This window comes from Arachis hypogaea, chromosome 15, assembly GCF_003086295.3.
Source record: "Arachis hypogaea cultivar Tifrunner chromosome 15, arahy.Tifrunner.gnm2.J5K5, whole genome shotgun sequence".
In the NCBI taxonomy this organism is placed as follows: Eukaryota; Viridiplantae; Streptophyta; class Magnoliopsida; order Fabales; family Fabaceae; genus Arachis; species Arachis hypogaea.
Window position 1 is genome coordinate 3,901,378 of NC_092050.1, and position 143,052 is coordinate 4,044,429.

A 143,052-nucleotide genomic window follows, 5' to 3' on the forward strand; every position below is an offset into this window, starting at 1 on the left:
TTTTGAGTATGTATGGTGATATATGTGAAATTAGGTGTATATATGTATATGTTGGAGCTTGAATTGTGAGCTTTAGAACTTGGTGGAGGTTGGGTATTCAAGCTTTGATAATTTTGGGGCTAGAGGGGTGTGTTGGTTGGAGTTTCACCTTAGACAATACGCGGAAATCGGCCAAAGTTTGGTTTAGATTTTGCGTATTTAATATGTAATGTTCTGTGAAAACTTAGACTAGGTGACCATATATAGGATAAGAATGAATATATGTGTATGCTGTATGGTTTAGTGCCTTGATGATAATTGTGAATTAGGTTGAGGGTTGACTATGATTGGATATTGGGCATGAAAAATGGAGTGCTAAATGATGCTATGAGGATAATTGCCATGTTGATAATAATGAATTTGTATGGGCATTGATTTACTGATGTTTTTATTGATATAAGTGTGAAGTTCATGTACTAGAGTTGTTTAAATTGGAGTATAATTGAGTGGAGGAAGGATGGGAAGTGATATGCTATGATGTTGCTTGAGTTGGTGCTGAATTTAGGCATGATAGATTGATTTTTGAAGGTTGGCTTGATAAAAATTTGAGGTTTTAGATTTTTGTAAAAATTGGATTTTTTGACAAACTTCAGCGAGTCATAACTTGGCTTTCGAACCCCCAAATAGTTTCAAACTTGTTTTATGTAAAAATTTGGTCCGTAAAATTTACGCTGTTCGAAGAACGGATGAAAAATATTTTGAAACGAAAAAGTTGTACAAATCGGAAGTTTGAGGTTTTAAATTAAATTCTGCAGCTTTTTAACTTAGCCAAAATTTTACCCAAAATCCCACCTATGCATACGCATACCCTCTCATACGCATGTGGTAGCTACTGCCTCACGTACATACGTACGCGAAATGGGCCAATATGCACGCTCACGCGTACGCGTTACCTGGGCAAAATTGCTCTTATGCGTACGCATACATATGACATGCGTACGCATACCCCTGTTTTTCAGCAAATGGATATTTTGTGTTTTCAAGCCAGTTTAACCTCCTAAACCTCTGTTTTTTACATTGTTAGTTCTAAATTTAGATAGAAAGCTTAGTAATAAAAAGAGAGTTGGGGAATAAAGGTAACTTGAAAATGAAGTAAAGGTTAGAAGTGATGAGATTAGACTATGGAAATCAAGGTTACTTGGAAGAGAAGAAAGGTTTGGAAGGATAAGTTGGTGTTGGAAAAGTGTAGAATTTGTGATGATGTATGATTAATGAATTGAGAATGACGAATATGTATAATGATTTCGAAATCGAAATTGTTTAAGCTTGACCTGGCAAGGTTCGTGGTGGTTTACCGCTTGCCTAGTGTCGAGAAGTATGTGAGGTTCGTGGTGGTGTACCGCCGACATGTTTTTGAAAGGGACTGGTGTGGGGTTCGTGATAATTTACCGCCCACATATTTTTTTTTAAAAAGTGAATGCTTTGTGGGGTTCGTGGTGGTTTACTACCCACATGTGTGTGTTGTTTTTCCAATTGAAGATCTTGTGAGGTACACCTCGCAATGGTGGGGTTCGTGGTGGTATACCGCCCGCCAGGTGGGGTTCGTGGTGGTGTACCGCCGATCGATTTTCGAGAGGACGATATCCGGGTTAGCTGTCGGATATGTCGGGTTCTGGAAAAGTAACCAACATGTGAGCTCACGGCCAGTAGGACAGACATTCATCATATGTATTTTTGTTTGTTTGTTTGCTATGCCTTATTTGGGATTGCCTAACTGAATATATTATGATAATTGTGATAATTGCTACTTGTATTACTTGTCTCCTACCTGTGCTTGCAATTTCTTGTTTGGCTGTCTTTGCAAACTCATTGGAGATAGAGGAACAGAGGAAAGGTGGACAGGTTGAGTGTTAAGATAAAGTTTAAGTTGAGTTTTGAATTCCCTAGACACCTACCCCTTTTATGATTTCTGTTTAGTAATTTTAAGCTTTATAATCTGAGTGTCAGCGTTCTAGGATTGCCTCTAACATTCCCAGGATCTTATATATTATGTGCGTGGCACCTTAACTATGCTGAGAACCTCTAGTTCTCACCGCATACTGTGTTGTTGTTTTTAGATGCAGGTCGAGAGGCTCCTCGCTAGACGTCTGGACTTCTGAAGTGGAGTAGTCTCTGGGTTTTATTTTGATGTACAGTTTTATATATATGTACTTAACTTTCTCTCCGAATAACTTGTTTATTTTGTTCCTCTTAGAGGTTTAAGGAGAGTTGGGGTTTTAGCTATGTATTTTGGGGTTTTTGGGATGTGTATTTATGCATAAAAATATTCTCCGGCCAGCCTTCGCTTCGCATGCTGAGTTAGGAGCTTGTTATTTTGTATCTTTGATCCTCTATTCCTAATTTTGTTATCTTTCACTTGTTAACTACAGCTTTCTTGGCACACAAGTTATCTCGTTCCTGAGCGTTGTGCTTTTATTTTCGCAATTTTTGTTTTACCTATTTTTCAAGACTTCTAGTTTATTATATTCTTTTCACTATTATTATTTAAATATTTTATTTTAGAGATTGTAATACCACACCACCTCTGTTTTATGACTTAAACGTAAAGCTCTGTGTGGTGGGGTGTTACAATTTATTTAAAATATAAATATAATTTTAATACTAATAAAATTATTTAAAATATAAATATAATTCATAATTCATTGTAATAAATAATGATTTCTTTATATTATAATAAAATGCATAATATCGTAATCAACATTATCTTCATATATCTAATCCTAAAAATTAAACATGTTAAAATTCAATAAATTCACAGCTACCACTAATAAATTCACTACTTGAATACGTTTGTTTAGTAAATAAAATACAACATAATACCCAAACAAAATGTGAAAGAATTAACAATTAATTAGTCTTTAAAGCAACACTAAACAATGCGTTTACGATTTTTATTGCTTTCGCCTGATAATGTTCTTTCTATTGTTGGTGTAATAGGATCATTTTCACCATCATTAGTCTAAAATAAATTAAAAACAAAAAATGTCAACATAACAACGGCCAACATCTATAGCACTATAAAAATAATTCAAAGAAAAAAAATTTAAAAAAAAAAGCATTAACTTATTCAAGTGTCAAAAATTTGAACAATGAATTAATAAGATGTGTGAGTGAGGTTAGAGTATACGAGACTATCAATGCTAGAATAGTAGCTTAATATAATAGTTATCATTTAAGATAAAATTCAAAATAAGGATTGCAACATAAATTCAGGAAGAGGAAGCAATTTATCGAACTCCATGGTCAAAGATACTAGTAAGTTTATCATGAATTCTTCCTTCTTTAGAAAGAAAATATGTTTTTAGTGCGGTCAATGTCCCATCAAATTTAGACTCAAAACGTTTAAAATCAACTTGGGAGTAATTGATAGAAGACATTGAAGTCGAAGAAATGGCTAGCTGATTAGGACGATTGGCATTTCTAAAAGTATTAATAGGTGTTATTCCGGTATCCATGCATCGCACCTTACCAGAATGCTCTTTTCCAAACACTTTGCCAATAACATCATTTGGGATGGATCATATCCATCTTTCTCATCTTGAGTGACTAGTTTAATTTGTTCCTACAATTGAGATTTACACAACAAAAAACAACAAAGTAATATTAATGTTTGTCGGAATTTCAAGTTTCACTTTGTACTAAAATTGGCCAATAAATTCAACTTACCGCTATATTTCTTGCTTCATCGGTTACAAAACGCCACATCTTTCTTTTTAATTATGATTTTCTATGTACATTTCTTCACGGCTATTTTTTTGTTCCGTTTCTAAAAATTATATAAAAAAATATCAAATAAAGTTAAAAAGCATATGATAAATAAGAGTAAATACAAAAAATTTAAATTATGCTTCATACTATTTTATGTCTTTTTTTAGATGGGTTTTGAGCCACGATAAATTATTTGCTTATTAAAAACTTTTTTGTTTCTCCTACACATCTCTTATTAAGAAAGAAAATTGAAGATTAGAAAAGTGATTATGTATTAATATTAATGTTAAAAAATTTAGCATGTTATCATTGTAGAAGGTAGAAAATGATACCGAACAAAGAATGTCCATTAATTTCTGTTTATGCCTATCTACTCATGCATGGATTATAGAACTCCTTCTACAACTTAATTCTATGTTGCATTGTGACCACTTTTTCGTAAGGCTCATTTTGCAATATCGCTTTGTAATGCCCTCATAAATTTTGAAATAAAATTTGGGCTTTAAAAAAGAATCATACATAAATAACAAAATGTCGTTAAGAATATATGATTTTAATAGTAATTTAATACACGTAAATATTTTAAATATGTACTTTCAACAAGTTGCTAAAACACTCCTCAAATCTAGATCGAGATACTCACAAAGGTCTTGACCACTTTTAGAAATTGATTGGAAATAACTTACAATCAACTACCAATATTTTTAAATATTCAGTGAGTAAACTTTGGACTTTTTCAATAGCTTGTTGATCTTCAAAATTTACAACAATTTATTCATCTCTAGATAAATTATTAGTTTTTTTGAATTTTAGCTTTCCAATTTTAATAGTTCTGTCTATGCATTTAAATAAAAAATTTTAGACTAAATTAAAAATTAAAAAATAAATTATTTGATAAAAAAAATTCATTCTAGATAAGTAATAGTGGTTTATGTTTCCTACTTTGACATTTAGCTTACTCTTTATTTTTCTAAGAATACTTATTACTTAACAGTAAATCATATTAAATAATTCAGATTAGGTATTATAAAATTCAAAATCAAATACAATAATATTGTATAAACCAAACCTGTTACATAATGCAAAATAACATTTTTAAAAAAATAAAAAATTCAATTATAAACATCAACTCATCGGGTATTAACGGTAAAGAGTAAATATTTACAATAGTTATTATTAGAAAAATTATCTCAAAATTCATAGAACAATAATAAAAAAAAATTACACTATATTTGATTATAATATTATTATTCATTCATCTTCTTTTTACGTACTCTTTTTTAGGTTTTTTTTAACTATTCCATTGTGTATATAAAATTTTCTCATTAAATTACGGAGTGCTCTCAAATTTAATTATTATATTAAATAATAATATTAAAAAGTTAGCACAATTTATTATTTTAATTATTATTTTTAATTATTAATCTAATTTTTTAATTTAATAATTTAATAATATATTTTTAATTTATATTATTTAAATATTATGATTAATTACTTATAAAAAAATAAATTTTATTACTCTCCTAATATTTTTCTTTAACTGAAATGGTATAGTACGATGTTTCGTATTAATTGATAACAAAAAGTTATCTGTATTATACTCAAATTATTAACACATTAGTACTAATTAAACTACTATTTCTATGGTTCTGAAAATCGAACCGAATCGACTGGTTCAATCTGATTAACCGAAAATTGGTCATTTAATCGGTTTGAATAAAGTTAGAAATCGTTTAACAAAAAATCGATAAAAAAATCGGTTGAACCGGCAGTTAACCGATAAATCGACAAAACCGTCCGATTTTTTAGCGAGTTTTTGGTTTGAAAGTAGAACTTTTAAACAACGTCATTTTATTACTCCTCCTCTTTCGTCGCCGAGCTCGCCTTTTCTTTCGTCACCGAGCTCGCCTTCTCTTTCGTCGCCATTACTCGGCGCCGGCTGTTATTCACTTATTCCTCCTCGCTGCCTTCTGATTTTCTGTGCATGATTTTTTGATTTATTTGTTTGCTAGATTCATGATTTTGATTTTTTATTTTCTGAGGTTATTTGTTCATGATTTATTTGTATGCTGCTTCATGATTCTGGTTGCTGAATTTATAGTTTTCTGATGTTATTTTGGATTCATGATTTTTTATTTTTTGAGGTTATTTTTGTTTTTGTTTTTTATTTTTTGGATTACCTGTTTATGATGGAGATATTGAAACACTTAATGATGATTATGATTTTTGATGAGTTGCACCTTTGATTAGTTGAAAACTTGCTAGTAATTGTTTCTTTTGAACATAGAACATTATGGGTTTGTCATTATGTGCGTTTCTTTTATTTGATTATAAACTTTGATGTTTGAAGTTGTTTGTGAAGCTCTAATATTAAGTTATAGATAATTTATTATGTGAAATTTTAAATTTTATTAAGTTAAAAATTATTAAATTTATATATTTAAAATTATTTTTAGATTTTTTAATAATTTTTTAATATTTAATTAAACCGATTGAACTTCGATCGAACTAATAAATTATTGAACCAGTAACTTTATCGGTTCATTGATCGGTCCGGTTCTCGCAACCTTGACTACTACTTTGGAGCTTCTTCATGAGGACATTTCATGAGTAGTATCTGTGATTTAGCGTTTATTTTTTACATTAAATTTTAAATATTAAATTTTAATATTTTGACAACTTAGACCCATATTTTAAGCACTATTAAGTATTAATAATTACATTTTTTGTATTACAACAAAAAAAAGTAAATATCTATTTTCGATATATATTTATTTTTCTAATAACAATGTGACCAAGAAAAAGACACTTTCAATATAAGTGATTTACTAATTCAATCTTGAGTAATCATAATAAGTAACAAATTCAACATAATTTACAGATTTACAAAAATAAAAAATTTAACTAAGTGATTATTCAGTAAAACAACTTTAAATTCAGGGTTTAATAAATTCGGTAATAATTTTTAGCAACGAACAAATTTAAGTTGAGTGATGAATTTGTTGGACTAAAATTTAAACTACATTGATAAACAATAGTAGAAGATCACACTTTACTTTTTAAAGTAAAATTCAACCTTTAGAGGATCCAAATTTTTTTTTTTTATCAACAATGTCCTTTGTTATTTATATGATGAATTTTTTTATTTTTGATAATATTAGTCGAATAAATCGGACGGGTCGCCAGTTTTGCTGAAAACCGGCCGAATCAACTCAAATTTCGACGGATTTGATGCATGACTGGTCCAATGATTGGCTCGGTCCAGTTAGATGACTGGGCGACAGAGTTTTCGGTCGAACCGGTTACGTCGAACTGGGTTTGATAACCATGCTTTGACCCGTTACCTGGTCAACGTGCAACAACACAACTCCTCCGAAGGCACTCTCCGTCTTCATCAACAACATTCACCACCCGCTACTGCTCCCCAGTCCACCACCCTCTCATTCCAAATCCCACAATAGCTACCACCCCAAACAAAAAATAAAAGGACGAGAGGGTTTTGACTTTTGTGTAGAGGTCCAAGTTGGTGGCAGTGGAATCATAAAAAAGTTAAAAACTAATAAAAGGACAAATCAATCTTAACCAGTCCTATCACTTCCAGCATGATACTTAACCACCAGGTCATCACCCTAATGTGCTAATTAGGTATTTCCACTATGAGTTTTAAATAGAGATGACAAAGGATTTGCGTTATCCCATGTTTCATAGGGTCAAGGTCCAAGCTGTCCGTTTTATTAGGAAATCGAATTAGTGTTTACTCTTAAAGAAAGTCCTAATTAGGTAAGATAAAAGAAACCTAGGTAAGAAAGTTAAAATTCTCATAAAGAGTTGACATATTCAAAATGGGTTTAAAGTCGAGTTAATATTCAAAATGATTATGAAATTTGACTTTCCGCTCAATTTAGCTTTCCAATTTTTAATTGACACAAATTATACCTGAAAATTTAAGGTGTGATTCAAATTGATCCTTCCGTTCATTTCCATCACCAAAAAAATAACGTGGCACGATTAAATGACGTTGATTTACTAATTACGTCTAAACAACGTCGTTTTACTCCTTCCCCTCTACTTCCTCCCCCCACCCCATTATCACAACCCTCAATCATATCTTCCCAACTCCACCACCCTCAATAAAAAAAAACGGTCAAACAATCAACTCAATTGAAAAAACTTAAAAGCCAAACGTAGCAACCTCAATTCAAGGAGCTTGAAATCAGAGATATAGCAAAATCAAACAACAAATTTCTTTATCAATATAAAATTTTTTACTTTATTTATTTTCATTAAAACTCTACCAGTGTGTTTGTGGCAATGGAGCGTCAAATCAGTGCAATTAGCTTGCTGCAAGTTGAGCCATGGCCTAGTTCTTCTTTGTGTTGATGAAACTTCGTCTGGTTCGGTCGTATTTCATTGAGGAACAACTCTAAAAGTCAATGCTGCATGTCTTCAAAGAAATCTTACCGAATCTTTCAATTGTGAAAGATGAAGGGAATGAAAAATTCGATGCGAAGTGGAAAGAGAGAGGGAGCAGAATGTCCACGATTTGTGGTGGTATAGGAAGAGATCTCTCATTTTTATCATGTGCTGAAGCATCCATGAATTGATTTGAATGAGAAATATTGCTATTCATTTAGGATCGTTTCATGTATAGATGGAAGAGAACTTACCTCTGTTACTAGTTTCTTTGCATATACAGTTAAATCTATTATGACTAACTTGAACAACTTGCAAATAACAACTAATTAGTGATTGCAATGTGATAATATGAATTGACTGAATGTCTGTCACATAGATTTTTGAGGAGGCGGAGGAAGAAGAGCTGAGGAGTAAAACGACCTCATTTAGGTGCAAACAGCAAAATAACATGTCACATCATCTTTTCAGTGTGACGGAAATGGATGGACTTAAATTGAGTCATGTCTTAAAATTTTATTGTACAATTTGAATCAATTAGAGATTGGAAGACTAAACTAAACCAAGAGTCAAATTTCAGGAACCATTTTAAATATTAGCTCATTTAAAGTCCATGTTGCCCTTTAATTTTTTTTTTTTGGTGACTATTGCCCATTAAACTTTAAAATATACTTATCCTCACCTTTGAAATAATTAATGTTTGAGATAATTATTTCACTATCTATGGGTTATCACTACAGATCAAAGATTTACATTCAAGTAAAGTCTATAACAAAGAAATATACTCTCTCTTAAACACGGTTTTTGCTCTTATATACTATATTTTTTTTATAAGCCTAGCTATTTATTTTTCTTATTATTGTTTGATCAACAATTCACTTTATTGTTGGCAAGGGGAAAATCATATTTGATAATCCCCCTCTTTTTAGTCTTCGATTATGCAGTATGACTTGGCATAACATGTATACACATGCAGAGACCCATATCCCATAAATATAACGGGGACAAAGCAGACAAACCCTAACAGGATCGCACTGCACTAAAGCCAAGCTTCATTTGTCTTTCTTGTATACAAGAAATTAAATCTGGCAGGTAATTCCAACTTTCTCTTTTACCTTCCTCTTTATACATTGCAAAATGAATAATTAGAAATTACATTTTCTTTTGGATGAAGCCTGTTTTGAAATAAGTTTTCATGTTTGAATAAATAGAACAAATAGAAAGCAAATGTATAAAATTATCATCCACTGGCCTTTCGTTTTTCCTTTCCTTATGCAAAAATTACAACATATCAGAAGCATTAACAATTATAACTTATTTGGTGTAAAAATATTTAAACAGCTGTAAATATAATATTTTCCGGATTAAGTACTTGAAAATAACCCAAGTTGGAATTATACGTATATGGTACAAAAGGCCGGTACTTTCTTGCATGTGAATGTATAATTAAAAAAATGTAAGTCTTGGAAATCCTACTACATTCTATAAATCATGTATAAGGGGAAAAAATCAACAGATTTGTTTAAAACAATTCCCATGACGAAAATAGAAGCGAAATTGATTAATATCTCACACCAATTTTTAGCATTTGGGATTTAATTGCTAGTCTCGTGTCCGTTCCCACCTGCCAAATCAGTAATTATGAAGTTATTGAAGCATTTACACAAATAATATCAATACAAATAGTGTCTAGAGGAAAACGCATGTCTATACTTATTTCAATATTTTAGTATATATACAAGAAAACGCATGACATCACAAGTTAAAATGGGATCACAGATCAATTTAAATCTATAACGTACACCAAGTCAGTTCTGGCCATGATGATTTGGATAGAATCCTGATTCTATTTATAATTCCAAAGGACCTTGAACCCCAACTGATAACTTCAAAACGACAAAACTAGGAGTTCACTGAAGGACCTTCACAAAAATGAAATCAGCCAACATTACCTGCTACTGTCCAGAGTTCCCCAAAAGGCGCTCAACAGCTGCATGAACATTCCCCGACGTGGCAATAAGAGCCCTTATGTTTTCTTGCGTGTCGAAGAATCCCATCTCTTGCAGCTGCGAAAGTTGGGTAGCATACAGCTGCTCAGGTGGTTCTGAGAATACAACAGTCAATTAGAGCAGTGTAATATGATTGGAGAATTGGAGGATAACAATAACACTAACCATTTGATCTGTTTGGAACAGCTAGGCTGCCAGCTCCAAGTCCGCCAAACATGCTCGATAGCATTTCCAAACTCAAGTTGTTCATCGATCCTACCAACAAGAACAACCGATGGCAATTACTGAAAATGCTTATCAATTTTTGCATGCAATCAATTGGAAAAACCATTCCTGAAGAGTGATATTTTTCAACACCCAAACCCAATTTCATGATTTATGAAATAAGTAATAAGTAAAAAACCATTCTCCAAACAATTATTTTCTTCTCTAGTTTAACAAAAAGAAATAAGTAAAAGAAAAAACCAATTATCCCTACTTCTTCACTTATATAGCACATATGCAGAAATATAGAAGGGGAAACCCATTCACAGTATTAAATGATAAACAATTAAACAGGTCCAAAACTTGTAATTCAAATAATTATCTATTGGAAATCTGAAGATATATCAAACATTATGAATTGACAATGCATGACTACAACAACAAAATACTCCAATAAATCACATAATTCTATGGACACTGGACAGTAACCAACAATGTCATTTGTCTGCCTTACCAGGGCCTCCACCTGTTTGACCTGGTTCCCTGTAATAAATGCACAGCAGATTAGATTACTGGAGCATCAAGCCAGCAACAATAAGAAACAAAATAAAATTCAACAAATTCATCAGAATTCATAAGTTCTTATTTTATAACAAGGAAAATTCACATTCAAAGGGCATTCTATTGTGTACAATTCTTTCCCCAGAGAAAAAAAAGTTTAAGGTGAAAGGAAAATCCTCCATTATTGGCATGTTTCAGCAAAAAGTTAGCAACAATTAATGAGAGTTCCTTTTTTTTCATGGGGTAAAACAAATTTGGCATATGAGAATGGAAATGCCACGTTTTCTCCATTACTTACTGTGTTGATTGTTGCTGACCAAGCTGGGACAAGAGAGCTTGCTGGAAAGACATAAGTTGCTGCAATAGAACACACATTAATGAGAAAATTATTTTGTATATATTACTTTAGCAAACAAAATACTACAACCTCATTATCATATTAGATCGTAGTTTAAAGAACCCGGTCTTAATACCTAAAGAAAAGCATCAAATTTAACCCCAGAATGTAAGTCAATTTTTCTTGAATGCTTAGCAAGGAGGGCCATTATCCAACAATTTGAACTAAGCAGCCCATATCCCACTATGACTGGCACTCATCATTTCTTCAATACTAATTACTAAATACAAGTCTATAACCCATTACAGAATAAACTAAATGCAAACGGCTGCACCAACATTCAAAATTAACATTCTTAATAAAGGCATAAAGCACATAAGCATGACTATGTTTCAGTTTGAGATCACATAGTTATTAATGGACGTAATGACATGCAATCAACCCTGTGTTTGAGGGAGAAAACTAAGTCATATTCATCAACAAATTTGAAACAATAAATCTCTCAACCTGCAGGGTCTCTGGTGAGGAAAATAGACGAAGAAATTCTGGGTTTTGCATCACTTCTCTGAGAGAATTTAAATCAGGCATGCCACGCTGCTCAGCATTGACTCCAAGAATCTAAAGTAAAAAAGGATGTTAGATATGTTCAACATATGCACAACTCAGATGGCACATATGTAAATACCTGATTCATAGTCTGCGGATTGGAGAGGATACTTTGCATCATCTGTGAAATAGCTGGATTTTGCATTAACTGTGTGAGTAAAGCAGAATCTGGCATGCCACCCAACATACCATCAAGATCGGGCAGACCAGCCCCTCCTAAGCCAGTGGGTGGTGTCTGCTGCCGAGCATCCGCACCAGTAGTTGATCTTCTAGTGGTATTTTGGGCACCTCCAGCTGCAATATTTAAAATGAATTAGCATAATAGTACTTGTCCCAACCCCTCGAAAATGTAGCCAGTAGCTTTAGAAAAGGAAGAAATTAAGTATGAAAACTTACTCCCAGCAGATGACCAAGGATTGGGAAGTGGGTTAGTATTGGGCACGGGGGAAGTTGCATCAGAACTAGTAGTTGAGGGATTTGTCGCTTGGTTCCTAACTTGTTCATTTCCTGTATTACCAGTCATTGTAGTGGCATTTAGAAAGGGCTCTTGAACATTTTCGTACATACGCCTCAGCATGTTGAATCCCTCAGGAGAGGATTCAATGTTGCTCATTGCTCTGTCCGTATTCCTCATCATTTCGCGCATGATCTCAGGATTCCTTGTAGCTTCAAGTGTTTGGCGAAGTGTGCTGGGATCATTAAGGATGTGTGCTAGCTCAGGGTTTCGATCCATGAGCTCTTGCATCTGTGGGTTATTCATTATAAGATTCCGCACTATCTCGGGATTATTTATTAAATTCTGCATGGCAGGTGTGTTCATTATTTCCCTCACAATATTGGGATTTGACAAGAATGGTTGCTGCATCTGTTCAAGATCAGGAAAGCCCGCTCCAAATAAGCCACCAAGGCCATTGCCCCCCATCCCATTGAGTCCTAACCCAGGGAATGGTGAAGCACCTAAGCCCCCACCCTCAGTAGCACCGGCACCTCTCGTATTAGCTGTGCTGTTAGCACCAGTACTATTGGTCCCACTACCAGCACCTGAAGGCGCAAAGCCACGAACCAAATGGACAGTGTGGTCTGCCTCCAAACCTATAAATATGAATACAAATACAAAGATTAATTGTATAAAGTATTCAAAAATTATTTCCACGTTACATTCAACTCGAGGAACACAAAACATAAAACATTCCATCCGGTGCCTAACCAAACATGTGCAAATAGAATATCAACGATGTCGACATTCAACAAATTAATACTACACTATTAGTCTATTACGAATTGCAAAGAGGCTGATTCCATAATCAGAACTTCTAATTAAAGAATTTGAACCTAAAAACACAACAACCGTGGTAATAAAAAAATTAAAAAATTCAAAAAATACAGAATATAAATCTTTCTATATGATTTGAAAAGGCAGGAAATTAGAACTGTTGAGCAAAACCTATAAATCAGAATAAAGTAAATAAAATAACAGTGACAATTAAAATTAAGAACACCAACAAAAAAAAAAAAACAGAAAGATCGGGAGGAAATACCGTAGCTCTGGAGAGTTTGATCATCCTTGAGGATGCGACCTTTGTAAATCAGGCGCTGTTGGTTAGCAGGTATGTCACAACTGCGAGCCACAACCTCCTTGAAGGAGACGACGGTGGAATCTAGACCAATTGAAACGGAGAACTTTGAACCGTTCGAGCACCGAATGTTGATGTTGACTCCTCCTCCACCGCCTCCTCCCTCGGTGGTGTTGGCCTTGGAGTCCTCCACAGCGCCTTCACCTCCCATGGCGTTCCTCCGTTTGCAAGCAAGAATGGGAGGCTGCTCAGAAACGGTGACTCAAAAAGACAAATTGAATCCAATGAACGGAACAAAGAAAAGGAAAATCAAAGCGGTAACCCTAAATTAATTAATTTATCGAAGGGGAGGTGAAATCAGAAGCGTACGAATTGGGGGAGAAGGAGAAAGTGGGAGCTGGGAAATTCGAGGGATAACAGAGAAATGAAAAATTAGACGCGAAAATAATAATGACGATGACAAAATTGGGTGTGCGTTAATTATTAATTAAATCCATTAACAATGTAACGAAAAATTTGATTTGAAAACACCCCCATTATTTATTCGGATAAGCGTTTTAGGATTGGTTGGATTGTCTTAAAAAAAAAAAGTATTTATTTGTTATTTTAAAAAAAAAATTAACAGACAAAATTTATTTCATATTTAAATACATTTTTTAAAAGAATGTTTATGTATTAAAAAACATATTTTGTTTTTATTTTTTTGAAAATAAAGTATTATTAACTTTTAAAAAAATAAATAATTTATTTTTTAATAAAAACATTTTTTTAAGATGTATTTAAATCGGTTTTAAATTGAATAAGAATATTTTTTTTAAATATTTTTTCACATAAAAAATCAATTCAAACTAGTACTTAGACTTTTAGTAATTAAAAAAGCATAAATCGGGCAAAACAAATACATGAGTGGCAAACGGATCAAAATTTGCCGTACCAGTCCACGTTACCTGCAAAAAAAAGTAGGCTGAGCTAGATTGAAAATTTAAAACCGCCAAATTTAAAAAGTCTGTCTAACTCACGCCGTTTAATCTGTGGGCTTCGAAGGGTTTCGATAGGGCGGGGTGGATTTTTCTGGCGAGCCAGACTTTTTTTTTCAGGACCATTTTTTTATAAATTTCTATTATATTATTGATATACAAAAAGATGAAGATGATAATTGAAGATATTTTAAATTATATTTTAAATTATATTTTATGTTTAATTTATATAAACTTGAAAATGTTTAATTCTATGTTTTTGACAATGTTTATTTTGCTTTGGAGTTTGGACAATGTGAGTTTTATTATTTTGTTTTAAAAAACTTGGTTTATGATTATATTTATTACATATTTATAATTATAAAGATTTTAATGTTTGTGAATTTAGAAATTATAATTTTTTATACCTTTAAAAATTATAAATTTATTGAAATGGTTGTGAAATTATATATATTATTTAATATTTAATAATTTATAAAAAAATATCGGGTTTGGCCCGCCAATCCACCGTCCGCCATTTGGTGAGGCGGAGGAAAAATTCAGGACCACCTCATTAGGCTGAGCGGGGCGGATTTCTCCGTTTACGATCCCTATGCATACCTCCTCACTTTTTTATTTAGAATTTTTTGTTTTAAATATATTTTGTTGATTGGATATGCTACACAAAAAATTTATATTGTACACCAAAATTTATATATTGTGCATATATCTAAAATATTGACAACAAAAAATTTAAAAAATCACATATCTAAAATATTGACAACAACGACAATAATAAAGAATGAAGAGGAAGAAGAATAAACTTAGTTAAAAAAAGAAAAAAGAAAAAGCGTGCAATAACTTGGTTAGAAATTTTGTTTACAAAATGTTAAGTTGAATATTTAAGTAAATTACACTTAATTACATTACTTTCATTTTAAATAAATTTATTTTTTTATAATTTTACTCTTAAAGAATTTTACTTATCATGAAATATTTGTAAAATTATTAGTACATAAATTTGCGAAAAAAAATATACATATACAATAAAATATAAATTGTACCTTTTGTCTCTAATGTATTAAAATTCTTTAATATTTAATTTAGTAAAACTTTATCTCTAATTTTATTCTTCAATAATATCAGATTTTTACGGTAGCTAATTATTCAAAAAAAATTAATTTTATTTTTAATCGTATTATTTTTTCTAAGTGAATTTATTTTTTATTAAGAACAAAATTAAAAAATAAATTAAATAATTATTTGTCGTAAAAAAAATTGATGTTATTAAAGAAAATATTAAAATTTATTAAAAATTAAAATTATTGAAAAAATAATTGAATAACTATGTATCTAAAAATTTGATATTATTGAAGGATAAAATTTAAATTTATTTCTATGTATCATTTTTGTCTCCAATATTTTCGTCCTATTTAAGTCCCTAACGTTTCAAAATCGTTTCAATTTTGTCAAGCCATCAATTCTGTTAACAGATCCCTAACAGCAGGACAACATTGAGCTAATTTTAAAACGTTGGAGACTTAAATAGGACGATTTAAACTTTAGGAACAACCTTAGAACTTGTCACGAACGTTGGGAACGAAAACGATACTTTACTCTATATAATAAATCATGATTTAATAATCTAAAATTATATGTAAGTAAATTAATATTATATATTTATAAAAAATTGTTTAAAAAGACATTGAAAATTATTTTTTTTCCAAAGTTAGATAATTTTATTCATGAAACGAAAAAAAATATATAAATGTTCATATATGGGACAAGTAAAAGAAATAGGGGACTCTCAACGCTCTACTAGGGCAGCGTTTGGTTTGAGAGACATAGATACTGAGACATAGACACAGTGATACACGGTGACACATGTCTGCTATTTGGTTTGGTGAGACACAGATTTTCGAAGGACACAGGAGGACACGAATGGACACGGAGACATTAAATTTGTGTACTTCCAATTTGGTGAGACACTAAGACACAACTTGTGAGACACTAATTTTTTACTCTTTTACCCTTATTGAAATTTTAAAATTTGTCCTCTTATCTCCCCAAACCTTTCTTTTTTCTCTTCCTCTTTTAGATTCTATAACTAAATTTATCTTTCTATTTTCTTAAAACAATTGTACATTTTAATTTTTTATTTATTTAAATTTTGATTAATCTTTGATAAATTCTAAGTTTTAGTTTTTTATTTTTTCAAAAAAATTATATATTTAATATTTGAATGATAATTTACGATGATATTAGAAGAAATAAAAAATATTAAAAGAAATAAAAATTTAATGGTGATGACATGTAGTGTTTGGGATAATGGATGTACAGTAATAATAGTAAAACTTGTGGTAGAATGAAGGGTAATTCAGTCTTTTTAAAATATGTGTGTCTTGTTCTTTATTTTTACCAAACACAATATATAGACACAAATATTTTATGTCCATGTCTTTAATGTCTATGTTTTTGTGTCTATGTCTCATCATATACATCAACCAAACGGAGCCCTATAGAACAAGAGAAATAAAAGAGAGTGAAGTGCTCATCAATTCGGAATTAGGGATTTGTTGAAACTCCTTCTGCAACTTCAAAGTCGACGCCATTATCTCTTCCACACTAGTTGATACATTATCAAAGATGAACCTGCTCCTATCCTTCCATAAGGACCAGCTCAAAATCACCATCTTCATCCTTTGAGAGGAGCTATTGGGTTGGGTACGCAAGACCCTCATTCTCAAGTTCCACTCAACATATAAATCAGAGCCTTCGGCGCCCCTTCTAGTAGCTGGTAAGCCTATTTTTGACAAATTTTTTTTAATTTCTCACAATAAAAGATGCAATGATTGATTATTTCTGGAAATTTTAGGCATCTTCGGCAGGTGGGTTGAATCAATAAGATGCGATGATAAAATTTTTGCAGCATTGGAAGCTTTTCATGGAAGCTCCTCCAAAGAAAAATCTTAATTTTCGTTGGGATTTTCATCTTCCACAATTCTTGCCACAAATTTTGTTGTCTCATAATCTCTGGGCAAAATTCAATGGGAGGATGCGAGAACCCACAAGTCACACGGTACCCAATACTTACTTCGTACAAACCACTTTTATTAAGGGCCCAATAAATTTTATCTTTTTCCACCCCCAACTGTTGTTGCTAGCACACGATGACTAGTGCCCTCAGAAAAATACTTCTAATTAAAGTCTGATTCCACTGATCATTAGAAAGTATTAAGTTTTTGACCATCAATAGTGGTTAATTTTACATATTGAAAGCTTTAGATGAAGGAACAACACAAGAATGTGGAGGAGCAAGTCAAGGATCGCTGAAAATTCGGATACTGGACCCATCACCAACTCACCAAACTAGCTCCCTTTTCAACAACCTTACGCTCTTCCAATTTACTACGCCACCCCCACGAAGGTACTGTTCCAATTTCTGCATTCATTATAGAATTGTATAAAAAATATTTACCTTTGAGGAGTCTAGATAGGAGTAATTGTGGCTGAGAGACAATTTTCCAACATTGTTTTGCTACTAGCACCAAATTCTGAGCCCTTGGGTCCTTAAAACCTAGTCCACATTCCAATTTCGGTCTTGTCGTAGTATCTCAACTAACCCATGCCATTTTTCGCTCTGTACCTTTTTTACCCCACTAAAATTAGGAGAGTATATTGTGAATCTCCCTAATTAATGTGTCAGAAAGGCGGACGATAATGAATAAATTGGGATAGCCTCCCCAACAGCTTTGATTAGAACATGCTTGCTTGCAGAGGAGAGAAGTTTTCTTTTCCACCCTTGAAGTCGCTTCCTCACCTTGTCCTTGATTTCTTCGAAGGTGGCCTTTTTTTTATTTTTGGACTGTTGATGGAAGGCCCAAATATTTATCCTGTGCACCAATATGAACAATTTTCAATTTCCGAGCCAGTAGTAATCGAGCAGCGGGAGGAGTATTATTACTAAAGAATAGAGCTGGTTTATACAAATTAACTTTTTGGCCAATGAACCCCTCGTATGACTGAAGAATACTGAGAATATTTTCACAACTGTTTTCTGATGCTTTGCAAAAAAGGATTGAGTCATCTGCAAATAATAAATAATTAAAAGTAGGACATCTTCGGTTGATCTGAATACCTTCAATGAGACCATTTTACTCTACCTTATTTAGCAAAAAAGATAATCCTTCTGCACAGAAAATAAAAAGGTAGGGAGATAGAGGGTCTCCTTGACAAATACCTCTATTTGGTTTAAAAATTTCAAAAGGTTAACCTTCAAAAACAACAAAATAAGAAATTGTAGTCACCACCTCCTGTATCCAACCAATCCACCTAGATTCAAATCCCAGTTTCTCCAAAATGAACCAAAGAAAATGTCACTCAACACAATCATAGGCTTTACTCATATCCAATTTAACAGCCATTTCACTTGATAGGTCCCTCTTCTTTGTCTTTAGATGGTGCATACATTCATGAGCGACTAGGACATTATCTGAAATCAATCTATCCTTAATGAAGGCACTCTGATTAGGGCTGATAAGCGAAGTCATAAATTTTTGTAGCCGATGGACCAGTACTTTAGAAATAATCTTATACACAACTAAGGAAAGGCTGATGGACCTAACCCATGTCATATCCGTTGCATCAAGAATCTTAGGAATGAGACAGATTTGTGTATGGTTGAAGCTCTTTAGTAGTCTACCACTAACAAAGAAACTACGAACAGCCTTAAGAACATCCTCCCCTACTAAACTCCAGTAGAATTGAAAGAATTTAGCCGTAAATCCATCATTACTAGGGATGCTTTGGGGGTGAACACTAAAGACCGCCCGTTTTACCTTATCAAAACTGAACGGTCTAGTTAATTTTCTGTTCATGGTTGCTGAAACTTTGGTTTTAAAATCTTCAAATGCATGTGCCGGATTAGCTTGGTTAATCGATGTGAAGATATCCTTGAAGTATGTTTCAGCTACTTGTGCAAATTCCTCACGAGTGATAGCATACATACCATCATTCTTTTCCAATTTCTAAGTTTTATTTCTCTGGATTCTTGATTGAAATGATTGGTGAAAAAAACTTATATTTATGTCCCCTTCTTTAAGCCACTTTACACGAGATTTCTCCCTACAATAGTTTTCCTCCCTAAAGTAAACATCCTCAAGTTTATTTTCCAAGGCTTCAACCTGTTCCCCCCAGTAATACCATCCACTATGAGAATTTCAAGTTGAGATGTGAGTTCACCAATATCTTTCTTCGAATTAGATTTGTTCTGTTGTTGCCATTAAACAATATGGTGCCTACAATGCTTCAATTTTTGAGCCAAAACAAACATTGTTGAGCCATCCACCCATTCTTTCCAAGTTTCAGTGATAATTACCCGAATTTCTTCTAAATCACATTACCTCTTCTGAAATTTAAACCTCCGTTTAGATTTTTTCATGACTGAATTTGTATTAAGGAGGATAGGCGCATGATCTGAATCGTTTTCTGCAAATCGAGAGCGAGGCTGATGGAAACAATCCATCAACTTACCGCAAGTGCACGGTCAAGCCGCTCCCCGATCCGGTCCTGCACTCGTTGCCTATTAGTCCAGGTGAACTTTCTCCCAATCATACTCAAGTCCTTCAGTCCACCACCATCAATAAAATTCACAAATCCATAAATAGATGAAGCTGATTTTAACCCCCTCATTCTTTCTCATCGAGGCTCACTATAGCATTAAAATCACCCATAATTACAACTTTTTCAAAAAAATGTTGTACAAAAGAGGAAAGTTCTGTGTATTGGGTAGACTGAATCCCATCCAGACTATTTAAATGTACCCCAATCAGCCTCCAAAAATAGTTCAAAGCAGTATCAGTTACCTTGACAACTATAAAAAACTCTTTATCAGCGATAATCTCAACTATTGTGCCCTCCTTCCATGCTAAAGTCAATCCACCCGCTGTAGCTGTCGGACTAACAATCCTCTAATTCGTAAAATGACAAGATCTCAACTTATTTTTCACCAGACGAGATTGATTTTTTGTTTCACATAGAAACACAATTTCGGAGGAGTGGGATTTCATAAAAGAACTCTCATGGCGAACTAAAGGAAAGGAATAAAGAAGGGAATAAAGAGAATAATAAAGAAAAGAATTGACAAAAATCAAACATCGACATAAATCATACAAAAATTTTGTTTTGAAAAAATTTCTAACAGAACAAGTTGAAAGAGCAAGTATTCCTTAGCTAAAAAGCATGCTGAATACTCATTCCATTAAGTGCATGACATTGAAAATTATTTATTGATAAAGAATTAAAATAACATATACAATATGTTAAATTTTGGTTATATTGTTGTTACAATAATAAAAAATTTAAATATTTTATGGAATAAATAACTATTTTTGACTATCAAAGATTTAGATAATGATAAAATTAACCACAAATAAATAAAATTATTGTTATAATTATAAAAGATTAATTTTTTTATAGTAATAACCAATTGTTAAATTTAGAGTTGGTTCTATTAAAATTCTTTTAAAATTCTTAAATTACTCTTTATATTATTTTTTTCATTTCAACCATTAATCTCTTCAATAATCAAAACTAAAATCAACCTTAAACCATAGAAATCTTTCCAAAATCAAAATGAAAATCAATCCTAAATTTTAAAAATTCTTTTAAAATTAGAATCAGAATTAACTCTACAAAAACATTCCAAAATCAGAACAAAAATCGACCTTAAAGCATAAAAATTCTTTTAGATCCAAAGCCAAACTCAATTCAAAATCATAAAATCCTTCTAGAATTAGGACCAAAATCAAACCAACCTTTTTTTTAAGAATCAAATTCATGTTCTAGTGTGAAAAATGTTATTGTGGTTAATTAGGGTTACAATGAAGTTCGAAAGAAGAAAATTCGAATAGAGAAGAAAGTGAAGGGATCGATATGGATGTCTTTGGTAGACATTATTGATGAACGAAAAGATTGGCAGTAAAAAAATCTTCGAGTCAGTATTGATTCTAAACACACCAAACGTTTATGGGTTGGAATCTGAGAGTCGTGGTGGTTGGTGCAGAGGATGGAAGCATAGTTGATATTGATGCAAGAAACAATGATGGGGAGACAACAATTAAAAATGTAAACAATGGAAGAAAGATTTTTTGCTTTGAGTTTGTTGTGAGAGGAAATTGGGAGAGTGACAATGTGTAGCAAAAAAGAGAGAATAGTAGAAAATTTGGGAAAGAGAACACTAAAGATCAAAAAATAAGAGTTAGTCATTGGAAAAAGAAAAAAAATAAAAAAGAATAAATTACTATTTGATTTTTGTGGCAATAGATTGGGTAATAATTATGGAACAAGTAGAAGAATTACAACCGATATGATATAAAGAATAATTAAGAATTTTAAAAGAAATTTTATGCAGTAAACTCTAAATTTAATAATTAGATAATATTATTAAAAAATTAATCTTTTAGAATTACAATATTAATTTATTTTGTAGTTAATTTGATCAGTACTTAAATTTTTAATGGTTAAAAATAAATTATTTATTCATATTTTATTGTATCATTAGTTAACCAAGAGTTTGCATTTCATCATTTATGTAAATAGTTTTTAAAATTTTAAAATAAAATTAAGTTTAGAACAGATTGTAGTATACTTTTCAATTGGTGATAATGTTAAAGTTTTACACAATGCTTAGTATAAAATTATAAAAATATTATAATAGTATTTAATTATATTTCTATATTACAAATATATTTTTTATCCTATCATTCACATATTGAAAATCATAAACGTCTAAATAAATAATACTATGAAAAATTTTATTTTGTATGCTATTTGTTAAAAAAAAGAAAAAAAAAGTTGTAAAGAGAGGCACCTCACCAAGAGGTACTTAACCCACCTCAGGAAAGAATTGATGTTGGCTGTTATTGGTAAATTAGATCCACTTGCTTCCCCTGCCCGTGTCAGCCACACATGTCATTAGGGGTGCACAGACCTGGTCCGGCCCGAAGGTCTGGTCCGGTCCCGAATATTTTAGGAACTAATTTGGAGTGATTTCATCGGATTTAGAGTTGGGTACGGGTCTCAAAAATAGAGCCGGTCATTATTTCGGGTCGGGTCCGAGCCATGTTTCGGGTCATCCAAAGTCGGCCCGGTGGCCCGATCATCATACACAATTAATATTTTTTGTTATTAGTGATGGATCATGACTATTCTTACGTGGAATTTAAGTATTGTAAACCTTAATATTTTGTGTTATTAGTCATTATAAGACTATAAGTTAATGTTTTATGTTTAGAATGCATAAGATTGTGTTATTTGTATTGATTTAAATATTTGGTATTATTAGACAATATTAGTATTGATTGTGGTTATGCTTTAATATTGATTGTGGTTATGCTTTAATTTTGAAGAATGGTTAGTTCTTGTTATATTTTTCTAAGTGAATTTTACTATGTTAACTAATGGTTGGAGCCTTGGAAATTTTGATATTTTTACATGCTAGTTTACAAGAAGGTATCAACGTAATGTAATGTTAACGGCCCGGTTTTCATCCGGTATAATTGTGGCCCGAAAGTGTATTAGTTTCATCGGGTCTAGGGCCGGGTTCGGGTCTAATAAATAGACCCGGTGTATATTTCGGACCGGATCTAGGTCACATCAAACCCGACTTTACCCGGCCCATGTGCACCCCTACATGTCATGCGAACGTAAAAGGGATTAACACCGAATTCGGTCAATTGCTAGCAGGATTTAGGATTTTTTAAAAATAAAATTTTATTTATAAATAATTTGGATATAGTTTATATTTTTATATCCTATTATTTATCTCGTTTATTGTGTAAACAAATTAATTAAAAATATATCATGTTTACATTATTATTTATCGTGTAAACGAGATAAGCCACAAATTTTTTAAACACATATCACGTGTAAAACATGACGTGATAAATAAAAGTTGACATATTCTACATATCTCGTTTATCTTATAGGATAAACGAGATATGAATATTTATAAATATAAAAATATAATTTTTATAAGTATAAAAATATAATTTTTTAAAATAATAAAAATATTAATAATTAGATTTGAACCAATTTAAGAAATAAAAATTAATATATTTTGTTTTTATTTAGATCGAATGGAATATTAACAAATATTTTAGTTGGATATAACAACAATAACGAAACCTTGTCCCACTAGATGAGGTCGGCTACACGAATCAAATGACACCATTGAGCTCTATCATGTATTATGTCTATAGAGAGACCGTTTATATGTAGATTTCGTTTGACCATCTCATGGTGGTATTCCTAGGTCTTCCTCTGTCTTTCACCTCTTATCCATCTTCTATCTCATCCACCCACCTGGGTGCTCTGTCGATCTTCTTCTCACATATCCAAATCACATAAGACGCGATGCTACCATCTTTTTCACAATAGGTGCTACTCCAACTCTCTCTTTTATATCTTCGTTTCTTATTCTATCCAATCGCGTATGACCACTCATCCATCTCAACATCTTCATCTCTGCCACACTTAACTTATATCCGTGCTTCCTTTGGCCGTCCAACACTCTATACAATAAAGCATAGTCGATCTAATAGCAATGCGATAGAATTTACCTTTAAGTTTTAAAGGTAATTTTTTGTCACATATAAAACAAGACGCACTCCGTCATTTTGACCAATCTGCTTGGATCCTATGATTTACTTCACCTTTATATTAGGGATTTCCCTTCGGCGATCGAACTTACATTCCATATATTTCGTCTTGCTACGACTTATGCGCAAACTATACATTTCTAGAGCTTCTCTCCATAAATCCAACTTCTTATTTAAGTCTTCCATCGATTCTCCCATAAGGATGATATCATCGGCAAAAAGCATGCACCATGGCACAGGCTTTTGGATATGCTCTGTGAGTACTTCTAAACCTAATGTGAAAAGGTATGAACTTAAGGATGATTCCTGATATAATTCTATACTAATAGAAAATTTCTCTGTTACACTACATTGAGTCTTCACACTAGTTGTAGTCCATCATAGATGTTTTTGATTGCACGAATATATGCGATCCTTACTCTCTTCCTTTCCAAAACCTTCCATAAGACCTCCATTGACACCTTATCATACGCTTTTTTCAAATTAATAAATATCATACGTAGATCCCTTTTATTATTTCGATACCTTTCCATCGTCCTTCTTAACAGGTATGTAACTTCAGTGGTGGATCAGCTTGGCATAAAATTAAATTGGTTCTCTATTACTTATGTCTCTTGTCTTGACCTCCGTTCTATCACTCTTTCCCATAACTTCATGGTATGGCTTATGAGTTTGATCCCTCTATAGTTTTTACAACTCTATATATTCCCCTTATTCTTGTAGATAGGTACCAAGGTACTCTTTCTCCACTCATATATCATCTTTTTTTACCTTAAAATCTCGTTAAAAAACTTGGTTAACCAACTGATGTCTTTCTTTCCAAGGTCCTTCCAAACTTCAATCGGAATATTATCGGGTCTTACTGTCATGCCATTTTTCATTTGCTTTAAAGCATCTTTTACCTCGAAGTTTCGAATCCTTTAATAATAGTCAAAGTTTTAATCTTCTTCCCTCGTGCATAACTGACTAAAACTTAGAAAAGTTTTTTGTCCTTCACTAAATAATTCGTAAAAGTAATTTTTTCATCTTTCGTTAATCTTCTCATCTTGAGCCAAAGCATCTCCGTCTTTATCCTTTATACACTTAACCTGATCTAAGTCTCTCATTCTTCTTTTACGGCTCTTTGTGATTCTATATATACCTTTTTTTCTTTCCTTCGTGTCTAAAGACTAGTAGAGACCCTGATATGCTCTTGTTTTTCCTTCATTTACAACCACTTTTGTATCTTTCTTCCCAATTATTTGCATTGTGGCACAAAAACCACCCTTTAAAGCACTTCCCTTTTTTTCCTTTATCTTTTCTTGTACACTCACATTCCATCACGAGGACTCTTTATCCCTTAGTCCTATCCTTCTAAATTCACCAAAACTTTCTTTTGCTATTCTTCTAATAACTTCTGTCATCTCCCTTCACATCTCCTCCGTGCTTCCATCTCCTTTCCACTTTGTCTCTTCTCGTACTCGTATTAATAAGCTTCTTGTTACTTACATTTTATCCACCTCCACCTTGTTTTTGAATTCTTCCTATGATATCTTTTCCTCAATTTTTTCTCAATGCAAAAATTCATGACCAACATCCTATGTTGTATTGTTAAACTCTCTCTCATAATAATTTTACAATTAATACAAAATTTTCGGTCGACTCTCCTCAATAAGAAGAAGTTGATTTGAGAGCTTGTCATGCCACTTTTACAGGTTATATGATATCCGTCTCTCTTTTTAAAATATGTATTTGCAATGAGAAGGTCAAAGATTGAGGAAAAGTCCAAAATAGTTTTACCATTGGTATTGACCACCCTAAAACCATGGCCTCCATAAATACTTTCATATCTAGTTATTTCTATTTCAATACGACCATTTAAATCTCATCCTAAGAAAATATTATCTCTCAAAGGTATGTCTTGGACTAAACTCTCTAAATCCTTCAAAACCCTTATCTTGTGTTGTTTGTTCAAATTCACTTGCGATGCATAGGTGCTAATCACATGAAAAGTACCTCTTTCTATTACAACTTTAATAGAGATGATCCGATCACCCACCCTCTTGACATCCACTACGTCTTTCTTCTATTGCTTATTCACAATGAGACAATAACATGTATGTGTATAGAGAATAATAGTAAGAGAAAGAATAGTGTTTGATACAATAAGAAAATATAATAAAAATAGAAATTAAGAATTAAAAAAAATAAAATTAAAGATAATTTAAACATTTAAATATAAATTAAAAGAAAAATAAAATATTTTTTATCAATTGAAATTATGCACGAAGATAAAGAGTACTTTGAATATAAATTTTTATCTCTACTTTAAATAAATAAATTCAATAACGTTTATAAATAGTTCATTTGTAAATAAGAAAAGTATAGAGAAATAACTCTCTTACAAGCCAACATAAGCTAACTCTATTATAATTTAAATTTTATAAATAAATAAAAATTTAAAAATTAAAATTCAAAATTTACAAAGGATTCTTTCTATATTTATCCTAATCACATTTATAATACACAATAAAAATAATCCATAAAAAACATAATCCCTTTTCATTCATTTGAAAACAATCAAATTTCTCTCTCCTCAAATCCGCCGTCTCCATGCAATTTCGATGTCGTCGCCTACTGACCACCGACCACCGTCGCGCTACACGGCCTCTTCCACGCGTCCCTCGCCGTCCTTCTTTCGTCGACGCCGTCGCCCACCGTCCCGATGCATCTACACCGCCGCGGTCCCATCCATTGCGACGCAGCCACGTTCGGTCCCCATTCCGATCCATAGTGATTCATCCACTCGCGATGCGCGGCCTCCGTGGCTTCCTCCTCGCAATGCGCCACCACGAGTCTCCCATCGCACACGCAATATCGTCCAAGATGTCGTCGCCGGTCACCCTACGACTCTTCTTCTCCTCTCCTATTTGGTTTTGAATGATTCTTTTAACTAGTTTTTTATGTTTCTTTTTATTAGTTTTGGATAATTCTTTTTCCTATATTTTGTATGTTTTTATTCTTAGAATTTGGATGATTCTTTTTCCTATGTTTTGTATATCTTTTTTCTCATAATTTGGATGATTCTTTATCTTATGTTTTAATATTTTTTTTTTGAATTTGAACTTTAAAAAAAATTAGAGTTTGCGTAATAAATGGTAAAAGATAAACTAGAGTAAAAAGAGGTCATTAATAATCATTATTAATTAATGACAAATAATTAGTATAGAGTGTAGTTTAAATATACTTATTGGCTTGTTGTTGGTTATACCACTCTTGATTCTTAGCAGAATTTTTGTAAATAATGTTTCTAAATCATTATTTTAATTTTGTTATACATAATAACAAAGTAATAAATTTATTTAGTATTTTATTTATTTTAAATTTATAAATTTTATACCTTCTAAAAATTAAATAACTTATAAAATGTTTATTTTTGTTTTTAAATTTTTTTATTTTTAATGTTTAAATTATTTTATTAAATTTATAATTTTAAAAATAAAATTATAAAAATTAATTTTTTAAAAATAATAAAAAATAAGTGACCAGACATTATTATGTCTGTTGAGCCGCTAATAATTTTAAAAACAAAAGAGTGATATGAGAGAGGATTTTTATAACCGCTCTTTGTATTTAAATTTTTTTTTTAATTTAATCATCTAACTAAAATATTTATTAATATTTTATTCGATTTAAATAATAATAAAATATATCAATTTTTATTTTTTAAATTGATCTAAATTATATTATTAATATTTTTTATTATTTTTAAAAATTATATTTTTATACATATAAATATCCCTATTTCGTTTTAAATAAAACAAAAAAAGAATAGAAAGAGACATTTTTAAAATATATATATACATCTAATTTATCGTATAAACAAAATAATTATAAATATATTTTGCTTACACAATAAATAAAATATCTTTTATTTTTATTGCTATAAGTCTAAGAAAATGAATGTAAGATGAGCAATTCTCTTCTATAAATCAATTTTGTCTAGTGAGTCTTTTTATCTAATATTTTATTTTTTTTTTCATGAAATATGTTGATTAGATTTTTTTCTTTTGTGTTAATAACTATAATGGTCCACTTTATAATTCTCTTCTCATCGAATAAAATTTTGTCTTTTTTTTTTAAAAAAAATTCTAATTGGTTATATCCATCTTTTGAAGAATAATTTATTTCAATTTAAAATGATTATTTTGTGAGTTCCTTAACTATAAAAGTTTATAAAACTGTAGTTTAGGTTCTATCATTCAACCTTAGTTAAAAGATATGCTAGAAGGCAAAACATTTAGTGAAAACATGAGAAGTCACTTAAATATAAGGCAAATGCAAAACAATAAAAGAAAATAAAAAGATAAAAGTCATAAAACAGTAGTGGATTAACATTTCTCATTAATATGTAGATGTATTAATTTGAATTCTCTCTTAATTATCTAACAAATAACTCTCGTGAATTCTTATTTTAGTTTTTTTATGTCTCAATTCTTTTGCCTAAAAACATTTCTAATCTAAATTTTTGAAGACAAATTATATCAACACAATTGTAGAAATATCAACACAATTTTTTAAGATAATTATTTTTAATTTATTCGTTAAAAATATCCTTGTTGTTTTATTTTATTTTATTTTAGTTTAGAGGAACATGTTTTGTGATATTTATCACTTAAACTATAAATACAACTGAGCAAAAATCAAATACAGTTTTTTTAAACGTACATTTTCTGTAGAAGATAACATTTTAACATCAGTATTTTGTTAATAAATAACAGTCAACACATTTTTTATTTTGCTAATTAAAAATATATAAATACATAGTTAATTAATAATAATTATATTTTTTAATTAACTATGTTAGATATATTAAAATTAACTATTAAAATTAATTAATATAAAATATATATTAAAAATAAATTAAATTATATATATTATTGATTACTGATTTTAGTATATAAATAATATTTTTATATTTTTATATTAAAATATATTTTTACGAGAAACTCTTATTTTCAACTCACATAAAAATATGAAAATACATCCTTTTAAGGATAATACCCTAGTTCAGTAATTATTTTCTTTAAAGTTTAAATCCATCCAAATAAACAAAAATGGTTTTTTCCCCTTCAATTAAGAAAGTAATATTTCCATAAATAAATAAGTTGAAATAAAGAAGGAGGAAGTAACTCCCACTACTGGCGAGCTTTGTGCGGAAACGTTTTCGGAGCTCTAATGGCGGTTCCACTCAGAATGAGCAACAACAATAAGCGGGCTGTGCTTGCTCGTTTGAAATCCCTCATCAACACACAGCAGGTAACACTAAAACACTACCCTTCTTCTCTCGTCTTTCAGTCTGCTCTTTTCTTTTTTGGTTCAGGCAATTTATCGAACACTTCGTGAGTGTTAACATCTCTTTTGTCCTTTGGTTCAATTTCTCAGTTGCAGAGGTTCTGCACTTCTATGCAGCCCAAAGGGAAACTGGATGATCGCTTGTCTCCAAAAGGGGACTTAGATTACTCGGCTCTGAAAGGTAGCTATGATTATGCATTTTCTTTTGCTCATTATTGATGGGTTGTAGTTTCCATTTCTTATGTTAACATCATTGCAACTAATTTTAGGTAGAATTCTTGCAGAGACATATGTAAATTTCCATGTAATCATGTGTGTGTATTTCTTTTTAAACCATGTTAATGGGTTTGACTAAAGCCTGAGCTGGTTTTAATTGTGACCTATTGTTCAGAACGCAATGACTTCTTGAAATGGAAGACTCTGGACGCTAGTAAGCTTGGTATAACTACTTCTAAGCTTTCGAATCCATCTCGGATTGTCTTGGAGCATCTTGACCTCATAGGTTAGGATTTTCTTAAACCTCACTCTGCATTATTTAAGAGAGACCGTTGACAAGCTTGCAAAAAACATTGCAATGTTCCTCTTCCTATTGAAATGATAAAAGATGAGCATTGCCATCTTTGCTTGTTCTTCCCCACCCTTGAAAAGGGTTCTTGCTTGATTTTAGACAAACTTTGGCGTTTTATAAAACTGGATCTCTACACACACACATACACACAAGGATTTTGGTGCTAGATACATCTTACACTTTTTTCAATACCCATATTTTGTTCTTCAATAATTATATTCTTTTTACCTTCAAATTACAGGAGTTAAGTCCTATTTGGTAGGTGGGTGTGTGAGAGATCTACTATTGAATAGAACTCCAAAAGATTTTGATGTCATCACCACAGGGGAGCTTCATAAGGTTTTATGACAGTGATTCAATTTATTGACTAAATAAGCGCGGCATACCTTTTTGATGAGTTTTGACGAACATTTAGTGTCCTCAATATCTGACAGGTGAAAAAGCATTGTCGTAAAATAGGCCATGCTATAATTGTAGGGCGACGTTTTCCAGTATGCCTTGTTAATGTAGAAGGTTCTCAAATAGAGGTTTGTCCGTTGAGTAGTTATACTTGATTAGCTTTTCTCTTTCTTTAGTCTACTACTTACATGTAGGTTTTAGTGTGCTCTTCATTGGAGATTCTTCTTTGTAACGTATTTCAACAAAATTTACAAATACTGAATCAGGTAACCAGTTTTGCGACAGAGGCACAGACATTTGAAGGGAGTGACCAAGTTCGACGCACTCTATTGCCCAAATCCAAATGCAATAATAAAGACGACTTAATTCGCTGCAAAAACTCCTTGTACAGAGACTTCACAATTAATAGGTGTTAATGGATTTTTTGTTTCCAGTTTTCTTAAAAGAATTTGGAGAGGGTCTATTGGTTTGTGTGTTTAATTTCAGTTTTTGAAAAAATTGTTTCTCTTTAAAACCGAGTGCTGCTTTAGGTTACAAATAATATAGGAAAGAGCAGTAACAGCTTGTTTTTATCTAAGATAGTTAACTTTATACATACACTGCCTTATTAATCCATTTCTGATTGTGGAAGCAGTTTATTTTATGACCCCTCTGCTAATAAGATATATGATTATGCCAATGGAATCGCTGATTTGAGATCCTTGAAGGTAACTTTTTATTGAACTTGTTAATAAATGTTTACACCCAAGCATGACTAACTTGTGAGTATGTTGATATATATTTGTGCTTTGTAATGTGGATTCAGCTTGAAACTGTGATCCCTGCTCAACTGTCCTTCAAAGAGGACCCTGGTAGGTATTATCCTGCTCTCATTAGCATGTTAGATGAGATGCCTTTGACCATATTGATTATCATGCACAATGAAAATGAAGTTGCATCTGAAATTTCTTTGTAGGGAGAATTTTGCGTGGCTTCAGAATGGCAGCTCGACTAGGTTTATCGTTATCAAGGGAGATTGAGGCTGCTATTTTGGCTTATTCTTCACAAGTTAAGAACATGAACAAGGTATATCAATTGAAATTTTATGATGGTATGCTTCCTGAATGGGTGACCACCAAGCGAGAATATACTTTGCTGTTGCATACTGCATGAATTTGTAATAAGAAGAATTATTTCATCTTTTTAATTTTACTAGTATGCTTCCACTTACATATGTTGTAACTATACATGGGCAAGTGTAAAAATGCTGTCCTTTTTCTTTCTTTTCTCTCTCTTTTTTTATTTGATATAGCATTGTTATTGACACACCTGGCAAAGGTATACGTACCTATTATAAAAAGTGCTCAAGGTTTTCTTTTTTGGATGTGAAAGTAATTATGGTTTTTGTTTTGTCATTCCTCCTGCTTCTGGTCTTTATGTTTCTCAGACTAAATTACTGACTGAGGTGAACTATATGCTGTCTTATGGAGCTGCTGAACCATCTTTGCGCTTGCTCTGGAAATTCAAGTTGCTTGAGTTTTTATTTCCTGTGCATGTAAGTGGATCTGAGTTGCTGACTAATTGAACATTATGCCTTATACAAAACAATTGTTAACTCATTAGCCGGTTATAGGCAGCATATCTTGATGAACAGGTGGATAAAGAAGGTGTTCTTGCTTCCAATATGTTGATGGTAAGTTACACTGGAAAAATAATTGTAGACTGAGCCTTTTAAGATATTTTTTTCTTCTGCGAATGCAACTGCTAAAATGAAATTTATTTTTTTTCTCATGATAATTGGTGAAGATTCTGCTTTCTAAAAGTCAACTAAATTGGAGATATTGGATTTGTCATGTTGCTTACAGTACATCAATCTCTGATTAGTTTGTCTGAAGAAAGATTAGAAGACAAAAAATGGATGTATCAGAACTTTTTGTATCCCTATATCATGCATGCCTGTGCCTGGTACCACTTTTCTGCTTTCACCTCTTGCAGTTCTGTTACTTTTGCAGAAATTATTCCTCCATCTGGATAATTTGGTGGCATGTGATCGGCCTTCTGATTGCACTCTATGGTAAGTGGTTGCTTGTTGCAAGAAACTGTTTTTCATAAAAAATAAATATTTGACCTTAAGTTTAGAACTAGTTTTTCTTCAACCAGGGTTAGATGGTATTAGGAACCTGATCATTTGAGAGATAGGAGAAGTAGAAACTGATTACTAGTAAAACTAGTCCAAGGCCTAATGAATCCCCAATTGAGATCAAACAATTCTGATGTGCGACTTAAGTCCTATACCTTGCAATTGGGTTCTAGCTTGCCACCATGCTCTGCAGTCCTTACTATGGTCAAAGAGCCCAAAACTCTATAACCTCCATCAGAATTCCATATTTTTAATGTGGGACTCAAGTCCCATGCCTTCATATTGAAACTACAAATATGAAAGTAAAAGATATGCTAGGTATCCATCTATAGTGGTGCATGTCTGAGACATGATTGTATGTTTGTGTGATACAGGATTGGGTTGCTAGCATTTCACCTGGCATTAGTAAATAACCCGCAAGAAGCCCTTGTGGTGTGGGCTCTTGCTTCTATTCTATATCATGGGAATTGGAAAGACGGTGTTAAATTCGCTAAAGAACATGCAGAAGTGACTGTTAATTTTGCACCTGAAATAAGGATGTCCTGTTTGAACAAATCGGAAGAAGAAATTGCAAAAGCAGTCACTGAATTGGCATCTCATGTGATACACTCTGTATGTGTGCTGGTTAATAATGATAGTCTTCGTCAATCCATGGCTAGATATCCATCTTCTCCATGCTCTGGCACTGTAAGTAAATATTTATTTTTATGTATATATTTTACTAGCATTTGACATTTTGCATGGTGGATACTGGATTGATTGCATAATAGTTGCTCAGGATCAAGTTCTGTTCTAATCAACTGTGCTATTTAAACATGCCATAGTTAGCCATTCTTTGTGATACTTCACTGTTTCTGGTTGGACCTTGTTAACTTTTAGTAGTTTTTGGCTTGAAAATAAAATATCTATGTAGATCATTCATTTATGTCCATGTGAAAACATGTTACTTTGTGGTACTTCATATGGTCTCAGTCTAACTGAAAACACAAAATGGTGTGGCATTCAGGTATTTGTACCAGGGAAAAAAGGGCAGATTGTTGGTGATATTTTCAGAGTGCTAGTCAATGATGTCCAACTGTATAGGAGTGAAAGAAAAGGTTCAAAGATAAAATATGGCATGCTTAGCCGGGGCAGTATTGAAGAGACTAGATATGTTTTCGGCAAAATTGTTCTCAACACTATGATTAGTTGCATTGTTGGGAACAAGGATGATTTTGAGGCTGAAAAATGTCATCTTAAGACTGAGGACACTGAGGAAAGTGGCCAGTCACAAATTTCAAATTCAGTAATCCATAAATCGGTTGCAAGGAAACATGAAAGACAAGCTTTATCACCAAGTCCAGAAAGTAAGCAAGGAAAAATCAAGAAACAGAAACTGGTTGACAATGACCGTGTTCCAGAGCAGAAAGTGGACATGGCGAGCCATGAATTGGTTTTCAAGGAAACCAGTCAAGAGTGGCAGAAGCAAGCAAAATTAACTCAGAAGGTTGATCCATCTATGATGAAGGGCTTTGTGCCGAAAATGAAAAAACATCCAATAAAGCATCCAGCGAGGCCTATGAAGACAGTCAAACAGAACTCACACACACCATCACAATTTAAAGTGTCTAAGAATCATCATGAAGTAGCTGACAGCTGCAACATAAATGTGGATGCAAAAGCAACAAATAAGTCACACTTAAAGAAGAAAAGGTCCCAATCATCATCTGATGAAAAAGTTTTGAAGCATTCCCTTTCCAGTCTCTTCAGAAAATGAATACTGGTTGGAACTTGGAACCGGCATAGTTTAGAAACTAAACATATAGAGGAGTTGTATTAGATCTCTTTCCTCTTTTTTAGTCCCAAAATTTTTTACTGATTTAAAAGTAGGCTTTCAGTTCTTTAGAGTTTACTTGCCATCATTAGGGGATACCCCCTCCCTTGTTTGATTGTGATGGGAGAAAAAAAAAAGGAAAGGAAAGAACATATATATACTTTTCAATATGAACAAGATTCATAGGAATTAGTCTCAAGCTGGATGAAAATCACATATTGTGTGTGGAATGGATTTCATTGATGGCTTTTTGTGAGCTTTAAAAACTAGGGCATGCAATCAGGTATTCAAATATGCAACTTTTTTATGAATAGACATCTGTGTGGAACATTATTAGAAAACATATAAAGGTAGGTTGTACTCCTTGTTTTCGCTTCGTTAGCTTCACAATGAACTAGCTTTTCAATTCAAATGTGAGACCAAATTCTTGAAGAGCTTTAAGAATTTTTTTTTATTTGGAAGTAAATACGTACGTAATCGTATGATGGATGAATCAGATATGTGAGCACGTGTATCACACTCACAATTTGAAATATGACAACTCAAATGAGTTTGTTGCATAGCATTTATTTTATATTTTATATATATAGCTAGACATGTCAACGAAGTGGGGTAGATTTGCCAAATTCAATTTTCTTTATTTTTGTTTAATAAAAATTTAAAACGTAATCTAGTAATCATAAGGGGAAAAAAAATTCTCTAGTTTCATCTTTGCGTCATGAGCAATTGATAGATAATCATAATAAAAGGGATTTTGTGAGGAGACAAAAATGTCCTTTTGCTTTTTTGATGTGATACAATGTCTAAGTTTAAGAGTTTTTTTTAAATAAATAAAATAAATATCAGGATTAAATACAAATACGAGTTAAAAAATTTAGATTTTTATATTTTATTATTTAAATTGGACGATTTTTTTATAAATAATTTTTAACATTTAGTCATAACTTGCCAGATGAAATGAATTTTAAGAAATTTTCAATAAAAATGTTAAAATTGGATATTTTATTATATATCTCGTTTTTATATAAAAATGAGATAATTTTACATATATCTCTCCTTCTCATAGATGAGATATGTTTAAAAATATTATCTATATCTATTATTTTTATATTTATTTTTAGAAAAAAAAAACACCTTAAGTTTAAGTGCCGTTGATATTAGATTTTTCTCTGATAAGAAAGAAGCCAGGGAGATAAGGAAATTGCCATCAATGTGGATACAATATTGTTGAAGGTACAAAGTTTTTTCTTTTTCCGAATATGAAACATTACATGCAATTTTTTTTTTATTTATTGATGGAAGATTCAAGATAAACTCACTAAGTGAATCTAATTTGTTTTTCATAGATTTGGCTCAGTGCTCTTAAATCGGCATTCATCATGATGAGTTGATGACTCAACAAACCCACTCCAAATATTTGATGATTGTCATTTCCTTATCTATTCTATTACTCTTATTGGATTTCCCCCCTAATTAATGCATGAATGTTAATAAAGATTATATTATGTTTTAAAAGAAATTAGAAACAAAATAAGATGAGAGAAGCTATAAGCAAATCAAGGAGAAAAAAATGGGGTCAAATGGGAAAGTGCGGTAGAGCGGCATATAGGAGCGTCCTTAATAATAGAAGGAAGAAGGGATCAAAGCAAAGATTAACAATTCCATCCCAATGATTTAGTTTAGTTCATACATTAGAGATTTCACATTTCTTTTGCCATGATTCTATATGATTCACATAATTACTTTAACTTGATTTTTTTTTAAATTTTTCTTTACCAAAATCCTATCCAGCTAAAAAGTTTTAAGCTGATTCTTTTTTTGAGCAAATTAATCTAATTATGCAATAGAATTACATTACATTATAATATATTCGAATATTTTCATCTTGAATTGCTATTATCTCGCTAATGAGTTATTATAACTTAAATGGTATAATCCCCCAAAATAATTTTTACAAATAACAAATAGAGTTAGTGTTTTAACATATTTTAAATTCTTAGTTTTGGCATGTGTTTATTAATTATAAAAATTATTTTGACTCATCAAAACTTATGAATGAACAGGTATTATTAAAAGATATTATACTATTAATATTATCAAATCATATAATTTTATTCATAAAACTTACAAAATAGTGAAGAAGGTAAATGTGATTTTGAAAAAGAAGGCATCTTTGCTGCAACAACACGCCTCTTCCCACATGCCAACCATATTATTACCGTTGCTAGAGACATATTTAGACATAAAAATAGAAAAAAAAGTAATGAATTAATAAATAAATAAACAAATAAATAATATTAACATAATAAATAAATAACACAAAGTTTGTTATCATGTTATGCCAGCCTTAGCCTAATCCAACGGTCACAAGTGACTAGCCGTTGAGTTTTGAACACACACAAAAAATTCACAAATACCCCCAACAATGGTTTCACTCTCCTCAGTGTGCCATTGGTAAGTGAGTGTACCCACTCTCTCTTCTCTCTTTCTCTCCTTCAACTTTCTGGATCCACCAAATTTGAATTATTGATGCACATCTTCTGAAGATTGGGATTTTGGGGGTGTGATTGATTGTTCATTAAGTGAGAGAAAGAAAGAAAGAAAGGAAGGAAAAATTAAAAATGGTGATTTCTGATGAGAACATCTCTAACTCAATCAACCCCACAAATCTCCAAGGTATAAACTTTATGGGTGTAGTGAAAATTTTCAACCTTGAATTTTTATGCAAAGGTTGTAATATTTGGGTTTTTTCTTTTTTTCAATAGGAGGTTTAGATTATATGGATACAAAAAAAGCTGGGCAGAAGAATAGAAGAGCTTTAAGTGTTATCAATCAGAGTGTGGTGGAAAGTAGACATTACCCTTGCATTTTGAACAAAAGGGCATTTGCAGAGTAATTTTCTCTAGCCATTCTCTTTGCCATTCTACATCTATTGTCCTCTTCTGTTTTTCTGTTGTTTTTAAATTTTAATACTTTGGTTCTATTTTTTTGTTGTTTTTAAATTTTAATACTTTGGTTCTATTTTTTTTTGGGTGTTTTTAAATTTTAATACTTTGGTTCTATTTTTTTGGGGTGCCCAGAAAACATGAAGTTTGTGAGAAAAAGCAGGTGGATCCAGTGCACCGACCCATCACAAGGTTAGGAATTAGAATAATGATGACCTGGTGGCTGGTAGTGTATTAAAAAGTTTTAAAAATTGAAATTTTAAAAATTTAAAATCTACTTCAAGATTCAACTTTAGTTTGCTTTCATACAAGATTCAATTTGATGTGTATTCTTTTTTGGTTTGCTTTTATATTATGTTAGGAGGTTTGCTGCAAAAATTGCTACCACACAACAGTCTCGGAATGAGGTAGTCTTTTTATTTTTTTTGTTATTATTTTGGGTCCTCTCTATGTTCTTTGGTGAAATTATTGCACTACAAGCAGATCTTGACTTTTTGAAGCATTGAAAACTGTGGTAATGGTGAGGTCAATTTTGATTATAGGAAAACAAAAGGAATACAAACAAATCCAATCAGTTTGGAGAGTATATACTCATTGACGATGAACATAAGTCAGTGGAAGATCAGCCGGTGCCAATGTCTCTGGAGCAAACAGGGCAATTGGACAATGATTCAGATCAGATGGTATGTTTTTACCTGTTCAAGATTCTTTTTTTTGTTCCTCGGATCCATATCAAAGCTCAATTAGTGACTAAAATGTATTAAATATAAACTGGCTCTGTTAGGAGGAAGTTGAGATGGAGGATATAGACGTTGAAGAGCCCCTTGTGGACATTGATAGTGGTGATGCAAATAATACTCTTGCAGTTGTGGACTATATTGAAGAACTTTATATCCATTACAGAAAAATGGAGGTACATTTGGAAACTGAAAATGAATAATAGCTTGCATTTCCTCATAGGCATGTAAATTATTCGTTTAGGCTGAGTTTGGTAAAACTTTTTTTCAAGAGGAGTTTGTGGTTTTAAAAAGTATAAGCACCTCATTTTACATTTGGTAAATTAAAAATGTCCAAGTGCTTGTGCTAACCTTCACAAACTTTAACACAATCTTCATATATTTTTTATTTTTTAACCTAATCTTTACAAATTTCAACACAAATAAATCTCTATCACATATTAGGTATGAACTTCTATCTATTTATATTATTTTTTTGTGCGTTGTTTTTGTATTTTTTTCAGTAGATCTATTATGTTTGTTTGTTTTTTTTGTATTTTTTCAATCATAAAATTTTCCTTGCATGAACATTAATTATAATAACATGTATATACATATCTAAATATAGATGTAAATATAGATATATAATCATAAGAGTAGTTTATTTGAAATATGTGTTCTATTTTTTGTGATCCGTAAAAATGAGCCAATATATATAGGTGGATAATAGAAGTAAATATTTAAACTCTAAAATTTGAGTTAGGTAATTTAGTATTATTAATGACGATGTTTAGAGTAAAATAAATTTTTATGATACTTATATAAAATTTTAAAGTTAAAAAAATAAAAGAGTTTATTTATTATATTTATGTTTATTATGAAATTTTTTATTTTAAAATATTATATAAAATTTTAAAGAATTTGAAAAAATAAATTTTTTTTGTTATAAACATGTTTATTATAATTTTTTTACCAAACATAATTGTGGTGATTGTGCTTGCAAGTGCTGCAGCTTTCATAAGCTATTTTCAAAAAATAAAAGCTTTACCAAACTATGTCTAAGTAAGCCCAAATGGTATGAATATGAAGATCTAACATTTTTTTAGTCTAAATAGTTGGATAATCAACATAGTCTTTTTTTTTTTTTTTTCCATTGGAGCAGATTTCAGTTTTAAATTTTGGAATTCAAAGCTAATTTCAGAGTTGTTCTATATATGCAGAGGACTAGTTGTGCCTCGCCAAATTATATGGCGCAACAATTTGACATTAACGAAAGGATGAGGGCTATACTGATTGACTGGCTAATTGAGGTAAATTGAATGTGTTAACCCTCTAAACAATCACTAATAGTCGGCATCCTCGCTCGATATTGTTGAGTACTGATAGATGCTTGTGTTTATGGACCTTGCAGGTGCATGATAAGTTTGAGCTCATGCATGAAACATTGTTCCTTACAGTTAACCTCATAGATAGATTCTTGGAAAAGCAGACAGTGGTAAGAAAGAAGCTTCAGTTGGTTGGTCTAGTTGCAATGCTTTTGGCATGCAAGTATGAGGAAGTTTCTGTGCCTGTTGTTAGTGATTTGATCCTTATATCAGACAAGGCATATACAAGGAATGAAGTTCTGGATATGGTAATATATATGTTTTCCTTGTTTAGTACTACCATCTTAACATATATGCATGCATTTATAGAGAAAATAAACTGATATTTATTTGTTTATTTTTCTCTTATAAACCCTTTCAGGAGAAGTTGATGCTGAACACATTGCACTTTAACATGTCTGTTCCAACAGCATATGTTTTCATTAGAAGGTTCCTAAAGGCAGCACAAGCAGACAGAAAGGTAGCAACATGCTTGATAAAATTCATAGTTAAAAACTCTCATATTTCTTATTATGATGATGATCATTGATATGGTTAAAATTACTAACTTCTTAATTGATACTTACTCTCACCATGGACAGCTTGAGCTACTAGCTTTCTTCTTGGTAGAGCTATCTCTAGTGGAGTATGAGATGCTTAAGTTCTCGCCATCTTTGCTAGCTGCAGCTGCAGTTTATACAGCTCAATGCACAGTTTTCGGCTTCAGACAGTGGAGCAAGACATGTGAATGGCATACCAATTACACAGAAGAGCAATTATTGTAAGCACATATTCATTCATTCATTCAATTCAAGTACTGAATTGAACATAGTGCATCATGTGCTAATGTAATTTCCTTGTGACGCGCAGAGAGTGCTCGAGTTTAATGGTTGGTTTCCACCAGAAGGCAGGGTCAGGGAAACTTACAGGGGTGCATAGGAAGTACTGTTCTTCAAAGCACAACTACACTGCAAAATGTGAAGCAGCAAGTTTTCTTCTTGATAACTCATTGTTGTAGCAGCCACATGTATAGCTAGCTATTAACAAAACAGCCACAACTACAAACTTGACTTTTACTTGGGTTGCATATTTGGGGAATCATAGATTTTATTTCTAGGATCATCCCCCTCTGATGATGCTTTTTCTTACTTCTAAATTTACTTTCATTTTAGTCCCTTTACTTTTACATTATGTTCCTATGGTGGGAACATAACTTTGTCCAAATCTGTATTTCTTCTTGTTCCATTCAACAAAATAATGGAAATGATTGGTATAGAAACAATTTCATTCATTATGAGAAGTATTTGATTATTGCTCTTTGTCCAACATGTATAATGTAGTGTTTTCTTTTTTTTTTCTTTTTTTTTTAACAAAATATGTGTATGGTTTAATCCATGATTACTCTTTAGTTGACAATTCAAACAATCATCTTGAAGAGAATCCACAAGCATTGATCGGAAACTTCTGTCGAATTCAAGATGCAGCAACTAACCAAGCAATTGAACCATAAGAATTGTTGCCAATTTGGGCTCATGTATCATTTGAACCATAATATATTACTAGAGAAAAATGTTTTAAGAAACTCATATTTGTACCTAGATTGATATTTGAACCTTTTACAATAGATTGAAATTTTAAATTTTATATATGGGTTATCCACCAAAAACGCCCCCGAATTATTCAATTGTCGACAAAAATGGACTCGAATTTTACTATCAATAAAAATACCTTGAAATAATTTAAAAACACAACAACAATATCCAACCGTAAATCTATATTTTCAAAAAATATGTTAGATATTGAATTTTGACGTGATTTTTTATAAGAATAATTAAAAAAATGAGATATTATTATTCTTAAAATTTGGTGATTTTTTTCTAAGTATATATTTTTTTGTGATTTTTTAAAAGTATTATTAGTTGTTAACAAAAAAATTACAAAAAAATATATACTCAACAAAAAATTACCAAATTTTAAGGATGATAATATCTTATTTTTTTAATCATGCTTGCAAAAAATTGCATTAAAATTCAATGTCTAATATATTTTTTGAGAAATACATATTTAATATTAGATAATCTTGCAAACAAACTAACATTAAATATGTATTTCTCAAAAAATACATTAGAGATTGAATTTTGATGTAATTTTTTTGCAAGTATGATTATAAAAATGAGATATTATTATTCTTAAAATTTGATGATTTTTGTTATGTATATATTGTTATGTGATTTTTTAAAAGTATTATTGATTGTTAACAAAACAAAAATATGAAAAATCACCAATTTTTATTTATAATAATATCTTATTTTTATAATCATACTTGCAAAAAATTACATCAAAATTTAATCTCTAAAGTATTTTTTGAAAATATATATTTACCGTTAAATATTATTGTTATGTTTTTAAATTATTTGAAGGTATTTTTATCTATGATAAGATTTCGGTGTATTTTTGTCATGATTTAGAGATATTTTTGGTAGTTAACCCTTTTGTATATTTTTTATAAAAATTTTGTATTAATAACTTTAGCAGGTCCTGTTTTCTAAATCTTAAAAAATAAGGGTAAAATATTACACTATAAAATAAATGTGCTTAAACAAATGGGATTTTTTATTTTAATAAATAAATTAATTATAATAATTATGAAAATAAATAATTTAAAAAATATTTACCAAAATAAATACTTTTCTCTTATCTCATTTACACTGTAAACGAGATACATGTATTTTTTTAAAAAAAATAAAAATAATAAAAGATATTAATAATATCAATAATCCAAACTTTTAGCATGTAATGATGCAAATGGTATATAAAAAGGTCGATAAAAAAGATTAAAATTGATATGTTTGATCAATTAGTACTAAAAAAGAGTACATAAAAGATTTTAGATTAAATTGTGATCCAATTGAATGAATTTAAATTTAAAAAATAAAAATAACGGTTTGCCAATTGTCAGGAGATGTTGATGGAGATAGTAGAAAGAGAATGGAAACGGCTATCTCCCTATCTCCCACGTAGATAGGGAGATTATCGTTTCATTCTCTTCCCACTATCTCCATCAACCTCTTCTATTAATTAGCAAACGGTTATTTTTATTTTTTAAATTTAAATCAATCCAATTAGGTCATAATTTAATTTAAAATTTTTTATGTACATTTAAATAATATGAGAGATGGATTGTCCATTCAAAATAAACATATTAACACGTTTACATAAAAGTACGTAAACACGTTTCTAACTACCCACTATTAATAGTGAGCAGTTAGAAAAAGATAACTATGTTAATAGTGGGACGTGCACTTACATGCTTTCACATATATGTGTTAACGTGTTTAGTTTAAATGGATAATTAATTTTTTTATTATTTAAAATAGACGGTTTATCTTCTTTGTTATTTAAAATCGTCTATTTTCTTTATTATCTGAAACATTGTATTTTTAAAAGTTTGATCCAAACTATATTATTAATATCTTTTATTATTTTTAAAAATTATATTTAATTATTTATAAATACATGTATATCGTTTATACTGTAAACGAGATATAAGAAAATTGAAATAACACATATATCTCGTTTACACTATAAACGAGATACATACAAAATTATCTCGTGTTCGTTGTCGGATTCCAAACAGGTCGGGTGGATAGATGTAGAGGGGAGATGCCTTGGCTTGAGTCGCGTTGCTTGCGGGTAGTCGAGTAGCCGAGCACTTGTCGTGATGAAAGGGGGGTGCCACCTGCAAGGACACTCCGACGCTTAAGTCAGTAATGTGCAGGCGAGCAGAAAATAGGGCTGGAAGATGTGACGTACCTCGGGGGAAGAGCCATTCTTCCCCTTATATACATGTCAGTGGTGGGCCCCGTGTGAGGTTAGGCCCATGATCCCAAGGGCGCTGCCCTGCAGCCGTGTGTGGGTCGTACAGGACGCGTGTCCGGGTCGGTTGGAATGCAGGCGTCCGGGTCGGGTAGAGCTTGGGTCGGGTTGACCCGTGTGGACCTTGGGCTGGGCCGTAACAGTGCCCCCACGCGCCAATGGTAGTCGTGGAAGCTACCAATGGCGTGCAGTCTCTCATGTCGTCTAGTCGGCCGCTCGTGGGGAGGATGCGCCCCCAACACGCGTGTCCCTTGGTCTGCATAGGCAACCGTTTCGTCGCTCCGTTTCTCGTGCCGAGCATTGAATGCTCATAATGGGGTGGAAAAACCCCGTCTGAAAAGACTATTCTGCCCCCAGGTGTTTTCGCGCTTTGGGGGGCAGTTTTTAAACAGTCGGTTTTGTGCTTCTTTCTCTTTTCACACTTTCCATTTCTCTTCTTCTTCTTCCCTGTTGCAATATTTCAGAGCATTGTTGCGGTACCTTCGTTCATCTATCCTGCACTTTCCCAGACTTGCAACTCCATCTCCTTTCCATCAATTTAGGTAATTATCAAATCAATCTCCCTTTATGCATTATTTCTGTATGCTTGTTATTTGGTTTTTTTGATGTTACTGTGTAGCGTTTTAGTCACGAGTAGACGTGTTAGGGGGAAAAGTACCATTCCAGGGTAGGCTTTCTCTCGCTTTTTTAGCCATTTAGCCTTGTTTGGCCTTAGTCGGGAAGTCGTGAGGGTGGTGTGTGTGTTCGGCTTGAGCAACCGATCTCTTAGACTAACTGGATGGTACCCCCATGTAGGTATGGCTCGCACGGTCTCCCGGGCATCCGTTAACCCCGCGGCGTATGACCAATATGCTTGGGTCGTCTCTGATATAAGGGAGTCACCCAATCAAATGGGCGAAGAGGAGCTCACCGAGTTCCGACAAGCCGGGTATCTGTGTGGCGGGACCGACGAGGAGGCCAATTACGACGTTTTCGTCCCGGCTCCTCACAAGCGTTTGTATGAAATCAACTTCCGACCCAGCCAGGTCGCCGACTGGATTTGGTTCTACAAGGCTATGTTCACTCAAGTCAGAGTTCGCATTCCGTTTTCAGCCTTTCAAATGGCGCTTTTAAACCGAATTTCTGTGTCACCGTCGCAGTTGCATCCGAACAGCTGGGCTTCGATCCGCTGTTTCGAGATGGTTTGTGAGTATCTCGATCTGCCGGTGTCCGTAGATGTCTTCCTCTTTTTCTTCACCCTCACAAACCCTTCCAAGGAGGGGAAACATAGGAAAGGGTTTATGTCCTTCCGGGCTGCTCAGGGTCGGAAGATTTTCGGCTTGTTCGAAGATTCTTACCATGGGTTTAAGGACAAGTATTTTAAGGTCCGCCCGGCCAAAGGTCGTCACCCCTTTTGGTTATCTCTGGAGGGGGTACGGCTCATCCCGACTTATTGGAGCTTCGGAGCAGGAGCCAATAGTTTTATTAAGGTAGTTTATAAAAACATGTCGGCAGTAGATCAGCAAATTGCCGAGGTGCTAAACGCAGTTTTTGGGAAGAACCCGGTAAATCCCCATCTTCTTATGGGTGACCGGGAGTCCGGCCGTAACTATATTTGTGAGAAGCTTTTTACTTTTCCCTTTGTCTTTTTTTCCCTTTTGTTGATATTTTGTGACGATTAACCGACCTCCTTTCTTTTTTCTTGCAGTGGATATGTCTGCGTCGGTGACGGGTCTTCCCGACTTGTTTCAGACTTTTCTTGGCGGCGGTGATGAAGAAGAAGATAATGACCAGTCTGCCGCTGAGACGTCTACAACTCCTACCGAGGACAATGCAGCTCCGAGGCAGGAGGCCGTGGTTGGGGGAACCGGGGCCTCGACCCAAGCCGCCCAGGTCGAGGTCGAGAAACCGGTTCATTCCTCTCCTCCTCGTGAAGTGGTGGGTCAAGGGGGTTCGACGTCTGCCCCTGACGATGATGTGGAGGTGGTCGTCCCTACCCCTAAAAGAAAAAGGAAAGCGTCTTCAAGTCCCGAAGGGGTCCTCACCGTCATGGAGAGGAATTTCGATGCATCCAACTTTATAGACACCCAACTGATCCCTGGCACCGAGGAGTATTTCCACGAGTCTTCCCTTGCCGGGCAAGCGAGGTGGATGTACCGAACACTTCTGCGGGGTGCTGTGATAGCTCGGAAGGCCGAGTTTGAGCTGTCCGGGATGGAGTCCCTCCGCAGGAGGCTGGAGGCTAGTGGGAAGGCCAACAATGAATTAAAAGATGAAGTGGAAACTCTCCGGGGGCAATTGACTCAAACTTCGGAGAAGTTGGATGCTGCCGAGAAGAAGACCACCACTGCCGAGCAGAAAGCGACTGCCGCCGAACAAAAATTAACAGCTGCCGAGAAGAAACAGAAAGAGTCGGACGCGACGATTGAACGTTTGGTCGAGCGTGAGATGGCTCTGGAAGGTCAGGTCGCTGCGGCGCAAAAGCGTGCGGCCGAAGTTGAGGAGGAGAAGAGGGCCGTGGAGGCCGAACTGGCGACATGGAAGGCTAAGTACAAGGACGTCGTCAGACAGGGCAGGGGCGCGATCCTGGCTACCGAGGAAGCCCTTAAAGCGCAAGTTAAAGTTATTGCCCCTGAGTTCGACACGTCGGCGATTGGTGTTCGCAAGGTCATCCATGACGGCAAGGTTGTCGATGCCTCCACGAAATGATCCTTGTTTACAGTTCCTGTTTAGCCGCTTTCTTCTGACTTGTAAACTTATTTTAGTCTTTGCCGTTTTTGGCTTTTGTGAACTATTTGATGTTAGCCGTTTTACTTTTGGCTTGTGAATAATGACCTTTTTGGTCGCTTGCTCGTGTTGTCGCGATAAACCTTTTATTTATCTGCGTTATCATTTTTAACCGTTTTGGTTTATATTTGTCGTTTGCTCGTCTGCTCGTGTTATTGTTCCTATTAACCGTTTTTGGTTTGAAGTCGTTTAGACCGGCGGCTCGTGGCCTTTCGTGTAGTTGTTTGTTACGACGGTGGTTGACGGCTTCCCGGGGTGATCAGTCCCGGGTCGCGTGTCGTTGTTAGTCACGACGGGACGGTTTATCTGAAAAAAGATACAATATGGTGGAGAATTTGCACAAGTATATCTTATTCGGCAACCACATAAAGGACTTGAAAGTTACTATAAATGACAAATTGGCTACTTAGCTAGATTGGTCGGCATGTCGTTCCGTCTTTTAGGAGTAGAATCTTCTAAAGTTGTCCGCGTTCCATGTCCTCGGGACCTCCTTGCCATCGAGCCTTTCTAACTTAAAGGCTCCTTTTCCCATCACCTTTTTGACTCTGAAGGGGCCTTCCCAGTTTGCCGCTAGCTTGCCCTCTCCGGGGGTCGGCGGGCCGATATCATTCCGTCTCAGAACGAGGTCGTCAGGTTCAAAGTCCCTCTTGAGCACTTTGGTGTTGTAGCGCAGAGCTATTCTTTGTTTTAGCGCTGTTTCCGTTAAATGGGCCATTTCCCGGGCTTCATCTATCAGGTCCTTTTCTATAGTTTCTTCTACTCCCTTCAAAAGCAATCGCGGACTTGGTTCGCCGATCTCTACGGGTATTACTGCATCTACCCCGTACGTTAGTCGGAAAGGAGTTTCCTTGGTGGAGGACTGCTCGGTTGTCCGGTAAGACCAGAGGACCGATGCCAGCTCGTCGGCCCAAGCACCCTTTTTATTGTCCAACCTTTTTTTTAGCCCTGAAAGGATGACCTTGTTGGCAGATTCCACTTGTCCGTTCGTCTGAGGGTGTTCTACCGAAGAGAACCTTTGCCTTATACCCAGGCCGTTGAGAAATTCTGTGAACTTCTTGTCAGTAAATTGTGTGCCGTTGTCCGAGATGACGACTTCCGGTATCCCGAATCGTGTTATCACCTGCCTCCACATGAATTTTCTGCAATTGGCTGAGGATATGCTAGCTAGTGGTTCAGCTTCTATCCATTTGGTATAATAATCAATTGCCACTATGAGATATTTGACCTGCCCAGGGCCAACCGGGAAGGGCCCTAAGAGGTCGATTCCCCACTGAGCGAATGGCCGGGAGGTCGTTAGCAAGCTTAACTCTGAGGCCGGTGCCTTGGCAAAATTGGCATTTTGTTGGCACTTTATGCACTTTTTGACGAACTCTTTGGAATCTGCCATCATCGACGGCCAGTAGTACCCAGCTCGGATTAACTTCCTTGCTAGGGCTCTGCCTCCGATGTGGTGCCCACAGCAGCCCTCGTGGACTTTCCTGAGGACATAGTCCGTCTGGTCGGGGTGTAGGCACTTCAGTAGGGGTTGGCTAAGCCCTTTTCTAAACAGCTGTCCTTGGATGACGGCGTATTTGGCTGCTTCTCTCCTTAATTTCACCGCATCCTTTTCATCGCTAGGGACCTGGCCATGTTCTAGGTAGTTGGTGATGGGGTCTAGCCACGAAGAACTTAGGGTTGTTATGTGTAGTGCAATTGCTGGTTCCTTTGTCATGCCTTGGATGAGAGACCGGTTTCCCTCCCCTGGCTTCGTGCTAGCTAATTTTGATAGGAGGTCTGCTCGTGTGTTCCTTTCTCTGGGTACATGCTGGACCGTGATCTCTTCGAACCTTTGGCTCAAACTTTTGACCTTTTCCAGGTATTTCTGCAACAAGGGGTCCTTGGCTTGGTAGCTGCCGTTTACTTGGGAAGTCACGACTTGGGAGTCGCTGCATACTTCCAGCCTTCTTGCGCCGACCTCTGTTGCTAGGGTCAAGCCTCCTATGAGGGCTTCGTATTCGGCTTGGTTATTCGAGATGGGGAACTCGAATCTAACCGACTGTTCGTATACGACCCCGTTTGGACTTTCTAGGATGATCCCGGCTCCTCCGAAGGTCTGGTTGGAGGCTCCGTCCACATGGAGCTTCCACCGTGTACCCATGTCTTCGCCTGGGTCTCCTGTTACTTCAACCAAAAAATCCGCCATGGCCTGCGCCTTGATGGCCTGCCGGGGCTCGTACCGTATGTCATATTGAGAGAGTTCGATGGACCAAGTCATCATTCTTCCCGCCAGGTCGGGTTTTTGGAGAACTTGCCGAATCCATTGGTCCGTTCTGACGACCACTTGGTGACTCTGGAAGTACTGCTTTAACCTTCTAGAGGAAGTTAGGAGTGCTAAGGCTAGCTTTTCCAACTTGCTATATCTTAACTCTGCTCCTTGTAGGGCCTTGCTTATGAAGTAGACTGGCTGTTGGGTTTTCCCGTCCTCCCGTACTAGTACTGCGGCCAGGGCTTCACTTGTTATAGCGAGGTATAGGTATAGTGGTTCCCCGCCCCTTGGCTTCCCGAGAATGGGAGGTGCCGCTAGGATTTCCTTGAAGTGTTGAAAGGCTTCTTCGCACGCGGGTGTCCACTCAAACGCCATCCCTTTCTTCATGAGGTTGAAAAATGGCAGGGCCTTTGTCCCCGAGGCTCCGAGAAAACGGGAAAGTGATGTCAATCTCCCTGCCAATCTCTGGACGTCCTTGACACAACCCGGGCTCTTCATCTGAAGTATTGCCTGGCATTTCTCCGGGTTGGCTTCTACCCCTCTCTGAGTTATCATAAATCCCAGGAACTTGCCGGCTTCCATGGCGAAGGCGCACTTGAGGGGGTTCAGCCTCATACCATGTTGACGGAGGGATGCAAACACACTTGCCAGGTCGTTTATGAGGTCGTCAGGTCGTGTTGTCTTTGTCAGGATGTCGTCCACGTAAACTTCGACCGTTTTCCCTATGAGGTCGTGGAATATCCTGTTCATCAGCCTTTGATATGTCGCCCCTGCATTTTTCAAGCCAAATGGCATTACCTTGTAGCAGAAAGTTCCTCCTGGCATTATGAACGCCGTTTTGTCTTCGTCTGGTCGGTGCATCGGTATCTGATTGTAACCGGAGTAAGCGTCCATGAAACTCAGATACCGGTACCCCGCCGCGGCGTCGACTAGTGCATCTATGTTGGGAAGGGGGAAGCAATCTTTGGGGCATGCTTTGTTAAGGTCAGAGTAGTCCACGCACATTCTCCATCTGCCATTGTGTTTTTTCACCAATACCACATTTGAGAGCCATGTCGAGTAGTCCACTTCTCGTATGAAGCCTGCTTCTAGGAGGCCGGCCGTTTGCTTGGCTACCTCCTCTGCTCTTTCCGCCGACATCTTTCTCCTTCGTTGAGCCACTGGGCGTGCTTCCGGTTTGATGGCTAGGTGATGTGAAATGATTTGTGGATCTATGCCCGGCATGTCGGCTGGTGTCTATGCGAACAGGTCCCTGTTGGCCCTTATCATTTCAATCAAAGGCTCTTTCAACTCGTGTGGGAGGTTCTTGTTAATGAATGTGAACTTTTCCCCTTCGTCACCGATGCTAAATTTCTCCAGGTCCCCTTCTGGTTCCGGCCTCGGGTTGTCCTCTACTCTGGCATCAAGGTCGGCTAGGAATACGCCAGATGCTTCCTTGGACTTCTTTCTGAGGGAAAGGCTGGCGTTGTCACAAGCGACCGCCGTCTCGAGGTCTCCTCTTATGGTCCCTATGGATCCATCATCGGTGACGAACTTCATAACTAGTAGCTTGGTATTGATTATGGCTTCAAAATCATTGATTGTTCTTCTTCCCAAGATGATGTTGTAGGCTGTGGAGTCTCGGAGGATTACGAATTCGGCCATCGCCGATCTTCGGCCTTGCGTTTGTCCTACCGAGATCGGTAGGGAAATGACTCCGTCTGGTTTAATGAAGTGGTCGCCTAGCCCGATAACCCCGTGCTGGTGGGTTGTCAGGTCGGCATCCTTCAGCCCCAGTGCGTCGAACACGTTGCGGAACATGATGTTTGAATCCGCCCCAGTGTCGACAAGGATCCGTTTGACGAGGCCGGTTCCCACTCTAGCCGTTATGACCATGGGAGGGTTTTCCGGGGCGTCGTTGAACCATTGATCTTCTGGGCCGAAAGAAATGGACGGAGGTTTTTTGGTACTCTGCATCGGCGGAGATGAGATCGCCAGAACCTTGGCGTCTTTCTTATGTGCCGACCGGGATTTTGGTGCAGTGTTTTTTGCCGTTACCACGTTTATCACCGTGAGGCCGTGGTCTCTGTCTTCGGGTTCTTGTCGCCGCTTGGCCGAGCGTGTCTTGCCTTCCTCGTCCTGATCGCGATAACGCCTTCTCGGCTCCCTAATGAGATGGGAGAACGCTGCTAGCTTTCCTTCCCTTATCGCCTGTTCTAATGCATCCTTCAAGTCGAAACAGTCTTGTGTTTGATGGCCATATCCTTTGTGGTAATCACAATAAAGGTTCTTGTTTCCACCCGTACGGTCCTTAAGTGGTCGGGGCTTCGGAAGGATTCCCTTCTCGGCAATTTGTTGATAGACTTCCACGATGGGGAGGGTGAGTGGAGTGTAGTTTGTAAACTTCCCGACTCGAGGGAACGGCCTAGGGGCTTTGTTTGATGCCTCCTCCCTAATCTTTTCTTTTGCTCTCTCCCCGTTGCCACCGGACTGCCGAGCTTGGCCGTAACCGGACTGCCGCTTATTGGCAGCCACGACTCGGCTGACTTCCTCGTCGTTTATGTATTCTTTGGCCACCGTTTGGATTTCATGCATCGTCCATACCGGCTTCGTGGTAAGGTGTTTCCGGAAGTTCTCGTTGAGGAGGCCGTTCGTCAGGCAGAGACTGGCCACCGAGTCGGTCAAGCCGTCGATTTCCAAGCATTCGTCGTTGAACCGATCTAAGTATCTCCTTGTCGGCTCTCCCTGTCTCTGGGTTACCCCGAGGAGGTTGATAGGATGCTTGGCCTTCGCTATTCGCATTGTAAACTGAGCCAGAAACGCGCGGCTGATGTCTGAGAAACTATAAATGGAACCTTGAGGGAGGCCATTAAACCATCTGATCGCTGGTCCTGCTAAGGTTACCGGGAAGGCGCGGCACCTTACTTCGTCACCTACTCCCTCTAGGTTCATCCTAGCCTCAAAGGCCGTGAGATGTTCTAGAGGATCTTGAGTTCCGTCATACCTCATGTCCGTTGGTTTGTCGAAGTGTTTCGGCAACCGGACCTCGAGGATAGATCGGTGGAACGGCGTGACACCCATTATTACAGGTTGTCGTGTTCTCTCGGTTTTCCCATCTCCGTCCTCACGACCTCTTGCCGTTCGGCGAGATTGTCTGCCGCGAGAGTAGATGACTGTGTCATTCCGTCTTCTCGGAATGGGTGATTCCTCTTGCGTGCCCTCTGCTTCCGTCCGGGATGCAGGCATACGCCGTGAGCGGCTTCGGTGAGAGCTCTCTTCTTCCTCGCCCCCGGGAGACGGGGTGTAGCTTGGATCGGTAGACCATCCATCCCTCTCCTGGTCGGCTAGTTGTCGTTCTAGGTTCTGGACCCTGTGGCGTAGCTCCTGCATTATTATGGCGCTATCGCCGCCCGTTCCTCCGAATGGTCGGGTTCTCGTGTGTTGTTGGGGGGATCTCCGGCCCCCCCTTTGCGAGGCGACGGAGACTGCCCCCTCCGCTCCGGCTGCTCGAGCTCGGTCGCCGGGACCTGGCGCGACTTCCATTCAGGCAAAGAAAGTCCCCACAGACGGCGCCAATGTTCGTTGTCGGATTCCAAACAGGTCGGGTGGATAGATGTAGAGGGGAGATGCCTTGGCTTGAGTCGCGTTGCTTGCGGGTAGTCGAGTAGCCGAGCACTTGTCGTGATGAAAGGGGGGTGCCACCTGCAAGGACACTCCGACGCTTAAGTCAGTAATGTGCAGGCGAGCAGAAAATAGGGCTGGAAGATGTGACGTACCTCGGGGGAAGAGCCATTCTTCCCCTTATATACATGTCAGTGGTGGGCCCCGTGTGAGGTTAGGCCCATGATCCCAAGGGCGCTGCCCTGCAGCCGTGTGTGGGTCGTACAGGACGCGTGTCCGGGTCGGTTGGAATGCAGGCGTCCGGGTTGGGTAGAGCTTGGGTCGGGTTGACCCGTGTGGACCTTGGGCTGGGTCGTAACATCTCGTTTACAATATAAATGAGATAAAAAAAGATATATTTATTTCGATAAATATTTTTTAAATTTTTTATTTTAATAATTATTAGATTTATTTAATTTATAAAAATAAAAAATCCTAAATAAATGTCAAATTTTAAATTTTATATTATGTATAATAATTTATTGATTAACAATAAAAAAATAGAATTCATATTTTCACCTAATTAGTTGTTAATTTATTAAATTGATAAATTTTATAAACAATAAAAAAATTAGAATTTAACTAATATTTATTCTAAAAACACATAATAAACTTACTATTAACAAAAAATTTAAATATTTTTATTCAATAAATATAAATAGAGATATTAAAAATTTAAGTTTTTTATATTTTTAATCAAAATTTTCTTAACTTATAAAAACATATAACTTTCGGACACAAGAAACATAAAAAATTAATATCTTTAGTGCAACGGTCTCGAAGTAAATGCAATGCTGAATGTGTAAGCAGTGTGGGTTACAGGGTCAGCCATACAGAATCCGTTGACCCTTGTGCTCCAAGTGTTCATGTGTTCCACCACCAACTATTTATGTTCTGTACTCAATTTTTTAAATCAGGCCAAATGAATTAGGTAATTTATTATAATAAATAATGAGAATTAAATTTATCAAAATGAATAAAATAGAAAATGCATATTAAAATATATTTTTTATAATTTATATAAAGTGTGACAGGAGTTTCGCAGTTTATTAATACACGTAATCTGCTATAAAAGTATCGTAGATTATGTGCTAGGCGAAATAAGCATAAATCGTGACAGGAGTGTTGTGGTTTACGTGTGGATATATAACGTGCATAAACCGGAGTGCAACGGTTTATGCGTTAGTGAGCAATTTGCATAAACATAAAATGAAGTATGTGTATAATTAACAAAAAAATACATAACACACACCTAATTCAATGGAAATAAACTAAGTACAAACACATATAATACAAAAATACATGACAAATCTGACATACATAGGTATCGATGTATCGTCAATGAAAACATAAAATAGTAAGCTACGGCTCCCGCTTGTCCTCATCCTCCTGTTGAGAGTCATGTCCAAATGCGCCCAGGAGATGCGACCATGTACCACATATGCTAGAGGATCCGTCTCACTTTGCCTGGCCTCTGGTGCTGCTGTGCTAGAGGATCGACGGGCATGCCCACGCCATATGCAGATGGAGGCGTCCCTCCCATTCCCAATCAACTGTCATACGGGCCGCCAGCAGACTCATTCAGATCTACGTGTAGCTGGGGCTGGAACCCATGAGAGTCAGACATTTGTGGCTGGTACCGCTGCATATCCTGCATATCTGGGCGGTACCCCTGCGCAACGTCCATCTGGGTCTCAGGCATCTGATCCTGTGGCTGTGGGGTCTGCTGCTGAAGATGCATAGGATTGTCATCCCGGATGAGATTTGCAAAGTTGGAGTAGAACTGTGAACTCCCAACCTCGTGGTCCATATCCATCGTGAAAGTCGGACCCGTCAGGTCATCATACGTCTGGCAAGGGATGTCATGGTATATCTGGGAGCTCAAAACATGTGTAAGAGGAACCTCCTGAGTCTCCGCCCCTGCCTGCTCAGTAGGTCTATCACCAGTACCACCGGATGCGACCCCTGATGAACCACCCCAACGCTGAGGATGGCCACGCCGGACACAGTGATCGGCGTGTCCGACTCCGTCACCACCAGATCTGTCATCCTGAATCATGTCATCCAGCCATCGCCACTCACGGTCTGTAGCTCGAGTACCAATGCGTCGTTGCCGCTCGACGCACCTGTTATCAGGCACGTCTGGCATCGGAACCCTAGAAGGCGTCTGGGACGACCCTCTCTGAACAACATCCTGACTGATATCCTCGGCCCTAGGATCGGCAATCAAGGAATCCGGTGACAGAAACCTATGGGCACCCTGAACCTCTTATGAAACCAGGTGAAGTGGACTCTATACTGCTTTACCTTATTATGTGGTGGAAGTTCGCCAAACAGTTCTTGAAACCACTCCCACGCTGGTTTGCCTTCTTCCATAAACTTCTCAAAATTTGTAAGGCACTCGATATAGGTAAACCATCCACGGGAAGGCCCAACTAGTATGCTACATCCTGCAGCGTGATAGTGCACTCTTCAAAAGGCATATGAAAGGTACGCGTCTTAGGACGCCACCTCTCAATGAAAGCGCTGACTAAGGGCTCGTCCAACCAGAACCACCTGGCGTTGAGCCTCGCCAGGTGGTACAAACCGGCCCTCTCCAGATAGGGTATGATTCTGTCATGCAGAGGCATGTTCTGCTGCCTCCGAACACTATAAATACACCTAGTCGGTTGGAGCATGTGACAGAAGAAACCAAACATATAAAAAAATCAACACTAATTTAAAGTAATCTAACACAAAAAGTACAATATTTAAGTTTAAACAGGTAACATACAGTTTCTATTTTCTAATAACAAAATTCAATAAAAGCCATAAACGATTCACAGTCACAAAAATACAATATTTTCTAATCTAAATTAATTAAATACTACATTTTTTGATTTAAAATAATAATTTAAATCTAAATTTAAATACCTAAATCACTGTCATACGAAAAATATTATGCAAAATATATTAACTAAAAATAATCAAACTAACCTTTTCGTTTATACTTCCAGCAAAAACTGCGTGCCTTCGCCATAGTCCCGACTCCGATCTCCACTCAACCAACCCACACTTTTCTCTCTTTTCCTCTCTCTAAAAAGCCTCTCTTTCTCTCTCTAAAAAATTTTATCTCCCGCACAAATGTAATCCGCGATACCCTTCAGCGTATTTATACTAACGCATAAACCGCTACACTCTTATCGCGGTTTATACTTATTTCGCCTAACACGTAATCTACGACACCCCTATAGCAGATTATGTGTATTGATAAACTGCGAGACTCCTGTCGCAGTTTACATAAATTCTAAAAAAAAATATTTTGGTATGCGATTTTTATTTTATGCATTCTGATAAATTTGATTCCCACATTATTTATTATAGTAAATTGTATTTTATACCTTTGTAATACCTATATTTATATTTTTTAATTATTTTAAAAAAATAAATTGATGAAGTATCTTTTACGGACTCGAATGAGGTGCACTCTTTATACTTGCGAGCGCCGCCAACTTTTGAAAACTGGAGACTTGAACTCACCAAACACATTAACAAAAGAGTCGCACTCACCCTCTCATCTTCTAAAAAATTATAAAAGGAGAAAAATCATATAAAATTTTATTGTCTTAAAAAAAGGAGAGAGAATAACATAATCAAACACTATAATTCAACAAATATTTCATGCTAACATTTTAAATTGAAAAATGATATGTTGTGAGCTCTGTTTTTGTATAAAAAAATAAAAAATTTCCAGTTGTTGAGTTCATTTTCTCTTGCACTCTTGACTCCATGAGGCTAAATGGAAAGTGTACCATTTTCCTTTTGAGACTTGCGATATCAACATGCACCTACCCCTATCCCCATGTTTAGCAATTTGCTGTGTTCGATTTGATTGTGACTCTTTTTTGAGCCCAACAAATTTCTTAAAAAAAAAAAACATCATTTTTATCTAATAATAATAATAATAATAATAATAATAATAATAATAATAATAATAATGTGATGTTCTATATTTTCATGGGTGTAAGTTTGTACGACTTTACTTGGAAGCCAACCGAATCATACATATATTTCCCAACATAATTTGGAAAAAACATTTTTTTATATTAATTCACCAAAAGTATTCAACAACAATATTGTAATTGTACTCTATCAGTCTATCCTTTTAGGAAATAAATATCTGTATAACTTATTTCATTACTATTTCTTTATAAAATATAATTTAAAATACCAAACTTTTTTGTGAGAAAGGAAAAAATAAAATAAAAATAACAAAACCAAATATCTCTATGATTTTTTTTAATTTAAAAAAGAGTCTAACCATGAATGCAAACTTGACATTAATGCTGTATGTAATTAATTAACAATAATAATAATAATGTATGCATGACTGAGTATAAATCGTCCCTACTTCAGATTCAGATCTTTGCCCTGACACCAAAACCAGTCACCAAACACTCCATAATAAGCCATTGATTAAAAAAAAAAGCACCAAACTCTGCAAAAAGTTCTCTCTCTTCTTTTTCTTGGTCTCTGTTTCTGTCTCTGTTTCTCTGCTTTTCTCTGCCTTCTGGTTTTTTCACAATAACCGTAACCATGTCGATGTCAATGGCAACTTCAAACCACACTCTCTTCCTCCACAACCCCACCAACCTCACCAACACCACCAACCTTTTCCCAATAACCACCACACGCACCGCCACCACCACCTTCAAACCTATCTCCATCAAATGCACCGCCACCACCCGAACCCAAGCGCCACCACAAGCCTCCACCCAGTCCCAAGATCGGGTCTTCAACTTCGCCGCCGGCCCCGCTACCCTCCCCGAGAATGTCCTCCTGAAGGCCCAATCGGAGCTCTACAACTGGCGCGGCTCAGGAATGAGCGTCATGGAGATGAGCCACAGAGGAAAAGAATTCCTCTCAATAATCCAAAAAGCAGAGTCAGATCTGCGAACCCTTCTCAATATTCCGTCGGAATATTCCGTCCTCTTCCTCCAAGGGGGCGCCACCACCCAATTCGCCGCCATCCCCTTAAACCTCTGCACCCCACAAGACACCGTTGATTACGTCGTCACCGGTTCTTGGTCTGACAAAGCATTCAAGGAGGCACAGAAATACTGCAAACCGAAGGTGATCTGGTCTGGGAAATCCGAAAAATACACAAAGATTCCATCTTTTTCTGGTTTGAATCAATCCACGGACGCCAGGTATTTGCATATTTGCGCCAATGAAACAATTCATGGTGTGGAGTTCAAGGATTACCCTACACCCAAAAACGGTGTTCTTGTTGCTGATATGTCCTCAAATTTTTGCTCCAAGCCTGTGGATGTGTCTAGGTTTGGTTTGATCTATGCTGGTGCACAAAAGAATGTGGGTCCCTCCGGGGTCACCATTGTGATCATAAGGAAAGATCTGATTGGAAATGCTCAGGGTTTGACACCTGTGATGCTGGACTACAAGATCCATGATGAGAACAATTCACTGTATAACACGCCTCCATGCTATGGAATCTACATGTGTGGTTTGGTGTTTGAGGATCTTGTGGAGCAAGGTGGGTTGAAGGAGGTTGAGAAGAAGAACAAGAAGAAGGCTGAGATTTTGTACAATGCAATTGATGACAGCAAAGGGTTCTTTAGGTGCCCTGTTGATAAGTCTGTCAGGTCATTGATGAATGTGCCTTTCACTTTGGAGAAGGCTGAGTTGGAGGTTGAGTTCATTAAGGAAGCTGCTAAGGAGAAGATGGTGCAGCTCAAAGGCCATAGGTCAGTTGGAGGAATGAGGGCTTCGATTTACAATGCTATGCCTTTGGCTGGTGTTGAGAAGTTGGTGGCTTTCATGAAGGATTTCCAAGCAAGGCATGCTTAGAAGCTTCAAAAGGAAGAAGGAAAGGAATACACTTTTATTCCCCATGCTTTTGTCTTTTTTGCTACTACACTCCATAAAGTATCGCCTATGGTTCAAGGTTTTTGGCTGATTTTGATTTGGCTATTAGTTAGATATGTCTACTTTTTATGTTTTTTAGTGGTATGTTTGATTTTGAAATTTGGGTCGGCAGGGAAGTGCTTTCATTGCACTTTGCTATTATTGTCGGCTACAAAGTTAAGTATAGCTTAGGTTCCAACTTATGCTTGTTTGGGGTTGAGTCTCATGTGATATTTTATTGGATGTTAGATGAAATATATTCTCAATAAATTGAATGAGGATGATAAAACATGTTGAATTACTGTGCTATATTGATTTCCATTACGTATGTCTTATCTATTATTTGTCTTCGTATTTGGCATCCAAACTCAACGAAACCTGGCATTGCTACGTTAGAATAATGAGTAGACACAAGACAATTCTGAATTTGTGCATCGAATCTATCAGATCAGCGGTTCAACTTCGTATTTCTGTTTAGTGTACTTTCCTGTAATTATTTTTGCCATTGTCCACCCTAATTCTAGTGATTCTGATTCCGTACTTTGCGGCTCTTCATACCATGCTGCAATCAGCAGTTGGCAAGGGGAGAGCAAGTTGATAAACCCAAACATGGTTATAAAAAAAAGCTGGGGGACGAGAGACAAAACCGCAGCCACAACCACAAGTTAAATTTACCGTGGATTATAAAAGGAAGAGTAGTGATAACTGATAAATATTGAAATTTTGCTAAGGACACAATTAAGGTTTTACAATTACAAATTGTTTATTGAAATTATCTAAAAGAAATATCAGAAACCTTAAATAGGCCGGAAGATCTGAATGACATTGGAATATTGGATAGCAATACGTTTTTACTCGAGGCATTTTATTACCCCCTCCAAAATAAAGGGTTTCATTTAATCATTAAAAGACGCATCCAGAGAACAGTTTATCAAAAAAATTTACGCTGCAAGAGAAATAAGATGCTTATATATCTTTGTAGGAAGAATTTCAAATATTACAGGTACATTTTATTAATTTTAACTGTTGATTTTAATTATAAAAAATATATAACATTAATTAAAATCAACAGTTAAGATTACTGAAACACCGGTACTTTCCTTTCTTATATAGTCAACCAAGAAGCAATTTGCGAACTTGCGGAATCAAACTCTCCCATTGCAACTCAGCTCGCTCCTAGTTAACCATAATAATGTTAATGCGGCAAAAACATTTTTTGTGTGCCAAGGAAATAGAAAATATTAATGAAAACTCGAACACTAAAATTTCCTTTAGATATATCATCATGACTTACAAAAATGTGAACTCAAAAAGGGAATTCTCACTCCTCTAGCATTGTCAAATTCAAATTTCATAATTCAGAATGAAGACATATGATACAGTTCTCTCTAGCAATACCTTTCGGCTCAATATAATCAAGGGTAAAAAATGAACTATTCTATTGTTCCCCAGCCAGATAATCAAACTGAATATCTCTCGAGTTTTCTCCCTTCCTCCGTGTTATAATATTTGTTGTATGGTATAACCCTTTGGTGTTTCTTTACAGCTTCGGAACACTTCCATTGAACAATGCAATCAACGAAAGATATATCTAATTTACAGATACAAACCTGGTTTGCCAGTAAAAGTGAGTACACAAACAATACTTCTGGAGCTGTTTTGGCAGAAGCATATGGTCTCACAGCAACAAGAGAATTCTCCGGAGCTCCTATTTACATCATTATGTAAATGAGAATCTTGAGAAAAGAGAGAGGCCAGATCCTGAGGCATCATTCGTAGGATTTGGTGATGCATCTGCTGAGTTTTGATATGCCTGTTGACACTTCTGCATCTGTGCTTGCAATTCAATAGCAGAGGAACATCTTCGTTAAATTCATATACATAAATGAAGTGTTGGTTTTAAATTAATTTACTTTCAGTTTGTTTGGAAATTATGGAAAGAAAAATGGACAATGTAAAAACAACAAATGTTCTTCCAGAGACATGCTTATAGAACATTTTGCCGGAGACACATCCAAAGTCTTACACATGTTATTTCTGCATGTTAACAGTACTTCAAAGTATTTATAAGAACCCTCAAATTTAACTAAGGGGATGCAAAAGAAAAAATGAATGACATAATTACTTTACTTTGCACAACCTCATTTCTTCTCCCTGAAATAAGATATACACAAGGATGCAAAGTGAGGTAAAAGATGACAAATATTACCTCTTGTGGACTAAACTGGAGAAGCATCCCAATAACTGGTAGCAATACCTCCACTTCACCTGGTCACACAATTTTCATTATCATATTAAATACATGCTTTTCACTAGAAATAGAAAAATAAAAGATTATCTGCTTCCTTTGAAGTTTATACCTGTCTCAAGAAGCTTTAAGATAACATTTTTCAAATATGTCATATCTACGCCTTCCCTTTTCTTTGATCTATCCATGTCACGAAGCTCAGCCTTTAGTATTGCTTCCTAAAATCATAATATTGGAAACACATAAGGGAAACTACGACTGTAATTACAGATGATATCATTGTCCGTATAGAGAAATTAAATCTCGTCTATATCATATGCAAATACAATTAAAATCTCAAGAAATGCAAGCAATCATATACCTGTTGGCTGTGGAGACGATTCTCTCGTTCAAGCTCCTCAATTTCTTCCTGAATTGACAGCAATGTTATACATTATACAGAATATGGGGATGGAATTGGAGAAGAGGTGATAGATCAAGACAAGACATACTTGAAGAGCTAAGATATGGCGCTGTGATCGTGCTAGTTCTTCTTCTCTTTGAGCTTGTTGTCTAGCTAGGAGCTGACAGTAAAATAGGATCGAGGATCCAATTATCAAGGCAATAAAACAGGTTGCAATGTAGAAAACTTTCAACGCAGATACTCTTTACAATATACATTAGTGATCAATTAAAAGCGGGAATGGAATTACACCATAAATTAGGAATAAAGACATACCAGAATTTGCTGTTCTGCAGCAGAGGGACTTAAATTCATTGAATCCACTTTATGCGAGCCTGTCCAGAACAGTTGAAATAATATTTAGATCCAGAAAACGTTATACTAGAAAATCACCAGATATTTGAAACAACGAAAATATACTTAAAATGCTAAGCAAGCAGAACAATTTCTGCCAGGATATAAATGAATTAATACCTGTGTTATAATTATCATTGTCACTGTGGTCAACCTGAGATTATAGCACAGCATTGTCAGACCAGTAGAATAAATATGCAAGATCACATGAATGTTAAGTACCAGATCTATGTCTCAATAATCATATGATTTACTAAAAGCAGGAAAGGAAAAAAATAACATAAAAACAAAAACCTGTGGTCTTGATTGAAGAGATTGACGAAGATTCCTATTATCATCTGAAAGTCTAGATATTTCATTATCCTTCTCCTCAATCATTTTATCAGCAATATCATGAAATGAAGCATGTTCATCCTATGAAGGGGAAAAACAAAGAAGGGGAAAAAACAATCAGAGGAACTAAAGTCCATCAGGCACATGTTTAAGAACTTTAATATCACCTTCAATTTTTTATATTGCAGTTTGAGCTCTTGCAACTCCTTTTGCATATCTTGTGCAGCAGTTGCTTCGTTTTCAGCCTTCATTGAGTCACATTTGACTGCAAAGTTAAGTTGAGGTTAAACCTTCTAAAATCAAATTCATACAAGTATAAGCTACAATTTAATCAGGCATCCAAGGTTTGTTACTTCGCCACGTTTCTTCTACATTTTTAAGGCTTAGTCCCCATTCTTCTTTCTCCTTAAGGTGCTGAGCATTAGCTGAGTCAAGCTTTGTTTCTAAGCTCCTTATTAGTTGCTTCGCATTTTCAAGGGCCGTCTCTCTGAAATTTATAAATAAGTTGTTGAGACTGCTCAAAATTAAACAGCGAAAAATAGTCTATCCACTAGTTGTAGACAAATCATAGCACAAATCAATGAGTTAAAGCCAGATTTGTCACAATCAATAATTGTTATTCATCTTTTGCTTCCAAGTATATTTTAGTTGTTTGTACGTATTCGAACTGAGGTATCAGATAAACAAGCTAATTAAGAGTTGACAATCACAATAGCACCTTTCTACAAGCTCTCTCTCATGATTCGCCATAGCAGACTGAAGATCTTGAATAACTTTATCCTTTTCTTCTGTTACCGATAATACTTCATTTTCAGCCTCCTGTAGAAAATTAACAATGTGATTTGATTACTGACTAATATATCTAGATCTTATTCATAGAATAATGATAAGAATGTACCTTTAGGGCTTCCTCAAGAGCTTTGAGTTGTTCAGAGTCTTTAGCTGCAGCCAGTTCTGCATCCTTCTTTTGAAGAAGTGCATGTGCTCGAACTTTGTATGAAGAAAATTCCCTCTCAAGACTGCATATCTGAAGGCACAAACCCCATGTTATAGAGCACAGTCAGCAGATAAGCAGTTTTGTAACTGAAATGGGACTAATCCACACTTTTAATTGTTCAAAGATCAGGAAAGAAAAAACATAACCACCCATGCTTCCAAGCACAGTTTTCAATAAAAGGATTTTTGTCATGAATTTGAGTTAGAAACATCAGATTTACTGAAGCAATGACCATTTTACAATTTTTTGGAGAATATTAAAGAAGAATATCACACAAAAAAGTTCACTCCCATACCAGGCGTCATTTGACATTACATGAATCACATACCATAGCACACATGCTACATTCAAAGAGGAAGCACCTTGATGCGGAACCAGTAAATGTTATTAAAATAAGTTCTTTTGGACAGCAAATGTCATCAACAATTTCTTTCATGCCCATATCAAGAGATACAGAAAAACTTATGGCATACAAGAGACACGCTACATCTAAACAGTTTAATAACTTTATTCAATTTCTACCAGCTAACTAGCAAGGGAAGATAAATTAGAACCTCTTCCTTGGCAGCCAAAAGTTCAGCATCTCTCATACTGAGAATCCTGGTCTGAGCAGAGACCTCCGATTCCAGCTGACCTGGCAATTGTCAAAAACATAAATATACATTTTAAAATGAATGCAACAAAGCTTTCAGAAGTATAAATAATTTACTTCTTATTTTGGCTACTTCAACTTCTGCACGTATGCAGTTGCTTTCAGCAGTTTCAAGTTTCATTTTGAGCGCCTGAGATGCAGTCTCCCAGCTTGCTCTTGCTTTTTCCTGAACACACCAAGCTTGAGATTAAAGGAATGATATCCAGTTATACGAAATAACAGAAAGACTACCACATTTCTAAAGCTTTCAAGACTTAATTTCACTTTAAACACTCTTTTCATCGTCTATGCAAACATCAATCAATCCCCTTCCCCCCTGGGGACAGGGTAATCTACATAGAGTGGCGGGAAAAATATTGACAGTGACTGCAATAAGATAAAGCATAGGAAAAGATGAAAGCATTCTTAGAAATTTTAGAAATTCAGAATCATACATGCTCTTGTTTTAGGTGAGAAAGCTCCCCCTTCATACTTTCCAGAGATGCTCTAAGTCGTGCTGCCTCCCCAGATGAGGCTGCCTCCATCTCTGCAATTTTAGATTCTTTCTCTGCAACTAGAACCTGGATATTACATGTTAGTGGATTGAGATGGGTGAGGTCATTGGAAGGCAACTGCCATATTTTAACTAACCTCATCAAATTATTAAGAACAAATTAGAGCGAATTAAATTGGAAGATATCCAATATAGAGAAAGCATGTGAATTTCCTAGCGGCATCAAGTATTCAGCACATTCTGCTGATATCTCTAAAGCAGATAAATTACAGGCCTAGTAACCACTTGAGAATAAAACCAAAACCATGTTGAAATTTAGTTTTCGGTTGTAGCTTTTGAGCCCAAGTCCACCCAAACATGGTCACTTATGTAACCTTCACAGGCCTCTACATAAAATTTCTTATTCATAAAGAACTAAAGCATGAAATAAAAAAGACAGCTATTCTTAAATAATCCTCAGATCTAGGAATCAATGCCCTTCAAAGTTCAAGCCCCCATCTCCCAAGAAATGGAATATTATTTTCACCTCAGCAGCATCTTCCACTCCTTAAATCATGTCAACAATGAAAAAAATATTCATGACTATAAAACTCACCTGCAGTGAAGAAATGGATTCAGTTGCCTTGCTTCTATCGGACAATGCATCATTAAGTTGAGCCTCCAAACTTTCTATATTCTGCAGTAAACAGATGGATTTAATTACAAAGCACAACTAGATACAAAATACGCAATATAGAATACCTTCTTTTAATTGAATAAGTAATCTAATTAGGGAGAAAATGGATGAGGGAAGAAGATATGATATCCTCCTAAAAAGGTAGGAAAACAAACCAAATATGAAAAATAATATGCTTGTACCTTTTGATGTTTAGCTGAGAGCTCCGCTAGTGCAGCTTGTTTTTTTTCATCAGCAGCCTGAAGCAAACCTCTCATATCTTCTAACATCTGAGTTATCAAGCATTAATTTGAGATATGTAAAGAACAGAAATATATATATATATATATATATATATATATATATATATATATATATATATATATATATATATATATATAAACGATTATTGGTTGATTTGCTATCAAAAATTACAGACATAAGTTTCATGAAACAGCTATTATTGTAAAGAAAAGTAAAAACTATAGAGCACAAGAATTTGAAATATTACAAAATAATGCCAAAAATATTTATGAAAGTCACATTCTTTTTTGATAAAATAATAACAACAACAAGAACCACAATAACAATAACAATAATAATACTGAAGAAAGAAGAAAAAGAAAAAAGAAAAAAAAACAGGTACTTCAAGTTTTGCATAAAAGATTAAAAGCCTAAGTCTCATAAGAGGATCTAACTTAATAGAGCGAGCTGAGTAAAGAATCTAGAAGAGTCTAGAAGCTGTTAGAGCAGTTATAGGAATTGCCAGCTAGGATAGATTCCCCCCTAACAGCCCCTAAAATGTGAAGACCATTCTACCCCCTTCATCTAGTGTGCTGAACAGTAACACTCTCCTTACTTCTCCTCACTTATGTATATAAGTACTGGTTCAGTACTCTAATATGAACAGATTCTGATTTCTGCAATTCTGTTTTTTTCTCTCTGCTTTCTCTCTCTCTCTCTCACACACACACACACGCACACAACACACTTTCTCTTCTCTGAATTCTCAAACTCTATTACAACTCAACTTAGTCCACAACATCCATTTAAGGAAGGGCTAGAGATATCAAATAGTATTCTGGCCTAAACAATAATACAATTTTATTGTTGAGAAGAGGCTATATAAATAAGCTTGATATAGTAAGAAAATTGCTGATGCCATTAAGGCATTAACTATCCAGATGCAAGGCATTAACTATTTAGTTTACAAGCATAAACAACGAATTTAGTTATACATACAACATCCACAAGGAGAATAATACATTAGGCAGAATAAACAAAATAGTTTGAAGTGTGAACCTCAAAAACTGAATAAACATACAGGATGTCTAAATCAATAAGCACTTTCTCAACTAAAAAAGGCAGATCATTTGCACCTGTTCTTTTTCTGCAAGAGATTGTTGCAATGACTCAATGGCACTCTCTTTAGGTTGCAAAGAACGCCGTAAATCCTCAATAGTATCTCGAAGTCTGGCCAACAGATTTTTAAACTATTAATTATAAAAGGCATGAGGTACTCTGAATTCTCCTTTATTTCTTTTAATGTAAAGTATATTTTTTGTCTCTCAAGTCTTTTGAGAAGTTTCAAAACTACCTCTAATGTTTAATTTGATTCAATCTTTTCCTTGATGTTTGAAATAAATTTCAATTCTACCCATATTGATAATATTTTCCAATTTTAACCCTAAATTATCATCATCATCATTTTCTTCTCTCCCCACCAAGCCACACCAACATTATCATCATCATCACCACACCATCGCCACCCTCTGCTCCCCCCCCCCCCCCCCCCCCAAAACCAAAAAAACAAGTAATATATCTAACACTAACAATATAAAAAAGGTACACAAGTTTCTAGCTAATGAATATGATTATATGAATGTACGCAGCTAACCATCTCCAATCATGATGGTAGGAAAAATCTGAGGTTTTACCTGTTGTTTTCACCTCTTAGATGTTGCCTATCAGCATCCATTCCTTTCAATGCATCATTTGCTTGCTTCCTCGTGCGTTCTAGCTCTTGTTGTAATGCTGACCGTTGGGATGTTGCTTTCTCAGCAGTTTCAGTCACCTCATTGAATCGAGCCTCAAGATCATCTTTTTCCTAAGAATGAAAATCACAACAACAAACCAAATAAACTTTCTATATTAATATTTTGAAAATAATCAAGCAAACTGCTGTAAGTGACTAGGTTGCCTCGGATATTTTCTTGAATCTTGTCTCTTCTAAAAAGCTTTCGTTTTTTCGAAAGAAAAAAAATATAAATGAAGAAATTCATTTAGACAAAGGGAAGAATAATACAAGATAAGGGATAAGATATAACACATAATTTTCCAATCCTTCAACATGTTTGAGAGAGAAAATCCTCTATAAAGATCATGGGCTTTGTACCAAATAAAAGCCAAACATGTAAAGTTGTAAAACTATCCCACAAAACATGTTTGTCAAAAAATTTGTCATTGAAGGTGCCAACAAAAAACTCCAAATAGTTGTGTATAATGCACAGTGCCACAAAGATTTTGCCTCTTTCCAACTTCCAAAACCAAGAAAACATTCTTTTTCTGTCCAAAAAAAGGTTGCTTTGTTGATTCCCTAAATCAGAATTCCCAACTTGTTTTGTGCTAAACTGCTAATGTACAAGATTTTAAGGGGCCTAAGGTTCTTAATTAAAAGCCAGACCATCTACCTGCATTAAAAATTTCAATCATAAAAGACAGCAAACAAAGGAGTAATGCCATTTAGATTAACTATTAACATGGTTACACTTCATTTTATTAGATTAACTATTAACATGCCACAGAAGAATATAGCGATTGCAGTATTGCTCACCTTTTGAACATCTTGAATACGCTGCTTTGCTCGTTTATGAAGCCTGTTAAACTTTGAGTCAAGTTCAGAGTACTTCTCTTCACGATCTTTTATTTCTTGCTCCAGTTTTGATTGAGCTAGAAAAAAGAATAAATTAAATTAAATTTTAAAAAAAAAGGGGGGAAAGGTAATAAAATGCATTCATTCTAAGAAAGATATATCATTTTATAGTGATATCAATTCTATTATTCATGAACAGTGAGCAGTAACATAACATTCAATGTAGGTCATTATTTTTTTGCTTGGCTTTCACTGTTTCATACAAACAAAAGTGGAACAGACCTTCTGCGAGCTTTTCAGACAGCTCCCTGGCCTTTGCTTCTGCCTCTGAGTATACCGTTTGAAGGTGCTTCAAAGCCTCTTCAGATGCAAGTCTTGTTTGTTTTTCTACCAGAAGTTCTTTATCTAGTGCTTGTATCCTTTTCTGAAGTTCTTTCACATTGTCAGATTCCCCACCTTCTGGACCACCAACTCCTTTCTGCAGACTAGAGTCACTATGTACATGGTTTACATTGCGAAATCCATCAAACTGGGACTTCAAGAATTCATTCTGAAATCTGAGGTCAGCAACCATTTCTAGAAGCTGATCATAACTATCAGCTGGACCTTGATCGCCGTCGAATATACCATTTTCCATCTGAAGATCTCTGTTGCTACCATGTTTATGATGATGATGGTGCTCATCAGACAATTGCGACTCCGGTATTGAAGAATCTTCTACACAATTTTCCATAGTTCCCAGAGTATCACCTTCACCAGATGCCATTGGCTTCTTGTGTCGCAACTTTTACCAGAGTGAGCTGCAATTGGACACAGTCAAGTTCCATGAAAGCATGAACCTACTACTTTAGCTTAATATGAGTTAAGATTGAAATTCTCAAATAGACAAGTTCATAATAAATATCCTTGGCGACTTAAACCTTATGATGTCAAAATTGGATAACAGCGAGAGAAAAAGAAGTTATGGTAAAACCTTCAAATACCAACTCGAACATTACAACTTTCAGTTCATAAGAAAAAGCTTAACTACAAATTTAAAATGCTCGATACAAGTGGAAATAACAATCCAAAAATAATTGAATAGATCTCACATAGCTTTTGACCAGAACAGATGAGCATGTCAGAAACTAAGTTATAGAGGACACAAAACGAGCTCGGGTTTAGTTTCAGTCAATTTCCTTTGTCGAAAAACGTTGTGAGCCACGCAATGAGATTCGAATTCAAAAAGAAAACACAGTAACATTGCGAATTGGGAGAAAGCATAATTGATTGTATTGCGCAGGAGGTACAGGGAGCTCGGGATACAGAATCAACGAGGAGGAAGAGAAACTTACCGAAGGAACGGCGCTTGTCCGATTTGGAAGCGGGAACCGCCGTCCGCTTGGGCGTGGGAAGGTGGGATCGGCGGTGGCAGAATGGATCTCAAGCCGCAGTGAACGGAGGATGAGAAGGAGATAATAAATCGATGCCGTTCGTAAATGGCCCTCTCACGGTGTCTGTACATTTCTTTTTTTATTTCTTCTGCTTCATACGAGGAACTCACGATTTGGATCCGGCGTCAAAATTGTAACTACATCAACTTGATGAGGGTATTTTAGTAATCGCAAGCATCGTACTGTTTCGTTTTTGTTTTCCTACCATTTTCATCCTTTAGTGTATGTAAAGGCGTTGTAAGTTATAAAAATTATTAGATGATAATTTAGTTATAGTGAAAATTCACGTGGAGTCGATTTTACGTGAAGTTGATACATGAGAGTTGTTAGATGATTTAATTTATTTGATTAAATTTATATCTAATGGCTCTCAGGTATTGATTTCACGTAAACTCGACTTCACTTGAATTTTCACTTTTAGTTAAATTTGTCAAATTATCTAATAGTTTTTAAATATCAATTTCACATGAAAATAATTGTATATAGGGTTTTTACCTTATTGTATTTACCCTTTTTGTATTTTTTGTTAATATTTTTTGGGATAAAAAAATTAAGAGATAAATGTTAAATTGGAGATAAAAATTTTTATTATGAAAGAGAAATGTGTGCAATTCAATTCTATTGGTGGTACATATGTTTTTATTTTGGTACGAGAATAAGTAATTGGTAGGTCCGATTATATTGTAAGTTGATTTTTTTAATTTTTTTTAAGATCAAATCTAATGGTCAGATTAGTTTTTTGTGATTTTTAAAAAAAAATTATAAATTGGAGGTCTAATTTTCGTTCCTAACAAATCAGATGATCCGATTTTTATTCCCAAAAAAATCAGAGGTTTCGATTTTCACATTTTAAATAAAAAAGTTTCACATATGAGAATAACACTCTTATCCATAATCATAAAAAACACCATTTCCACTCCAATATAAAAAATAATTTGCGACAAATTAGTATTCGAAAGATTTTGACATTGACAAATGTTACCTAATTTTTGTTATTAATAAAATAATTTTCGAAATATTTTAAAAGTTTGACAAAAAATACTCAAACGTAAAAGCATGACGTCACATTGAATTGAAAATACTGATTTGGCAATCGGAAGAGTTTTAGTGATGGTGGATTGGTGGTAGAGAACTCCGATGGCGTTTCCGGCGAGGAGGGGTCGAGTGAACGCGTATCGGATCGGATCGGATATGGCCAAAATTTCGATCCAATCCGCACTAAAATCATCGAATCGGATTGGATCCAATATCCGTAGTTTTTAAACCTATATCCGATTCGATATGCGAATCGGATCGGATCAAATATCGAATATATCCACAAAGCACAAAAATATTTTTAAAAAGCTTATTTTTATTAAAAATTATTAATAAAATTCTTTCTTTCTACTATTTTAAATATGTTTACTCTTAAAATAATATTAAACATATTTTTCTTATAACACAACATATATGATCATTATTAGTTGAAATAAAACATAAGAAGAATATTTACTTATTTATTTATTTATTTATTTTTGCGGATCCGCAGATATGTGGATACCTATATAAAATCTGTAATCTGATCCTATAAATGTGCAGATCAGATCCGATACGGCGAGTAAACCAAATCGACTTGAGAGGGAGTCTTAAAAAAAGGTAGACAAAAAGGTTTCTGATACGAGTAACGGCGGAGGAGGTGAGTGAAGATATTAGGATTTCGAGTTGGGGTAAGGAGGTGAAGGAAGAGATTAGCGAATCAAGCCCCCCTCATCGCCGGAAATGCCATCAAAACTCTCTGCCACCATCACTAAAACTCTTTCGATGGCTAATGTGACATCATGCTTTTACGTTTAGATATTTTTGTCAAATTTTAAAATATTTTAGAGATTATTTTGTCAATAATAAAAGTCAGATACCATTTTTTTTGTTGCCCACGGTATCCCCCAATCCGACAGGTCAAGGACTAATCTGTCGCGGATCTGAGCTCCATTTAAGGGTCTACCACTGGCCAATTGATTGCTGCATGCACAAGGCGGGATTCGAACCTCCCGCTTAAGTAGACAAGTGAACTGACCACTCGACCCGCCAAAATCTTTCAGATACCGATTTAATATTTACCCCTAAAATCAATTCTCGTGTCCTATTTGCACTTGTTTTTCTCGAAGATAGATTGATGTTCTGTTATTAAAAAAATTTGTGCAGGGATTTCAATGTTTATGCCTTCATTAAATTAAGTCTAAAAATTAAATTTAGAAAACTTTCATCAAGCGAAAGGTTTTTTGCTCATTGACTTCATCTAAAAGAATCTCAAACTAGAGAATAATTTCGTGCATAGTACCGGAATGAAAATCATGAAATGTTTCATTAGCTATATGAGATGCCAATTTTATAGCTGCATCTATTTACATACATAAATTATGAAAATAAATAGTGAAGGATTATTTTATTTTAATTGTATTAAGAGATTATTTAAAACTACATAGACCATGAATAAGCTTTGAACTCACCATTTTTATGAGTGAGGTGCATTGATTGGACCAGAAGGATTCCATATAGTTTCTTTACTAGTTTGCTTGATAATACTATATGATTATTAGAGCTGTTGCCTTCAACTACATTGCAGAAATCAAAAACCATTTTATTATTAGCTTAATACTAACGGAATATTCTCCCCCAATAGAATATTAGAGGAAGGAGCATGTAGAGACACAAATAACATTACAGTAGCATTTTAGCCTTCGCAATACTGGTGCAAGCAACAAACAACCTCAGCACTCAGCAGCATAAATTACAATCATGAAAGTTAAATTTACTTTTACTACTGGCATCTAGACCTTGAACTGACTTTTATATTAAGATAACTATATAACTATATATCATAATCCTCCTTCCTTGGAAGATGGCAATGAATGTCCAATCACATCTATGCTACCCCAAATACTCAATTGCTCACATAATTTCTCTATGGATTCTGAGACCTGAAACACTTCAACACATTTCAACACACACACACACACACAAATGAGAAATTGAAGCTTGGTATTGGGGATAGAGAATCCAATTCATGAAGAGAGCTAATGATCCTCAAATTTAGTAAGGAAGAGAGCTAACCATTGGGCTTTTCATCTCTAAAGTTAGCAGCTACTTTGTAAAAAAATCCTTTGTAGCATCTACACAATAACAAAAAATGATATAAGTAATTAGGCAACTCCATTACTCATAAATAAAGGTGACAAAGGCAACCATAGCCGGATATTTAATTTGTACTATAAGTCAAAGCTTTATATGATTCAGAGGTTCCTTTATTGGTGGATTGTATTCATAAGTTGGTCTCAATATATATTTTCATGAGTAATAGATGCATAAATAAAATAAAATAAAAAAATGGTAGGTTAAAAAATCCGAAATTTACTGTGTAAAGGCACTGTCATGCAAACAGAAATTCAATGATATATATTCCATAATAATATGACACTATAAGCATAACTTCTATCAACAACTTTCGGCCAATTTATAACAGCAGCAACCAATCTGCCTAGTACACCACTTCACCTAGTCAAAGGACGGGGTATAAAGGAATTTTCAGTAATAAGTGATGCTCCAACAATCTGCTTACCATGTTTCATGGTTAAAGATGGGTCATGCTCATGAAGACCTCCAATAATATTTGCTGGTATCCCTGCCACAACACTTTAAAACAGAAATAAAACATCATTATAATAGTTAACATTTTATTACAAAACAAATCATTAATCAGGTAGAATTGCAAGTAATAATCGGTGTCTAAAAGTTATTAATTTATACCTGTGGGGAGGGACATCTTTTAACACCAGGGATCCAGCAGCTATCATTGAACCTTCACCAATTATTATATTCCCAAGTATAGTTGCACTAGCACCAATCAGCACACCTTCGCCTACCTTGGGATGACGATCACCTGTTCCCTTCCCCGTGCCTCCTAATGTTACACCCTGATAAATCACGTGTGTTACATAAATATATTAAAGAAAGCATCGTGTTGAAATAGCATTTGCTAAAAAACAAATTTTACTCCTAAACCCCTTGAAGAAAATGTTGGTAGTAATGATAAGTATCTGTTAAACGAGTATTATAAATGATTTTTTTATACTAGGAAAATAGTAGTAAAGCTGGAAATCAAAATCATATCAGCTTCAGAACTGTTTCCAGGTAATTATAATTTATATTACAAGCAACTTGGTCAAAGTACACAAAAAAAAATTGTTAGCTATTTTCTGTCAACTTTTTGTATAAAAAATATAAAGCTCTTGAGAGACATTGATTTTGAATAAAAATCTTTTTCTCTTATGAAAGGGTGAACTTAAAATTCACATAAAAGAATAAGAAGCAAAAGATCATAAAAGGAAATTAATGAAGAAACTAACTCACTTGCATTAATGAAACTCTGTTTCCAACAACAGCAGTTTCACCAATAACCACGCCAGTCCCATGATCTAATAAAATTCCCTCCCCAATTTTTGCAGCTATATGAAGAAGGAAAAAAGATAAAGGTGAAACTGTAAAGTTCAATAGCAGTAATAACCAAAGAGCTCTCGCTATCTTGAAAGGAGTGGCAAACATCCTTCAAGCCAAAACTCAAGAACTTTCTTCCTAAAAGCAAAAAGTAAGGATATCAATCATTTATATGCTTCCAAGAATTAAAGAAAAATACCTTCTGCGTCATCAAGTTCTTTCTCCTTTATTCAGAAAAATAAATTGCAAGTCACAACATGAAGCTATTCACAACGATAAGTGTTACTCTAAATAAACTCATTTCCTAAGATTAATCCCAAATATACAATCCCTTTACTTGTTAATAATGTCAAGTTGTACTTAAGATATTACACATTTGCAAGCAAAGATGAAAACAACATACCTGGATGAATATCAATTCCAAAAACCTGTTGAAGGAAAGATACCAGCTCAGATCATGAGCAACAGATTAAGCAACTTCCTTTTTAATGGTGTACTAAATCCCTTGTGTATATGGGATTTGTCATGTTTGACGAATAGGTACTTACCTCACTTACTCGGCTTTGCAAAGCCAAGGCCAAAACTTTGCGTCCCTGGTGCCATAATGCATGGGCTACTCTATAAACTTGCAGAGAATGGTAACCCTGTAAACAGAGTACAACATTGGATGTCAAAAAGTCCTACCAGAAAATAATGAAAGGAATTCACTGAGGTTGGAACAGAAATCCTTAGAAACAATCTGAATATTAACATGGAAACACCATGATATCAAAGCAAGGAGATTTGAATGGAATGCAGAGTTCAGCGCCATTTAATGATGTTGAAACTAGCTACTAGCACCCTTAACCCAGTAATGCAATTAAGTTGCAAAAAGAGTCACTCCTTTCTAATGAACTTATGTAAGGCGCTAAGGCTAATAAAACATAAAGAAAAAGAGATTACCTTCATATACAAAATTGCTGTGCAATATGACAAACAAGCAGGATCCCTATCTTTGAATGCCTGGTCAGAAAAAGCGACACGGCATAAGAATAAAATTCTTACTTTGAGGAATCTCAACTACAATAGCTAATTTGAACTTAAAATAAGTTATTCCAAACACATCAATGACGCCAAGAAAATAACAATATGCCTGGACATCAAGGCGAATGGATTGTTGAATATCTTTGTCATGCATGATCACATTGCAAAAAATATCAATCAGCTGGGTAGCCAAAAGGGTAGGATTCTGGAGCCGGTTTGCAATAACAAACGCCAACGCTTGCTCCAAGCAATCATGCGATAGAATGCTTGCATACAAGAAGCTGCTCAAGATTGGCTCCTTTTCTGCCTGCAAAGTAAAAAAGCATCGTCACCAAGAAAATCATAACCTATGCACTGTTGTATACACTGCAGCACCATATTCAAACACTATTTCTGAAACAATTCATGAACTTCCTAATCATTTCCAAAAATAATGAAAGTTCAACAACAATTCCACTAATCAAAATATAAGTAAACACTAAAATTTTCTTTCAAATCATACATACGGGAAATTCATACTTCAAAAACTAAGATAGTAATAGTAACAACGCCAATTTAAGTAACGATTTTTCTAAATTCTAAATTCTAAATTCATTCGGTTAAAATAGCCTCATAATTAAACGTGATTAATCACGAGTTGAGTAAACGATCCTCGGGAACCAAAAGAACAGTGAAAAGAGGCAAATCTTACGCACCTCCAACTTCGCTTCTTCTTTAACAGCCTCCCAAACTGGGTCAGACCCGTCTAACACGGACGCAGACTCCGGGTCGGACCCGCACATGGCGTAAACGGGAAAAACCTTCTCCAACCGGTACGCAGAAGAAGGAAGAGAGGTGCAGCTCTTGGAGTAGCCCTCGTCCTCGTCGCCGGAACCGAAAACGCCTTCGCCCCCGTGGATGCGGTGGTGATGGTGGTGGTGGTGGTGGTGGTGGTGGGACAAGTGTTCTCCGGAGAGCATGTCAGGACTAGGGACCCAGCGGCGGCTCAGGCAAGCCATGAGAGCCAGCCCACGCGCGTCGGGGTGGAGTGTGGTGTGTGCTTCAAATATATATATACACTCAAAACGGCGTCGTTGTGTCGTAATCGTGGATTCGTGGTGGTGTTTGTTCGTTACGATTTGGGTGACACTACGGTGCACTGGTTGCAAGTTTTTGCAAGCTGGTGCTAATATTACTCTCTGTTTTGGTGCTTCGAGAATCAGAACAATTGAGGCGAAGGTAAGTTACATATATCGTATATCATATGTGACGTGTGTTTTAGATTCGGTCTTAAATTTTTATTATTATTATTATTAAAAAAAAAATTGTTCAGAATGTTGAAAAAAAATTTAATTGGATTTTTTTTATGAATATATTTTTTTTGTTATTTTAAAAAAATTTATTTGTCTTATAATAATATTTTTAGAATTTAATTTTCTTGTAATAAAATTTATTAAAATCTTATTTATTGAGAATCAAAATATTCTATTAAAGATTAATTAAAGTGTTTACTCAATTTTTTTAGAAGTGTTTTGGTAAATTTTTTGAAATATAAATATTTTATTTTATATTTGATAAATAAAAAATTACGTATTTATGTTTTTAGTTTTTTAAAACTTATTTGTACTTTTTAAAATCTAATATAATTTTATATATTAATAAATATCTACATTGGTGTTATTTTTTATTATATTCATATCTATTTAAATTAGTTTAATTATAAAAATAATTTTATTAAACATAATTTTTATGGCATATCCTTATTAAAAGTCACTTTTCTTTTAGTTTATTAAATGTAACTGTTATAACCTTTTAGAAAAATATTTTTTTTTAAAAGTTAGCTTTAATAGTCTTCTTTCAAAAAGTTTTAATTTTACAAAACTCGTACCTTAAATTCCATTTGGAATGTTATTTTGTTATGAATTTAATTTTAATATTATTAATATAAAATAGTTTTACACGTACATTTAATTATATAATGATATATTAGTATAATAACTATATTTCATATTAATTGCATGAATTATTATCTATAAAAACGGATATAATTATATAACTGTATAAAATGTTTTATGCTATCAATATATTAAAATTAAACTATTTTATTATATCATCTTTATTTTATTTAAAATACATTTCTATTTAGGAGTTTTAATGATGTTTAAATATAATATGAAATAAAATTAATTTAAATTAGTTGAATAATTAACTCACTTATTTACTTGAATAAGTGTTAAAATTTTAAATTTTGCATTGTATATGTGATTTAAATCTATAACGAACAAAATATCATATTAAATAAATTTGTTTCTATATAAACAGTTTTATAAGTATTACGTTATGAATACCATCGAAATATAATTTAAATGATATAACTTTTTTATACTAATTTAAAAATTACGGTTCGAGTCTTCATATTTTTAGTTAAAAAAATATATATATTATGTTATAAATAAAAGGCGGGGATTGAGATTTGAGAGAGAGTGAAGGCGTGGGACAAAAATGCAACAGTAATGAAAGTGGCAACATGGATGGTTGAGGATGAGTCCTTCCTAGTCCCCCCATATTGCTTTGGCTCTTTTCTCAGCTTTCATTTCACCCATTAGTCTAAAGCTATGGTAGGCCTACCTTACCCTTTAATTGATGCCCTTTCTGATGTTGGAGTGTTTCTTTTAATTCAGTAAATCAATAATTAATCCATCAATAAGACCGATAATAGGTAGGATATGGTAGAGTTTGAATTCTACCCTAAATTTTATTTGCGGATTAATTTTTTTTAAATTTTATTTTATTTTATTCGCAAGTTGAGAATTTTTTAACTCTAACTCTACCCATATTTTAAAGTTCTAAACCCTATCCTATTCAACCATATCCGCAGAAAAATAAAAAAATTTAAACAAATATAAAATTCAGTCATTTCAAATTTTATACATATTAATAAAATAGAAAATAAAAAATTAAGTTCAAATTAAAATTAAAATAATAAACTCTTAAAAAAATCTAATATAAAATTACAAATAATATAATCATCAACTAATTTAATAATTATTTCAAGTTTTTATAAGAGAAATTAAAGATTGTGATTCAACACTCACTTTTTTCATTACATACATAACTTATATATATATATATATATATATATATATATATATATTAAAAGTGCAAGTAGAGTAGGATAAGGTATACTCTGAACCCGTACTTTATCCTACCCGCAGACAAACTTACACCGTATTCTAATCTATTCGCAGTGAATAGGATAGATAACCCTACCCAAACGGATTAGTCCGAATTAAATACGTGCACGCAGAGACAAATGCACTATATAAGTTGTGGGAGTAAGTGCCCCACTAAGATTTTGAAAAATATACCAAAATATATATATAAATATATATATATATATATATATGTCCCATTAAAAAATTATACTTGCCCCACATTAAAAAAAAAGTTACTTATTAAATTTTATATTAAAATATTTTAAGAATTTTGTTAACCTATGCCATAAGAGCCCATTTTTAAAATACCTTTAAAAAATATTTGACAAAAAATTATTGATTTTTTTATTTTCAATATATTAATTATATTAAAAATTTAAAATTTTTTTGTTATTATACTCTAAACCTGTTATCTTAGGATACAAGTTAGCTATCTCTCTCTCTCTCTCTCTCTCTCTCTATATATATATATATATATATATATATATATATATATATATATATATATATATATAATTTTTAGAATTAAAGTTTGATATATTATTAGTATAAAAGAAATTTATACGTGTATTTAATTACGTAATGTCATGTCATAAAAAAACTATTTTTTATGTTAATCATGTAAATGATCGTGTAAAAAAACATACGTAATTAAACAACTATATAAAATATTTTATATTGTCAATACATCAAAATTAAACTCTAATTTTTATCTAAAAGTATAAAATAAAAATATTCATTAAATCAATTTAATAAAAATAAAACATTACTAGCTATAGCATTATAAATTAAGAATTTATTTAATTAAAATTTATATTCTTGAATTTTTTTGCTCAAATTTATTATTATTATTATTATTATTATTATTATTATTATTATTATTATGTAGTTAATTTATAAAAAATCGAATTAATAACTACTTATTAGTTATTAATATATCAATATTGATAATTAATAAATAAAAAATTATTTAATATTTTTATGTTATTTATTTTTTATGTGTTTTGATATGTTTATACTATTTTTTTGTTATTTTTATGTACTATATATTTTTCTCCATGACCTAAAATTTCTGGATCTCTCGCTGCCTGCAAGTAGAGTATAGATTGGCAACTTGTATAAAATGATTACTTTGTCACATTTAAAACTTAAAATTGATCTCAACTTGATTATGTGCATATTAGGCTCCTCCGATTATGGTGGTCGCGGTTTTAAATGTTTTGAAAAATCATAAAAGTCCCAAGAGTAGTAAATACTACGATAAGGAACACGCAACCTAGCTACTAGGACAAAATGAACGGCAAGCTAAAAGAAAAGAAGAACGCTTATAGCTAATTTTAATTTCAAACTATAATTGAAGGGGAAAAGTATTTAAATTAACTAAGATCAATATTCAGTCCATTTTGATAAAAAAAAAATTAATACAGGAATTTCACTTTGTATTTAGCAAATAAACTAAATAATATGTTTCTCTTTTAGCCTTAAAAGGTTAAAAATATTTTTGGAAGTATTTATAATATTACCTTTTAAAACTAGCGTATAATTTGTAATGTTAAAATCAATTTTGTCAAATATATTTTTTGTAATTTGTATCTATAAATAATTTCAGAGTAAAATGACAAATAAACATCTAAAAAATTGTATTTCGTATAGAGTAATTTTTGAATAAGAAAAAAATACGAACTAAGTCATCTATTATAGTAATTAGCAAATATGGACAAGTTAATTTAAATTAAGACATTTTATTCTAATCATAAAGGTTAATTAATTTGAAGGTAATATGTTCATATTTGATATCTTAGAGATTTATTAATATTTTTTTCTTTAAAAATTAATCTATTCGAAGTATAAATTTTTAGATATTTGTTTGTCACGTTATTTTAATTTTATTTTAATTTATCAAACATAAATATTATAAATTTAAGGGTAAAGTATATTTTTGTTTTTAACATTAGTAATTTTTTTCAAAAATACTCCTAACGTTTAATTGTATTTAATTTTATCTCTAATATTTATCTGTATCAAAATTATCTTTAGATGTTAAATTTATCTAAAATATTGAGGACAAAATTAAAAATATTTAAAAATAATTTTAAAATAAATAAAAAATATTAAAGACAAAGTTAAATAATTAAAAAATGTTAAGAATAAAATTAAATAAAATTAAATATTAGTAATATTAAAAAATATAAATTTTAGAGATAAAAAATATATTTTATTTTAAAATTTAAAAAAATAAAATAAAACTTTACCGAATCAGACTTTAAGCATGCATTGCCGTTGAGTTCAAAAACCCAATAATTAATTAATAGCATCTAAACAACATATGGACTCTGCCACTTTACTTTGATGTTGATCTAATATAAATATATATTTGATGCAAATCTGCGTGACTGTGAAATGAACAGGATGAACTGTCAAGTGAAGTGGTTGTTTTTTTGGTGTTGTTCACCGTTTTTTTAGTCAGACAGATTAAATTAATTTGTTGAAATTTAAATTTTATTTAAGGAATTTGATAAATTATTATATATATAATAAAATTTAAATTTATAATATTTATTTAAACGAACAATGAACTGACTACTCGACTAATAAGTAGCGTTTGGTAGAGAGATAGAGACAGAAATACTGAGACTGAGAGACAGAGATTAAAAGACAGATATTGAAATAAATTTCAGTATTCTGTTTGGTGTAAAGTGGGAGACATAAATTGAAACAAAAATAAAATTCTAATTTAATTTGCACAAAGGATATTTTAGGATATTTGAGGTATAAAATTAATTTAGGATATTTTAGGATATTTTAAAATTAATTAATTAAAATGAGGATATTTTAGGTATAAAATGTTATTAAAGTTTCAGTCTCTGTCTCTAAAAATTTTAATCCCCAATATCCCTACTTTTTGAAAGTACTAAAATACTGAAATTTTAGAGACATGACAAAAATTTTAATACCAATCTCTAAATACTTAATTATAGTCTTCCCGTTTCTATATCAACAACTCAAAACAAACGCTACCTTAAATATTGATTTAAAGCGGTTGCTTTTGGTTTTGTTTTGATATCTTATTGGTCGTTCTGTCCCATTATAGATAGACTAGAGGGGAATCGGTGAGCGTTGAATAGGGTTGCATGTGGTCTTGAATGCGGCCAGAGACATCCCCAAATTAAAGTCTACAATCAACATTATCACTCTCACTGTATGATTAAACTCATCCATGGACATCATAACGGGCATTTTTGTTTTATTAGGAAAAGATAGCAAATTCTCATTCGGCTTTCCTCAGATTCTATATATTTGAATAATAATCAATTATCATTTTCATATTAAGATTTTTTTTTGTGTAAACAACTACTTTGAAAAAATTCGTTTAATTATATATTCAGAACCTTTTTTTGGTGAGCGAAGAGAATATAATATATATATGTAGATTATGTAGCATCAGCCGGAAATGTTCATCCAATTGATGATTGATGCTGACGCATCGCTTGAGAAAAATTCATACTTTCAAAAGTGTGAATCAAGTTGATTTATTTATCTTCTCTCAAATGAGAATTAATTATTATAAAATGAATGAATGTGGCAATGTGCAACAAATTCACAAATTAAACGGAATTTAAGTAGAAATCTTCACAAATTCACGTGCAATTTTTTTATATAAATTTAATAATTAAAAATTATTACACGATAATTTAATTAAATATATTAAATAATTTAACAATTATTAATTATTAACTTTATATGAAATAAATACAAATTAATAAGTCATATATCAAAATCAAAATATTTTTGTCAACTCTCTTACCCATCAATTGGGTTCATAGAAAGAAAAAGTTGAAAAAGCTGGCAAGACAGATTCCTTTGCTTTATTTATATGTGGGGATGGGGATGATTGATATTGTTGTTTAGGTAATCCATATAATCTTAGTCAAATGAGTCATAGAATATAATAATATTATATGGAAGATGTAAACAATATTATTGTAGGTCACTCAACTTCTCTTTAAATGAGTATTTATATTTTCTAAAGATTAAAATGATGTTATATTGTAACTTCCAAAGACGTTTTCGATGTCAAGAATTAAGAATATCCCACAAAGTAAATTGATATCTTAAGAATTTTCCAACCATAAAACTGTGTATTTGCTTTTATTCTATAATACCTCTGTTTTATTTTTTATTTCGTTCAGCCTGTTAGAAAATATTAAGATTAATTAATATTTATTAAAATTATTTAATATATTTAAATATTTATTATAAAATATTATTTTTATTATTTTGATTTTTTCAATTTCTATAAATATTTTTTATATTATATTATTTCACATCACTTAAATAAATATAAATGACAAATTTTTTTATTTTTTTTACCTTTTCTAATATAATATCAGAGCTATAGTATATTCCTTTAAAATAATATATTTTTTTAATAAAATTATCGTATTTTTTTATACTCTATATCATTTTTCTTTATCTTTTGTCGCTCCTTTAATACTTTTTTATCTCACCGATTAGTTTATGATCTCCGTCTTATGTCTTTTCCAATCTAATGAATCAAATATCATTGTCATCCGCTGCTTATCTATTTTCATAAAGAAACCAAATCTTTTTTATCAGCATTTTATTGTCTCTTTGCAGTTTACCATTTTTCGGTAGTTTTTGGGCAGTTTGCCATCTTTTCAACAGTTTCATCTGTGCTTTTTTTGCGACAGTTTAGCTTGCGTTTTTGTGACAGTTTCATCTGTGCTTTCTTGCGATAGTTCTGCGTTTTCTTATGACAATTCTGTTTGTTCTTTCTTGTGCTAGTTCATCTAAGCTTCTTTCTGACAGTTTCGTTTGCGCTTTTCTTCAACAGTTTTGTCTACACCTGTTCTATCAGTTTTCTGCATCTTTTTTTTATTTTGTTATTTTAAATAAGTTTCAAACTCAAGTTGAACTTGAGTATAAGAGAGGATTTTAGAATATATTAGAATCAATTAGTATTTATTAGACTTATTTAATATATCTGAATATTTATCATAAGATAATACATTTTTATTATTTTAATTCTCTTAACACTTATAAATATCCTTTTATATTATATTATTTCACATAACTTAAATACACATAAATTCTTTTTGTACTGTTTTCTCTTACCTTTTTTTTAACACCTATTCATCAAAAAGTGCCATTTTATTGAAAAAAAAAGATATTTTTAGCATCCAAAAATTTTAACTCCATCAAAATAGCATGTGACTAAAATAAATGTATTTGTAATTCTCTGTTTATATTTTGTTTTGAAATAAAAATACGAAAACAAAACAAAAATATCTAAAAGAAATTGTCTCTATATTTTATTTGGTACAAATTATGATATCAAAGAAAGGAGAATTTGAAAAAATTTATTTTTGTGTTTTTTTTTTTATCATCAATCATATCAAACTATCCTAATTTTTTTCCTCCACTATTCTTCGTACAAAGAAAAACATAAATTCAATCCAAATTTCACAAATCTAATAACAATAGCATTCATATCATCAATAGAAATAAAAAATAAATAAATAATCATATTAAAAAAAGGATAAACATTGAGAAAATAAAGAGGGCAGCAAAGAGGTCAAAAGTGGGACAAAAATAAGGCTGGCACTATATACCTATTCGCGAATATCCTATCCTATCATATTCGCACTCCTAATATATTATATAATATATATGTAAAAGTTATGTATGCAGTGAAAAAGGTGAATTTTGTACTCATAATCTTCTTCTTATAAAAACTTAACATAATCATTAAACTAGTTGATGATCATATTATTTATAATTTTATGTTGAATTTCTTTAAGATTTTATTATTTTTAATTTTAATTTAAACTTAGTTTTTTATTTTCTATTTTATTAATATGTATTAAATGGAATGGTTGAATTTTATATTTGTTTGAATATTTTTTGTTTCTGCGAGTAGGATCGAGTCGAGTAGAATTTAAAACTTTAGAATGCAAGTAGGGTTAGAGTTGAGAGATTTTCAACCTGCAAATAAGGTATGATAAAATTTTAAGGAAGTTTTCAACCCGCAGATAGGGTTAGAATAGAGTCTAAACCCTACCCTACCCTATCATTGGCAGTCCTAGTGAGAAGCAATTAAAAAGAATCTGAAAACAAAAGAAAAAAATTTATTGACTACATATCAACTACAAGTATTTTAGGGTTAATTTTGTTTGAAATAAAAAAATTTGTGTGTAATTCAATATCTAGTTAATTTATGTATTTTTTATATAAATTTATTTTTTATTTTAAATATTAAATTAGACCATATCAAATTTTCATAGTGCACAAATCAAAAAATCTAATTAGTATATTTAATATAAAATTAATTTTTAGATTTATATTTTTTAAAAAAACTAAAAACTACAAATGTAGATATAAAAAAAACTAAAATTCACAAATTTAACATTTAAATTTGTATAATATCTCATACAAATAAATAACACACTAATTTAATTCGGTTTATTTTTTGAACCGTCTAAAAAAGAGAACGACATGAATCAATAAGATCTATTTGTAAAATTTTTCAAAATGTCTCTAAGTTTCGAACCAAAAGTCTTTGAGTTACACTAGTTTCCACTTGCAACATAACCATTATGTTTCTTGCCATCATGGGTAACAAATATTAATTATATAGTATACATTCAATTACACAATTTTATAAATATTTAATTTAATTTAATTTTGTATTCTTCATTTTTAAATTAATTATATTTTAATTATGTACCATTATTAATATAAATATAAATTTTATTAAAAATTTATTAATCTGCTTGATCTATTTCAATACTAGTATTGTGATTAAAGTTATTTGTTTTGATATTAGTGTTAAAATTTACTGATATTATAGTTAGACGATAGACTTTGTGAATTAATTGTTATTTTTATTGTGTCAAATTAAAATACTATTACAGTATTACTGATAAATTTTATGATTTTTTGTATATTAGTTATTTTTAGAATTTGAGACTTAGTTCTTCATAAAATATTAGTGAAGATATATATTTTAAATTTTTAACTATTTATATTTTTTATTTACGTAAAACTAATTTTATCGGTATAATCAGTAATTTATCAGTTAAATTAATAAATTAATAAACTAATAAACTAATAATTTAATTAGTTGGATTGAGTTCTGATAATTATGTTTACAACTTCAATATTAAAAATACACAAGAGGTATGTTGATAACATAAATTCGCTCTATATTTATATAAATAAACACAACAATTAAGCATTATTTTAACACACAATAATTAAAAGGCCGATGTTGTTGGAGATGGAAGAACGGTGTATATAATACAGATGTAATACACACCGATGGAAACATGGCGTGGTATTTTTAATTATGGATGTTATTTTTTTAATTTCTAACTATGAAATGTTATTTTTAGATTTGAGGGGTTATAAAATTGATTAAAAAAAACTAATTCTCGGATTTTATGATAATCGAGTTATGAATTTTGTAAAAACTTTTTTAGATATAACATGAAAAAATTTGATAATGTGTATAATTAGTTTTAAATTTAGTTCAATACAAAAAAAATCTAAATAGTTATTTTAAAAAATTAATTATCTAAACTCTAATTTATCAATAGAATTTATCCAAACATCTTTTTTCTCAATGTCTGCTCGATATTCCATTCCCACCTCTCCGGCGTTAGAACCTCCCTTACCGGCCATCAAACAACCATCATAGTTATTAAAATAATCATTCGATTACCTAATGAAATGATCATCTAACATTTGTTAATTGTATATATTTAAACTGAATCAAACAAAATAACCATCCAATTAAAAATTAAAATAACTATCTATATAACTAGTGAATTAAACATCCAGCATCTAAATTCGTCCGTTGATGTATATACCTTGAAGACGTAAGCGAAGTGAAATCCAAAAAAATTCGTACAAAACAGGACATTTTTGAAGTGGGCTAAGTTTGTATGTACAAAAACGGGAGCATGATGGACTAAAATAATTGCTTGCACGGTTATTATTGTATTATCCTACGTTGATCTTGGACCTATATCTATGTAGGGGGAGGCGACGTCGTTGAAGGCGGCGATGGCCATGGCGGTATTAGGTTGTGCGACAGACGTAACGTGTGCAAAGGGAGTGTCTCTATTTACGATCTTGCAAGACGTGATGGACATATGAAAATAACACACTTGTGTATCCTCTATACGTCGCGAATGACGACATTGAGAGGGATAAACTGCTTAGCGTGGGGGAACGGTTGCACGACTGGCGCAATGCGGGAACGACGCAAATTGTGCGACAATACTGCTGGGCGTTCGTAGTGCACACGTCGGCGTGAGCTATGGGCGACGACGACTCGTGTCTGTGGCGGCACGGCACCGGTGAGAAAGGAAGAGATTGAGCGAGAAAACAATCACATCAGAATTCAGATAAGGAGAAAGAAACTATTTTTGGAATTTACATAATTGTTACAAATTCTTATTTATTTTGAATTTTAAATTGGTAATTATTAAAAATTAATTAATTATTTATTATTTAATGTTAATTTTAATTATATTTCTATTATACACATTATACACTAAATTTATTGACTTCTTATGTTTTCTCATTTTGTAAATATATAAACCGAAACATTGCGTATTAAAAAAAAATAAAATTCAAACTTCAAAGCCACAAATCTTTATATTTGTGTATCTCAAAAACTAACCGTCCAATATATTATTAGACTCCACAATCCACATCATGCATTCAAACTTCAAAGCCACAAATCTTTATATTTGTGTATCTCAAAATTTAACCGTCCAATATATTGATATTAGACTCCACAATCCACATCATGCCATCAGGGTGAAGCACATTAAATTTCGAATTTTTTATTTTAATAAATAAAATAAATATAATAATTATTAAATTAAATAATTTAAAAAATATCAAAATTTGCGTTTTTTATTTATGTCGTTTATACCGTAAACAAAATAATTTTACACATATTTTATTTACAGTATAAATAAGATACGTGTATATTTATCTTGTTTACACTGTAAACGAGATAAAATTAGGTGACGTCTTTGAATAGATATCGTTTACAGTCGTTGATTGGTCCCATTCTACATTTTGCAACAGGTTTCTCTTCTCTATTATACCTCTTTGACCATATTATCAACTGATAATGCAATGACGCATTGGGTGAGGAATGACGGAGACATCAATAGACTGAACGACACATCGCATTACGCTGAAGCAGCTGACTTTAAGATTAGTTTTGTTGTGTTTAATTCTGTTCAATCTCATATGAAAATATTTTTTGTATGTAGCCATGACTAGGGTAGTCGTGAAAAAATAGAGCATAGTTTATAGCTTTAGCGGTAGGTTTTTAGTAGCAATTTGGAACTCTATTTGTCTCTGTTAGATTGTTACGGTGTAAGTAGCAATTTGGAATTCTGTTTTACTTGTGTTAGGTTGTTAGGACCTATAACGTTGTAATTAGTTTTTGTTTAGTATGTATTATGTAATTTAAAAATATGTGTAAGTTAGAAACAGAGAAATATGTTCTTAAGTAGAAGTATTTCTAAGTTAAAAAGAAATATTTATTAAGATTTAATGTTTTGTATATCATATTAAATTGAAGAGTTGAGTTTTTTATCGGAAATATGTCAGTTTCTTCTTTGCTATATGGGTGTCTTCAATGAGGTTGTGCAGTTGGAAGAAAGAAAATGTGCTAGTGTGTTAATAGCATTATCGAATTGGTGGATATAGAGTTGAATGACCGTATATTTACGTAGTTCATGGGATAATCGTGCAGTCAAATTAACAGAATATTTGTGAGTTTAGTTTCATTGTAATCATTTGGAGCACTTGATTGAAGAGGAATGACAGAATTTCCAGGAATAAAGAATCAGGTGTTGCAAAGTAGTTAACCGATCGATTAAGAGTTACAAAGAATGGAGTGATATTAGGAATTAGTTTATTTTATCTGTTTAGTAATTTTTTGTTGAGACGTTGATGCTCTACCTTATTGTGTTGAATTTTTTATTTCAAAAAAAAAAATTGAGCTAATTATGAAACTAATAAAAAGTGTAAGAATTCAATAAAAAATTGAAATTATTTTTTTATAAAACTGAAATTTTGTCTTCTTATATCATATTTACACTGCAAACAAAATAAATATATCTTATTTATATGATAAACAAGATATACACGTGTCAATGTGTTTTATCTCGTTTACACTGTAATCAAAATACATTATAAACGAAATAAATAAAGGATGCAAATTTCGGTCATTTTATTTTAAAATTATTTAATTCCGTAATTATTATATTTATTTTATTTATTAAAACAAAAAATTCTTAAATTTCAATAATACTGGAAAATGGAAATACAATGGTTGCCTAAAATTAAAATTAAGAAGTGTGGTTATTATTTTGATAAAATAAATTGATAAAAATACAATTACAGTATTCAACGATTTGAGACCTTTATTCCAATGGGTCCTTTATACCTTTCCTATGGCTGCTTCAGAAATCGCATCGTAGATCGTAGTCACAATCGCAGTCCATAGCATTCAAAGTCCAAACCCTTCAAAACTCCCAAAAACAAATCCCTAATCTCACGCCCGCCACCAATGGCGTCGACAGCACGATCTTCCTCCACGCTCCTCAAGCGATTCCTGGCCACGCGCATCAACCAGTCCCGCTCCGTTACCTATATGCCCCGTCCCGGAGACGGCGCCCCGCGCGCCGTCACACTGATTCCCGGCGATGGGATCGGTCCTCTGGTCACCGGCGCCGTTGAGCAGGTGATGGAGGCGATTCACGCGCCGGTGTACTTCGAGAAGTTCGAGGTCCACGGCGACATGAAGGCGGTGCCGCCGGCGGTGATTGAGTCGATCCGGAAGAACAAGGTGTGCCTCAAGGGAGGACTCGCGACGCCGATGGGCGGCGGTGTGAGCTCACTGAACGTGCAGCTGAGGAAGGAGCTCGACCTCTACGCTTCACTCGTCAACTGTTTCAACCTCCCTGGTATCACCACGCGCCACAACAACGTCGACATCGTCGTAATCAGGGAGAACACCGAAGGCGAGTACTCCGGCCTCGAGCACGAGGTCGTCCCCGGCGTCGTTGAAAGCCTCAAGGTGAATTTCGATTTTCGTTTTGTTTTCTTGTGGAATTGTGAAATGGATTTCCTATTCAAATTTTTTATGCATAAAAATTGTTTAATACGTAGGTATATAGATATTTGTTTAGCGTTTTGGTTATGGATTCATTGTTCTCAATATAAAAGAAATTATTTCATTGTAGAAGTGATTTTTGTGTATTGAAGTAGATAAGTTGATGGTTTTTCTTTCTTTTATAGTTTTGTTTTTGGCGTTTGGCTCATCCTGTGGTTTGTTTGTTGGGATCGATTGTGGATAGAACTGATTAGTTACTTGTAGTTTGTCATGTAGATTATTGTTGATAGTGACAACCTGGGATATACTTATATGTTGAGCTTTGTGAGGTCACCTTAGGTCCAAATGCACATTAACATCTTGCATTCTAACATTTCTCCATGCAACAAAATCTGAAACTCTTAAAAAACATTATATGGGCTCCATTTGATCAAGAAAGTTATCAATCATGAATGCTAATGAGGAAGAAAAACAGCGCTTATCAATTGAAAAATTTTCTGGGAATCACTGCTATCATTTTTTCCCCTTTTTTGGACTTGATCTGATGTTTTCTGTACGAGTTGTGTACTGCTGCTTTGTGTGCTTTCAAGTTATTACCCCAAAGATTGTAGAATTGTGGACATGATCCCAAGATTTCCCAGTTTTTAGGAGAGTATTTTATAATAATTGAGCTACTTCTGTAATTCTCTATTGATTTTTTCCTGGAATGTTTAAATGTGTATATATATATATATATATATTCTCATGATGATAGCGTCTTGACATTGTGTAGTATGGGTTTTCTGTTTGCACCTCATACTAATGTGATGCTAGGTAATAACGAAGTTCTGTTCGGAGCGCATTGCTAAATATGCTTTCGAGTATGCTTACCTTAATAACAGAAAGAAAGTGACTGCTGTGCACAAAGCAAACATTATGAAGCTTGCAGATGGTTTATTCTTGGAATCTTGTCGGGAGGTTGCAACAAAGTATCCCGGAATCAAGTATAACGAAATTATTGTAGATAACTGCTGCATGCAGCTTGTATCAAAGCCTGAGCAGTTTGATGTCATGGTATTCATTATGTTAATCCTTGCCCTTAACTATATCTTTTTGCTTTTGTTTGATATATTTATGGAATAATTACAAGGGATCAAAACCTGTTCGACTCAGAGTCTGTTACTGGCCGTGCTCTATCGCTGTCAGTTTATTGTTGAGACAAGCCACACTACCCTGCAATTATTGGGGATCCAATTATGTTTATATATTTATTTTCCTCTTCTGATCTTTTATTAAACTTTTGCATGAGACATCAGCTAAATACCTGGTGTGGGGTTTATAACAGACATATTCTGCGGGCTGAAATAAACATCAACTTGTTTCTCTTATTCCTGTGGAAAAGGATAAAGTAAGAACTTAGAAATAATAAATGGTGCATTATTTGCCTGAGTCGAGCTGGATGTAGACTTGATGTATATAATATAGGAGAAAAACATGAATTTTGCTCCCCACACCCACCAAAACCGAAAAAAAGAAAGAAGGTTCAACTTAGGAATATTGCAATTTATGATTGATCAACCTGATGGTTGTCTCTTTCAACTCATGGGCACTTTTTCCACTTGCTAGGTGACCCCCAATCTGTATGGAAATCTCGTTGCGAATACAGCAGCAGGTATTGCTGGAGGTACTGGTGTCATGCCAGGAGGTATGGTTATTATTTACAGAAGTATAGAAACTCAGAGCTCTAATTTGATCATGATGCCATTTTTCTCATCAAATAACATCTTACTTTATGTTGTCATCATTGTTATGAGATGTATGATCAATGTTCAAATTGTTGAGAGTCTACTGCATGTTTGTCTATTACTCTAGTTCTCTTGGGCGATTATTTTGAGGGGCATTTTATGGGTTTGAAATTTGCAAATAAAGTGTAGGTAAAATAGAGATTGCATCTTAAGGTTGTATAAAATTTAGAATATCAATTTGTTTACCTGCCATTGGGTTGAAGCAGTGGAGGAAACAGCAGCTTGGCAGCCAATGTGGTGTTTATTAGTTGTCAAAGGTAGTGATATGACAACTAAAGCAAAATTAGTAGTGGAGTCAGTGAATAATGGTTAAAAATTGTCATTACTGTAGTTGTGTCAATGTTTCTTGTAGTGGAATGTTGGTTAGGGCTAGAATTCATGGTCGTTAAATTATTGAGTAACCTATGGTTAACTTGCAGTTGTGTGAATTTGAAATTTTGAATTAACTTGGGTGAATTATTTTAGGAAAACTCTAGTCTCTCAAACACACGAGTCTTTAGCAGGTAACTCTCTTAAATTGAGACTTCAAAATTGAAGATCTTCATGTATTCAAGATATTTTTATTGTTAGCATCATGAAGTTTTAGATGCTACTTTGCTTTTGTTTCTAGTTGTATTTCATTTTTTTACAACTAGTGTTTACTTCACTATGGTGTTGCAAGTAACATCTTGACTATTATGAGTTCAAAATTTGAGATTATGTATCAACTCAGGAGTACAGTGACTTGTGCTAAAATAGTGATAACAAGCCAGTTGTTGTGGTTGCAATTATTGTGGTGGTACAGCAATTTGTTTCCCCTTGTATTGTATTATTGTTGTTCTTGCTTTTTTTTTAATATATATATAGTTGGTTTGACCCAAGTAGGATGGAGATTGTGGAGTTGTGAAGAGTGTCCGGATAAAAGTGATTATTCATAATACTTATACTGCATCCTTTATGTCATTGCTTGAAAATATCAAATCATAAATGCCATGCTATTGCAGGAAATGTTGGGGCTGAGCATGCTGTGTTTGAGCAAGGTGCTTCAGCTGGGAATGTTGGCAGTGGGAAGGAAGTGGAAGAGAAGAAAGCCAACCCTGTGGCGCTGCTTCTTTCGTCAGCCATGATGCTGAGACACCTCCAGTTTCCTGCATTTGCTGACAGACTGGAAACTGCCGTGAAACGTGTAATTCTAGAGGGTCAATGCCGGACACATGACCTTGGAGGGACAAGCACCACTCAAGAGGTTGTTGATGCTGTGTTAGATGCTTTAAACTGATTAAGTGATTAACCTACTTTCTGACCTTGCAAACGAAGTCAGCTTCGTATATTCTTTTCAACTAATTATATCAACATTAATTGGGCTCCCATGAGAGTTGAATTTGGCAAATTTTTGGTGCTAAATAATGTCTATTCAACATAGAAGATGATGTGATGAGAATTTATTTATTCTGTACTTTTTAAACTTGTTTTTACTGTGCTTTATGAGTATTTGATAATTTTTACGTTGACCCTACACAAACACAAACAATTTAGTATTCTTGTTTAAGTACTCATATAAGTTCAGGGTGGTTTAGTTATTATACTTCAGAAGAGGTGAAATTTCAAATCACCTACCCTCACCACACTTCTTCCAATTATTGCATGAATAAGTCTTATATTTTCTTGTATGAATTAATCTTAGTTCGGACGCATTTTGTTGTCACTGAAGTAAAAAATAATCTAAATTTGAACAAAAATGGCTATGTTATAACGATAAAGATAGGAATTATGTATGTTTGAATATCTTTGATATACATGCAAAAAAAATAAAATTTGATTTACATCAAAATGTTGTGAATAAGTATTGAGTACATTTGAATACGTTTCTTTTAATTAAAATTATGTTATTTTAAAAAATATTTATTTTTAATTTATATATATAGTTTAAAACTTTAAATTAATTATTTAATTATTTAAATATTTTTTAATTTAAGATTAATTATTTAAATTATTTTAATATTAAATTTAACATAAAAGATGTTCATTAATTAAAAATTACTATTTAATTTTAAAGGTTTTTAAATGATATATATATACTCTGATTTTTTCTATTTTAATCTTTCAATTTTTTTTTGTCAATGATCCGCATCTTTGTAAGGTTATAATTAGAGTTCAAATTCAATGGACAAATACTAATCACTACGGTGGACAACCTTTAAACAGGTCATCTTTGTGCTTACATACAGACAGAAATTCATTAATCATTTCATTACAGAGGGCGCATTTATTTTTCTGGCATTCATCATTCTTAACATACAAAAGAAGGCATTTTACTTCTTATAAAAAATGTATCATTATCAATAGTTTGAACATCATCATCTTTTTTGCCTTCCAAACAAAGTTTGTACTAACTTAATTAATATCGCTCTCTGGTTGGGATTGAAGGTCTGCATGATGAGCTTGAGCTTTTCTTCTACGCTCATTGTGACTGGCCAATCTTTCTCTGCAGCTCCTTTTGTTGTCATCAAACAGGGCTAGCTCATGAAATCTGCATATATGCCATTCAATCTAACAAACAGCGAGTACATAGTACACATGCGCCAATATCAAATATAGGATTAAGAATAATACAGAAGAGATGACATACTTGCTACACTGTTGGCAGAATCTTTGCCGAGTGCCAGAAACTAAGACAACCGGAGCTTTAGCATGTCGCTCGCAAACCTTGTGACGGCGATTGTACCTCTTAGCAGCCTGCAAGTCTGCTAGGCATTCATCTGCTTGACAACAGTAAGACAAAGCAGTACAACTCGAAGACGAATTCCATCTACTTGATCCATCAGCATAAACCAACCTTATTGTTATCTTCTGCTTTCTCCTCTTCTCGTCATGCACTGCTTCTTCTCCCAAATTTTGTTGTTCTCTTTCTTCCTCTGTTCTGTGATCCATTTCTTTTCTTTCTTCCTTTCTTACTGGTAGAGTTTTTGCATTATTAATGGAAACATCTAGAAGTAGCTAGATTTATGAAGTTATATCTGTGAGTGTAGATATGTAAGGAAGGCAACTCCGCCAGTTAAGCTCACGTCCGTACACAATTTATGGACCAATGGGAACCAAAATATTAAATTATCCTATATGTATTGGCATTCACTTTATCACTTCTCAATTTTAATATGATTTTTGTTATGTTATCTATAGTTTTATAAAGTAAAAATAGTGAAAATAAAATTATAAAGATAAATATTATTATAACTAAGTCTTGTTATAATCATCACAATTCTTTTGGAAGAAAGAAAATATTTAGAATTAATATATAAAAATTCTATATAACTACTAAGAACATATTAAAAACAAAAAAAGAAAAGAAAGAGATAAAAAAATAAGAATAACAGAGCAAGAAAGAAGAAATGAGAGAAAAAAGGAAAAAAAAATAAAAATGCAGCAATAGAAATAAAAAAATAAAAAATAAAAAAGGGTAAAAATTTAGAAAAAAAAATATTAATTTTTTTTATTATTTCAAGACACTTAGTTAAACAATAATTTATTTATTCATCAAATTATTAATTATAAAAAATAATTTTAATTTATATTAATTAATATTTTTAATCAATAATCTAATATTGTTAATCTAATAACTTAATATTATATTTTTAGTCAATATTTTTAAATATTACTACTACATAAAACAATTAATTATAGCCATCTTGTAGACTTATTTTTTAAATAGTAAAAATCTTTAATATATGAGTCTTTATCTTGATTGATAATTAATTGTGTTTTAACTAGTAGAGTAAAAAAATAGTTAATTCATTGCTTTTCTTTTAATTAAAATATTCTTTTGAGTACTTACTAAGGTATTAGTAATTTTATATTTATTATTATTATTTTTATTATATATATCTTGATAAATAAAATTGTAAAACATAACTGTTAATTTGCTCTGATATATAAAATAAGGAGAGAAAGGAATAAAAGACACTGATGTACAACAAAGATTAGGCATACATTATTGCAGACGGTCAGTTTCAGTACGTACAAATTTTAGTCATGGCGACGCATGAAAGACTTTTTGAGAATGGAGAAGAGATGTATAATAGCAGATACCTTTTTATTAGGTGTAGATGCCTATTACATTATACGTTTAATCTTCACCCTCCATTTCATTATGCGCTGGATAAATAACAATCATGAGATCCAATAGTTAGATATGTGTTGGATAATTTTGCACGGTTAGATTTATAATCGGACGGATGTATTTTGATCTACCGGAAGCCTTATTTTCACTGAATGGCAACATGAGTGATAACAATAAAATGGAATTTCTTTTGGTATGAAAATAAAAATGAATAATCATATTCTTAACTTTGAGATTCCTACCTCTAGATAAAAAATTTAAAAGTATTAATTTTATAATAAAATAATATAAAATTTCAATCCTTTTGATTAGACAATCGCTTCTGATAAAAAAACTATTTAAATTTTTTTTACGATACAATACGATATTTTTGTAAATTTTACCAATGTGAAGAATTAAAAATGACCGAGATTTATTTATTTTTAAATTTAAATTACTAAGAAGCCTATTTATTTATATCATGATCTTAAGAATAAAATGAATAATCATACTCATAATTTAGAGATAGGTCTATCTAGATCTATCTCTAAAGATAAATCTATTCTAAACAAAAAATTCAAATATAATGATTTTACAGTAAATTAATATAAATTCTCAATCATTTTATTAATTTATTACAAAAAAAACTACTAATTCGATCTTTATTTTTTTTTCTATCAAGGACAATCACTCCTAATAAAAAAATCTACTTAAACTTTTATTTTTAGTTTTTGTAACATAAGGTAACTTTTTATAAATTTTGCTATTAAGCACTAATAAAAGTTATTGACACATTAACTGACAAGGTAGATAGTAAGTACCAACATGAATTTATTTGTTTTTAAATTTAAATTAGTAAGGAGTTTATTTATTTCTGTTCACTTGAACAAATGACGTCATTTCATTAAGAGTTCATCAATCAAAAATTTATTTTTCATAAAAAAATCTTGATATAATATTTTTAAATTAATTTTTTAATTAATAATTATATTTGATATCTTTAAATTAAAATAAATAACAATGAGTTACTAATACTAAATAAAATAAAATACACATATATAATCATAATTCAGACATCAATGAAGATTTAGTAATATAAAAAATAATATAGATTAATTATTTTTTTTATAAAATTCAATTGCTTGAATAGTGTAACTAATAATTAAAGAGTGATGATTTATGATACAATATTATATATTGTGGAGACTTATTTATCCTAAAAAAATTGATATATTTTTTTTAAATTAATTTTTTTGTTCAGATATTCAGTCTAAATATTTATATATGGCTATATAAAAGTCACCAAAAAAAAATATATGGCTATATAAAAACAATTCTTGAAGTTTATTATAAGTCATAATTTCCTAATTATTAGTTATACTATGCAAGCAATCGAATTTTAATGTACAAAAAATTTAATTAATTTATATTATTTTTTTATATTATTAAATTTTCATTGATCTTTTTTAAACTTTTGATAATATATAATATTAATAGATTAATTATGTTATTAATACTTTGAGTTTAGCAAGGGCTTCTTATATATATATATATATATAAGTTTATTTTAATGTAAAGATATTAAGTGTAATTATTAATTTAGTTGAAAAAGAGGACAACATTTTTTTAAAAATTATTTATTTTGTTTCATAATAAATAATATTTTTAATTTAAATAATTTATTAATTAATTTGTACTTATTATATTATACATTTAAAATTTTATTTAAAAATTGATTAATATAATAAATAAAAAATTAATTTTAAAAAAATATTGTATCAAATTTTTTTGATACAAATAAAATCCTAACAAATAAATTTTTAACCGATTTTATAAATAATTCACCGTCTTTGTTAACCATTCACATCGACACGTAATGTCTACTTTACTAACTCAACATGTTCATTAGCAATTTTTGTTAGTGCTTGACCACCAAAAAGCTCACATAAAAATAGAATATAATTATCTCATGAAGATAAATAAAAAATAGAGATGCCAAAGGTCTCTTTTTTAGTAAAAAATAACAATATCCGTCCAGTAAAAAAACATGACCACATTGGTAATTCACTCGTTATTATATAAAGGAATTTGATTTTTTAGGAAACATCTCAAATAAAAAATTACTATCATAATCACTAATTTATAAAAGATTAGTATCGATATTAATTATTTACATATGTTTATATTAATTATTATTTAATATAGATAATTAAGTGAATTTAATTTAATAGGTTAGAATTCATTTATAATATTATTTTTGATATAATAATATGACTCCTATCTAATTTCTATTATTATTTTATAAAACGAAAATATCTTCTTTTTTTTCTTTTTCTAACATTTGTTCGGTAATATTAATATAATATAATAAGGGATTAAAAAAGTAACAAAAAGATCCAAAGAGAATGATATTATAAAAATAATTTAAAAAAAGAAGAGTAACTATTATTTACCATAAAAGAAAATATTAGAAAAAACTTAAAAAGTTATATATAAATGAGTACAGTATTCTCACTAAAACATAAAATGAAAATGTAATACATATTTTTAATATAATAAATATATTAAATAAGAATGGAATACACATCTTTAAATATTAAATGTATTAACATTTTTAAAATAACTCTAAACCATTCCAAAAATATAATACAATTAAATAACAATAGCAATTACAATTCCAAACTCTCTAGCAAAGGCATGATCTTGTGGCCGATAAAAAGAAAATTCCATAATTACAAAGCCCAAACAAAAAATCCACCATCTCTAGCCATTTACTTTTTTTATCCTCTTCTCCTGAAAAGCATGTGAGTTTTGCTAGAGATTATTAATTTATCATTTACCGTGGTTTAAAAATTTCACATGTCCGATTGTTCTTCTGAATCCTGCTACTACACCAACTAAAATTACTGTGTGATATTAAAAGGTAAAAGGAGAGAAAATATGAGCATGACATTACAAAAAATGTAAAAGAATACCACACATAAAAAAAAGGTCCTCTTTTATTAACCCACCTTCAATTCGTGGTTGTCTAGTTGCAAGAACCACCACGGTCCATCTTTTGATAATAATCTGAACAACAAAGTAAAGTTGTATATAGAATTATTGATACTTGAAAGTTAACTTCATTCTCTAGTTTGTTAGATAGCTTTACTTTTTTTTTTTTTTTTCCTCTTTTTATCCCTTACTTTCACCTTTTTGGTATATTCTCAAATCAATTTATCTGTATAAACTATAAAACTATAAAAATAAAAATTATCAGTTATTGTAGAATTGAGCAATGTTATAGTTTAATTCACCTCATAATTCCGGCAATTGTCCGGAGGCCCATGAAAAGAGCTAAACCATACCAGATTCCTTGTATACCAATGACTGAAGGAGCTAAAAGCAAGAATGTAGAAGAGATTGCACCCACTAACATCTGTTTAGATTATTTTACAAAAGTATTAGAATAAATTACAGAAGAGTAAAACAATAATGACCTTATTTTTGTTGAAGACAAAAATATCCCTAGAATATTTTAAAATATGATAAAAATACTTACAGTTAAATATAACTTTAAAAATTAGATTCTGATGCAATTTTTTATAAATATCATGAAAAAAAATAAGACAGTTTTATTCTTCAAATTTAGTAATTTTCTGTTAAGTATATTTTTTTTATAATTTTCTTTATCAATGACCAAGAATACTTTCAAAAAATTAAAAAAAAAATTAGAGCTCGAATTTTTATTCCATATTTTGTATATATACTTTCCAAATCGTTATTCAAATATTCTTACAAAATTTTGGATTAAATACATAAACAGTTTTTAAATATAAAAGTTGTTTGTTACTTTTAAAAAATATATTATTTTAAGTTATTTTTATCTCATTTGAGAATTTTTTTGTCTACGTATCCAAAAATCAGGTACGTTTTTTTGATAGATTACCCATTAAAGAAACTATTCTATGCTTTTAGGCTAAAAAAAAGTTATGGACATTACCACTTACTTACCATAGAACAAGCAGCAAAGGAGAAGTCTGAAACTCCATAATGCAGTCCATCAAAGATATAAGCCAAAGCAGTTAAAGGTTGGCTAGCACTGACAAACTGTGCAAGTATTTATCATATAATTAAGGTCTTGCATATGATATATAAGTACTAATTAAATTACACTAATTTATTTTAAAATGAGGTGATATTACCTATAACATTCTTGATTATCATGCATATACCAACCTCTTTTAAAATACAATGATATTGAGTATTAAACCTCCAGAAATTAGCATATACTAGATCAATGTAATTTACCTAATGAAAATAATTAACAGAAGGAAATGCAGGTAAGTATTCTTAGTTTCTTACCAGTAGACCAGATTTAACAATACCTAAGACTTCAATGTCTTGAGTGAAAAGGGTTGCTAGAGAACCAAAAGAGGTACCCAAAATTATAGCTAACATGACTCCAGTGAGTACTCCAATCTGAGAATACATAAAATCAAATTAGAAATATGAATACTAGGGGCAAAGTATATGATAATTTAACACAAAGAATGAGATGGACAACCTTTAAAGCGAAGTAAGTTACTTCTTTTACAGTATTGTAGTCACCCTTAGCCAAGAAACTTGCAACAAGAGCCTATTCAGTAATATAACTCCATTGGTCAATTGTATGAAGTCAAAGGGAATGAGAAAATAAAAATTTGAATAGATCTTCTCATATTAATATTCCAATGATCCTGTCATCTAATATTTGTGAAATTTTGACATGAAGACTAAGAGATTCTAATGTTTATGAAGAGAGATTAGTGTACCTGACCAGCTGCTCCCTGTGCATCTACAAGAAGTGATACAGATAACCATACTTGCAAACATATCTGATGTGCTGCCGTGGCTAAGGGTCCGAGACGTGCAGCCATTGTTGTGCTCAAAGTTATTGTCATTACAGAAGCTAAAGTTCTTCCAAGAAGAAAACCACCTGTGCAATAAATTGGAAAAACTTCCCTCAAGACACCCCTCTGGTTTCTCAAGTATTTAGCATTCAAAACAGAAGATGCATAAACATGCAAAAGCTACAAAATTAAATCAGAAATGTCATATCTAATTATTATATATGGATTAGATAGTTCCTATGTTAATCAAAGACACATGGAAGTTAACGTGAAACAACAAAGTAAGTACTCTTGACTAGCCATAGAGATATGTTATTCCTTAAATGGCACCTACCAAAGCAATAAAACCATGATTTTTATCAATGGCTTGAATCAAACTTACAAGTGTAACCACTGAATTAATGTCAAATCAGATAGAGAAGATACTCACCAGATCTCAAGTATCCACCAAAAGGTAGGCTTCTAATATTTGGGATTGACAGTTTAGTCCTTTTACTGAGACTCCATATCATCAAAGTGGCCACAATGTACCTGAAATAATATTAATACAGAGTCTATTAATTTGATTGATCTCTATGTTACTGTATTGAAAATATGCAATAGGAAGAACAAACATAAGAGCTCATACTGAGATATGACAGTGGACAAGGCAGCTCCAGCCACACCCATGTTAAAATTATAAATAAGTACAGGAAACAAAAACACTGCAGCCAAATTGCCAAAACCTGCAAAAGTTCAAGTAATGTAAAAACCATTACAGTGTGATCAATGTGACATAAACCTTATTAAATGTCTATCAGTGTCTGTTTCAAAAAGTGTAATGAAGTACTTGCCTAAACATTGTACAGGGGTCCTAGTGTCTTTAAATCCCCTAAATATTCCTTGCACGGCCAGAGAAATGACAACGGCCGGAGCACCGATGGCTCTAAGCGACAAAAATCGCTCTGATAGAATCCGCATTGGTGAGTCCTATGCAGAAAAACATTAGGACAGCAACATCAGATAATGGAAATGGACCAAAAAATGAAATAACAAGGATACGGAAGAGGGATTGTACATAAGAATTTAGAAGTTTGTGATGCAAGGTTTAACTCACTGAGGATATTCCAACCATGATGAGGAACAATCTAGATCCAAAGAACATAGCCAAAGCCTCAATCATACCAATTCCTGCTGCTAAGACTAAGGCAGTAGAAACAGATGGTAGAAACATTCTTTTAGCTTGATCATGGGGACCTTCATTATTGATTGGTTTGGCTGCAATTTCTTCTGCTACAAAAGAAGTTGCCACACTAAGGAGAGGAATGTTGAAAACCTTTGATACTATGTTAAAAATTGACATGGAAACACCAGCAGATGCCAACTCCAATACTCCTATTCAAATAATCACCATGCAAAAAGAGCAATTCATTAGTAACTAAAAAGTAAATTTATGCATACCATAACATAAGAATGAAAAAGCAGCATAATGCAAGTTTTTCAAAACCATCAACATTACCAAAGATCAATCAACTTACCCAATCTGCCAATGTAAGCAGTCTCCATCAATTGCGCTAAGGGCTCAATTGCTTGTCCAGCAATTGCAGGTATAGAAAGCATTATAAGCTCAGTTTGTACACTTGGAACTTTAGGTTTGTTTTCTAAATTTACCCCATCAAACACACTGAATTGAAAAAAAGAAAGCCAAAAATCACATATATAAGCATAATATTCATTACATCGTACCTGATTAGCATTCAAGAACAAAAGGACTCATGATTAATTGACAAAGTATGCTAATTCGAGTAAAAGAGTGTCGGAATCATACAAATTCTTCTTGTTGATCAAGATGCCATTTTCTGATAATGCACTATCATCATCATCATCATTATGCACATCAAAGTGACTCAACCCAACATCAGAAATGGGTTCATTAGCAACCAAACCACAGTGCCTCACAAAATTGTCAAAAGAAACCACTTTCTTGTGAAGAATCCCGATGGAATTCCAAGCCCTTCTTTCTGTTGCTGTTCTAAAATGGAAATTACACTTCCCAACCTCATTGTTGAGTTTTGTTCTTTTCACAACCCCTTCAATAGCAACTCCACAAACAAGTGAACCACCAATTTGAGTAGCCATGTAATTGGTATAACTTAGCTCACTGCAGATATTTCAAAACAAAGAAACGGATCATATATCTAAGTTGCTTTGCTTAATTCAAGGAATAAAGGGTACTAGAAGATTATAAATTATGAATGTGGTTCATCCTTCACTGAAAAATGAACCCAATTTTCAGTTCCAGCATGAGAATGCAACAAAGAAAAGGGGGGTGGGGTTTAAACCATTAAAGTACCAACCTTTATTGTTTTCCTAGCTCCAAATATTCAAAATTCAAGTACGGTGAACTTGGAAGATATAGTATAAGGTTTATAAGCAGCAACTGATAATTGAAAACTCTTATTCCATTTTCAGCTGATCCTGTTTTCTGTTAGTGTCAGAAAAGAATCAATTTCTAACTGTAATGCCAATTTTTTTACTATGGTCAAGCTAGTGCAAATTTCACATTCTTTATACTTGCACTTTTATAGTATTAAACAGACAACTTTTAAAATGCAATGAACGTTAGTTAGTTGGTCCAATTTCTTTTTCTTTTTCTCTTTTTTTTTTTACGTTCTTATTACCACAAGAGTTTTGATTGGTCTTCAAATATTGAGTACCTATAATTTTATTGTTGAAAATTGAAAATTAAAATCGAACTTACTTATATCCAATGAAAGGTTATTAATTACCAATTATGTTATCATTTTTAATGTTCTTTGTAACTAATCTGTCGCAAATCTGGTTCTATTCAAAGGTTTGTCAACTACTACATATATAAGACGAGATTTAAACTCCTGACACTTATTTAAGTAGACTAGTAAGCTAACCATTAAACCAAGTTGGTTTTCTTAGTATAATTTTTTTTGTTTCCTACGATATCTTTCGCCTAACAGGTTAATGACTAATCCATTGCAGATCGAAACTCCATTTAATGGTTTGTTGTTGGCCAATAAATTTTTAGTATAATTATTGCCAAGTCAAAATCAAACCACGTTTTTGTTGCTATGTGCCTATATTATTGTACTATAGACATGGGTTGAATGGCCTACATCAAGAAATAATTGAGTTCCTTCACCAACCCATTTGGGCTTTGAAGTCATTTTGTCACATTAATCATGCTTGTTAACTATTTAAATTACCAGAAATTTATTTTATTAGTTATTATTATGAGCTAAAGATCGTTTTTTGTTGGGTTTCATAGTCTATATTAACCTCCCAAAAAGTTGAAATAATGTAGTAAAAAAACTTTATTATTATTAGATAGATTGTATAATTTAGTTGCAATTCACTTCAAATCCTTTTGAAAATCTAATTACACAATTAAAAATAAAGCTGTCGGTGTGATAGATCTATTATTGAAATAATGATGTTCCATTGAATTAGTGATCACATGGTTGAATTATTGAAGAGTGATGATACATAGTGATTACTAGAGGCAGGTTAACCAACACCAAGAACTTGATAAAAGGTGAATAATATTACTTCTACCTATAAAATTTTATAGTTAATAACATATCTACCTACCAATAAAATTAATGTTTTAATACGTTTGTTATATAACAACTATTTTTTATTAGTATAAATTTAATTTTATTTTTTATAAATAAATTTATTAATATTTTAAATTTTTATAGATAAAAATAGTAATTTACTTTTCATTTAAATGTTAAGAATAATGTCAAATTAATCCAACAAAAAATCTAGCAATAAAATTGTAACTATCAACTATTATTTACATGCTTCCTTTAATTTCACCATTTTTAGGTCAATATAATAATTTCAATTATGAATGAAATCAAATGCTCTACCTTTTTTTGTCTTTTTTATTTATTTTTTCACTTTACAAGCAAATTCATTTTACCAAAGAAGTATATTCCAAAAGTGGATACTCCCATAAAGATATTATAATTGTTTTTATGTGATGATTTTTCTTTTTAATCCTTAAATGATGAATTGTAAAGTTAGATTTTGATATGTTATAAAAATATTGTTTTTATTTAAAATATGACCAAATTAATAAATCACACTTTTATACAAAGTATCTTTATAAAAAGATGTTTTTCTCATCTTCATTTGAGTAGCTCCTTATTCCAAAAGCTAACAAATGTAGGAAGAATTATTTGTTTGAACCTGAAGCAATGGCATATATACATACCACCACATAAAACCTATCACTATTTGAAAGTCTTGAAGCCATGCATTAATCATAGGTCACATGAATCTCTTATAGGATATACTATAAGATTCTAGTTCTAGTAATAATTTCACATGTGCTTTGGGCCATCCATCATTATTATCCTCGGTTGTGGGAATTGCACTATTGCAGTGGGAACCTTTCTTGTTTCTTTTCTTCACATTATGCAGCTGACATTTGTTTAATAATAATAATAATAATAATAATAATATATTTTATTAGCCTCATTTTCACTACATCTAAGAATATAAAAAGACTATGTCATTTTAACTATAACTCGTTGTCATTATAACTTGACTGTTATTTGATTATAAGTTAGATATTAATATATTTTATTACCTTATACATTGGTTACATGAGAGTTAACTCTAATAAATAACCGATCAACGACCATATAGATACTATATTATTTATGAAAGAACAACTCAAATTAAGGAAAAGGTATGTGAAAAATTCATTTAGATACAATTAAAGAAAGTATTAAAAACTAGAGTATGGAATTGTCTTTTGCAGATAATCACACAAGGCATTTTTAATTCATTGAAGTATATCTCATCTACCCAAAAGAAGTTGAAGAACTCAAATCAAATCTAGACGAGTTAATGAGTTATGGAAAAGTACCATACAAATATCAACCAAGCAAGAATATTTGACGATGGAAATTATTACATAATTTTCAACATAAAAAAAAAAGTATTTCTTCTATTGAAAGAAAAAAAAACATTAAACCCATACCAATCTGCTTCTTTAAGTCTTAGCATTCATTTTAATAGTATAAGATCAACATAGAACAAGGTAAGCAATAGTGTGTTACATAACATTTATTGATTTATTCCTAAGATATAGTTTTTTTATCCCTCTCTTTCACAATCCATTGCTCTTGATCTTCTCTCTTATAAGAAACTTCTGTACTTTCCCAGTTGAGTTGAGAGGCAGATCCCCAAACACCACACTCTTAGGAACCATTTTAGTGGCCAGCTTACCCTCACAAAACTTGATGATTTCTTCAACAGTGGCACTGCATCCATCTTTCAATTTCACAACTGCACATGGTGATGAATCCAACAAGCACTCATCATATTTTCCAACAACAGCAGCTTCCAAAACCTTTGGATGACTCAACAACACTGCTTCTACCTCTAATGAACTCACAGCTTCTCCATTTGAATATATAATATCTTTTGCTCTATCTTTCAATGTTATGGAACCATTTTCTTTCCTAATAGCAAGATCCCCAGTTTTGAACCATCCACTCTTAAAAGCTTCCTCGGTTTCTTGCGAGTTAAGGTACCCTAGCATTAGGGTGTTCCCTTTGAACATGATTTCACCAATGGTTTTTCCATCATGAGGGGTACTTTTCATGGTGTTTGGATCCTTCACATCAACCTCTACTTCCATCATGAAGCTTGGAAGCCCTCCTTCACCATAATTCAGCTTTGTATCTTCATTATCCGAATCGGGTTTCCACGGTCTTACAATGACAGGGCCCAGAGTCTCTGTCATTCCATATCCGATGTTAACATCAAATCCAAGTTCTGCTACCTTGTTGAGGATTTGAACTGGTGGTAGCACACCTGCAACTATGAATTTTACCCTGAATTGAAGAGGTTTGTGATCATTGGGGGATGAATTAGCAATGATGCTCAAAAGGGTTGGTGCACCACACAAATGAGTCACTTTGTGAAATTGGATGGCATCAAATATCCCTTTTGCTGAGACATTTCTGAGGCAAACATTGGTGCCACCAACAGCACACATTGCCCAAGCAAGGCACCAACCGTTGCAGCGAAACATATCAACTGTCCATAGTAACACTGAACTTGATTTCAAGTTGAAACGAGAAATCGCCGCAATTGAATTAAGGTAGGCACCTCTATGGCTATAAACAACTCCTTTAGGAGTCCCTGTGGAGCCTGATGTGTAACTCACTGATATAGGATTGCATTCATTGCTTGGCCTAAAACTCTCAAAATCCGCGTGCCCTTTAGCAACAAGATCATTGTAACTTAAGGTATTTGGTAGGATACTCACATTATTCATCACTGGGGAATATGGAATTTGATCAAAGTCATCAGAGATTAGGACAATGAGGGGTGGTGGCTTGCATTTTCTTTGGGAGATAATTTCAAACACCTGGATGGCAGAATCAAAGAACTGATAGTCCACAAATATGATTTTGCAGGTTTCCAATAGATCCAAAATTTGGGGTAATGTTGTTACATCCAATAACTTGGTGTTGAGTGCAGAAAGAACAGCACCTGCCATAGCAACACCAAAATGTAGCTCATAGAGTGCTGGAACATTTGGCGCCAAAGCTACAACCTGTGTTATTTGAACATGATTAGTTATCTGACCCCATTGATTATGTGTTGTGAAATGCTTATAAGAAAAGGAGTTTATGAAAAGGGTCTAATTTATACCCTATGAGTATACATTAAGCATATTATTAAAAAAAATTTTATAAAAATTATTACAAAAATTAATTTTTTTGTTTACTTTATGCATTACAAAAATTTCATTATTGTCTTTTTAAAATATATGCGTAGAGTACAAATTAGTTGAATTCTTATAATAAATTATCGCAATAATTAATTATTAGATATTGTTACGATGGGTAATCGGAGATTAATGGACTGAACTTGTGAGGATGGCCCAGATGTCTGGAGGATGGGGTCTCCGACTTGGTGTGTGTCTGGGAGCTGTCGTCCGACTCGTGTGTATGAAGGAATGGAGGGTCGTACCTACAAAGACACTCTAATGCCTAAGTCAGCAAAGGGTTTCACAGAGTATTGGAACTTAGAGATACCTGAGGGGTGTCAGTGTATTTATAGTAGTGAATCATCAACCACCGTTGGAGTAGTTCCACATTTTAAGGTGCATAACCATCCCTTTATCTTAGGGAAGTTGAGATATGGCTCCTGAAAGTGGGTTGCGAGATTTTAGGGACAGTTACTTATTTGAATAAGTGTTATCTGCCAGCTAACCTTTGGTCCCGACTTCCTTAGAGTGGAGTGTGTATCAAATCCGACCTCATCAGAGGAGGTCGGTGGGGAGCGAGGGCCAATCTTTGGATTGGACTTTTAGGTGTATATGTGTCTGGGCCCTAGTGTTGGTCCATGGTATGAACAGTGCCCCTACTCGAATCCAATCTCTTTGACTTAGGAGTTGAATTCAAGTATTTGAACTCGAGCATGTAGCCGACGTGTCATGGAAACCGACGTGATCTTTGAAACCGACGTGATTTAAATTTCTCAACAGTCGCGTCTAATCAAACATCGTGTCCGTTAGGGGTTTCATATTTACACGTGGGAGCAGTTACATTGGTAACGGCACGCCCCTTTAATGAACGCGTCGTTTTACCCTTATGCCCCTGGTGTGTTTATAAATACTTTTCCCTCTTCTTTCCTTGTTTTATTTCTGAAAACTTCTTGCTTACACTCTCTTGTTCCGAAAGAAACTTTTTTAGCCTTCCTTCTTCAAGTCCTTAGTTGCTGTCGTGCTTGCTCCTTTTTATTTCCGCAAACAGAGGTTAGTTCTTTTCCTTCTCTTTTATTATTGAATATTTTTAGAGGAGTTTTTGCATGTTCGTAGCGAGTCTGTCTGTAGGCCTAGTGACCCTGCTTTATTGAGAGGCTTGCTTTGATCGTCTAGAGATCCTGTTTTTGATCTTTTTCCATTTTTCTTTGTAGCTCTTTGTCTCGTTTTTGCCTATTTCTTTTTAGTTGGAAAGGATGACTTCTCACGTTTCTGAGTGGGTAGATGTCACTGTTCTTGAAGAGGGTCCCCTAGTAGATACAGACTATCTTACTGACATTCGTACCCACCATAGGCTCTGTAGTGATGAGAATGATGAGTCTAAGTATGAATTGGTTGCCCCGGGTCCTGGAGACTGGGTTTGTTTTGGGAGAATTTCTGACTCTGATCCCCATTTCTTCTTTATGTATGACTGCCTTTTTACCCGCCTTGGGTTCTTTTCTTTTTCTGATTTTGAGATGGATGTTTTGAATCACTGCCGAGTTCTCCCACACAGCTCCATCCCAACTCTTGGGGATTTATGAGGATTTACCAGCTCGTAAGCCGAGAGCTAGGCTTCCCTTTTTCCTTAAAGATCTTTTTCTATCTTTTTCATCTGAGTAAGCCTTTTAGTGGGCAAAATAGTAAGCATCAGTGGGTGTCTTTCCGAGCTATTCAAGGTCGGAAAATTTTCTCTATGTTTGATGAGTCTTTCCACGACTTCAAGAATTTCTTTTTTAAAGTCCTAGCAGTAGAGGGTCACCATCCCTTTTTTCTTGATGAAGATTCCACTCCCCTCTTTTCTCTGTACTAGCTGAAGGCTTCTCCTATAGAAAAGTATATCCTTGACGATTTGGATGAAGTTGAGGATGCCGTAGTAGGGTTCTTCCGGGAAGCTTGGGGGAGAGCCCCTTACTTGGATACCAAAAAGTTTTTTCAGGGGGTCTCCGAATTTTGTGCGGACCCAATTAGGTATCTTTGTTAATGATTTTGATAACTTCCGACTTGTAATCTTTCGATTTGTTGCTTCCAACTTGTAGCCTTCCGATTTATAGACTAACTCTTTGTTTCCCTCTTTTTCAGAGATGGTGAAGAAAGGATCCGGCTCCTCCTACCAAAAGGTCCAAAATGCCAAGAGGAGGTCTCGAGCTCAAGTTGATGCCGCGAGGGCTGCAGGTACTCTTCCTCCTCCTCCTCCTCCTCCTCGTGATTTGGGGACCTCTTCTGGTTCTATTTTGGTATCCTCCTCTTCTGCTTCTTCTCTTCCTCCTCCCATTTCCCTGGCCCGATCTTCCCCTGAACCCGAGAAGAAAAAAGCACAAGACTTCTGGTTCTTCTTCTGGAGGTTCTAATTTTGATGGTCCCAAATTCGTTCGAAATCACATCTTTTCCCATACTCAAATTTATATGGACGATGTTTCCATTTAAAACCATCTTAATATTATGGTTCAGGGGAGTGTTTGAGCTACTGGGGTGTGTACAAAACTCCTTGATATTTTGGAAAAGACTCTCCTTAGCTCTTTGGGTTCTACCCAAAAGGTTGAGGAGTTGGAGGGGAAGATCTTCCTTTATCAAGAGGAAGAGAAGAGGCTTAAGGAGGAGGTTGCCGAGCTAAGGAAGGAGAGGACCCGGCTTCAGGAGAGGGAGAAGAGGTTGATGGGCTAGTGTACCATGACAGAGGGTCTTAAGGAGAAGGCGGAGCAGAACTATGTCTGGCTCTTTGGGGAGAACATCGATCTAAAATGGGAGCTGGCAAGAGGTTGGGAGGCCTACCAGGACCTGGAGGATTCAGTGGCTAAGAGTTCGGAGGAGGCTTGGAGGATTTTTAAGGAGCAGGTCGGAGTCATTGCTTCTGATCTGGACCTTTCTCCTCTTAACCCTGACAAAATTGTAGTGAATGGGGCCATTGTCTCTCCACCTCGTCCTGAGACGGTCTTCGTCCAAATTCGGTACTGCTCAAATCGGTTACCTTGTAGTATCCTTTTTCTAAGACTTCGGTGATTTTATATGGCCCTTTCCAATTAGCAGCAAGATTTCCTTCCCCAGACTTGTTGACTCCAACGTCGTTTTTTATTAAGACTAAGTCGTCTGGAGTGAAGCGTCTTTGAATGACTTTTTTGTTGTACCTGTTCGTCATCCTTTGCTTCAGCGTTGCTTCCCTTATCTGGGCTTATTCTCGGACTTCAGGGAGTAGCACGAGCTCTTCTTTGTGCCCCTGTATGTTGCCAACCTCATTGTAAAAGCTCACGCTTGGGCTTTGCTCGTTGATTTCAACTGGTATCATGGCTTCTATGCCATAAGCAATCCGGAAGGGTGTTTCTCCTGTGGCAGATTGAGATGTAGTCCGATAAGTCCATAGTACTTGAGGGAGTTCTTTAGCTCAGGCTCCCTTTGCATTTTGCAACCTTTTCTTCAACCCAACCAGTATAACCTTATTAGCTACCTCAACTTGCCCATTTGCTTGTGGGTGCTCTACCGAGGTGAATTAGTGTTTGATCTTCATACTGGCTACCAGGTTTCTAAAGGTGGAATCAGTGAACTGAGTGCCATTATCAGTGGTGATGGAGTGAGAGACCCCATACCTTGCGATAATGTTCTTGTGGAGGAATTTCTGACTTCTCTGGGTTGTAACGGTGGCTAATGGTTCTGCTTCTATCCACTTCGTGAAGTAGTTTATCCCTACTATTAGATATTTTACTTGTCTAGGCGCTTGGAGAAAGGGCCCTAATAGGTCCAATCCCCATTTGGTAAAAGGCCATGGAGAAGTTATGCTAATGAGCTCCTCGGGGGGGAGCGACGTGGAAGTTTGCATGCATTTGTCATGACTGCCACTTCTTTATGAACTCGGTGGCCTCTTTATACAAGGTCGGCGAGTAGAATCCGGCTCGTATACCTTCTTAGCCAAAGATCTTGCTCCGAAATAATTTCCACATATACCATTGTGGACTTCTTCCAGTACTTCCTTCGTCCTTGAGGCCGGAACGCACTTCAATAGTGGTGTGGATATTCCTTTTTTATAGAGAATATTTTGCACTAAAGTGTAATTTTGTGCTTCCCTCTGGATTTTCATGGCCTCTTTTTATCTTTAGGTAGGATGTCGAATTTTATGTATTCGATTAGTGGGTTCATCCATTCGAGGTCCAATCCAGATACTTTAAGGACGTCTTGTCTGTCCTCTGTTTTTGTCACAGAGGGTTCTTGGAGAGTTTCTTGGATCAAGCTTCTATTATTCCCTCCAGGTTTGGTACTAACTAACTTGGAGAGGGCATCTACTGTGCTGTTAAGATCCCGAGATATATGTTTGACCTCGATCTCTGCAAATCGCCTAAGGTGTTCCAATATTTTGTCTAAGTAGCTCTTCATATTGGGGTATTAACTTGATATTCTCCATTTATTTGGGAGGTCACCACCTGAGAGTCACTAAACACGACTACTTTGGTTGCTCCGACTTCTTCTACCAGTTTGAACCCTGCAATCAAGGCTTCATATTCTGCCTGATTGTTAGAGGCTGAAAATTCAAATTTAAGGAAGACTTCTACTTAAGTTCCCTCTTGTTTGACTAATATTATGCATGCACCGCTCCCGACTTTGTTAGAGGATCCATCCACGTATAATTCCTACGCGGTGGAGGCTCCCTCTTGATCTCCTGCATATTCTACCACGAAGTCGGTAAGGCATTGAGCTTTAACTGCTGTTCGAGTTTTGTACTTAAGGTCAAACTCGGATAACTTTATGGCCTATTGGACCATTCTACCCGCAATATCAGTCTACTGAAGGATTTGCTTCATGGATTGGTTCGTTCGAACTCTTACTGTGTGAGTTTGAAAATAAGGCCGTTGCCTTTGAGAGGCTACTATTAATGCATATGCAAACTTTTCAAGTTTTTGTTACCTTAATTCAGGGCTTTATAGGACTTTGCTGGTGAAGTATACGGGATGCTTCCCGACCTCGTCTTCCTGTATTAGGGATGATGCTACAGCTTTGTCGGCTACAAACAAATACAGGATGAGTTCTTCCCCTACTTTAGGTCGAGTCAGGATGGGAGGTTGGATTAAAAACCTTTTGAACTCTTGGAATGCTTCTTCGCACTCAGGAGTCCATTCGAACTGGCATCTATTTCTTAGTAGAGAGAAGAGTGGTAGAGATCTTAACGCTGATCCTGCCAAGAACCTGGAAAGGGCTGCAAGTCGGCCATTCAACAGCTGGACCTCCCTTAAGCAAGTCGGACTTTTCATTTCTTGGATTGCTTTGCACTTGTCGGGGTTGGCTTCAATCCCCCTTTGTGTTAGCATAAATCCCAAGAATTTTCCAGCCTCCACCACGAAGGTGTACTTTGCGGGATTCAACCTCATCCCATGCATTCTTATGGTGCTGAAAACTTGCGAGAGGTCAACCAGGAGGTCGGCCTCATCCTTGGTTTTTACTAGCATGTCGTCTACATAGACTTCCATTAGACTCCCAAGGTGGGGTGCGAACACCTTATTCATCAACCTTTGATATGTGGCTCCTGCATTTTTAAACCCAAAACGCATGACCACATAGCAATAGTTTGCTCTTGGCGTGATGAAAGATGTTTTTTTCTTGATTCGGCTTGTACATCGGGATTTGATTGTATCCCGAGTATGCGTCCATGAATGACAAGTATTGAAACCTTGAGCTGGAGTCTACTAAGGTATCAATGTTAGGGAGTGGATATGGGTCTTTAGGACACGCTTTGTTCAGGTCAGTGTAATCGACGCACATCCTCCACTTTCCATTTTGTTTTTTGACTAGCACCACATTTGCCAGCCACCCCGGATATTTAACCTCTTTGATGAAGCCGGCTTCTAGGAGGGCTTGTACTTACTCTTCCACCACTTGGGCCCGTTCAAGTCCGAGCTTCCGTCTTCTTTGCTGAATAGGTCGCAATCCAGGGTATACTGACAGTTTATGTGACATGATTTTGGGATCTATCCCTGGCATGTTGGAGGCTTTCCAAGCGAAGAGGTCGGAATTCTCTTGTAGGAGCCCTATAAGCTTCTGTTTCATACATTCTTTCATGTTAGCTCCTATGTTGGTGTTTTTTTCTTCCTCTTCTCCAACCTGTATCTCTTAAGTTTTTCCCCCGGGTTGTGGTCGCAACTCTTCTTTAGCTCTGATCCCTCCGAGCTCAATGGTGTGAACCTCCTTGCCTTTTCTTCTCAAGTTTAGGCTTTCATTGTAGCATTTCCTCGCCAGTTTCTGGTCTTTCCTAATGGTTGTTATTCCCTCTGGCGTTGGAAATTTCATGCAAAGGTGGGGGGTGGACACCACTGCTCCGAGCCAATTTAGGGTTGTCCTACCTATTAAAGCATTATAGGCCGAATCCACAACGACGACTATGAAGTCGATACTCAGAGTTTTGGATTTTACCCCTTTTCCAAAAGTCATGTGTAGGGGTATGAATCCTAATGGCCTGATTGGCGTATCCCCCAGTCCATATAGAGTATCGGGGTAAGCTCTTAACTCCTTTTCATCCAATCCCAGCTTCTCGAATGCCGGTTTAAACAGGATGTCGACTGAGCTTCCCTAATCCACCAGGGTTCTGTGAAGATGGGCATTGGTAAGAATAATGGTTATCACAACTGGATCATCATGTCCAGGAATGATACCTTGCCCATCTTCTTTAGTAAAAGAGATGGTTGGAAGGTCGGGAGCTTCGCCCCCAACCTGGTAGACTTTCTTTAGGTGTCTCTTGCGAGATGACTTTGTGAGGCCACCTCCACCGAATCATCCCGAGATCATATGTATATGTCTTTCCGGAGTCTGTGGTGGTGGGTCTCTTCGGTCCTTGTCATCTCGCTTTCTCTTGCCATAATGGTCCAACCTTTCTATGAGATATCTGTCCAGCTGACCTTCTGTCCTTCTCTGGCCAGCTTTTCTATCACATTTTTTAGGTCATAACAATCATTTGTTGAGTGACCATATATTTTGTGGTACTCACAGTAGTCGCCATGACTCTCCCCTTTTTATTTTTGATGGGCCTAGGGAGAGGTAGTCTTTCAGTATGACAGATTTTCCTGTATATATCAACTAGGGAAACCCGTAGAGGAGTATAGGAATGATATCTCCTAGGCCTTTCAGGGCCGACTTCCTCTTTTTTCTTGGGCTCTCTCTCTTTTTCTTTTGATGAGTGAGAGTGCCCAGGTTGCCAACTTGGCTCTCGCAGCCTTGCATTTTCTTCCATGTTGATGTACTTCTCAGCTCTTTCCTGTACATCACTCAAGAAGGTCGGGTGCCTTTTCGAGATGGATTGGGAGAAGAGGCCTTCTCGGACTCCATTTACTGGGCCCATAATCACTGCCTCCGTGGGCAGGTCTTGGATCTCCAAACACGCTTTGTTGAACCTTTCCATGTAATCCCTCAAAGGTTCTCCGACCTCCTGCTTCACTCCCAGTAGGCTCGGTGCGTGTTTTACTTTGTCCTTTTGGATTGAGAATCGCATGAGGAATTTCTGCGAGAGGTCATCGAAACTAGTGACCGACCTCGGGAGGAGGCTATTGAACCACTTCATCGCTGTTTTAGTAAGGGTTGGCGGGAAAGCCTTGCAATGAGTAGCATCAAAAGCGTCAGCCAGGTACATCCGGCTTTTAAAATTGCTTAAATGATGCTTTGGATCTGTAGTTCCGTCGTAGAGGTCCGTATCAGGGCTTTTAATGTTCCTTGGGACTTTTGCCCTCATTATGTCCTCACTGAACGGATCTTCTCCTCCCAAGGGCGAGTCTTCTATGTCGCTACGAGAGTTTCGACTTCGAAGAGCAGACTCTAGTCTTAGGAGCTTTTCTTCAAGCTCCTTTCGTCGCTCGATCTCGCTTCTCAAATTTCTATCTGTTTCTCTCTGCCGTTCCAACTCTTGCTCCAATTACTCCATGCGCCCTTGGTGTCCGTGGAACAATCCCATGAAGTCAGCTGCATTGGGGTTGTCCCTCCTTTTCTGATTCACGCCCTTCAGAGGAGTTTACTTTCGGGTCTTTTACCCCTGAAGTGCCTTCTCTATGTTGGTTAGTCACCCCTTGGTGAGTGACTATATCCCTGTCGTTGTTTCCAACATCTTGATTCTCTTGCTCAGAATCGGATGCTATGTTGCCATCTTCGTGTAAGTCATCCGCCATCACTGGTTGATCTCTCGGGTCCCCGGCAAAGGCGCCAATGTTACGATGGGTAACCGGAGATTAATGGGTTGGACTTGTGAGAATGGCCTATATGTGTGGAGGATGGGGTCTCCGACTTGGTGTGCGTCTGTGAGCCGTCGTCCGACTTGTGTGTATGAAGGAATGGGGTGGTGAACTTAAAGATACCTGAGGGGTGTCAGTGTATTTATAGTGGTGAACCATCAACCACTATTAGAGTAATTCCATCTTTTAAGGTGAATAACCGTCCCTTTATCTTAAGGAAGTTGAGATATGGCTCCTAGAAATCGGTTGCGATATTTTAGAGACAATTACTTATTTGAATAAGTGTTATCTGCGAGCTAACATTTGATCCGGACTTCCTTAGAGTGGAGTCTGTATCAAATCCAACTGGTCAGTGGGGAGCGAGAACCAATCTTTAGATTGGATTTTTAGGTATATTTGTGTCTGAACCCTAGTGTTAAGTCATGATATAAATAAGTATGTAGGCTAATTTTTTATTTATTTTTTACTGGTCTTTTATTCAAATAATAGACAACATTTTTTACACGTCAATAATAAACAACATTATTTTTATTTCTTGGAATAGTATTTTTTTTTTGGGAAAAAAATCATTCTATTTACCTGAAAAGTAAATAAATATCCAAAAACTATTTTCTCCTTAAATCGAGTTTTTATCGTTTTTCTTTTTTTCTTATTATTATATTTGTATTGACTCTTATTATTAAATCATTTTTTATTATAGCTCGAATAACAAAGGAAGCTATTAAACCTTTATGTTGTGTGGTACAAATAATGAGTACTTAATTAATACATATCTAACTCATCACCACCACCATTTGAAGCTTCTCCATTTTAATATGAGTTAGCAAGACTTATACATAAAGAGGGCCAAAAATTAAAAGAAAAGTCTTCTAATTCTATGTTAATTCACCGCTAAAAACAAAGAGTACCCTTCTATTTTAATTAAACTTTTTTTCATTATTGCATTGACTCCATCATTATAGTGGGTCTTATAATATACATTCTAAATGATCCTTATATTTTATAGATCTTCACTTCGTTTGTTAGATTATTAGGTACGTACATTTAGTTGGCATATATAGTTTTTACATTTTTTTATAATTTCGATAAATCTTATTATTTTTATATTAGATGTAATATCAGACGCATGTTATATGTAAGTTCAAAGCTTAAGGAGTATTAAACTTTTTCTAGACCTATCAAATAGGTAACGAGAAATAACCACAAATCAAGATTAGGGTTTAGGGTATAAATTGCAATTCCAATATTTTTTTAAAATAAATTACATATAGTAAGGTCTTGATGAATATTTTTTATATTTTTTTTTACATATATGTACAGTATTATTATATAATATTTGAGTGCATGCAATATAAATTTTAGTTCAAGAATTTATATATATTACTCAAAAGAAAAAAAAAGTTTATACATCTCATATCTTTAATGGCTTGCTATTTTTCAAACATATATATATATATATATATATATATATATATATATATATATATAACACCGTATTTAATTTAAAATTCCACTCAAAAGAAATTAAGAAGTAATTCTATTTTATAAAATATGCCTAGACAAATTCATTCTGAAGAGATTTTAGACTTTTAGTCAATTAATATATATATATATATATATATATATATATATATAATTAATCTTGCCTATAAACAATTAAACATATTCATTATTATTTCTCATAGAAACTAAAGATTTAACTGAAAGTCCATTTTAATGCAAGCAGCCAAGCATCAATATTAAAATCTGTAGTAACAATTAAATAAAATTTTCAGTAATGCATGCATAGACAATAATGATGGTAGTAAATGAGCTTTATTTCACTAAAATTATAAAAATTTAATAATATTACAATGATTGGTTATTACACTTTGTGTAATAGAATAGCTGCACCTAAAAGGCTTTAAAATAATATAATTGAAGATGTAGTTGATGTATGTACAACAATATTTTAGTCCCTACTGATAAGGCTTCTACTAGCTTTAGCTTTAATTAACCAACAGTCTTTTATAGTTTGTTTAACTATATTATAATTTTAATTATTAGTAGTGGTACATGAACACATAAATTAATAAATCAACCATTACTATATAAAAAATCTGTAGTCTTAGGAATATAGAAAGTGACTCCACAATATCTAAGAAATATAAATCAAATTCACATTTATAATGATTTTATGTTTGATGTACATTAAAAATCGATTATCAAATTAATTATTAATATAAAATATATATTAAAATATAGAACATACATTAAAAATGAGTTAAATAATATATATTTATATAATAATTAATTTAATGATTAATTTTTGATATATACATAATTTTTTTTAATTTAAAATCAAATTTCGTAGTTCATACACTATATATATATATATTCCAATCAGATATACAATTATAATAAAATAAATTTGTAATTACAATTAAATTATGTGACCATATAATCAAACCAAATTTACCTTTATAATAAACATTCAAATTTATAAGAAGTTGTTCATAGTGTATATATTTAATAATTGATATTTTGTGTTTATAAAATATTCTTTTAATTATCATTTTGAAATTTTTAAGTATTATTGATCAATATTTTCACGTGATATTATTATTCCGTGGAGTTTAATTTATCTTTGACATCATAACCTCTCAAAAAGTCAAATTCCATATGACTAGAAAAAAATTAAGTATTTAATTCCCATCTAACATATTATACAAAGATACTTTATGCATTAAATTACATATTTTTACATGTATATAAATAATTACTTCACACATGCATATTACCAAAATGGTCATAAAAAAGTAAAATTAATTAAATAATTATATAAAAATTAGACCGTAAATATGTCAAAATTAAAATTTAATAAATTAATTAAATAATATTCAAAACTAAAATGAATTTCATATCATAGTACTCTTCCCACCATGATATATATTAGCCAGATCTATTTAATATTCTAATGCGTATGTATGTCTGACAAAAAAAGATTATTGACTCATTAAAAATATAAATATTATTTTAAAGAAGAGTTTGATTGGCGTAAGTCTTGGTATATGAGGATCAAAATGTCAACGAAGCCTAGGTTGTTCAACAATAATGATAGAATACTTGAAATCAATTTACAAACATGAAAATATTCCATGATCACGCGCTTATTTATTGATTCAGATCTAAACAAATGACAAAAACATCAAATATAAACAATCCTTCTTTTCCAAAACGGTTGAATAGAATTGACAGTGATTGAGTGATAATCATATAACAGTATAAAAATAGATTATTTCAAATTAAAAACAAAGACTCGTATTGAATAATAATGCCTTGACATCGTGAACCCAAATAAATTGCTGGACATTAAACATAAGCTTTTGGAAAATATATCCAGCTTGATTCTTATCCTAGTACAAGGTTTTGGAAAAGAGGGAGTGTATAAGGACATTAAACATAAGCTTTTGGAAAATATATCCAGCTTGATTCTTATCCTAGTACAAGATTTTGGAAAAGACGGAGTGTATAGATAGTAGGGTGAATTTACGGTGTTTATAATTTTGTATTTAATTTTTGTTTAATTTTTTATAATAAATTTTAAATATTAATTTTTAAATTTTCTAGTAAATTGAGTACTTTTTTGGACACTATAACACTATATAGTAATAATATTTGAATTAAAATATATAAATATATTATTATTTTAATTATTTTAAATATATTTTATATTTTAATTATATATTTTATATAATTATTCTTAGCATACACTGTAAGATGATGATTGATTAAAATAAAATTGTCTTAGTATTTTATTGCTAAATGGCATTTATAAGATGTGATTAATAGTAGATAAAATGAAAAGAAAATTCTCATATGAGGCAATAACCTTATCAATAATTAGGACAGGTGGAAAAGAAACTTGCAAGGATTATTACACACTACTCTGGTATAACTAACTTTTAGCTCTAAAAGCTAACATAGCTAATGCAAGAACTTCAGAAATAAAGCTAATAAGGTAGAAACTAGGAATTGGGATTTGAGATATCAAATGACATATCAAAAATAATTCTCTATTAAATAGCAATCTTAGCTTCATGTTATGTAACATATGAAACTAGACAAAATTAAACTATAATGTATCATGAATATTTTGGAGTTTGAATTTCACACGGATAATAATTAGTGACATGAATATATTTTTTTAAAAGATAATAAATAATGAAAATTGTTAAATATTTTAATTTGATATATTTAATATAATATGTATTTATATTTTAATATTATTTTTATATAAAAATATATTTATGTCGGTGGTTATTTTCTACGCACAAAATAAATTAAGAGAAATAATGTAGAAATCTAAAAAGCAGCTAAGAAATTATGAGCATAGATTACATGAATTTAAAGGAACTTAGCTTACAATATGATGAGGATGGGAAATCCCAAAGCTGAGGAGAGAAGAAGCTAGGTTGAGACATCTTTGATAGGTTTGCTTCCAAGAAAATCTAACGTAGTCACCATAAATGATCGAGGCCTTATTATCACCGAAAATAGTGGCCGCTTGTTCTAGAAAACTGATTGGTGTCAAAGCAGTATAGTTTGCAGAGCACGGAATAAGTATCTCTAATTTTTTCATATTGCTAGGTAATTACGATCAAATAAAATTCTTTCTTCAAAAGAAACTCTCTCTCGGATATATATAATAAATTAGATTGTGAAGTACAAGACACGGTAGATAGAGTATGTATATGTACATGGCTTCTTAGTGCACAAGATTCATACCATGACGCCGTCAACCCAATGGGATTTGCTTTATTAGTAGAATTAGCTTAATTTTCAGATTAGTGGGTAATGCATTTCAAGAAAAAAAAAGTGTAGCGTTTCTTTAAAAAATAAAACTTATTATTAAAGGTACTAAATAAGATAGCAGGTTGCGAATTTTAATGTTGTTTGTTTGTGTTTTTTTAAAATATATTTATTCTATTTTAACATTTTTTAAAACAATTATATTATATGTATATTAAAATTAATTACTAAAATCTATTTTTAATATAAAATATATATTAAAAATAAATTAAATAATTTATATATTATATATAAATATATTAATAATTAATTTTAATATACAAATTAAATAGCATATTTGTTTTTAATAAAATATGATTAACTTGATTAGTATTAACAAATTACCATTTTAAATCTCATCATCATTATTCGGTTAAAAAATAATAAAATAGAAAGTTATGATTTATTTAATTATATATGCATCGCACTATATATAGTTAGAGTGAATGCGGGCTAAATTAATAACAATTCATCGCTAATAACTTAACAAATTTGTTGTAATTAACCTTTAACAATAAATTAACTTTCTTTATCTCCTTTATCTCCCACAAACAACGAAGGATTGTCTTGCCAATAAATTTGAGTTTGCTCCAAAATTCATTGAACAAATAAGAAAAAATGGACTTAGTGATAATATTGGCGATTTAGATTTAGAATACAAAATAAAGGTCTAATTCAGCATATTTAGATTTGGAGTACAAAATTAAATTTACATCTAATATAACTACATTCATATTATCACAATAAATTATGGGTGATTTTGTCATTGGAGTATGGATAACGTGTAGCAAATTCTGAATTGAGATTGTCTCTACAATAATATCAGTCACACTTTTATATTCATGCTTAATTGAAATACAATATGTCATAAAATTACTCATTTTAAAAGTTTAAATTTATAGAATGAGACAATATACACAATTATGTTTTCATCCTTCTTTTTAACTACTTCTTTCTTTAAAAACTCAAATGATGTTGTAAACCAAAGGAAAAAAATTAAAAGTTAACTTTCATTCGTCATTTCTTTGTAACGTGATTGTTGCTTAAGAAAAGTCTCTATAGCAAAACTGTTAAACAAATTTTAATTTGATTATTTTATTTCCTTTCTCTGGTTATAATTTAATTTGAATAATTAAATTTATTTTTGTTTCACTAAATTAATGATTTCTTTCGATATTTAATTTTTAAAATTGTTGAATTTATGTATTTGAATTTTTCATCTAAATTGATCATTATATAAATTAACCTTTATAGAAATTTATATATTTATTGTTATAAATTAAAATTCATTTTTTCTCTCTCATTACTCTTAATAAAATTTTCTTGACTTTTGGTCGTCTATCATCATTTAGTCACTTTTTTGTACATAGTAGTTATTTATTAAAAATAAATTATAAATAATAAGATTAATATTTTATTTTAAAAATTAAAATACATATAACGTGTCAAAGGCGTGTATAGTGTGCATCAAGAAAAAGACACGGTTGCTGATTAATGGAATCATTCATCACTCATCACTCATCACTCGTCAGCATTGCAGTGTCATCCTATCCTCGCATTTAATTTGTAAATTTGGAGTGCTTTATATATTTTTATTATTTAACTTGAGGAACATTTGCTCAATTTAATGGTATAGATTTCACTCTTTATAAGTTTTTTTTTGTCAAAATAGATTAGATAGTCCCAATTTTAAATATTATATTCATGTTTCACACTTTATTTTTATCCGTATACCTCTACAAATAATAAAACCATGTTATAAAGTACTGTTTAAACACCCAGGTATGTTCTCAAGAATCTTAACAAGTTTTTATTTTTAAAAATTATTCGCGTCAAACATTTAATAATATACCTATTTAAAGAGAATAACTTGAATTTTATGAACTATATGTATTTAAATTTAAACATTATCAATTTACTAAATTCAATTTCAATTCAAAACTAACAGTACAACAATAACAATATCACTTCGTTATAACATTAGAATTCACAAAAGTCTAATAGCATCATCTAATTCTATCTTAACAAAAAAAATTACTTTTAACTAAATTATTATACTAATTAACAACTAAAACCAAATAAATTTTAAATTTAGTGAAAACAAAACGGAAGAAAGAAAGTTGATAATGGTCGGCATTGTTGATGGCAGCCGGCAAAATTAGATAAAGGAGAGAGGGAGAAAGGCTACTAGAGAAGATGCGGCGACGGGACTGACGAAGCGGCAGGAAGAGAGGGTTAGAGAGAGAAAAAAAAGAGAGAGACATATTGAGGAGACAGCGGGGCTGACGAAGTGGCAGGAAGGGAGAGGACTAGAGAGAGAGGGAGAGAGAGACAGATGCAAAATGAAGAAAAAAATGTTGGCGCTTTGAATTTAGGACAAAATTATTCTTCAATTATCGTCCAAAAAATTCGACAATAAATTATTGTGAAGTCAGCTAAAGGTAACGATTTTACTAAATAAATTCTGTCAGTAAATTTAATACTAATTTATGCACCTATTTTTTTTAATTATTACTACAAATTTATCGTCAAAAATGTAAATTTATCAGTAATAATTTAATATAACAAAATTCGACACCTTTTATCATCTGACAAATTTATTGCTATTCTACAATCCTAAATTTGATGATATTTAATATTTTTTTATAGTAGTTTTTCCAATTAGGCTCATCATGAACCTGGAATTGATGTTATTAGGTGCAAAAGATAGCACAGGGAAATATATGTATGTACGGTGTTTGGTACATGAATTAGGGCATCTATTTATTTGTAATAAATTAAAACAGAATTGGAGAAAGTGTACTAATACATTTTTAATTTTCTAGTTCTCTAATATTATGCGATATCAACATAAGTAATTAATTGGCACAATTCACATACTATTTATCTAATTGAATTATTTTTTAACTTTTTTTGTCTAATTGAATTGATTTTAAATCTTTTAATTTTTATTTTTCATGTACTTTATTATTATAGTTAATTTTTTTTATTTTTTTTTCATTCGTATGACAATTATTTTTTTTGATGTTATTCTATAATTTTAATATTTTCTTATTTTTTACTTTATATAAAATATTATATACTTTCAATGTTAATATTAATATTCTTTATTAAGTATAAACATAATTTACTTTCTTTTATAATCACTCTTTCTTATGATTATTATATAGAATTGCAACTTAAAATTTTTTATGCTCACTCTTTTTTATGAATATTACATAGAATTGCAATTTAGGATTCTTTTTTATTTTTCTTCTCACTCTTATGTCATTTATTTTTCTTTAGATTACTCTATACTTTTTATATTCTCTTACTCTTTATTTTAATATAAGATACTATATAATTTTAATATTAATGTTATTTCTTTTTAATAGGTATACATTGAATAATAAAACACAATTTACTCTCTTCTTTTGTACTTACTTCTTCTTATATTTTTATATAAATCAACACTTCACATCTCTTATCTCCTCTTTTTACATAATATCTGGCCTCTTTTTTTTTTTCATTCTTAGTAATATTTTACACAAGTATTTAAAAAATTCGGTTGATCATAACTTTTTTTTTAGTTTACTAAACATATGTGTTAAGTAATAAATTTTTAACACTTTTATAATATTTTAATTTTTTTTATCTAATTATATTCATTTGTTATATCATTCATGTATCATATTTGTTTCTTTAAACCATTTATATATTTTTAAATATTATTTAGTAATTTTAGTTATAATATATTAAAAATATATGATACTAACTACTATTGTAAGTCATAGAAAATAAAATTAAAAAATTAAATATTAATTGCAATTAATATCATGTCTTTTATAATATTTTTGAATTTTTTAATTTTTAACCTATTTGTATTCATTAATTATATGATCCAACCTTTTTTTAAATTATTTATATTTTTTAATATTATTTAATTATAATATTATTAAAAATATATAGTATTATCGTGAATTATAAAAATAAAATTAAAAAATTAAATATTAATTTTAACTACTAAAACATTATATTTAAAATTATATTTCATCTAATAATTTTATATTTGTATTATAATATTTAAATATAATTTTAAAAATAAATAAATAAAAATGAGTACATAAAAGAACAAAAATAAAGATAATAATATGAAATTAAATAAATAAATTTGCATTAATTATTTTTATAATTTTATTAAAATCAAATTTATGTATAAATTTTAGTTATATAATATAATTATTAAATTTTAAAATAATTTATACATTTTATACAATATATATCTATTTTATTTTTGTGCAATGCGTAGATCTAATCGATCCAGTGATTAATTGTTATTATTTCTCAAATGTATGTAATTAATGTGAATAAAGTTTACCAAGTTTACAGTTTCAAGAATTTGCTATTAGAAATTTGAGAAAAATAAATAACCGTCTAGGATGTATGGATATTAATACAGACACGTAATACGATACGACATAAAATATGTGAATACGTAAATTTAAAATTTTTATAAAATATAGAGACACGGTAAATAAATATAATATAAAGTATTTTTTAGATAAATTAAAATGATATTTTAATATTTTATTGATATTAAAATATAGATCAATTTTTTTATTATTTTTATTATATAAAGTATTTTAAATATATTTTGTTTTAATAATTAATAATATATATTATTTCTAAACTCATTTTAAAAATACATATTAAAAATAAGATTAAACACACTGACACATATAGTATTTATGTGTGTTCAAGTATATCTGCAAACAAATTTTTTATTTTTTATTAAATCACAATTAAACACAAAAAATATGTGTATTGAACAAATATAAATGTGTATTATGTTTAAAATATATCTGAGTAAAGACACAACAAATTAAAAAAAATCCTTACTTTATAACTAATAGTAATCTATAAAACGACGTCATTTTATAATTATATTTTTTAGAACCAACATATTACACACAGTTTTCAATTATTTACGCAGAGTTCATTTTTTACTATTTTTTTTTTTTTTACACGGCTATTGATGCTCTTACTCTTACTTTAACTCCTTCTTTCTTTTTTATATTTTCGTTATATCTTTCTTATTTTAATTTATAGATAGTTGCATTGTTGTGCAGGGACATTTTTTGTTGTTTTGTTTTATTTTTTCTTAGTTGACGGAATCTCTTTTACAACATGGTCATGCTATACGAATCTTATTCAATCCCACTATGTATATTCTTAAGAAATAATAGGAGACAAGTATGTTAATTAAAAGCGAATTCTTGTAATATTTAGTTGTTAATTATTAGAATTTTTTACATTTTAGATGCCAACCAGACACTTAATAAATTAAATTATGTAATTTTTAATCTACCAGATATGCTATAATAGTTTAATTAAGTTAATTAAACCTGCGATAAACTAGTAATAACCAAATTTATTTATATTAGTATAATAGAAAATTTTGAGAGACGTAAAACATATATTTTATTATAATTTATGCAGGGACGGATCCACTTATGTGGGTTTAGGGGCAAATGTATCCACTATAATTTAAAATTTTATTGAGTAGTATATAATAATAATATTTATTTGTCTTTAGTAAATTATTAAATTTGACCCCATAATAATTTTTTATTCAACGTTTAATATTTGATAGTCAATTTGAGAACTTCGTATTAGATGTCTATTATAATGATCAATTTTTAAATTTAAATAAGATTGGTGTTTTTTCTTAGAAATCGATTTGAAAGAATATTATCTATCCATTTGTGTTTCTTCTTTTAAAATTAGTTTTAGTTTTTTTTTCATAATAATTACACTAATTGAATGAACTTTTTCAACTATGAATATCATCAAGAGCTGATTGTGTGAAAATTGAGTTTTAAATGATTGTTTAACGACATATACAAAAAAAGACATTTTAATTATATTGTCAAGGTATTAAAATATTAAATATAAAAAAGTAAATTTTAAATTATATGTTATTATTTAAATTACTATTTTAGTATTTTAATTTGTAATTAGATATTTTAAAACCTAATCATATTTTACAATAGCAAAATATAATTATAACAATAATTATGTTATGTATACATAAAATAATCACTTGTATAAAATAAATTTTAAAATATAAATTTTGAAATACAAAATACATATTAAAAATAAATTAAATGATATATGTATTTATACACAAATTTATAATAGATTATTTGATAGCTAATTTTTTATGTAAACATAATATTTTTATTATAAAAATGATTATAATGTTATATATATTTCGCCCCACTATAAAAAATTTGCCGGATCCATCACTAAATTTGTGTGATTTAAAAAAGTGATTTTTTACACTATTGATAGTGACCCAAAAGTAATTTAATTTATCTATTAGTATTCAATACATAAATAGTTTTGTAAATTTGATTTTTTTTTTGTGACTAAACAAAAAGAAACAAAGAAAAAAAAGAGATTATTCTAAATCAACAAGCATAAGATGCTGAAACTTATCACAAGGTTCCGACCAAATAACATGAGTTGGATTGGTCTTGACCGCATATCTCGCCAGCCAATCTGCCACAGCGTTAGCATCACGAGTAATCCATTCAAAATCCACAACCCAAGGTCTTGATAGAAGCCCTGTATCTTCTGAAGAATATCAACCACATCACAATTTAGCCCATTTGCCAGATTTTTTAAAATGTGCAAAATGTCAAGAGAATCTGTTTCGCACACAATATCTCTCAAGCCATAATCCCAAGCTAAAATCAAACCCCTCCAAACAGCAAAAAGCTCACATCTGACGATAAGCCCTGGAGGATAGCTACTAGAACAACCCGAAATCCAACGCCCATTAGAATCCCTAATAACACAACCAATTCCTGCTAGGTTCTAATCAGAAAACAGACTCGCATCACAATTAACTTTAAAAGTGTCACCTGTTGGAGGTTTCCACCTCCTTCGATCCTTGAAAGTTATACACTTGGTACTGGCAGACTTTCTTAAATCATTAGCAGTAATCCGAGTCATAGCAACAACCTTATAGTTTGACCACTGATCTCCATTATTAAAAATATCATTGCAACGATGCCTCCACACCCACCAAAGACCCGTCCCTACAATTGCTTCATTGCCCGGCATGACCTTCCGAATCCAAAATTCCAAAGGAGTACCTTCAAATGAATCAATAAGCAAAGGATCCAACATTTGCCAAATGCATCTTGATTTCTCACAATCCCTAAGACAATGCTCCATTGTTTCCAGATCTGCATTGCATCTCGAACATCTGTTCGAATCAGTTAAATGACGCTTGAACCGAAAGGCATTTGTCGGAAGCGCATTTTATAGACCCAACCACATCATCATCTTTATCTTCTCTGGCAAATTAAGGTGCCAAATCCACCCACAGTTGCTATTTTCGATCGAATTCACTTTCTTTGTTCGGAGCCAACGATAACCTTCTCGAGAGCTATAGGCTTTTAGTGATGCGGGCCACCAAATCCATCCGGGCTTCGATTCTGACATTAAAGGAGGCCCAAGACTATGAAGAAACTGTTTGACCTCATGAGAAATTGGCGTTACAAGCTTATCCCCCTCCCAAGTACCATTGCTCCAAAATCAGCAAGAGAAAAATTTGTTTCAGATATGTGAACATAAGACATAAGCTCACAAAGTTTGCCAAGAGGACTCCACTCATCATACCAAATCGATTGTTGCATATTTCCCACATTCTATCGAAATCCTTCTTTTAAGATATCATAAGCCTTTAGAATATTCCTCCAAGTAGTTGAGGCATTGTGACAATGACTGCTGCCCAAGTCCTTGGAGTTCTGGAGGTATTTGTGAGTTAGAACCTGCACCCACAACTTGTTCTTATTATTCAAACAATCCCAAACCAACTTGCCAAGTAGAGCCATGTTTGCATAGAGAGTATCTCTAACACCTAAGCCACCTGCCTTCTTAGAAGTTATAGCAATGTCCCACTTGACCAACGGCAACCCTCTCCCATTCGCTTGACCTTTCCATAAGAACTGACGCATCAAAGAATCAATCTTGTCGCACGCATACTTCGGAAGAAGGGAAACTTGCATATTGTAAACCGGAATAGAAGCCATCACCGCATTCACAAGACAAAGTCTGCCTGCCTTGTTAAGCAAGCACCCTTTCCAACTAGCAAGTTTTCTCTGTATCTTGTCAATGACCTCCTGCGCCATCTTCCTATAAGCCCTATCATGACCAATATTAACTCCCAAATATCTTCCCAGATCTTGACAAAATCGGATACTAGAGATCCCTGAAAGCACCTCTTTTCTTCTCGTTGAAACATTCTTGGAACATTGAGCCTTAGATTTATGGATATTCACCTTCAGTCCCGACGCTTGAGTAAACATATCCAGTGTCTTCATAACTTCTGTCACCTGAGTTTTTGTTGCTTTACAGAATAGTAAGAGATCATCAGTAAACATCAAGTGAGAGATTTTTGGGCCATGTCTAGAAACAGATACGGGGATCCAGGATCCTTGAGAGACTTTATGCGATATAAGACAAGAAAGATTCTCCATACAGAGCACAAAAAGGTAAGGGGACATGGGATCCCCCTGTCTCAGCCCCCTCATGGGTTTAAAGCTTTGAAGCCTATTACCATTCCACAGAATAGACAAAGAGGACGAAGTCACACAAGCCATGATAAGATTAATAGTAGCCACATGAAAACCAAATTTGATCAAGGAAGTTTCAAGGAATCTCCAGTCTACTCTGTCATAGGCTTTTTCAAGATCAATCTTAAATGCCATAGAATCCTTCTTTGACTTGGTTTTCCTCATGAAATGCATTATTTCTTGCGCAATTATTATATTCTCCGTTGTTCCTCTCCCTGGAATAAAACCACCCTGAAGCGGTCCAATGATCTCAGAAAGGAAAGGACGAAACCTATTAACAAGGACTTTTGTAATGATTTTGTAAATCACATTACATAAACTAATAGGACGAAAATCTTTCAGGTAAGACGGAGCTTCAACTTTGGGGATCAGAACAATGAATGTGTCAAACACAGCCGCACTGATGTTCTCACCTTCAAAGGCTTTCTTCACTAAGCCTCACACATCACTGCTAAGAGATTCCCAAAATTCTTTATAAAAGAGAGCTTGAAATCCATCTGGACCCGGAGCCTTGAAAGAACTCATGCCGAACACAGCTCTTTTCACCTCTTCGAGAGCTACTAGTTCAACAAGCTTTTGGCAGGTCTCTCTACTAAGAGAAGGACAAGGGAATTCCCCCATGGCATCCAAATTAACTGCCTCCCTTGTAGAGAAAAGTTTTTGAAAGAAAGAATTTGTTTCCGATTCCAAAACCGTCGCCTCAGAAGACCAAGTTTCATCTTCAAGAAACAATTCATGAATCTTGTTCCTTTTTCGCCTGATTATCGTTTGAAGATGAAAAAATTTAGTATTTCGATCTCCACATCTAATCCACTTTTCTCTAGATTTTTGGTACCACATTAGCTCTTCTTGGAGGAGGATAGAGTTCAGCTCCTCATGCAAACCTTGCTCTTTAATCCGCTGCTCCGGGTCTTCCCATCTTTCCAGAGACACTTGAATATCATTTAGTTGTCTTTCAAGCTCCCTCTTTTTAACAAACACATTTCCAAAAATCTCTTTATTGAAATTAAGCTCATCCTTTTGGACTTCAAGCAAACTCTTAATAACATCTGGGGCTCCTTTACTCCAAGCTGTATGAACAACATCCCGAAAGAGGGGGTGAGTTAACAAAGCAGCCTAGAATCGAAAAGGACGGTTACCTTTCTCAGCAGTCCCCTCCTTCTTGCATCTAATGAGCAAGGGGCAATGATCAGAATGAAGACGCGCTAACACCTTATTATATGCCTCCGGGAATAAAAGGCGCCACTCTTGATTGATCATCGCTTTATCCAATTTTTTTTGCTACCTGCAGCCCACCTTTCACCTTTCGAAACTAAGTAAAATTTCTCCCAATAGCCCCCATATCAAACAAATTACATTCAGCCAAGGTTTCAGCAAACTTCTCCGATCTTGCATTATAAAAGAAACCTCTTCTCACCTCGTTCTGCATCAGAATATCATTAAAATCACCTAGAACAATCCAAGGGCCTTGAATCATATTAGAGACCCTGATCAAATTATTCCACAACCTCATACGCCGACGAACATGAGGATTAGTATACACAACACTACAAAAACTAGAAAAAGCACCCATCTGAATCTCAAGGCTAATACACTGATCAACTGCATCTAAAACTCTCACTGATATTGAAGGATTAGAACATAAAATCCAGATTCCTCCACTATGACCACTTGCCTCTACAACACCAACATTCCGATAACCAAGCTTGCTCCAGAAATATTTCAAACGCTCAAAGGGTACATGAGTTTCCAGAATAATAAAAAAAGTTGGATGATATTTGCTAACTAACTCTTTGCAGTGAACTCGGGCCAATTTGTTAGAAGCCCCTCTAATATTCCAGGAAAGAAAATTGATATCTATATTATCCATAAAACTAAATTATCAAAAAAGGCACCAACCTCAGGCGAGGACCTTTATGAAGAAGTAGACGGGCCGCCAGAATTTTTTTGAGAGTCCTGCTTCTCCATTTCCAACACTTGTTCTGGAGCACTCCCCATCGCATTAGGTGACGTAGAAGGTGAAATCCGTTGCTGCTGACCCACTCCGCCATCATTGCTCAGCGGCACCGGCGAGCTTTGGAGAGATGCCGGTCTCAGCCTCTTATGGCCGTTCTTGATTATAGGAGTGAAGGTCGCTACAGTGGGTATGAGATTGGCACCCTGATTTTTTCCTTTGCCAAGCATTGGAGCATGGTGCTTCCTGAACTTGGAAGACCCAATACTTGCCCCATGGCCCATTAAAGCCTTCTCTTCTTTCTTTATGACTGGGCCTTTACCTGAACTTAGACCAATCTTCTTTGTAGAAACCAAGTGCTTCTTTTCAATGAACCATTTTGGGCTACTTTTGAAAAGACCAATTTTTCTTTTCCCTTAGCTATTACTTTAGTCCACCCTTCCTCCTCCATCACGTGCCCATTTTTAGCCTCCTTGCCATGCAATGTAACCTCATCTTTCTCCACATAATCCGTAACTGACATGGACAAATTGGGACAAATTTGGTTTCTTAAGCGTTGGCCACTCAGATCCGTTGCCTTCCTCACCGCCCCATCACTGCGAGTCTCATCCCCGGACTTAACATCTACTGCCTCTCCCTTGCATGTGACTGCGGTATGGCCGAAACAGTTGCACTTCTCACATAACAATTGCAGGCATTCGTACTCCACATCATATTCATAGCCATCAACAATAATCTTCCGAACAACCGGTAATCCAAGATTTACTTGAACGCAGGCACGAGCAAATTTGCCTCTTTCTGCCGATTTAGTCGCTAAATCAATCTTTATGGGTTTACCAATAGCAGAAGCAATTCGCATCATAGCTCTCTCATGATAGTACCATATGCTTAATCCAGCAATTCTTACCCAGACCATCGTATCCCCAAAAGAGTCTTCGCATGGTCTAAAATCTGACGACCATGGCTTAACCGCGATGTAGTGGCCTAATATCAACCATGGACCTCCTAACAGGACCTTTTCTCTGTCCTCGTTGTGATCAAACTTGACTAGGAAATAACCAAAGCCCACGTCGAGAACCTCGTAGCCACCCTTGAGTCTCCATATCCCCTTCAGTTTATGAACCAAGGCCATATAATTGAAGTGTTATCCCAGAACTTTAATCACAATAGCTTCGTTGTGAGGCTCTGAAAGAGAAATCCTGGCTTCGTCAGTCAAAGTTACTGTTGGCGGCTTGGGGCCACCTTGTTTCTCCGTTACCATTGCTAAGGCGTCCCCTTTTAACCCATCTACTATGCGTTGTCCCGCTGCTTGTGAAGAACCAATAACCTTATCGCGAAAAGATATCCTCTGAATCCCACTATGACTACCCTTACGCGAATCCTCCATAGCACCTAGCGCAACCCTCCCCATGCTCTCCCCCTTATTCTCCTTGAAATGCTCGTTCTCACCGTGTGCTACCCTCGGACCTTCTCCCCTGTTCTCACCGGACTCTCCTCCCTCACCCATTTTTTAAAACTATTGTAAAAGACTATCATTGATGTAGTCATGGTTTTAGACACGTCTTAACGTTATTTTATTAGTATTTGAATTTACTTAATTTTTTAAATTAAGATTAAGTCAATCTAATATTTAATACTTTGTAAGAAATCTAAAATAAATAAGATAGAGAAAGAAAATTTTGGTGTGAAAAATATTTTACTAGCTAATTTATTGGATAAATAGCTCAACCAATAAATTATTATCCAAATTGTTTATTTTAAATTTAATTATTAAAATTATATGAATATATACAATATAATACAATTCGTTTGGAATTGTATGTAATATATAATAACTAACACTTTTTTTTGGGTAAAAATAATAATTGACACTCACAATTATAGCATTGTTCTAGTGGCAAAGCTTTGGGCCTTACGAATGCTCACAGAATATTTTTTTTCTCTCGCACTGGGTAAAGCAAGTAGCATATTGTGTCCGTATAGTTGATATCCATCAAAGCTTTAAATAAAAGGACCAATTGTCTTTAAAAAGCCTTTTCATACTTCTCTTTAATTTTTTTTATTATATATATATATATACATAAAAGAAAAAAAAGAAGATAAAACGAAATTCGCTACCTATACAAGTGTTTTTGGTATACAAGTTTATACAAATTGGTCCAAACTCAATCAAAATTGCAATGCTTAAAATTCAAAGAAGGAGCAAAATTTTTCAAAAATATCTTAAAATCGTCGCGAAAAGTGAAGGAAGTTGCATTGCGAAGCTGAATTCGAAAAGAATTATGAGAAAATGAAATAAGAAGATGACGAAGAAGAAGCAGCAGCAGAAGATGCGGATGAGAAAGATGAAGAGTTTTGAATTATATAGAATTTATCATACACTGAATATTCTTAAATAATACACTGAAATATCTTCGTATTACACCCAAATTTGTTGCAAATACAAAAAAATGTTTCCTCTAATGCTGCATTTTTTTCTTAATGCGAAAAATAATCCACATGTCTTGTTCTAATTTGTCCACATTTTTATTGTATCATTAAATATGAATTTATCATCGTATCGAAACAAACACTTTATTTTTTTTTATAGACTGCAAAAGATGACTTTAATGAGAACAAATAGTTAAAGTGGTTCAAAATCTAATATTTGAAAGTAAAATCTATTCCTCTTTACGAGTATATGTCTTATATATATTAAATTCTGTTTACTTTGTCACTAATAAAGAAGAAAGAAGTTTGCAAAATCGTAAAATAAACATGAAAAAAAACGCAACTTTAGGTGACAAATTTAAAATTTACAATACTTCACAGAGATTTGAAGTGTTCATAAATACAAAAGGAAAAATCTACACATTTGCATAGTGAAAGCTATAAAATTACCAAAGAAAATAACAGCAAACTTGCATGAAAATATAAACTTTGCATGAATATAAAGTTTAAAATAAAATAATACAAAAAAAAAGAAAGATAAAAAGAATTTTACATAGAAAAGTAATTTGAACAAGACTAAAAAATTTGTTGGAATGTGAAAAATGTAAAAAAATTTTTTGTCTTCTTTTAATTCTAATTAAGTATTATAACTGTTTAATAAAAATAATTATTTTTTATATTAATGATGTGAATGATTATATAAAAAAATTGAATATAATTAAATAATTGTATAAAATATTACATTAAAATATAACTTTTTTTTAAAAAATACTGTGTACCTTGTTTCAAAATAATTGACTCTAACATAGTTTAAGGGAAAAAACATAACACATTTAAAAAATAATAAATTATTATTGATAACACGAAATTTTATGAATATAAATGTATGTGTGGTGGCCTCAACAAATCATGTCTTTATTTTGTTCATGCATATTACATGATGATAACTCTTTTTAAGCGGCTATACGTGTCTGCATCATCTGTCACGGAGGTCTCATTAAAGACTAGATTATACATCCATGGCAAATGTAACAAAGCTTGAAAGAAGACGTTGATTGATGAAATGCAAAACCTAAAATAATATTTCAGTTGTATTTGTTTGTTAGAATGGGATAAAATAAAATATTAAGAATAAGACATAAAAAGTAAAAATATAAAATTTAATATTTTTATATTATATTTATAATAAAATAAAATAAATTATAAAATTTATTTTTTTATTTTTTATTAAAAAATTATAAAAAAATATAATAATAAAAAATATAATTATAAAAAATTAATAAAAATAATAAATAAAAAAATTATATTTTTTGTTAATATTTTTATATTTTTTGTCAAATTACAAAATATATTAATTAAATATATGCTAAATATTGATTTTGTATTTTTATGTCCCGTCTTATAAATAAACACAGCCTCATATATATAATAGAAAGAATTTTAAGTATATTAAATATATTAATATTTTAATAATTTTAACTATTATTATTAATTATAAAATATATATATATATATATATATAATATTTAATTAAAATCAACGATTAAGGTTAGTAGAATACTGCTGTTTTAAATAAATTTTCTTATATAATATATGGTATTGCATTATTGACTAGCTAGCTTCATAGTAACCGTTTTGAATGTGGGTGAATTTCCATGAATGCCCTTTAATAAATTTCCCAGCAACTTCCACAAAAATACCACCTAAGCATTTCCCTACTTTACGTATTCTCTTTATTGGTCACGGCAAAGACTTAAGAAAAGACTTAGTCAAGTCTAGCTAACATAAGTAGACATAAATTTATGTGACATATCGACGGTCCATATGAAAAAGAAATGATAGTTCTGTCTTAGAATTAAGAAAATAAAGTAAATTATTAATCCAGAAGTATTACTTTTCCGTATCTGAAAAATCTCAATCTAATGAGATAAGGGGACGGTGCAACCTTTTTGTCAAAATTCGAACTAAGAGTCACCATTTTGTTAGAACGCTTCATCAGCTTATATAACACAATTCCTCCACTTCACGGCATTGATATAGTCAATTTTGTGGGGCACAAAAGAAAAGAAAGTCTTTGAACTCTTTGGAATGTTATTCATCAATTGAAACCTGAATGCAATTTTTTTTTCTTGTTAGAGGAGACCAAAAATATCACATGTTTCAAGATGCTAGAATTCACTCGCCATGATTTGGAAAACAACTAAATTTGGTGTATTAATCATATTGGGCTAGAATTGCTTTTCATATACGTATGTTAATGGAATAAAACAATAACTTCATATTTATTAAAAAATTAAATTAACTCTATTTGTCTATTTTTTAACAAATTTATGGTAGTTGCATTCTGATGGTTTGAGAGCAAAACTTATTCTTCTTTTGCGCGTACCAGTTCTATAAGTGCATCAAAAGTTTTCGAATTAGATGAGTTTTAGAACAAAAAATAAATAAAAAAATACCAAAAAGATAAAAGAAGTGTAAAAGAAAAAATTCGAAAAGTAAATTGATTAAAATCGAAAAATGTTTACATTAAATTTAAACAAAGCAGTAAAATGCATTCGATTGAATTAAAGGACTTTTGACATAGAAATTAAAGATGTTGAAATGTAAATTGGGTAAAGAAATTAAACATTGCTTGAAAGATAAATTGGATAAGAAAAGTAAAGTTGTACATAAAGTGTAAATGAAAATTTAAAGACAATGAAAGGAACTCTACAGAAATTGAACTCGAATGTAGACTCAGAAATTCGTTGGGGATGTAAGTGTCTTCAGGGTATTTTTGAAGAAAAGTTCCAATGCGTATTCCCAGGTAGCCATTTCTGCTCTTTTGCTAATAAACGTTATCCATAAATTCCTCACTTGAAAACAACGTTCTACTTCTCTATTTAGTGTAACGGTCCGATTCTTTATTCGAAGTCCCATTCGATTCTTCAATCGAATGCTTGTTTGATTTTCCATGATGTATAGATCGAGATTTTGTAAAATAACTTCTAATAAATACATGTACGTGCGTCATTTCGACCTTCGCTCCATTTTAATATCTCTTCAAAATTTCGAATTAACTTATCCTAGTCAAAAATATTTTTCGACTAACAAATTCTAACATATAAACTTTGCTGACATAATAATAGACATTGATACATTCGAATATAGGATAATATATAGTTATGCATTATATTTAAATAGAAAATATTATACTTAAAAATTATTAATATTCTTGACATAAAAAATTATTTAATATGACACGTATATATATACTTTTCCTATATCTTTACCTATATATAGATATAGATATATGGTACATCCCAAACTCAAAACAGAGTGTTAGAGTGTAAAAACAACAAATAACAATGAAGTTTTGCAATTTCTTTACATTCACCTTGGCTTTAATAGTAGTGCTTCAAGCCTTAGGTGCAAGTGCGGACGATGCTGGAACCATAATCACTCAGCCTCTCTATAATGAATTCCTGAAGCACTTAACCGATTCCAGATGCGAAGCCCATGGCTTCTACACCTACAATGCTTTTGTCACCGCCGCCAGAGCATTTCCCGCCTTTGGAACAACCGGTGATGACGTCACTCGCAAGCGAGAACTCGCCGCCTTCTTCGGCCAAACATCACACGAGACAACAGGTACGTACACATCACTATACAAAGTTAATATTCAATTTAGTTCTTGAAATTAATAACAGTCTTTGATATTTTAAAATGATCAAATTGATTTTATGTTTGTAAATTTACGGAATAATTTAGTAATGTTCAAAAACAAATAACTGTTATGACTAACGTTGAAAATTTCAGAGACTAAACATTATTTTTTCAGTAAACAACTGTATATAACGTGCACAAATTAATTAAAAACTTTAGTTAATTGATTACTATGTGTGTGCATTATATTCTCAGGGTAACTAAGTATTCTTTAAATATTATTCTTTATTCATTTTTTAGAAAAGAGACAAAATAAAAAATAAGTATTTATTTTTATTTTTTTAACAATTAATACGTAAAAATAAATATTTAAATTAATTAAATAATAATAAATTATTAAAAAGATTGACTATAAATTAGATTTTAAAAGACAAATTAAATAACATTTTTGTTATATTATATATGTTATCGAATTACAAAATATTTAATAACAAAAAAATAGCTAAAATTAACAAAAAATTATTTTATTTAATATTTATTTAGTGTACTAATTAATATAAAAATATTTAATAATTAAAAAAATTAACTAAAATAACTTAAATTTATCTTATTTAATATTTATGATATATTATATTATTATAATTAATAAATATTAAATAAATTAAATTTTGATTATATTTTTTTGTTTTTTTAATATTACCGTTTTAATTATATGTTGCAGGAGGAACGACTAATGCTCCAGATGAATTTGAATGGGGTTATTGCTTTTTGAGGGAACAGACTAAAGAACAGCACTGTGATTCTACACAAGCACCATGCCCCGCTGGCAAGCAATATTATGGCCGTGGTCCCATTCAGCTTACAAGGTAATTATTAATTTGAAAGTATATATATTTCATTTCATATATGTTGTAATTAGCTTTGGCCTCTAAGATATGTTGTCACAATATTTTTAGTCTTTATACAAATAAATGATCAGTCCGACACTTTATATCTAATATTTTTTTTAAACAAATTTAAGTCTAATTTTATTTATTTTTCATATATTGTTTTTCCATTTAGTAACTCCAACTATCAGCTAGCTGGACAAGCTATAAAGGCAGATTTGATAAACAATCCAGACTTGGTAGCAACAGATGCGGTAATATCATTCAAAACAGCTATATGGTTTTGGATGACACCACAAGGGAATAAGCCCTCGTGCCACGACGTCATCACCAATGCATGGAGGCCAACCGCCACTGACTCGGCGGCAGGTCGAGCCCCAGGCTACGGTGTCATCACCAACATAATCAACGGTGGGATTGAATGTGGGAAAGGTGCCAACACAAACTCCAACAATAGGATTGGATTTTACAAGAGGTACTGTGATATCTTGAAGATTGGCTATGGGAGTAACTTAGATTGTGCAAATCAACAGCACTTTTAAATTAACATTACCACCCCTAGGGTAAACTATTATGTTTAAGTTGTTGAATAAATATAGCTATAGTTATATAGCAGTAGCCAGTATAGCACTACTGTAATAAGAGCGTGTGCAAACTAGATCCACCTATCGGGTGTATCTTTCTTTTGCCTTGCAATAAAATTTCAGTTTGTTGATATATATATAGAGGTTGTTGGCCTAATTAATCGAACATTTTATAAGCACGATTTGTTGTCCTTTTTTTTGGTTCGAAGAAGCTTTAGTTCCAAAAACGCCCAAAAAAAACAAATGATTATACTAAGTGTATACTAAAATCAGTCACTAAAATTAGTCATCAATATAAAATAGGTACTGAGTTAAATCACACATGTATTTATATTAAATACATTAGTGACTGATTTTAGTAATTAATTTTAGTGTACAAATAACATTTTCTAAAAAATATTATAATTTATAAACATATAATAAATTATCTGAATCAATTTAAATTTATTTGATCTCATTTTGATTTTTTATTCCAAGTATGTAGAAATTAGAATAGATAATAATGGATTAATCTACCCGTTTGTTTTACCGTTTATAAAATTAACTTCCGAAGTTCATTCCAATCATAGTACAAGAATCACAACATTTTGGGGGCGAAATTATTGATTTAAATTGATATACTTTCTATAATTTTGTAAGCTGATCAATATCACTTACATATCGTTCGGGTACAAGCAACTTTTATTATTACCATAAATGGATAACTTTCAAATATGAAAAGGTTTTTTTTAGTCAAAATAATATATAATAACACCAATAAAAGTTCATAAAGCTCCAATACTCCATTTGTTTCAATATATGTATATCAATAGAAAAAATAAATAAATAAGGTAACATTTATTTTGAAATATTAGAGCGGAGATTAAAAATTTAATATTATTTTTATTAATCAAGAGAATTAATATTAAAATTTTAGTTTTTGTCTATAAAATTTTAATATTTCAATATTTTAAAAAAATAAAGACATATGAACTAAAATTTACAAAAACAAAAAATAAAATTTTAATAATATTTTATATCTAAAATATTTATATTTCAATTAATTAATTCTAACTTTATTTCTTATGCAAATTAAATTAAAATTTTATTTTTATTTTCGATCTCTCTCTCTTATCTTACACCATCAATATAATATTAAAATTTATTTCAATATCTGTCTTTCTGTCTTTATCTTTTAGTCTGTTTCTCAGATTCTGTTTCTATTCTGAACGCTACCTAAAAAGTAAAGTGGCGAAAAAATCGGCGGGCTGTTTTTGGCTTTTCCCTCCCAATTCGAGGAGTTTCAAAAATCAAAACCCCCTTTGTGCTCTCTCACCCCCTCACTCACTCACTCAGCTGAATCCAACTGTATCACTCGGTGCTTCTGTTTTTTTTTGTCTCCCTCGCCCGAGATGGGTAAGAGGAAAACAGTAACACCCCCATCCAAACCCACAAACGACGCCGTTTCGAAGTCAAAGAAGAAGTCCAAGGGTTCATCATCTTCCCCTAACCCCGACGACTGCTGCTTCGTCGGAAACCGCATTCCGCCAAACGAGGCCCGGGCCAAATGGCCTACGCGCTACAAAGGAGCGGTAACAAAGTCAGTCGTCAGTTTTTCCATTTTCCATTTTCCTTTTTTTTATTTTATAATTATTTTAGTTTGGTTGCGAATTTTCTGAGTGGGTATAATGTTGCAGTGGAAAGACTGAAAACGGTGACGTTTTGAAGGCCAAGTGCCATTACCGTCAAGCTACGGTAGATGGGGTTCTTTTCGAGCTTAACGACCATGCCTATGTTAAGGTGTTCTTCTTTCTTCATCTTCTCTGCTTTCAATTCCTTCAATTTTCTCTCATTTCAGTTAATTGTTCATTCAAGAGTTGTAAATATGGTGTGTTATTGTGAGTTTTATAGAATCCTTTTCCTATAGCACCATGTTACTCTAACGTGGGAGTAAAATTTGCAAAATTGAATGGCGCTTTCGATTGTTAACTGCTACTGTTTTACTGCATATTCGGTTGTTCATGTATTGCATGTTTTTCAGGCTGGGGATGGTGAGCTTAACTACATTGCCCGGATTGTTGAAATGTTTGAAACTGTTAATGGTGAACAATATTTCACAGCCCAGTGGTTTTACAGAGCTCAGGACACGGTGCGATCCTTTTTGCTTGAATCACCTCTGCACGCTCGTTATACCAGCTTTAGTTGACTAAATATCCATTTTGGTAACTGAGATTCACGCAATTACTCAATTTGTTCTCCAAAATTCAAAATTACCTGTATTAGTCCTCTAAATTCAAGTCCGGGTACTAATATGGTCACTCAACTTTTTCCGGCGATGACTTGGCAAACAGAATGTTTAGATGACACCTTCGCTGCCATGCTTAATGATGAGGAAGCGATGTCGTTTATCTTTGGCGCCCAAACAAGTTAGAAATGAAGAATAGCGGAGGTAGAGAATAAGAAAAATATTTTATTTTGGGTCTCCATTGTTGCTTCTCCCTTAATATACAAAGCGACGATATTTCTGACTTGTTTGGATGCCAAGGATAAACGATGTTGTTTACTCATAATCGGATTGGCAGTGGCAGGGAGGGTGCCATCTCAGTATTCCATTTGTCTAGTTATCGCCAGAAAGAGTTAAAGGACCACATTGGTGCCCGGAGTTGAATCTGGAGCACTAGTATAGATAATTTTGAATTTCGAGGACTAAAATGTGTAATCACGTGAATCTCTGTACCAAAATAAGAATTTAGTCAGTTTTAGTTATTGTTTTTTCACTCCGAAACTATTTTAATTAAACCTGTTTGTTTCGAATTTTGAAATTGCTGCAGGTCATCAAGCAACATTCAGAACTTATTGATGAGAAAAGGGTGTTTATGTCTGATGTACAAGATGACAATCCTCTTAATTCTATTGTTTCCAAAGTTAAAATAGTTCAAATCCCACTTGATGTGAGTGCTATTTCGTAATCACATTCTTATTTGTAAATTACTTGTGGCTTCCTACGCAACTTTCAAGTAGTGGGACGTAAATATTTGCAATTTGCTTCATCAGATGGACTTGAAAGAAAAGAAGAAAATAATTGCTCCTTATGATCTCTATTATGACATGAAGTACACAGAGAGATACCATACCTTTTCTAGTCTTGTAACAGGTATGGATTTTTATTCAGATGTATGTTGATTTGTATGTCACTATTTTAATTTATGTAGATGTAGACAAGAAAAAAAGTTACACATATTTCATAAACTGAATTTGTTTACATGCATGTTTAGTTTCACTCTGTAAATTGAATCAAATAAATTTGATTTATACTTTTTCAATGCAGTTGATTCAATTTGATATGTATATAATTTACTAATAGTAAATTGAATCAACTAATTCGATTTACTATTAATACAACAATACATTGTAAATCGAATCAATTATACAACATATATATGATAAATTGGATCAACTTTATTCAATTTACTACTATACAACATATACATAGTAAACTGAATAAACTTGATCGGATTTATTACTTATATAGCTTAATGAAATTTCTTACTTTTAAGTTACTTGTTTATAGGGTAAAGTATTAAATTGGTCCCTTATGTTTGGGCGTAATTCTGTTTTAATCCTTAAGGTTTAAAGTGTTCTATTTGAATCCAAAAAATTTTTATTTAGCATCAATTTAGTCCGACAGTGAGGTCAAACTTAAATAATTAACGGAATGTCCTACATAACAACAATACAAGAACAAAATTGATAACATGGAGAACAAGTACAAGCTTCGGTTGATTTTGTGTCTCTGGAGCGTGTACTTGTTCTTCAGATTATTGATTTTGTTCTTCTACTGTTATTATGTAGGACATTCCATTAATTATTTAACTTTGGCCTCACTGTGGGACTAAATTGATGCTAAATAAAATATTTTTGAATTCAAATAGAACACTTTAAACTTTAAGGATCAAAACAGAATTATGCTCAAATAGAAGGAACCAATTTAATACTTTATTCTTGTTTATATTTAACTTTAAAATATAAACGTTAATAAAAAAAATCCTTTTAGATTAAAATAAAATATTAAAAAAATCAAAATGAAAATGAGTAGAAATTCAAATTTTGTGTTTTTCTTTAAATTTCAGAACATTTACATTTTAATAAACTTATAAATCCAATACAAAACAATAAACGATTTATAAAAATTTATTAGATATTATCCTTTGATTCATTAGCATCTAAATAATCGTTACCAGAATTTTCGATATTGAAAAAGTTATTATTAAGTATAGCTCTTCAAGGTAACATAGAAGTTAAAATTTGAATTATTTCAGAGTTAAAATTAACAAATAGCTATCCAATACAAAAAAATTAATTATATTTATACAATATGTAATTAATTAAAATAATTAAAATATAATAATTAAATTATCATTTAATTTATGAAATTAAATGTAGAACAAACGATTTAATTTACTATGTATATATTGTATGTTGTATAATAATAAATTGAATTAGATTAATTCAATAAAAATATTAAGACATACATATAACAAAAATTAGTTTAGCATATCTGCATAATTTTAAATTCCAAATTATTTATTCATATGAATTACCCTAAATCTCAGGATGCCATCTTAAATGAATAGACATTCTAGATAAGACTGGTAGCATTACACTTTATTTGTAGGTTCAATTTTGCTTTAGATTGTTTGAATGCGTGTGGAGAAATCTATAAAAACCTGGTTTAGGATACTAAATAACATTTGAGTATATCTTAATAGCTATATATGAATCATGAGTATTAGAAGATTTTATGATGCATGGGCACGTGACATTTAGATATAGAAATTTTAAAATTTTTATAAAATATGGAGACATTACATATATATAAAGGTGAAAATTTAGGTGTATTTAACTTTACGTGAAATTGATAATTAAGAGTGTTAAATAATTTGAATAATTTGGCTAAATTTTTATTTAACAGTTCTCAGTTATCAACTTCACGTGAAATTGACTGCACTGAATTTTCACCATATATAAAACATAAATTATTTTTTAGATAAATTGTAATGATATTTTAATATTTTATTAATATTAAAATATAAATTAATTTTTTAACTATTTTTTAATTGTATAAAGTATTTAGAATATTTTTTGTTTTAATAAATAATAATATATATTATTTATGAACTCATTTAAAGAATACATATTAAGAATAAGATTAAATATAATAACATGTCATAATGTTTAGGTGTATCCAAACTTTGAAAAATAATTTTTTATTTTGTATTAAATTACAGTTAAACACATAAGACAATTGTGTTGGATGAATGTTATGTCTAACACGCAGACATAACAACTCAACATAATATCTGAGCTTTACAAGAAGATTTATATTCTAATTATTTGTGTGTAGTGACAGATCATTTTGCATCCAGTGGAATAAGACTTATTTGTTGCATGATATTAGTTACTGTTGATTTTTTTTTTAATTTTTAATTTTTGCATGAACTATTGATTTGTTAATTAAATGTGATTTACTCTGTTAATCCAGAAACAAGGATGGAAAGTGATGGGAATTCAACAGTCTCTAGTGAATCCGGATGTCCCAGTCAGCTTAATGATACGGTTATTGAGAAAGAGGAAACATGTCCAAATAATGTATTTGATTCATCAGAAAGGACTTTATTAGATTTGTATTCTGGCTGCGGTGCTATGTCCACAGGACTTTGCTTTGGTGCATCCATATCTGGCATTAAGCTTGTCACGGTAAGCAGAGTAATGCTTGTTTTGACTAATTTATTAAATTTCTTTTATTTAACTTTTATTCATTTGTTATTATTGATTTGACAAAGATTTTTGTTTGTCTTCAAAGAGGTGGGCTGTGGACATAAATGAACATGCATGTAAAAGTCTGAAGCTAAATCATCCTGAAACTCAGGTGAGTGTTTGTTGGCGTTTGCTGTAACATTTCAACTTTTTGAATCTTGTCACTATTCAATAACCAATTAAATAATTAAAATGATAATGATTTAAGAAAGTTTAAAATAAAAAAATTAAAAAATAATCCATTTGAAAAACTAACATATTTAATTTAAAATTTAAATATATAAAAATATTAACTATAGTAAATTTCTAACAAACAATAAATCACCTTTTAAGATATAGTCATAACTAATTTCATACTTATGAGATTTGATGATTTTTAATTATATGAAAAGATAAGGAAATTAACTTTATTCTTTTAGTTTAGTACACAATCAAATTCAAATTAAATTAGGTAGATAAATTTGTTACAAATTCATAGTAAAAAATTGTGCTATTACAAA

The 143,052-nt window shown here is 32.7% G+C and overlaps 12 protein-coding genes and 1 long non-coding RNA gene across 24 annotated transcripts in view; 6 read left to right on the forward strand and 7 right to left on the reverse strand.

Moving 5' to 3' along the window:
* Nucleotides 1–9,492: 9,492 nt before the first annotated feature.
* Nucleotides 9,493–14,021, reverse strand: LOC112747657 (ubiquitin domain-containing protein DSK2b-like). The gene is made up of 9 exons (XM_025795808.3): nucleotides 13,416–14,021; nucleotides 12,274–12,969; nucleotides 11,957–12,171; nucleotides 11,779–11,889; nucleotides 11,233–11,291; nucleotides 10,888–10,916; nucleotides 10,335–10,424; nucleotides 10,113–10,264; nucleotides 9,493–9,784 (listed from the first exon to the last, which is right to left on the reverse strand). Exons 1-8 carry the CDS (start codon nucleotides 13,660–13,662, stop codon nucleotides 10,116–10,118), a joined length of 1,596 nt encoding a protein of 531 aa, XP_025651593.1. The 5' UTR covers nucleotides 13,663–14,021; the 3' UTR covers nucleotides 9,493–9,784; nucleotides 10,113–10,115.
* Nucleotides 14,022–29,124: 15,103 nt separating this feature from the next.
* Nucleotides 29,125–34,498, forward strand: LOC112747658 (uncharacterized). Its single transcript, XM_025795809.2, has 14 exons — nucleotides 29,125–29,364; nucleotides 29,491–29,581; nucleotides 29,792–29,902; nucleotides 30,210–30,307; nucleotides 30,403–30,495; nucleotides 30,634–30,776; nucleotides 31,002–31,074; nucleotides 31,173–31,218; nucleotides 31,323–31,432; nucleotides 31,794–31,901; nucleotides 31,980–32,039; nucleotides 32,359–32,420; nucleotides 32,861–33,173; nucleotides 33,493–34,498. Exons 1-14 carry the CDS (start codon nucleotides 29,284–29,286, stop codon nucleotides 34,240–34,242), a joined length of 2,139 nt encoding a protein of 712 aa, XP_025651594.1. The 5' UTR covers nucleotides 29,125–29,283; the 3' UTR covers nucleotides 34,243–34,498.
* A 2,191-nt stretch (nucleotides 34,499–36,689) lies between these two features.
* LOC112747659 (G2/mitotic-specific cyclin-1-like) lies at nucleotides 36,690–40,624 on the forward strand. The gene is made up of 11 exons (XM_025795811.3): nucleotides 36,690–36,975; nucleotides 37,065–37,191; nucleotides 37,380–37,436; nucleotides 37,606–37,651; nucleotides 37,787–37,927; nucleotides 38,029–38,157; nucleotides 39,181–39,270; nucleotides 39,372–39,593; nucleotides 39,707–39,805; nucleotides 39,927–40,105; nucleotides 40,195–40,624. The coding sequence occupies exons 1-11, from the start codon at nucleotides 36,921–36,923 to the stop codon at nucleotides 40,340–40,342; spliced, it is 1,293 nt and encodes a 430-aa protein (XP_025651596.1). The 5' UTR covers nucleotides 36,690–36,920; the 3' UTR covers nucleotides 40,343–40,624.
* A 14,842-nt stretch (nucleotides 40,625–55,466) lies between these two features.
* On the forward strand, nucleotides 55,467–58,063 carry LOC112747661 (phosphoserine aminotransferase 2, chloroplastic-like). The gene has a single exon (XM_025795813.3). It carries the CDS (start codon nucleotides 56,426–56,428, stop codon nucleotides 57,695–57,697), a length of 1,272 nt encoding a protein of 423 aa, XP_025651598.1. The 5' UTR covers nucleotides 55,467–56,425; the 3' UTR covers nucleotides 57,698–58,063.
* A 932-nt stretch (nucleotides 58,064–58,995) lies between these two features.
* On the reverse strand, nucleotides 58,996–68,477 carry LOC112747660 (protein GRIP-like). Its single transcript, XM_025795812.3, has 22 exons — nucleotides 68,135–68,477; nucleotides 67,083–67,600; nucleotides 66,762–66,877; nucleotides 65,866–66,035; nucleotides 65,308–65,401; nucleotides 64,132–64,218; nucleotides 63,869–63,949; nucleotides 63,215–63,340; nucleotides 62,838–62,946; nucleotides 62,683–62,762; nucleotides 62,030–62,158; nucleotides 61,850–61,950; nucleotides 61,485–61,618; nucleotides 61,299–61,396; nucleotides 61,093–61,212; nucleotides 60,919–60,952; nucleotides 60,721–60,779; nucleotides 60,494–60,565; nucleotides 60,364–60,411; nucleotides 60,115–60,220; nucleotides 59,964–60,022; nucleotides 58,996–59,585 (listed from the first exon to the last, which is right to left on the reverse strand). Exons 2-22 carry the CDS (start codon nucleotides 67,564–67,566, stop codon nucleotides 59,475–59,477), a joined length of 2,418 nt encoding a protein of 805 aa, XP_025651597.1. The 5' UTR covers nucleotides 67,567–67,600; nucleotides 68,135–68,477; the 3' UTR covers nucleotides 58,996–59,474.
* A 2,352-nt stretch (nucleotides 68,478–70,829) lies between these two features.
* Nucleotides 70,830–74,978, reverse strand: LOC112747663 (serine acetyltransferase 2-like). 4 transcript variants are annotated; one of them, XR_011872694.1, is made up of 10 exons: nucleotides 74,422–74,978; nucleotides 73,836–74,033; nucleotides 73,646–73,705; nucleotides 73,252–73,347; nucleotides 73,107–73,131; nucleotides 72,620–72,841; nucleotides 72,017–72,183; nucleotides 71,829–71,902; nucleotides 71,324–71,382; nucleotides 70,830–71,190 (listed from the first exon to the last, which is right to left on the reverse strand). XR_011872694.1 is itself a non-coding variant. In XM_025795814.3 (10 exons), the coding sequence occupies exons 1-9, from the start codon at nucleotides 74,722–74,724 to the stop codon at nucleotides 71,354–71,356; spliced, it is 1,047 nt and encodes a 348-aa protein (XP_025651599.2). In that variant the 5' UTR covers nucleotides 74,725–74,978; the 3' UTR covers nucleotides 70,830–71,190; nucleotides 71,324–71,353. The 4 variants fall into 4 exon arrangements, 2 of the variants coding, with proteins under 2 accessions (XP_025651599.2, XP_029148936.1); XR_003814245.2 differs by having other exon boundaries at nucleotides 70,830–71,198; XM_025795814.3 differs by having other exon boundaries at nucleotides 72,620–72,714.
* Nucleotides 74,979–87,250: 12,272 nt separating this feature from the next.
* LOC112747664 (isocitrate dehydrogenase [NAD] regulatory subunit 1, mitochondrial-like) lies at nucleotides 87,251–91,318 on the forward strand. 2 transcript variants are annotated; one of them, XM_025795815.3, is made up of 4 exons: nucleotides 87,251–88,054; nucleotides 88,904–89,143; nucleotides 89,696–89,774; nucleotides 90,858–91,318. In XM_025795815.3, the coding sequence occupies exons 1-4, from the start codon at nucleotides 87,545–87,547 to the stop codon at nucleotides 91,130–91,132; spliced, it is 1,104 nt and encodes a 367-aa protein (XP_025651600.1). In that variant the 5' UTR covers nucleotides 87,251–87,544; the 3' UTR covers nucleotides 91,133–91,318. The 2 variants fall into 2 exon arrangements, with proteins under 2 accessions (XP_025651600.1, XP_025651601.1); XM_025795816.3 differs by having other exon boundaries at nucleotides 88,916–89,143.
* Nucleotides 91,319–92,088: 770 nt separating this feature from the next.
* Nucleotides 92,089–92,906, reverse strand: LOC112746844 (uncharacterized). The gene is made up of 2 exons (XR_011872695.1): nucleotides 92,483–92,906; nucleotides 92,089–92,383 (listed from the first exon to the last, which is right to left on the reverse strand). It is a non-coding gene; the product is annotated as an uncharacterized lncRNA (long non-coding RNA).
* A 3,629-nt stretch (nucleotides 92,907–96,535) lies between these two features.
* On the reverse strand, nucleotides 96,536–101,532 carry LOC112747665 (protein DETOXIFICATION 45, chloroplastic-like). 8 transcript variants are annotated; one of them, XR_011872697.1, is made up of 14 exons: nucleotides 101,157–101,532; nucleotides 100,628–100,960; nucleotides 100,338–100,483; nucleotides 99,917–100,194; nucleotides 99,654–99,789; nucleotides 99,449–99,545; nucleotides 99,251–99,351; nucleotides 98,743–98,906; nucleotides 98,496–98,567; nucleotides 98,317–98,410; nucleotides 97,943–98,038; nucleotides 97,246–97,367; nucleotides 96,961–97,018; nucleotides 96,536–96,742 (listed from the first exon to the last, which is right to left on the reverse strand). XR_011872697.1 is itself a non-coding variant. In XM_025795819.3 (14 exons), the coding sequence occupies exons 2-14, from the start codon at nucleotides 100,936–100,938 to the stop codon at nucleotides 96,713–96,715; spliced, it is 1,728 nt and encodes a 575-aa protein (XP_025651604.1). In that variant the 5' UTR covers nucleotides 100,939–100,960; nucleotides 101,157–101,532; the 3' UTR covers nucleotides 96,536–96,712. The 8 variants fall into 8 exon arrangements, 5 of the variants coding, with proteins under 5 accessions (XP_025651604.1, XP_025651605.1, XP_025651606.1 ...); XR_011872696.1 differs by having other exon boundaries at nucleotides 96,536–96,846; XR_003174947.3 differs by having other exon boundaries at nucleotides 96,536–96,855.
* A 2,190-nt stretch (nucleotides 101,533–103,722) lies between these two features.
* Nucleotides 103,723–118,499, reverse strand: LOC112747666 (butanoate--CoA ligase AAE1-like). The gene is made up of 2 exons (XM_025795823.3): nucleotides 118,205–118,499; nucleotides 103,723–105,415 (listed from the first exon to the last, which is right to left on the reverse strand). The coding sequence occupies exons 1-2, from the start codon at nucleotides 118,418–118,420 to the stop codon at nucleotides 103,958–103,960; spliced, it is 1,674 nt and encodes a 557-aa protein (XP_025651608.1). The 5' UTR covers nucleotides 118,421–118,499; the 3' UTR covers nucleotides 103,723–103,957.
* A 10,069-nt stretch (nucleotides 118,500–128,568) lies between these two features.
* On the reverse strand, nucleotides 128,569–130,342 carry LOC140179050 (uncharacterized). Its single transcript, XM_072217383.1, has 4 exons — nucleotides 129,638–130,342; nucleotides 129,234–129,548; nucleotides 129,047–129,113; nucleotides 128,569–128,933 (listed from the first exon to the last, which is right to left on the reverse strand). Exons 1-4 carry the CDS (start codon nucleotides 130,340–130,342, stop codon nucleotides 128,569–128,571), a joined length of 1,452 nt encoding a protein of 483 aa, XP_072073484.1.
* A 4,287-nt stretch (nucleotides 130,343–134,629) lies between these two features.
* Nucleotides 134,630–136,893, forward strand: LOC112747668 (acidic 27 kDa endochitinase-like). The gene is made up of 3 exons (XM_025795825.2): nucleotides 134,630–135,270; nucleotides 136,007–136,151; nucleotides 136,348–136,893. The coding sequence occupies exons 1-3, from the start codon at nucleotides 134,988–134,990 to the stop codon at nucleotides 136,712–136,714; spliced, it is 795 nt and encodes a 264-aa protein (XP_025651610.1). The 5' UTR covers nucleotides 134,630–134,987; the 3' UTR covers nucleotides 136,715–136,893.
* A 341-nt stretch (nucleotides 136,894–137,234) lies between these two features.
* LOC112747667 (DNA (cytosine-5)-methyltransferase 1-like) overlaps nucleotides 137,235–143,052 on the forward strand; it is a 12,472-nt gene continuing 6,654 nt past the window's right edge. The window contains exons 1-7 of the mRNA XM_025795824.3: nucleotides 137,235–138,335; nucleotides 138,433–138,535; nucleotides 138,777–138,884; nucleotides 139,567–139,686; nucleotides 139,790–139,889; nucleotides 142,278–142,492; nucleotides 142,599–142,664. Coding sequence (XP_025651609.1) covers nucleotides 138,148–138,335; nucleotides 138,433–138,535; nucleotides 138,777–138,884; nucleotides 139,567–139,686; nucleotides 139,790–139,889; nucleotides 142,278–142,492; nucleotides 142,599–142,664 — 900 coding nt within the window. The 5' untranslated portion in view covers nucleotides 137,235–138,147. The remainder of the gene's footprint in view (nucleotides 138,336–138,432; nucleotides 138,536–138,776; nucleotides 138,885–139,566; nucleotides 139,687–139,789; nucleotides 139,890–142,277; nucleotides 142,493–142,598; nucleotides 142,665–143,052) is intronic.

What these genes read in the sequence shown, in the direction of transcription:
- LOC112747658 (XM_025795809.2), top strand. Translation starts at nt 29,284, where the DNA reads ATGGCGGTTCCACTCAGAATGAGCAACAACAATAAGCGGGCTGTGCTT. An exon ending in CCCTCATCAACACACAGCAG is followed by an intron (nt 29,365 to 29,490) that starts GTAACACTAAAA and finishes TCAATTTCTCAG; the next exon opens with TTGCAGAGGTTCTGCACTTC. An exon ending in AGAGACTTCACAATTAATAG is followed by an intron (nt 30,777 to 31,001) that starts GTGTTAATGGAT and finishes TTGTGGAAGCAG; the next exon opens with TTTATTTTATGACCCCTCTG.
- LOC112747666 (XM_025795823.3), bottom strand. Translation starts at nt 118,420, where the DNA reads ATGAAAAAATTAGAGATACTTATTCCGTGCTCTGCAAACTATACTGCT. An exon ending in TTTCCCATCCTCATCATATT is followed by an intron (nt 105,416 to 118,204) that starts GTAAGCTAAGTT and finishes CAAATAACACAG; the next exon opens with GTTGTAGCTTTGGCGCCAAA.
- LOC140179050 (XM_072217383.1), bottom strand. Translation starts at nt 130,342, where the DNA reads ATGGCCTTGGTTCATAAACTGAAGGGGATATGGAGACTCAAGGGTGGC. An exon ending in AGGAGGAAGGGTGGACTAAA is followed by an intron (nt 129,549 to 129,637) that starts GTAATAGCTAAG and finishes TCTACAAAGAAG; the next exon opens with ATTGGTCTAAGTTCAGGTAA. An exon ending in TGGGGAGTGCTCCAGAACAA is followed by an intron (nt 129,114 to 129,233) that starts GTGTTGGAAATG and finishes TGGATAATATAG; the next exon opens with ATATCAATTTTCTTTCCTGG.
- LOC112747660 (XM_025795812.3), bottom strand. Translation starts at nt 67,566, where the DNA reads ATGGCATCTGGTGAAGGTGATACTCTGGGAACTATGGAAAATTGTGTA. An exon ending in CTAAGAGGTGAAAACAACAG is followed by an intron (nt 65,402 to 65,865) that starts GTAAAACCTCAG and finishes TCTGTTGGCCAG; the next exon opens with ACTTCGAGATACTATTGAGG. An exon ending in CTCTTCAATCAAGACCACAG is followed by an intron (nt 60,953 to 61,092) that starts GTTTTTGTTTTT and finishes CTATAATCTCAG; the next exon opens with GTTGACCACAGTGACAATGA.
- LOC112747661 (XM_025795813.3), top strand. Translation starts at nt 56,426, where the DNA reads ATGTCGATGTCAATGGCAACTTCAAACCACACTCTCTTCCTCCACAAC.
- LOC112747668 (XM_025795825.2), top strand. Translation starts at nt 134,988, where the DNA reads ATGAAGTTTTGCAATTTCTTTACATTCACCTTGGCTTTAATAGTAGTG. An exon ending in AACATCACACGAGACAACAG is followed by an intron (nt 135,271 to 136,006) that starts GTACGTACACAT and finishes TATATGTTGCAG; the next exon opens with GAGGAACGACTAATGCTCCA. An exon ending in GGTCCCATTCAGCTTACAAG is followed by an intron (nt 136,152 to 136,347) that starts GTAATTATTAAT and finishes TTTTCCATTTAG; the next exon opens with TAACTCCAACTATCAGCTAG.
- LOC112747665 (XM_025795819.3), bottom strand. Translation starts at nt 100,938, where the DNA reads ATGGCTACTCAAATTGGTGGTTCACTTGTTTGTGGAGTTGCTATTGAA. An exon ending in TGGTGGATACTTGAGATCTG is followed by an intron (nt 98,907 to 99,250) that starts GTGAGTATCTTC and finishes TTTATTGCACAG; the next exon opens with GTGGTTTTCTTCTTGGAAGA. An exon ending in TAACTTACTTCGCTTTAAAG is followed by an intron (nt 98,411 to 98,495) that starts GTTGTCCATCTC and finishes ATGTATTCTCAG; the next exon opens with ATTGGAGTACTCACTGGAGT.
- LOC112747664 (XM_025795815.3), top strand. Translation starts at nt 87,545, where the DNA reads ATGGCGTCGACAGCACGATCTTCCTCCACGCTCCTCAAGCGATTCCTG. An exon ending in GCGTCGTTGAAAGCCTCAAG is followed by an intron (nt 88,055 to 88,903) that starts GTGAATTTCGAT and finishes ATGTGATGCTAG; the next exon opens with GTAATAACGAAGTTCTGTTC. An exon ending in CTGAGCAGTTTGATGTCATG is followed by an intron (nt 89,144 to 89,695) that starts GTATTCATTATG and finishes TCCACTTGCTAG; the next exon opens with GTGACCCCCAATCTGTATGG.
- LOC112747659 (XM_025795811.3), top strand. Translation starts at nt 36,921, where the DNA reads ATGGTGATTTCTGATGAGAACATCTCTAACTCAATCAACCCCACAAAT. An exon ending in TGATTGACTGGCTAATTGAG is followed by an intron (nt 39,271 to 39,371) that starts GTAAATTGAATG and finishes TGGACCTTGCAG; the next exon opens with GTGCATGATAAGTTTGAGCT. An exon ending in CAGCACAAGCAGACAGAAAG is followed by an intron (nt 39,806 to 39,926) that starts GTAGCAACATGC and finishes CACCATGGACAG; the next exon opens with CTTGAGCTACTAGCTTTCTT.
- LOC112747663 (XM_025795814.3), bottom strand. Translation starts at nt 74,724, where the DNA reads ATGGCTTGCCTGAGCCGCCGCTGGGTCCCTAGTCCTGACATGCTCTCC. An exon ending in CCATTCGCCTTGATGTCCAG is followed by an intron (nt 73,706 to 73,835) that starts GCATATTGTTAT and finishes TTTTCTGACCAG; the next exon opens with GCATTCAAAGATAGGGATCC. An exon ending in TGCAAAGCCGAGTAAGTGAG is followed by an intron (nt 73,132 to 73,251) that starts GTAAGTACCTAT and finishes TTCCTTCAACAG; the next exon opens with GTTTTTGGAATTGATATTCA.
- LOC112747657 (XM_025795808.3), bottom strand. Translation starts at nt 13,662, where the DNA reads ATGGGAGGTGAAGGCGCTGTGGAGGACTCCAAGGCCAACACCACCGAG. An exon ending in TCAAACTCTCCAGAGCTACG is followed by an intron (nt 12,970 to 13,415) that starts GTATTTCCTCCC and finishes TCATATTTATAG; the next exon opens with GTTTGGAGGCAGACCACACT. An exon ending in TCAAACAGGTGGAGGCCCTG is followed by an intron (nt 10,425 to 10,887) that starts GTAAGGCAGACA and finishes TCTTGTTGGTAG; the next exon opens with GATCGATGAACAACTTGAGT.